The sequence below is a fragment of the Parasteatoda tepidariorum genome, chromosome 7 (genome assembly GCF_982258835.1).
Source record: "Parasteatoda tepidariorum strain Cologne lab strain chromosome 7, Ptep-v5.0, whole genome shotgun sequence".
Taxonomy (NCBI): Eukaryota; Metazoa; Arthropoda; class Arachnida; order Araneae; family Theridiidae; genus Parasteatoda; species Parasteatoda tepidariorum.
Window position 1 is genome coordinate 38,004,654 of NC_141761.1, and position 144,179 is coordinate 38,148,832.

At 30.0% G+C, this 144,179-nt stretch overlaps 4 protein-coding genes across 4 annotated transcripts; 1 reads left to right on the forward strand and 3 right to left on the reverse strand.

Moving 5' to 3' along the window:
- The first annotated feature begins 47,873 nt into the window (after nucleotides 1–47,873).
- Nucleotides 47,874–87,226, forward strand: LOC139426065 (sodium-dependent multivitamin transporter-like). The gene is made up of 8 exons (XM_071183576.2): nucleotides 47,874–47,980; nucleotides 61,704–62,069; nucleotides 66,308–66,428; nucleotides 74,141–74,374; nucleotides 75,835–75,986; nucleotides 78,608–78,825; nucleotides 82,175–82,272; nucleotides 85,673–87,226. The coding sequence occupies exons 1-6, from the start codon at nucleotides 47,963–47,965 to the stop codon at nucleotides 78,650–78,652; spliced, it is 936 nt and encodes a 311-aa protein (XP_071039677.2). The 5' UTR covers nucleotides 47,874–47,962; the 3' UTR covers nucleotides 78,653–78,825; nucleotides 82,175–82,272; nucleotides 85,673–87,226.
- A 46,046-nt stretch (nucleotides 87,227–133,272) lies between these two features.
- On the reverse strand, nucleotides 133,273–133,650 carry LOC147807021 (ATP-dependent DNA helicase PIF6-like). The gene has a single exon (XM_087168752.1). The coding sequence runs from the start codon at nucleotides 133,648–133,650 to the stop codon at nucleotides 133,273–133,275; it is 378 nt and encodes a 125-aa protein (XP_087024878.1).
- Nucleotides 133,651–135,846: 2,196 nt separating this feature from the next.
- Nucleotides 135,847–136,862, reverse strand: LOC147807022 (uncharacterized). The gene is made up of 2 exons (XM_087168753.1): nucleotides 136,522–136,862; nucleotides 135,847–136,375 (listed from the first exon to the last, which is right to left on the reverse strand). The coding sequence occupies exons 1-2, from the start codon at nucleotides 136,860–136,862 to the stop codon at nucleotides 135,847–135,849; spliced, it is 870 nt and encodes a 289-aa protein (XP_087024879.1).
- Nucleotides 136,863–136,883: 21 nt separating this feature from the next.
- On the reverse strand, nucleotides 136,884–138,496 carry LOC147807023 (uncharacterized). Its single transcript, XM_087168754.1, has 2 exons — nucleotides 137,439–138,496; nucleotides 136,884–137,361 (listed from the first exon to the last, which is right to left on the reverse strand). The coding sequence occupies exons 1-2, from the start codon at nucleotides 138,494–138,496 to the stop codon at nucleotides 136,884–136,886; spliced, it is 1,536 nt and encodes a 511-aa protein (XP_087024880.1).
- Between the last annotated feature and the right edge of the window lie 5,683 nt (nucleotides 138,497–144,179).

Consider the following 144,179-nt stretch of genomic DNA (forward strand, 5'->3'; position numbering starts at 1 on the left):
CTATCAAAAGTGTGCAAAGAAGCAAAAATTTCAATTTCAGGTTTCTTAATTAGGGGTTCAAACAGAAAAATATCACCTTGTTTACAATTATCATTCTTAATAATAAGATTAATTTGAGTAGACTCATTGGGTTCCAATAGTACTTTCTGTCTAAGAAAACAATTACTTTCACAATGCATAATATTATTACAATTAACAACATCTTTAGAAATTAAAGGTACTTTAAAATTTTGAAATTCAGCAACATTATCTGACGGACAAATTTTTACATTATTTTTACTCAAAAAATCATAACCAATTATTGCTTGAAAAGCATCGTGTTGAAAGTGTGATATATAAAATGGAGATTTGAAATTATTTTTCTCAATTTTAAATGAGATTTCTGAACAAAATAAAAAATTTAAATTGGAATTAATAGTCTTAATCTGCACATTAGAAGACAGAAGTCTAGTTTTAGTATTACATTTTATGATATCATAAGTTGTTTTTGACATTAAGCAAATACTGGAACCACTATCGAGCAAGCATTTTACAACATTGTTACCAAATTTAACATGAATCAATGGAATATTATTATTATTAAAGGCATTATTTGAGTAAGCAATATTTAAATTATGTTCATCATTAGAAACATATGAAAACAGTCCATTTTTATGCATAACAGTATCACTGCCATTGATATGCACTGATTTGTTTACATTTGAATAAACAGTCTGACTATCAGACTTACTCAACATATTATCACATATATTATCATCATTACATTTGTTATTTGGTAGAGAAATACATTGTTGAGAGGAAACATGTCCACCACCATATTCCCTCACATTTAGTTTAACGATTTTGGTGTTGTTTCACCATTATTAAAATTTGAGGCATATTGATTAAATTGTGGAGGTCCAAAAGGATTTAAATTAGGTTGATAATTATCATGATTCTGAGGTATAAAATTTTGAGTAGGATTGAATTGACTAACATTGGGATTAAGATTAGAAAAACTAGTTTGATTGTGAAAATTTTGCCTCGGCATAAAATTTCTATCTCTGAAATTATTGTGAGAAGAAGAAAGTTGGGGCATAGATTGCATTTGGTCGTTAATAAATTTTCTACACATGTTTTGCTTATGACCAGGTTTCCTGCAATAAAAACAAATTATCCTTTTGCCTTTAAATGTATTATTCATTCTGGTAAAATTTACAGTTTCAGAGCCTCCATGTTTAATTAAATCACGAAATTTTGTACACTCTGCCAGTGAGTGGGAATCATTGCAGTATGAGCAGTTTTGTAGCAAATTTATTTTATTATTAAGAGAGTCTATCTGATTTTGTATATGTACTAGATCTTTGTTAACAGGGACTGAACTTAAAATATTATGGGCCTCGGCTTGTAAAATAGTTTGCTGGGCAGTTGATATACTATGGGCTTTATCAATTAAATCTTTAAAGTTATCTGTCTTTTCAAGCATTAGTTTTTCTTTCAAATTCAGAGGCAAAGCATTTATGAGTTGTAGGGATTTTATTTGGTTTAGTGCTTTTGGATCCGTAACTGAATTATAAGTTTTAGCTACTAGGGTGTTTATTCTATGACCAAAATTTTTGATACTCTCGCCTGGCAATAACTGAATATTATTCAGAGTTAATAAATTAGTAGAGGGGCTATCATCATTTGAAAAGAAAGACTTAATTAGGATAATTGCTTCATCAAATTTTACATTTCTGAATTCGGGAGATGTTTGAAAATATTGTCTAGCATTTCCTGTTAATTTAGATTTTAAAAACAGAAGAGCAATCTCATCTGACCAGCCATTAAGTTTTTTTAGATCACAGAGCTGTTCCAAAAACCACTCCGGAGACTCGTCTCCATTGTAATTTTGAATCGAAATATTGATCTTTTCAGCCATTTCGTAATTTTTGGCTCGTGTAATAATATTTGCAATTTCAATCATAAAAAACATTATAAAATGATCATCAATTAAATAAAATATAAAAAATGCATTTCCATTTCATAAACAAAAAAATCAGCACCATACGGCACCATTAATATGTTATATCGTTATGATTTTAAATATATATATTGAATGAAATAAATAAAAACATAAAAGAGTGATCGTAATAGTGAAATGTTGTTCAAATCAATTACCTGATCCTTCGTTCCAGAAGGATTTCCAGGATCGTGTGGTCTAATGGTGCTACTTGGATTTGAGACATTTAAGAGTTCTTTTAGGAAATTTTAAGGAACTTTATTTCTTCTTCTCATGACTGATTCTTAGATGCTGGTGGCTCCGGACAGGTGGTGTTAACACATACGGGATCTCGTGGGGAAAAACTCACAACTTAGACAAAAAGGATAATTTTCATTTTGAATGAAGATGGATTCCAGTTCATCAACAAATTATTTGAGTCGTGCCGCATGCACACTTGGACAGTAGAACATCAGGAACACGTGTCAAACTTCATTGTTTTATCTTAATGGAACGTGATAGTGTCTTGAAGTTATTTTTGTTAAAATTTTGACTTAATAAATCTCCATAGTTATTTCTTGTGAAAAGGGACAAATGTTGAGCAGAAAGGCAAGAGCCTTGAAGCTATCATAAAAATGAGAGCGATGCTTCTCTCTCACGGTGGCTTCCTCGATTGCCGCCAAGAAGGCACGCGGAAAAGCGATAAAAACGATATACGGTTAAAGTTAGGGTAGGGTTAATCGATACGAAAAAAGAGTCAAACAAGTTAAATGAAGTAAAAGGCTATTGCGGTTAAAAGAACGAAAACTGAAAAAACTATTGAGGAGTAGAAAAACAACGCACGTGTGATGTAGCAACATCACAGTCCCCGAATCTAAAATTCCAGTAAAACTGTCCATAAACTATAACCCCTTTTTTAATAATTCCATGATATATTTCGTAAAAGACATTACGAATTAAATGTTTGTTTGAGGAGTTTCATTTTTAAAAGCTTTTATAATGTTTTGAAAGCATATTTATATAATTTTTATAACTGAATGAAATGGAACTATATGCAGTCATGGGTGACTACATAAATCCTTTACAGCAATGGATTTTTCTTAGCTTGGAAACGAATATGGAATTTTCCATTGAATTATTTATTGAAATACTCCAAACATTGAAACAAAACTGTTTCGTTTATCATTGGAATACTTTTTAGCGTTTTATTCTTCAAATTAATAAAACATTATTTTCAGATAACGCCGGTAGTGGTTTTGAAAATGCTTATTCCATACGATGTCATTCCTTATATGTGTCAGCACAACATAAGGTATATCTTTCTCATTCCACTAATTTCGGCTGAAAATTTCCCCTTTTGCAATAAAAAGAAATGAATTTAAAAAATTTTAAAGCCTAAAAAGAAAGCAACTTAAAAAGAGTCACACGTACATGTCTAAAAGAAAATTAAATATAAATATAGAAATATCTTTAAAACATTTTCAAGCATGTCAACCAGTAATGCAGGTAAAATTTTAATTACCATTTCAAGCATTCTCAGCTAAATTATCATATTAAATCTTTCTTTATTAAAAAAAGCATAAGTGATATTTTAAAACAAAGTGATCTAAGATGCGAAGCAAGAACTTCCTGGAGAAAGTTTCGAGGCATAAGTAATTATAGCTAAGAGCCAATTAAAAATATTTAAAAAAAGATTTTTTTGAAAGTGCGGAAATTTAAATTCATCATAAAAGCAACGCATAAATATTTTTTCTAATGGATTCTAAATTAGAACTTCTTAACAAAAATGTCGAAATAAGTCAACTGAGATACAAACTTCAAAGATTTGGTAAATTACGTGCACTTGTTTATACATGTGTTTTTTTTTCAACTTTTATCTAAAATGGTTTATATTATAAATTGAATTTTAACGTGTCTGCTTTTGAAAAATAAATTAATATTATGATCCTTTATATTTTAAATCTTTAACAGAATCAACAATTAAAAGATCTGACAAGCATTTAATCACCTGGAGTATTCAAAATAATAAAAGTGTTATATTTTTAATAAAAAAAAAATGCAATTTGATACCTGAATGTGACGTAGAGTGGGTATTTCAATTCTGATTGGTTGTTGAAAACTGGCATTTATTTACTTTAGCAACTGTTCTTTCCATTCCTTTTCAAGTAAGCCAAGCCTATCAAGTATCAATTCTCTTAAATGATACATTCTATATTCTTACGCATTCTATATTCTTACGCCTTATTCCTATAAAACCTTAGAAAGTTGGTTATAGATCCTCAAAAAAATGCAGTCTTAATAGGCAGCATGCAAATTTTTTAAAATCAGAAAGAAAAAAGAATAAATGAAGAACTCTAAAACAGTTCTTAACTTGAGTTTTGTCAATGATTAAAATGTCTTCTCGTTTATTTCTTTTTATTGGGTATAAATATCTGTATTCCTTTGTTAATTTTTTAAGTATAGATGATTTTTTATCTTCAAATCTAGTTAATCGGCTGATTCGTTGCTAGCAGGGGGGTAGAGCCTCCTACAGTTTCTAAAGAATGATGTATTACGTACGAAACAATTCTTTTGGATATAATTAGTGTCCCATATTAATTCTCAGCACATTAAATTTAAAAAAAAATCTAGATATCACTGACCAATTTCTGATTTGTAAATAAGTATTTTAATTTCTTTTAATCTGCATGCATAACATTGGCTGTTGGCTGGGTCGTGTGTGAGCGAATTTCCCTTTTTAAATTTAAAAATCCCTTCGCAAACTCAAAATCCCTTACAAGCGGTAAATGGCTGAGGATGAGTGACGTTATCGATATGAGAACCTATCAGCGAATGCCAGATGGTGCTGTTTTTTTCTCCTCTGTTTTTGGAATTTTTCGACGCCGGGCGCGTAGTCAGTTGAATTTTTTTCTTTCTGCTCGGAGCTGTTTGACTGCTCGGAGCTGTTGGATCAATTCAGAACAATAAATAATTTTTTTAAATCGAATTTTAATTTTAAATAATTTTTTTATTGGTTAACGATGCGCGTTAAAGTAATTAATATGTAAATTTATTATAGCCGAATAATATGAACTTAAATTATGTTCATTAACCGATAATTACACCACTCATTTACGTAGCACGCGTGAGATGAATTTTTTTTTTACTCCAATAATCCAGTTAAACTTCGTTTAAATATTAAGTGTTTTCGTAAAATATTTTGTCAAACAGTTAAAATTTTCTTTTCACTTAAGTAGATGCAACACCGAATTTCGAATGTCTACTTATTGATGAATTCAGTAGGATATGTTTATGTATATAGTTTAAAATGTAGTCAAGATTTTTGTTTTAATACATTTTTATTTAAGATACTAATTTGTCTGTCATTATTGACTATGTTTCATGCCATTTCCATAGCTCTGAATAAACGATAGTGCACGTGCAGTCCGATATCATAAGCCTCAAGGATTGTTTATAATTCCTCTAAATAATTAATTTTTTTATTTGATTGCTTAGAATAACTTAAACTAAAATTAATTCTAGTCCAAATTTTATCATGAGAAAATTGATTAAAATGGTTTTTTGATCTTAGTGCTCATGGCAAGTCTACATGAGCACGTCGGAGATTAGAATTTTGAAGTTAAACGTAAAGTACGAAACAATTATTTTTCAATGTTAAATCACAAAGCAATATACTTGAATATTAAGCTATTTTCATAAATTTTATTTAATTTACTCACAACTCAATTTTTCACTTTTAGTAAGTAGTTGTTCAGATTACTATACGATCGAATTATATGTCATTATTTTTTAATTGTTAATTTAAAATTAACCATAAATTCAAGCAAAAAAAACCAAATTATAACAATAGTCTACTTATTCACTTAATTAGCAATACTTAGTACATCAATACTAAGTTTATACGATTTAGTACGAATTAAGCTATCGGTTTCCTAAATTGTACCACTTACAGACTTAGCGAAAAAAAATTTTAGTACTTGCTGCATTCATATTATTACCAAAGAAAATTTCATTAGCTGTATAACTCCATTTCCTTAGAAAAATATTTCAAATGTAATTTGTGACTGATAAAAATTTAAATGTGAAAAGTTTTATGATTTAGATAACTTTCCAGTTAATTTTTTGTAAGTAAATAAAATTTTCATTTTATCCGCGAAATAATGCAGGGATAGTATGGTTGTCTGACAGTAGGGGAGTTTTGACTCCCGCAATATTTTCCATATTTAAACGTTTATTAAGTTGGTGAATACAAGTTTGCAGCATGACATCAAGCAGTATCACGTATAGTCTCAGCATATTAGCAGTTCACAAGTGAAATCGAGTATAATGTGATGTAATTTTTTTACGGAAAAATAATTATTTATATAATAAAATCTGCTCTCCTGTAAGATCTGTCATAAGCATAGTTACAAGGTATATAGATGACTTCTCTGTATTCTTATATTAATGCACTTGAAACCAGAATATTCATTGTTTAACTACTTTAATGAGTTTTTTCAGTTGTTTTTCTTCTTCTAAAATGATTAAGGAAAATAGGAAGTTAAGGAAAGTCTGTAAGGATTTTCAGAGACAATCCTCTCAAAGTAGTAAACGAGAAAAGATAAAAAGTACAAAAAACAAAGATAAAAGAAAAAAGAATGAAAAAAAGAAAAGAAAAACACCTTAGGAAACCTTTACAAAACATTTAGAAAAACTAGAAACAAGCAAACAAAGAATAACATAATTGTTTTCTGATAATTCAATTTACTGAAAACTAAATCCCTATAGTTATTTTAGATCATATTTGTTATTTTTCATAAGTAAACCATTATTTTATATATTTTTTTCTTAATCATTGTTTTTGGCATTTCTTTAAAAAATCATTTTCTGCTTTATAGAATTACATAATTTTTAAATCCCATTGGACAAACCTCAAGAATTCAGAATCAACTTATCTCCTAGCTGGGAAATTTAAACTTGTGTTCTCACGCTTAAAAAAGTATCTATAAAAAGACTACTTTTATAATTAAGTAAAGAACATAAGCTAAAAAATCTCGATTTGAAAATTTTGCTTTGTTTGAAGTAAATTTTTTTACACACATTGGTTTTCATAGTCCGTATCGCTATTTGACAGTAAGCAAAATAACCATAATATTTTTGTGAAATACAGTAATGGATTTTCAGTTTCGGTTAATGATTATGATAAATATAATGATTTCAATTTCAAACTCTTTAAATTAAGCATCCAGAATTCTTATTCCTTAATTTTTTTAAAGTTTTGTATTAATTTACTGGATTTAAATTCATTTTAAATAAAAATATTTTTCCTAAATTGAAAGAAGAACTCTACAAGAAAGTTTAGTTCTCTTTATAACAATCTTATCCCGCCGTATTTTCTTGATTATCTTCGCAAAATCATTTTTTTTTTAATTCCAGAGTCATCCACTAAAAAAATAAGAGATGTACTAATGAATACATTAGTGATTGTGTTCTGATTTTCTTTTTAATTTTTCACTTGTACAGCAGCTATTTACTGCATCTAATTTACCTCGTATTCAACACTTTTTAATGTATTTTTTTATAACTCACGGATTTAGACTCACACACACACACACACACACACACATATATATATATATATATATATATATATATATATATATATATATATATAGTCACACGTGAAAATCCAAATTTCATTGCTATCTCCGAGATGCTATGTCCCATCTCCCGTGCGCCGACTATAACACCACCTTCAAACTCACTTAAATCTGTATAACATGGCATTGTAGCAGCAGTAACCGATCTAAGAACTGTACCAGACACTCGTTGTCTTATATACGCGTTGCTGATAGCAGCGTTGTACTTTGATTGGCTCCATACCCCTTTATTTGCATACTCATGCCTGTGCCAGTTTTTTTTTTTGACTCTTCAGTGTATTTTTAATAATTTGAGCCTTGTATTGTCTTATGAAGTATAAAAACTATTGCTCATTGATACTTTTAGTACTTTAAAGCACAATGTGTTTTTAAAAAAGATGAGTAGTAAGTAATACGAAGCAATCAAACAGTATTTTGTTTCGATTCATGGCAGCTTCTCTTCACTATACTTTTTTAAAGAACCAAAGGTTAAAAACACTTATTTTTTCGAATAAGATTGGTGTAAATTTTACGAGAGTCAATGGCAGACGTTTTCAGGATAAATTCTTTTAGCTAAAATATCGTTGAAGTATTTTGGAAACATTAATCTATTGCAAGGTTAAAATCTTATGTCGACAAAATAACATTCTGACTATTTATTTTGCGACATAACATCTTGAAAAAAAAACCCAGTTAAACAGCTACCGAAAAGCTTTCTTCTTATTTTTAAGACAGCTTTTGAAATTTATCACCGAAAATATTATAATTAAAATTAAAAAAATAAATTGTTATTAAATTTGTGCCAATTTTGTTTTCTTCTGGTAATTACGGTAATCCTGAAATCATTATTAATAGTAAATTATAATCTTAAGAAACTATTTTATTCAAGCCTTTATTTAAAATAACATTGAGTTTAAGATTTTTAAATAAACTTTATGTATTAATTCTTTTATAGTCCCTTTTTTTCTCAAAATACGATTGGGTGAAAACGATGAATTAAAAATTTTACTGCCAAATGTTTCTTTTAAAAATTAAAACAATTTTTTTCCTGCTTTCTACCTAGCTTTTCAACTCTTAAAAAACTTTGTTTTTATTAACTGTATAACACAGCAATTAAGAGGGTTTCAATTAGACTTGATTTTTTTTTCATTTTTTTCAGGAAAATGTAATAATTGGAAAGCTTAGATGTAAAAATTTAAAGTTTTCTTTTGAGAATTAAAATCTGTTTTTTTGTTTCGCGTATGTATAGAATCTTTTGTTTTTATTCATTTTTTTAAGATGACGCTGCATTTTGAAAAGCATTTCTAATAGACTACATTTCTGTTAATGTTTTCTAATAAATAAAAAATACGCTGAAAATGTTATTCGTAGAATAGAAGTTTTGTTTCAAGAATTAAAAAAAAAAATTCTCCTTTTATTTTCATTTTTTTCAACTTTACAACTTTTGTTTTTTTACTTTATAAATATTTCTAGTTTAACTATTAGTTTTTTTCCCCTTTGAACCATTCTAATATTACAGTTAAGTATAGAATATTTTTCAATAGTGAATAAATTTATTTATACGTGAAAAATAATGTTTATGAATGAATTTTTTAACAGAACTGTTGCTATATCACCTTCGAATATTCATTATTTGACCATTTTTTTAATCAAATATTCAGCCAAAGCCCTACTCGTTAAATCCCTAGTTCCGAATAATAAATGTGCCCATATAAACATGACAAAATATGTATGAATAATTTCTATTGTTTTTAATCTTATTAACTGAATGATTTTTCTTTTTCATAATTTATTGATGTACTTCGTAGGAGGCTCTTTGGAAAGGATAAGGGTTTACGAATAAATCTCCATCAAGTCTCATTTGATGTACCAAAATTAAGTATATATATAGAATTAATATATTTAAATTATTTCTTTTCCTATTGTTCTAAGAAATAGATAAAAAAAGTATTGCAAAATTTCATGAAATTAAAAACTAACAATTCCTTTCAAACAAGTCAAATGTTAAAAATAATTTTAGATTACTTTTGCTGATATTAAAAATATTAATTACAAAATTTTACATCGCCATACAAGACTGCTCATGCATCAATAACAACGAATAAAAGTACTCAGAAACCTGTCTCTTCAAATGAAATATCATACATTGGAAATATATTTTCCATGTACTGTGGAATCCTGGATATTTGATGCACAATCATCATCATTTACGTTTCTTTTATCTGTCGCTGAATAGCCTACCCAATTTTTGGGTTTACGACTACTTATGTTCAACTCCGTAACCTTGTAATTTGAACCAACCCAGAAGACAAAGAAATTCCTGGATCAGTACCCCCAGAGGTATTGACTTGTTATGGGAACATGGAGGACTCTGTGACTCGACAGATTTAAGGTGCGTCAGTCACTATTTACGACACGGAGAGTCTTCGGCCGGCTGCGATCGAACCCAGGAACTCTTGAACATGGGCTCTGTGCCCTACCAACCTGGCTATCCCTGCCCCAGCATTTACGATATTAATCCGATTAATAATAAAAGCTTCTGATGCACGTTTCATGATTTCAGTGTTCTTAAGTGTTTTTAAAGAGGTGGCCCACCTTGCCTGCCCTTTGCCCTTTTCGTAAAAATAAGTAGCAATGCTTTGAGAACACTGTTTTTAATTTATATTCCATTAAAAAAAATATTTACTGTTTAACTAATAATTTCACACTGGTAAAATTATTTGTCTTTATAAGTTTAATTCTGATTACTATTATAGATATTTGTATTGTCGGGGTTATTCTCAACAGGTTAAATTTTTACAAGTTTCTTTTTTCTCGTGGGGTATGTAATGAATATTTTACGTGATTTTAAATTTTAAAATTATTTCCGAAATGCTTTTTTTGTAAAAAAAGAGGCATCTTTAAATGTTTATTTTCTCATAATTCTAAGTTTAAATTATCGAAAGAAGCTTTCAAGTTAACTTTTAAGTTAACTTTTTTTCAAAAAAATAGTTGCGAACAGTGATTGTCTTTCAGCACGTCTTCAATTATTTTTTATAAATTTCAACTTTTTCTCTTATTTTGATAATGAGTGAGAATTACTTTTTGCAATACACACATACTATAGTATGAGAGGGTAATTTAAAAATTGTTTAGGATCAAATTCAGTTATTATATAATATTACACATTTTGATAGTTTTCTGCAGTGTTAAGTTTGTGCCCTTTCAGGACTTAAAGCGCCCTCTTCTGTAAGGAAGTGGTTTGCCATTTTTTTTTATTCCTAGAGAGAACTCTGATCCTTATTGCAGCTGATATTACCTAATTACTGGTGTTTTTAATGGATCTCACGCCTTAAAACTCAAAATCAAATTTAATTCAATCCAATTACTGCAGTGTAGACTAGTCTAAATGTGATTGCATAGAAAAGAAAAATGTATCAAGTACGTTATTTTATGCTATTATGCCATTATTTATGACAGATTAGTAAACAAGTTTATATTTAAACTTTTATCTGACTATTTCGATTCCCACACTTATTGCTGCAGTGTCGTTGTCCGATAATCAAGGTTCTTCTGCAATAAGATTTAAAACAATATCCAACATCTACATATCATTTTAAAGTAGAAATAGGTGAATTAGGTTTTTGACATTTACTATAAAAGAATGAAGTTGTTTTATATAGAGGAGGTATAAGTTAGCATTATTTATCTTTGAGACTAACAACAACTTTGAACTAGCATTACTTACTATCTGGACTAGAAAATATTATTGCTCGACATGTCCAGAACATCTAAGTATCGGGTAGGTATTTTTTATCTTCATATTATCAAATAGGAGTAAAATGCCAAATTTTTATGAAAATCCCCAAGATGTTGCGTGAGGCAAATAAGCAACATCAAAGGCAACATCTCTGAACTAGCATTATTTATGATTTGGACTAGAAAATGTCTCCAGAACATCTAAATAATCCGATCCGGCATGTATTTTTTTCCCTACATATTATCAGATAGGAGCAAAATGCTAAATAAGTAAATTTTTCTTAAATCATCAAGATGCCGCATCATGCAAATAAAAAACATCAAAGGTAGAAATGGAAATGAAAATTGATTGTATTTAATGTTATTAAATTTATTTACATAAATAATTCATCTAAGAAAGTTTGCTTATTCCTTTTTTCATCTAATTTGTCATTCTTATTTTTCTTGAAAAAAGATTAGCCGAATCACTTTTCAAAAGGCAATGATTAACATAAAAGTTTAAAACATTACTTTTTATTTTGATTCATATTCCACTGAAAAGTTTCTTACAAATCTAAATCACCTTCGGCAAACATATTTTCCCATCATCAAAAGTAAAAGTTTCTTGGCACCATCCACAATAGCATTAAGTAAAATGGTAAACTTACTGTTTTTACCACCACTACTTTTACCTTCATGGAAATGTTTTATTTCACTGGCACTTAAAAAATTAATGCGTTTTATCCGCATTGAATTTGTCTTTTTATACATAATCCTTGATTTCAGACAAATTTTAAAACTTCTGGCTTGCTTTTATAAATTCTTAATCTCTTGCATAGATTAATGAATCACTCAATGGCAGAGGACATTCAAACCAAACATTTGGCAACATGTTTGAATGAATTATAAAATGAAAAAAACAATATCAATTATTGGAAATTTTCGAGGAATTAACATTTATTCAGATTGCCCAGTATTTCGAATTATCCTTGACTTATTTAAAAAAAGTCAACAGTATATATTTATTTCTTTTTTTTTTGTTCATCAGTATTATTCCACTCATTTTCACTTATAATTAATTAAACTTCAAATATTGTTAACTTCAATCAGTGATTATACGTCTATGATTATGTTAAACAATTTGCTTTTTATTTAGTTCATTTTTTTCAGTAACTACTGCATTATATTATTGATAGTAATTATACTTACGATAAATGAAAAAAATTGTTTGATTTCTTAATGTTTGAAAATATTTTTTATTTAAATATCCTGTATCTATTTTTCCAAGTGTGTATTTTTGTGTTTATTATTTGGGGTTTAAGTGTTAATGATTAATGTGTTTTAAAATACGATTTAATGTGCGTATCAAGGTTGCGAAAGAGCTGACTTTTTTAAAAAAAAAAAACCTTAGATCAGCTAGTTTCATTAATTAATTATATTTTCTTGCATTTTACAATATGCATTAAGCATACTTACGATTAAACCTTTTTTAATGAGGATTATTAAGTAAAATTTACGTTAAATGTCTACTATTGATGAAAGCTTAGATACCTTGTAAGTTAAATAGCACATGCAATGGAAACTAGCACTACTACCAGCTATGTAAATTATAGTTTGACAAAAAAATATTTTCACACCTTAAATAAATTACAAAATTTTGTCAACTGCTCTATACTTGTTCAAAATAACTTTTTACTTTTTTTTGTCAAGGGTTGGAAAGTTGGTAAATATTTTAATTTTGTATTGGTCAAATATTTATGCAACATTAAAGAAGATAATTTTTAATTAGTTCCAAATGATATAAAATTATTTTTTAAACAAATTCAAGTTTAAAGCTGTTTTTCCAAATTGTTATTAAAGTTCAAAATATCTGTGCCACATTACTCCAAACATTCCAAACATGCTACAATTAACCAACACTATTATGTCTCTTTCAATTAATCGCAGTTTTTGGAGAAATTTTTTTCAAATTTTATCTAGTTTCAGAGGATTTTTAATTTGTTTAAGAAGCTTTGTGTTTGTTTCATTTGTTTAAATGAGAATATATTTACTGCCCCACGGGAATCCTGAAGGTCCACTAGAGTCAAGTAGCACAGAACCCTTTTCATTTTCCGGAAATTGAAGAATGTTCAAATTAGCCATATTTTGTTTAAAAAAGCTTTAGCAGATGCAATTGTAAAATGTTTATTCCTCACTTAAACTAAATAATATATAGTCAAATAGATGATTGAATTTGCTAAAATTTGAGTATATTAAAAATGATGTAAGGGTTAAAAGACATTGCACTTTTGCAGTTTTAATAACTGAGAAATTTAAAACTACGTAACTGAAAACTAATCGAATTGTGCTTCTAAAATTCAAGGCTCTTGCAAAGTATTTTAAAGAAGAATGAAGAATGGAGCTCAGGAGCAAGAATAAAATGAAAGGAAAGAAGATGAAAAAATTAAAATTCTGAAGATAAGCAAATAAACAGAATCAAAATAATTAATTTTATATTTTGTTTATAACTTGTTGCTGGCCTCGATATAAGTTTTAATTAGGGTGAAAAGATTAAATGAAAAATTGCATCAAATATTCTATATCAGATTTGTACTGTATTTTGCACTGTATATCATATTTGTACCATATGTAATTTGTTGCGTAATATGAGATTAAGTTTTATTTTTATTTTCTATGACTTCAGTGAATGTTAACATCACAGATTGTATTAATAAAGGCAAAACAATGAGGAAGAACATCACGAAGCTAGTAAGTTTTTCCTCTGGTAAAATCTTTGTATTTTCATACGCATGTTATTCTTAAGCCTGCAAAATCCAATAATATACTACTTGTTGAATCTAGAACAAGTGCAGATCTTAAAGCTACAAGACATGACTAACTCAGTTTAAAAAATTTTCTATAATAAAAATTCAAGAACAAGATAAAGCTTAACCCATTGCCATATCAGTGATATGTTTTTTGATCTTGATTAAAATAGTGTCTGCAATTTTTTTCGTTTGATTTTTTGCATGAAAAAAAAATTGCTTGATGCTTGGAAGAATTTCCATTCAGCCACCTTGTAATGTATTTTCAATTTTTATTGCATGTTGAAAATTATTTAACGCATCATTTAACTTTTTTATTATTATTTGTGGTAAAGATATGTAATTATTATTTCCATTGTATTATTCCTTTCATATTCAAAGTGATTAATAAAATAGATTTTCTTATATCTAAATATTTTGATGCATTCAATTAATATATACTTATCAGAAATTCCATGAAAATAATAAACAATATCATTTTTTTTTTAATTTTATCTAACTCAGTATTTTATCTAATCAGTATTTCTTCGGTTTAGAAATCAACTGTTGGTTGTAATAATTTAATATTTTTGTTCAATATATTTTTCTCATACGCTTAAATAGTTAATTTTATTTCCAGGTACATTGCAGTGAAGAAGAGCATGCTAACAGCATGGGGGGAAAAGTTATCAAAATATGATTCAAATTTGGAGAGTTCACAATGAATAAATTGTAAATATATAGTATGATACTTGTAAAATAATTAAAACTGGTGAATTCTTATTTGATTTACTGTTCATTTCTGTTTTTAAAAATTATAAAGTAGTTGAAAATTTTAATTTTTCTAAAGAGCAAGTCAACATAAATCAAATGGTAAGTTTTGTTAATAGTTTCTTTCGTGAGTGTTTAAGTAAGTTTCAGTCAAATTTTCCAAGCTAAAAACTTCAATAGGCATTTTTTTAATAACGAACTTTAAAGTATTCTAGAAGAATAGGTAATTATAAGTAAGCAATTTGAAAACATGAGCTTGACAGAGAAGTAGACTTCTTAGTTATTAATTTGAACTAAAAAAATATATTTACTCCATAGGAGCTTAGAAAATCATGCAAGTATAGAGTAATTTTTTCTTCTTTAAATTCTCTATAATGCAAATTCTTAGGTTATGATAGGCAATAAATTCTCTATAATGAAAACTTTTAGGTGATGATAGGTAATAAATTCTCTTTAATACAAACTTTTTCAAAAATTGGATACGAAATTCACTATTGTTAAAATAATGGCAAAAGATGGTGATTTTTAGGTTGAAAATAACCCAAATTTAAATTTTTATTTAACGGATTCGAGACTTGAAACCAAACACTTGAAACCAAAATAAACTTTTGGTCGAAACGTTTAAAACTCCTAACGTTGTGGCATTTTAACGTTATTTTCTTGTTAAAATGCGCTCCACGGTAGCACGTCTAAATGTTTGACGCGAAGACATTCTTTTCCGATATGGTGATATCAACGACTATCTTCTTCGCATAATATGGACGGCCAACTGGTAACATCAACACTAAAAATTGTGCAGAGTGAATAAACATAAATCTGCATGCAGTGGTACCAGTACCTTTATATGACGCCAAAACAGCGTGATTGGGCATTTTAAGAATAATTGTTCAAGGCTGATACTTTTTTTCAGGCAGTGACACCAACCGGGTTTTTGACATGCTCTTCTCTATGCTTAAGCTATGCAATCATGATGCTAAAATACGTCATACCAGAATTGCCTATACGAAATGCACTGAAAAAATATCGTTTGTATGTAAGATGGTGCACCTCCACACATTGCAACGTGTATTCTCAGGTTCCAGTAATAGCATTTTGGTAATAGTATCATCTCAGGCCATTTTCCATTTCTATGATCTCCATGGTCCCCGGTCTTAATCGTCTGGTTTTCTAGTTCTAGTGATATCGTAAAACTTAAGAGTACATGCGCTATCTGCCAGATTTAAAAGACTCTATTAAATGTTCGATCGCAAACACCCTTCATGCTAGATATCGTTCGGCTTTGTTTACAGTCTACCATGCAATGTTTGTTAGCCTGTGATATCATCCTTGCAGAAAATAATAAAGTTTTCCTTTTGTTCGATCTGTGTTGTCGTCAAGGATTGTTGGTTTAATAATTTTCTCCGATCCTACGATTCTGTGTTTTTGGTCGTGTACAGAGCTACTTTTTGTGAGTTGAGCTTGGGCTTCCATTTTTGTGATATGCTTACCGTTATACATTTCTCCTAAACGAGGTAATTATTCTAACGAGTCTCTTAAACGAATAATATCTCCTAACAAATAATTTCACCAATAATTTTGCTTTTCCGTACATAATTTTTCTTTCATAATTGCCCGCTGATTTCCTTTAATTTTAAATTATTTATTTTTGTAGAAGCGGATTTAAAAAGCAAAATAAACACGTGATTTCAGTTAGCTTAAGAAATACTGTAATGGATAAAATAGTTTATCTGACAGAACAATAAATAAATGTTAAAAGACAGGTAAAATAGTTTTCTTCATTAAGTTTTGCTATATTTTTCTATAATCAAGACAACATCTCTGATGTTGTCTTTAAAATATTTGAAAAAAGAAAATTGCCTATAATTTAATTTACAATAATGATTAAGACCTAACCAATAAGAAAATTCCATTTTTAATAGCTCTATCGTACGAACTAATAGAAAGTATTAAATGTGTTTTTGAATCGGCGGCTAAACTTGTCTCCGTCCAAATTTCAGGACGATAACACAAGCGCGTCTGGAGCTATAAGAATTCTTCATCTTTCAATCTTTCATATATATATATATATATATATATATATATATATATATATATATATATATATATATATATATATATATATATATATATATATATATATATATATATATATATATATATATATATATATATATATATATATATATATATATATATATATATATATATATATATATAAAACAGGGCTACATTCCTGTTATCCTTGTTGTATTCAGCTTTAATAATGCAGTCATAGGCCATAATACGTTCTAAAAAGGTTTATTTAAAGGTAGGCTGGTGGTTATAACAGTTCAGATCCCCACTCCACAAGGGAGGAGGTGTGGGCAAATGTCCGGATGGTCCCAGCAGATTTTTTACGGAACACGTTATTCTGCAAGGCAAGAGACATGCGAAAACCATCGGTCTCCCATTAAATACTAACAGAGAATGATGCAATTTTATGAATTAGAGAATCAATAGCTGAGATTGTCAATTAAAAAGAGATAATACAGAATATCTTTTTCAAAAAGCACTGAACCTCTGATTCATCAATTAACTAAATGAGGAATATTCTGATCAATTTATTTGTTATATAACATCAAAAACTCACTGATTCTTACGTTTATTTATTCCTTAAATCATTGATACTTCTTTTTGTATATTCTTTAATTATTGTTCTCATTAATTTTTCCTTATTTAATAATATGCTCTTGAATTTGTTGATTTGAAGTTATTCCTCCAAAGTATGCATTCAGAGATAAAATTTTAAGGCTAAAGAATTTTGTTTATTTCACTTCCATGTTTTGATTTATCACTAAATTTTAATATTTTCCGTAAGGTATGCTGTTTTTGAGGCAACCTAAACCTAATTTTAGGTTTTGAAACGTTTAAAAGTAGCAAACAAAAATATTTTTAAAATCATATATCTTAGTCATAAACTAGTTAAAAACTCTTCAAAACTATTGATAAGTTTAATGTATTGTAATATGAGCCAAACAATCAAATCATAGTTTTATTAAATCCCAGTTTACTTAATATAAATATAATGTTTAATCAGAAATTGCTTTTATGATAGACTAAGAGAATAAACCTGTAACTGCTATAACAAATTATTTCTACCATGCTTCCCTTTATGAAAATAATTACTTATCAAAGAGTTACTTATCATTTTCATCAAAAAAGTAGATAACTCGACTCATCATAAATAACTATCCTCTTGCATGACAATAATTTGATTCGAAATTTGCTTTGAAGTAAACCCTGAACATATGCGTCATTTATTTGCTTTCAACTTAGACTAATGAAGTAATCATTCACAAAAATGTTTCATTAATGTTCGTGACTTCCTTAATTCGATTTCTAATTCAGTAATTCTTTAAGGCAAAACTTCCTCCACTATGTATACTTCATAAACAGCTTAAATATTTTATCTACAACTGATTTGAACTAATGAAGTACATTAATTAGTATTTAGAGAACTTTGCTAAAATTTCAGGCGGGTAATGTCGCTGTGAATGCTAATCTCATTTTAACAAATTAACTATTTTTTCGATATGCATGAAACAATATGTTGTTTTAATTACAGAAATTTTTTTTCCTGAATCTCCGAAGCACTATAATAAAAATTATTGGAAATCGAACCTTAATTAAATAAATGTATTTGTCAAAATGCGTTTGTTTAAAATTGAAAATAGTTTTTGCAATTAGTTTAGTCAATATAATAAACAATGCCCACTAGGGAAATTACAGTAAACTAGAGGTTAACCAATGAAATGTTTTTATCTATCTTTTACTTTTATAAAACTAATTTATTACTTATTTTTGTAATAATAAGTTTACTTACAATTTTTCTTTAAGAAAAGATGTGCCAATTTCCAATAACTAATAAGTATTAATTGGTAGATGCAGTTACTAACAATAATGATAGTATAAAAATAATCGTATCCTATGACTCTAATAACGCTAGATTAATTATGCTTCCTTGGGTCAAAAAAAATCACAAAAAGTTACTAATAATTGGTAATAATGTATATCTCAATTATTAGTAATTTTGAAGAAAACAATACTAGAAAATGAATAGAAAACAATACTCCAACTTAACTTCTATTTACGTAATTACAAAAAAAAAATAACAAATGCGTAAAACTTTTTTGCCCCATAAAGTAATGCCTTTTTTTTACTTAGGCAAATATATTTTTAATATTCAACATTATTTTTATATTTTTTAATAATTTCTTTTTTTATTTGGGACACTATAGTCCTGGGTTTATTTGGGACACTATAGTTTGGTGAGCAGCACATCATTCCTTGAGAACAGAATTTTTACCATAAATACATAGAGAGTAATAAAGTACTTCTGCATAGATCCTTTATTTCTAAATATCAGTTAGAAATATTAAAATGTAAACCCATTTTATGATGACATTTAATTTTTAAAAAAAAATTATTATTCGCATTTGTAATACTTTTTTAGCTTCAATTATCCATTTTTTATATATTTTATATTCAAATGTATCAAGATCTGATGCATGGAAGCTGTAAAGCCTCATCATCTCCTGTACATAGCTCTGTAAAAAAATAAAAATAATGAATGCACATGAAAAATACTACAATAACTAAGTTGAGAAAGCAAATCTTTATACATATTTAAATTAATGTAGTAGAACAGTATAAAGTAAGTCAACCCGATACTCAGTACAATTTATAAAATATTGATTATAGAAATGCAGAACCTGTCCTGACTTTAAGGTCAAGAGAAAAAACAACATATTATAAAATGCTTACTTAAATTAAGCATTTACTACTTTGTATTAAAACTAGTCGAAAATGTTTAAGAATCAATAAGAAAAGGTGAAAGACTTATCTTCAAAAGTGATCGAGATCAAAGGCTGAGAATTGAGATCTTACAACTCGAGAAGATTGTGCCGAACCATGTGATTTAAACCAGATTTAGTCAGTGACGTCATGCGTGAGTGTCAAGCTTGATTGACTTCTGAGCCGACAAATGTGGTGATTTAGCTACAATGACATTATGTGCAGGTATCCAATTAAGGAACAAAAATTCATCGTAAAATGGCGTTCTCGAAAGAAATTACAACAATTAAATAGTTCTATAGGCATTTTTCAAGTTCAAATTATCGTGTTCTGCCAATTAGTTATGATAGAAGTGATATTAAAGGTATCAACAAGTCCAGACAGTTATTTTGCTCTATTGCAATGCCATATGCAAAATATTAATATGACTTGAAAACCCCGTCGGTGTATAAAATGTTAAGGCACGTAAATAGAAAATATGACAACTATTATAAGTATTTTCCTCAATAAATATTAATAATAAATATTTATGGTCATTATTGTTAGAAATCCCCAGTTAATATAATTAGTTATCATGGTTATTTGTAAAAACTGATTATTAATAAACCTTGATGTTTACTTCCACTATCTATTCTCGCGGAACAGAATATAGTAGTAGTATTTTTATTATGAAGTTTAAACTCTCATAGTCTTGCACTCTTTATAACAAAATTATTGCAATCAGCAATCGATCGATATGAATGTGCGTAGTGTAGGTACAGTGTTATTATAAACTTTATTTAAGATTTATATTTACGTTTTTAATAAAATTAAGAAAATATTAGGAACTAAGCATTTACTTTCTCAGATCTGACTTATGCTTCTAAAATTATGAGAAAAAGGTTCAGCAGCATTTTACGTATGTTAATACATTTGGTACCTATTAAAATTTCCCCAATTATTGTAATAACAGTAGTTCCTATTACCAAAATTAATTTAGTCTCATAGACGTTGAAGTAGTGAGGCAAATTGTGGCATTTCTCTTAATCGAATTAGTATCATTTTTGTTTTTTACTATATCTTGTTTTTTTAATATATTTCTGAAAGATAGCATTCTTTAGATCTCACGAGACTAATTATGATGAATTTAAATAGATGATGATTCATAATTTTTTTCCTTTATTTGACTGAAATATTGAGGGTGACAAATATTGAGGGGACTGAAATATTGCGGGGGAAGAGATTTCTAATTATTGGAGGGGGACATATACTCATCGTCTCTCCCGTTATTGACACCCATGATTAGAATGCAATTTCTATTCCATTTTTAATAAATTTTAGAATCTGTTTACTTTAGTTTAAAATGTTACAGAATGGTCTAGTGAACACAAAAAGATATCGTATGAACTAATATTAAGATTTAAGATAAACTCTGTTATTACATAACACATTACATATTAATTAGCTATTTTTTGTTTTGCTGAAAGCTTTTCCTTCTCAATACGTATAAATCATCTTATGATTTTGAATAATATTTTGATTCACACATATTAAAATACCTAGAGGGTTTAGTGAGAATTTGAAGCTTATTGATAAGGCGTTCTCTGAGGTTTATTTGTACCATCAAAATAATGAAAATATCAAAACAATTTCTCAGCTCGAATTTAAATTTTTATGAGAAAAATTCCAAACATATCAAAAATGTATGTAACACAAGTTCATCTTCTTTTGAAACGATTTAACGAAATTTTCCGCATGATTGAAACGAAAAGCTAATCTCTAAACTTATTAAAAAAATTTTTACGTTTTATGGTCTATCACACTATCTCAATATATGATCTTCACATCATAAATAGGGTAGTTTATTCACTATAATTTTAAAAATAATAGCTTTAACTTTAAGCATAAGTCTTAAAAAATTGTCAAAAACGTGACTGTCATATTTCTAAAAAATGCGTCGTTAAAAACGAAACAAAATTTCAAATTATTTTAATGAATCAGCTGTAAATTTTCTAGACATTTAAAAATTGCTGTTCATATGAACTAGTCCATGATTTTGCTCTACTCAGCTTGGCCCAGTGATGCCAAGATCTTATAGAATTCTCTTTTAAATTTAAAACTATTCTAAATTTTTTTTTCAGTGAAGAAAAATTCCAAACATATTAAAAATGTATGTAACACAAGTTCATCTTCTTTTGAAATAATTTAACGAAATTTTCTGAATTATTAAAATGAAAAGCTCATCTCTAAACTTATTAAAAAAATGTACGTTTTATGGTCTATCACACTATTTCAATATATGAAATTCACATCATAAATAGGCTGGTTTGTTCACTATAATTTTAAAAAGAATTACTTTAATTTTAAACATAAGTCTTAAAAAATTGTCAAAAACGTGACTGTCATATTTCTAAAAAATGCGTCGTTAAAAACGAAACAAAATTTAAATTGATTTTAGTGAATCAGCTGTAAATTTTCTAGACATTAAAAAATTGCTGTTCACATGAACTAGTCCATGATTTTGCTCTACTCAGATTGACCTAGCGTTGCCAAGGTATATAGAAGTTAGAACTGTTCTAAAAAAATTTTTCTATGAAGTAATTCGATTTCACTTCTGCCTATTCCGTGGAACTGAAGCCGTTTTTTTGCTAAATTTTTGACAATTGCTTCAGAGACGTTTCCTCTAATTCCTCCTCATTCATACCACCGTATTTGGCAAATTCCCACAAATTATACATATTATAAAAAACATAATTGAATAATGAAAAAGCTTTCGAAAACGTAAATTAACAGAACACAAAGCAAATAAACACGCTAAACTTTACAGCATTAAGTGCAAGACTTTGCCAAACGTTAAGCATTGAAGGTATTAAGTTAAGATTGATGTATTTTGTGGCGTAACTGCCACTACAAATATTAAATACCAAATCACTAGTATATAAGCGATGTTAACTTGATTCCACCAGAGGTACCTTTTGATAGATGAAGGTTGACATGGTCTATTATTAAATCCCTTCAATTTGAAGGCCTCTTATTTTTATCTCGGGGAAATTTTCGTGCATGAGCTGTATGTGAAGCCTGAATAGCATTATAATTATCAGGAAACAGTAACCTTAACCAGAAACTCTCTTATATCTGATGAAAATGGGTTTTGCTTAATATTAGCGTTGTAACAAATGAATGCAAATGAATCAGACAAATGGTATCTAGGTTTGGTTAATTGAAAGATATCATGGCGGATCTAATAATATCTGTTTTGGAATCATTCACTTATTTGACTCAATGGCATAATTTAAGCTAATTATAGCATAATATTCATCGTTCAAATGTCATAATTATTCTCCTATCTCGTGCATATCTCGCGCACTTTTGCTATAAGAAAATCCTTTTATAAGAAAATGTGTCTTATATCTTATATGTTTATTCATCACTCTTGGGCACAAATCCGGAAGACTTAAAAAAACTGTATTATCCTGCTATAAGAAAATATATGTCTTATATCTTATATGTTTATGCATCACACTTGGGCAGTTATGCATCACGTTTATAAGTTAATGATATAACGATATTATAGAATTCCGAATAGAATTATATTTATGAGATATTTATATTGCGAAATATATATTTGCGAAATATATATTTGCGAAATATATATTTGCGAAATATATATTTGCGAAATATTTATATTTATGAGAAAATATGAGAACTATTTATTATTTCTATCCATTTTACCCTAATTCAAATACTGTTTAAATAGACTGGTTTTTCATTGAAAATTTACTACTACTAAATTTCTAAAATTTCTAGTTATTCTCTGCCCAATAGTACTCTGCAAATAGAAATGTTTAGTAGTATTTTTGTTTGAAACAATTATCAAAGAATAATAGCAATTTATTTTAATACAAGCATTTGAAAAAATGAGTATGTTTGAAAGATAATCTTATTAAATAACTCTTTATTATGTAACTTAGTCTCTCTCTTTTTGTGTATGTGTGGCCGCGTGTGCGTGTACGTGAATTAATTAACTAATTAGATAATTACAGAAAAAGGTTCATACTTTACATCTTCATACGTCTAGATCAAGTACGAGATAATAGCAGTACAAGTTTTTTTTAATCAAACTCTCGTGTTTATTTAATCAAAATCAACCTTCTCTTTGTGTTTTCGCTTGAGTTCAGAACTCAATCCGTTTGAAAAGAATTTAAATTGTGCATTTTTCGCATTAAAATGGTTAAGCTTCTTCTGTCATAACCAGGGTTTTTTCCTCCCAGTGTCTATTTTTATATAAGGGTTATATAATTATTTTAAAAATTTCCTAATTCATTTTGCTAAATCTATATTCTAAATGAGCTCTATTAACTGGTTGAACTTTATTTTGTGACAGAGAGAACATTAAAAAATTACAGTGCTGCATTTGTGGAGGAAAATTTTTAATGCATTTTAAAATTAGGCTGTATTTCAATAATTTTCGTTGACTTCAATATTTCTATGTTGGCTGTGTAATTTAGAACACTTTTTATCTACTTTAATATTTTTTAGTCATATTAGTCTAGATTCAGATTTTACCAAGATCGTCATTTTTTTAATACTCTATAAGAATTTTAAAATATTTATTTTGCAAACTAATTTAATAGTTCAAATATTGACTCATATTTTCTCATTTCGAATACATATTTTTTAGCCGTTTTATTATGAAATCTGTGCATGATATTAAATAAATAGTATTTTAATGAGCACTCCGAGATTTATATGTTACACTTTATACTTATAAGAAAAATATTTTAAAAGATTCTCAATACTGTTAGATTATAAAGCTTTGTAAAGACCTTATAGGAATTTTGTGTAAGCTGAATCTTTGTTAATTTTGAAATATACGTAACCTTTGATTCTAATGAGCAAACAACTTATTCTAACTCCAATTTTTGCACGGTCGGAAAGGTAAATAAGATAGAGTTGTACTTTCAAATTAAGAGTGAAATAACTTGTAGCCAACGGCCTGCGTAGGGAGCAAGGAACTGTTCATGCAACAGAAAGGTTCTGGGTTCGAATCTCGGGTTTTTCTTTCTCTCTGTGTGTTCTATGTCCTTTCTCCTTTGTGTGTGTAAGAATGGGACCCGCCCTATAAACGGGTTTGTGGTTGTGTGAATGATGTGTTAGAAGTCGAATTGTTGGCCATAGATGGCGCCACTGAAAAACAAGAACAATTGCACCCCCTCTGCCTAAATAGGCATACGACAAAAAAAAACTTGTATTGACATAAAAGTGAAGAAAACTCCATCGTTTTTTATCTTCATAAGTTGAGTTGACTATATGTTTAAAAAATTTCTCCATGTGGACTAATTATTTAATTTTTGCTTTAAAATCGCTCAATTTGATCAAAGCAAAAAAGACTTGCTCAAGAGAAAATTCTCTTTCAACAACCATATTTTTTCATACGGTTACCAAGCTGTTCCATTGTTTACAAATAAGTACTTTACCAAAACAAGTGAAAAATGTAGCATATTACATTGCTCCAAACTCTTTCAAATGTATCAGAATTTGGGCAGAAAGTGATGAATGTGATGAAAGGGAATTTAGTGGGAAATTTTATTTTAATAAACTTATCACAGTGCCTCATATTTTATGCGTTTAATAAAATTTTATTCACTGTTATCTTCAAAATTTACTCATGTTAAGTGAGTATTTTTTTAAATTATCTAATTAAACGAATTATGTAAAATTAACTTAAATATTATTGTTATTTTCTTACAAAGTAAATTGAATAATGGAAGTTTATTTGGAAATTGTTATCCTGACAAGACTTGTTTTTTAAAATGCTCGTCATCTACGTGTTCTACGTCTTATGTGAAGTTTTGCTCTGCTCCTGCATCCTGCTTAGAATAAGTTAGAAATACATAATTTTTTTATTGATTTATTTTTATTAGCGAACAATGAAAAATAATTACAACATTTACAATTCAAGAAAATAAAGAAAATATATGATAAATTGCGGCTAAAACGCACCATGAACTACCCTATACTACGTACATTTGAGTTCATTTCGGATCTGATGCAAAAATACCACCCATGCACTGAAGTTGGTGTTGGAGCTATTCTATGCAAATTTAATGCCGACGTCTAAAGGACTCAGAATTGGTGAGAGTTTGGATAACGCGTACGGCACATCACCCGATGTCTGATATTACGATACGAAAACTTAAGAAAATACATTTTTCTGTTGTTTAATAGAGCAACATTTTACGAAAAATGTTTAAACGAAACTCGTTATTTGTATATTTTTCTATTGTAGAAAAGCGACAACAAGTAGATCATTGTTTGCTTCTTTAAACTTCTTTTTCATAAAGGCAAAAGTTATCTTCTTCCTAACAAACCAAAAAGTTCTTCCAATATTTTCAGAAACCCAGTCACGCACTTCAAAAGAATGTTCCTTTTGTTGACACATATCTTCCTAACGTCTTTGTCTCTTTTCCAGATAACTAAAACCAACATCCAATGTTATAACTGTCGAAATATATATATATATATATATATATATATCTGTGTGTGTGTGTGTGTGTGTGTGTGTGTGTGTGTGTGTGTGTGTGTGTGTGTGTGTGTGTGTGTGTGTGTGTGTGTGTGTGTGTGTGTGTGTGTGTGTGTGTGTGTGTGTGTGTGTGTGTGTGTGTGTGTGTGTGTGTGTGTGTGTGTGTGTGTGTGTGTGTGTGTGTGTGTGTGTGTGTGTGTGTGTGGTGTGTAATACAAAAATTAAATACTTTTGTATTAATAAAAGCATTAAAACTTCATTCCTTTTCATTAAATATCTTTAGTAAAGGATAAGGGTAGAAATTCTATTTTGGGACTTCAAGGCTAAAAACATGCCAATGAATAATAATTAGATTTATACTTCAAAAGAGAAGTTATTTTAAGATCTTTCACTTCCATATAAGGAAAGATTAAACGATTTGCTTTGAGTAATAAATAAATTGATGAGGCGTAAGAATACAGAAAAGACATATGACTGGAACCTTTTTACACTGTTTAATCATCCTATAAAACGCAGGACCTAATGTTTTTGCGTGGCTTTTTGTTGTTTATCTTGCTAAAATAAAATCCATCGTCAGCTTAGACGGGATATGTGTTCCCCCTCTCCCGCTTTGGAGAGGGATTAAACTGCTATTTCACCATCGCTTCTAAATAAACTATTATGCCGAAACTGGACTCCTTAATCATGCTGCTTTTTTAACTAAAAAATATCGGTGTGGATACACCGCATATTATAAGACGGCAGGACTGTTGCTTTGTGCAGGAAACCCCTTAAAAGAAAATTTTTGTGCAATACTAATATTGCGAACTATGCCTAAACTGACTGCTACTTCGTCGCCATAAAACTCCCTTTTTCACCCCCTTTGTTTTGAAGAGAAAAAACTTCATTGGACTCCTGAGATTAAAAAGTTTTCGATTGTGGGGGGAAAATGAAAAGACTTCCCACCCGGAAGAAATCGCCTAACGCTGTTCTACCACCCGGGAGAAAAATTGCTTCATCGGTGATTTTACGGTACCAGTTCCGGTACGGTACCAGCTCCAGTACGATACCTACAATGCCTGTTAGTGCCCAAGAAACAATGGAAGTGTGCAATTTATCTGGATTAGTGTTTTAGAAAAGTCCTAATCATGATGTTGTGAAAAAAGAAAAAAAAATGTGTAGTGAGTCGGCACCGAGTGATAAAAAAAAAAAAAGTTGTGAAATCAAAACATAGAAGAAGAAAACCAATTATGTGCGCGTTTTTTATTCGAAAAATTAGAGGAGCTTTTGCTCCTATGGAAAATTCTTTTATAGGAAAAAGATTTTTTTTTCCTCCTTCGAAGTGTGATTAAAGTACTTATTTTTTTTTATTACAAAGATAAATCCCGTGCATATCTGCATTTTTTTTCTCCGTCATAATAATATGAAGTGCATTCTTGTGTTTATATTGTTTTTCTTATTTTTATGATATATAGTTTAATTTTTATGATACATTTATACTGCTTTTAAAATGTTTTTAAAAGAAATAGATGTGGTTCAAACGTCAATTAAAGTAATGAAGGCAAACAAAATTAAGTTATTATTTAAACTTTTATTTCCAAATGATTTGTCTAGATTAAACCGTAACAAAATTCTTAATTTTTCAGAATTTTCTTTTGAAACTAACACTAATGAATTTGCAAACAAACTGAAAGAAATTTGTGATACTTTTAATTTTTCGGATTTAATCAAAATTTCAGACATTCTAAATATTTCCAGTGAAGGAAATAAGGAGGAAATTGCCAAGCATATTTTAAATTGTTTATGTGATTTTAATCACTTAAAAAATTCGATCGTAAATGAAAATCCCTCCGAAGATGAGGAGGAAGCTACTCAGTTTAAAAGTAAACAAACTCAAACTGATTTTGAACCACATTTACCAACTAAAACTTATGTAAATAAATTTACTCAAGTTGATTTAAATTCTATATGTACAAAAAGTAATGTTGATGAAGATATGGTATCCTATAGTCAAAGTTCTAGTAATTATATAGATAGGGAAAATGAAACAAAGTTAATAGTTAGTTTTTCAGATATTGAAGCAGTTACCCCTATGTTTAATGGAAACCGCTTTGATAACATAAATTCTTGGTTTGAAAATTTTGAAACTCATGCTAATTTATTTAAATTGTCTGATACGCAAAAATTTTTATTTGCAAAAAGATGCATGAAAGGTAACGCATTAACTTTAATAAAAAGTAAAACTCAGTTAAATTCGTATGAAAAATTAAAAAATCTTTTGCTTGAAGAAATTGAACTTAGTTGCAATAGTGCAGAAGTACATGCAATGTTGCAAAAAAGAAAACAAAGATATAATGAAACTCTTCAAGAATATTTCCTAAAAATGAGAGAAATAGCTACTCAAAGTGATATTGATGACTTAGCTCTAATCACTTACATAATTCAAGGAATACCAGACCAAACAAATAATAAAACAGTTCTTTATGGAGCCAGTAATCTTTTTGAATTTAAACAAAACCTTAAACTTTATGAAAAAATTAAAAGTGACTTAGATAAAAATAAATTTCAAGCTAATAAGGGACCATATGCTAAGAAGTTAGAAAACCCGACATATGACATTAAGTGCTTTAAGTGTAATGCACCAGGACATAAAGCCCCGGCTTGTCCTAAAAATAAAAAGGTAACCCCGAATGTGACAAAACCCAAAATACATCATACTACACAGGAGAACCCATTGAATCAATGTAAATATTGCTCAAAGAAAGGACTTTTGAATCAATTTCACATAGGTTCCACGTGTGTAAACAACCCTAGTAATGTGGTTGATGTGAACTAAATTAAATAAAAATAATTGCAATTTCAATTTATAAAATCATATATTATTTGTAAAATTTCATTATACTGTAAATAAACTATTCATACTATTATTATTTTCAACAAAAGAATTTTAGCTATGTAAGCTTTAAAATCATCCAGTAACGAAAAAAGTATACTTTTGCGCTGTGTATCAGTTTACAAAAAAAAAATGAACCACACAGAATAACTTTTGAGCTAATGATCAAATTTTCACGGTCTAGGACTCAATCTTAATGGTTCGAAGTTTTTACCTCAAATATACTAATTAATTATTGCGATATTTTATGTTTCAAAATCAGACATAAAAATGTACTTTTTCTGAATGAACATAAAAATTGTTTCGATGGATTCGGAATACTGGCACCTGAAATATAAGAAGTAGCCGCATTCTGAGAAATATGGGCCCCATAATTTGGTCAGAATAGCTGTCCAAAATGTGTAGCCTTAATGTTAATTTTTTTTCACTTATTACGCTATATGTCGATAACGGTTTGAGAGAATTAAAACATTTCTGCTCTCAATTATAAAATTCGTTTGTCTAAAGATAATTTCAAGCAAAAAATAACTTTTAGTAAATATTCATTACTCTTTTATTATATTAATAATTAATGCACCGAAATGTTTTAAATTATAAGATCAACAATTTTTTACACCATTTTGAAGAATGTAATTTTACAAAACAGAATACAAAGTTTAAATAAAATCGGTCGGATAGTGTCTGAGAAATTAAATTCACCTAAAAGGATTTTCTAAAAATTCTATTTCTCAAGAACTATTCGAATTGATTTCGCTTAAATTTTGAATTTTCCTTTTAAAAATTTTTTTTTATAGTTATGTAAAAAAAATTATACCTTTGTTTGTAAAAAATTTGATACTACTGCAAAAGAAAAACGTCAAAAAAGTATAAATGCAAGTATACGCTCATTTATGAACTTTCATTTGTGCTTCATTTACATTATTTTTGTTTGTTTTTGACTATAACATTTTTGTAGCGAGTTTTGTCCGTTTTAGTTATTTAAGTTATTTGATGGGAGTTACGGAAAAAAGTTTAATCAGATTTTAATTAACTTAATTATATTATATCTTGGCACAAAAAATTATTTTTCGCGCTTACGAATAATTAACAGGAATACCAATTTTCTATGCCTTTTGTTAGAATTTTTTCTAGTGGTAACAAAATTAATGTTATAATGTATTATTTTTTGTTTTGTTAATTTAATTTTAAGTTATTTTCCAAACCACTCCATGTGAATAATACAAAAATTTATTAGGACCCTTCTTTGAGAGTTCTCCTGTGGTGAAGCTTTTAAAACGTTGGCAACATTCCTAGAATTCTGAAAGTTTTAGTTTTATTTATCTTTCTTTTTATAAAACTCTTTGGAAAAAGCATATTAGTTGGCAACCCTGAATTTATAATATTCTCATCTTTGTGCGTAAAAGTGATACTATGTTTATAAAGATAAATAGTTTATTAATAAACTGAATTAGTGGAACTGAATTAGTTTAAATTAAACTAAATTACTTTCTGTACCGTAGTTTAAAATTTATAAAAATAGAACTGAATAAGCTTCTTAATTTTAAATGAATGTAAAAAGTATATGCAAATTCAAATGTTTCATTGCTTTTACTATTGAGTTCAACCACTGAGTAGTTAAATTTTTAACTTTACGCTCTAATTTTGTTTGTTTAATGCCATTTATTGACTTTTTCATGATAATGAATTGAAATGTTAACCTTTTGATGAAGTTATGAGCTGATCTGCTTAAAAACTTTTGTATTGAAATTAAAGAGGTAAAATGTTACTTCAGCTGGTTCATACTTAAATTTTTGCATAGAGTCACTTTGAAAAGTAGGTTGGTAATGTACTACCATGATGTGGGATTTCGTGATTTCTTTTGTGCTGTCAACAAAAAGTAGGTAGTCTGAGAGATACCTATGTTAGACATTAACTTCCCTTTATTTGAAATAAATCTCTTTCAAATTACAACAATAATAAAGATTTTGGCGTACCATTGCATTCTAAAAAGAGAAAAGAATTCTTATGAAAGCAAAGAATAAAATATTTGCTTTCTTTACTAGGGTGTGGGATATTTTAGAGTTCAAATCGTGAGCTTTGTAATTTTGAAATGTGATCTAAGTTTAAATTAACCAATTGAAAAAATGAGTATATTTGTAATTGATTGGTATAGTAGTTGAAGAATAAATATTTGTAATTGCATTACTCATACTTAATAATTATGCTGAAAAACTGCTTTACTGTATAAATTAGTCTGTATGACTCAGATAACTATTTATTCTCATTTAAGAATATTTCTTTTTAATCTTTTTTTTTTCATTTACAATAGCTTGTATGTTAATTAATATCATACATTTTTTTTAAATGTTAGGTCATATTGAACTTTAATACCATATTATATTAATTTCGTTTTGCAACCTTCATCAATTTAATACTCATCCTGCAAATTAATATTTTCTTTATTTTTTTATTACAATGCATGCTATACTTATTTTTAACAAAAGTATAATTTAATTTATTCTTACTAAAATTGCATCAAATTTCTATGGTATTATGTTTCAAGGTCTTAATAATAAGGTTAAATGTTGACTCTAATTTCCTGTATGTGTTGTGTATGTTACACTAATCAATGGATTTTTTTAAATGTATAATTGAACAGTTTCCTGAATATTCGTTCTTATTAATATGCATGCATATTTTATTTTAATTTTTGTATGAATGACATATAATTAGAATTGTATGAAATCTCTTCTTTATGCATTCTGGGTCTTTGTCTAAGTTATTTACATCTCTAAATTATTACATATCAAAGTTATTACATATCTAAAATTGTATTAAATTTCTATGATATTATGTTTCAAGATCTTAATAATAAGGTTAAATGTTGAGTCTAATTTCCTGTAGGTGTTGTGTGTGTTACACTAGGCAATGGATTTTTTTAAATGTATAATTGAACAGTTTCCAGAATATTCGTTATATGTATGTATATCACATATACATACATATTTTATCTTAATTTTTGTATGAATGGTATATAATTAGAATTGAAATCTCTTCTTTACGCATTCTGGGTCTTTGTCTAAGTTATTTACATCTCTAACAGCTATTTTTTGAGTTTTTAAAGTGAATACAAATTAATTTAAAATTAGAGTAAATGTAGAACCCTATTGAAGCAAATAGTATTATTATTTAAAAAATAAATATAATGCTTCACCAATTTTAATCAAACTATATGAACAGAAAAACCCATGCATGGTAAAATTGATCATAATAATACGAAAAATGTAACATAATTAATCTTTCAGATAATATAACTTTATATAACTGGCATTTATAGCATTTTTCATAGTCTATTTATTTATTTATCTGATGTAAGAAGGATCTAAATCTTGTAAAAATTCTTTACTATTTTTATTCGTTTAATAATTCGTGCTCTCAAATAAATAGTTAGGAAAAAGTATACAAATGCCAAAAATGTCGAATGGAATTAAATTAACACTTAATCATCACTGTAACCTAAGATTTAACTTAACTAAAACCACAAAAATTAATGGTTATTAGACTAAATGAGCAGTGTGTCGCATGTGTATAGCGAAAATTATTAAAACCATCCTTTGTTGAAAGACAACATTTTTGTGCAAAAGAAGAGTTTCTTTACTTTATTAAATGATCAAGCAAACAATGCTTAAAATGAGATTTTTTGGAAATTGTTGTTTAGTCTTCAGTTTCTGTTTATTCAAATTTTGTTTATATTAGGAGCTGTAAATAGAGACATTGTTGTTCGCTAGTATTTGGAGATGCTTGAAGGAAAATTCTATTAAGAGGTTTACATTAAAAAAAATCAGAGGGATTATTGAAAAATAAGCATAATGCTTTACCATTTTTACTCAAGTTATATGAGCTGAAAAATCTACTTATGCTATTTCTGTAATGGTAAAATTGATCGCAATCACATAAAAAATTCAACATATTTAAGCTTTCACACTTTGTATAACTTTTATATTTATTGCATTTTTCAGCGTGTATTCAATTATTAATTTGATGTAAGAAGAGCTTAAATCTTTTAACTTTTTATTAATTGCTATTTTTATTCGTTTAATCATTCTTGCTGTTAATTAAATAAATAAAAAACGTTTTCAAATGCAAAAAATTGTTTAATGGAATTAATCTAAAATATTAACTCATTTAAATCAACACTGCAACCTAATATACATTAAACCACACAAATTATTGGTTATTGGATTCCATGAGCCGTTCCCTTCATGTTTACAACAAAAATTTTTAAACCATTCTTTGTATAAAGAAAATTTTTAGTACAAAAAAAAGCGAATCCTTACTTTATTCAAAGATAAAGTATACAATGTTAACGATGAGATTTTTAGAAATTGTTGCTTAGTCTAATCTTTCTGCTTGAACGAAAATCTCCTAAGGGATTTACGTTAAAAAAAATCTAAGGGATTCTGAGCAACTAAAAAACCACCAACTGGATGGTTGGATGACATCGAAGCGACTTGAAAATTGACTGCTAGAAAGTGCATGGTTAAGGCAGCTAAGGCCTGCAAGCGACTGTTGCGCTTGTGAAAAAGAAAAATGTATCAAATCAAGGAAGATACGTTTAAACTATATGAATCAGTCAGCCATTTGAAAGATATGTTTTTGAACTTACGCACAAGTACACTAAAAGTGCTTTTAAGTTACTACACGTTATAGAAAATACAAAAAAAGGACGAAATTGTTGATGTAATTTGAATATAAAAAGATGAGTATTTTTTCAGATATAATGATAATGGATATAAAAATTTAGTAATTGTAATAGCATCTCATTTAAGACAAAGTTTAAATTATGTCATATCCAATGTTTAAATATTTTAATATTGTGTTTTTGTTTGTTTTTATTCTGTGTATATATTAATTATATCTTGTTGAGTTCACACCAATTGTGAGAAAGATATTTTGAAAATTTAGCCCTGTTTTAGACTTTACAAACTAGAATCACTATGTAAGTAATTCGCTCTTGACATTTGATTTTTGTAGGGGATGGCTTTTATTCCTGATTTAATTTCCAGATATTACGTGATATGTAAATTATAGTAATAATTAAATATTTCAAATAGAAAATGTGAACACAGCAAATTGTGCTTTAATTAAAAGAATATTAAGAAAAATGTAAATAGAAAGACGGAGTTGAATAATTCGAAACTTTTATTTGTATTAGATTAATAACTAGAGTCATTTGAGCTTTTATTTCTAGCTATTATTACTACTTGCCTACTATTATGTTTTAATGATTAAAATTAAGATGGTTAATATTTTAATCAATAGTAGCAATCAAGTACATTGGCCTAGATGCAACATAAGAGTATAATTATATTTTCATCATTTATTTTTTTAAATAACTAACTATCGTTTTCTTTTAGTTCTTTAAGGAATAAAATATTTACATTTCCTTTAGTCCTTTAAGGAATGATACCTTTAAATCTCTGATTACAAAGTTAATGAACAGTGTCAAATTAGAATAATTTCAAAGATTATTTTTGGAGGCATTTCAAACACTTTTTTGGTATATGTATTTGAGTTTCATTTTTTTTATCAATTATTTAAATGCAAACCAAATTTAATTGATTCAAATCATAACTTTATAATTAGATTGTTTAAATTTATATATAGAGATATATTCACTTCACATTGTGTCCTTATGTGATTTTGCATTTATCAACCATTTCCGAAGCTTATTTAAGAAAATTTATTTTGTGGTTTCAATAGATATAAAAAAAATTAGAAATTAGGATTTTAACTTGTTTATTTTAGTCAGATTTTTGGCAGTCTATAACGTAATATTTCTAATCCCTTTTCAATTTTCATAAAATCTGCAGAATGCATTTGCGCTCTCCTAATGTTGCTGAAAAGTACTTTTTTCAGTATTGTAGATTCAAATATTATTGACAAATATTTCTAATAATATTTTAATTTATTGTTAAAAAATTTAGCTAACTATAAAGAAGTTTAAAAAAGCAGTTAATTTGATTTTCATAAACATAATGCAAACTAGCTTTTGATAAACTGTGAATTGATATCAGTGTTTTATTTCTCTGTATAAACCAAGTGACTTTACTTATTTACTCAACTGTCATCAGTGTTTTATTTTCCCATACAAAGCTGTTAACTAACGTTGCTGTATTATAACTGTAGTACAGCATTTGTGTTAAAATTGAACTGGTTTATAAAACAGCATCCCAGTATTCTGGGCGCAGAACACTAGTACCAGTATATGCTGGCTCCAGTATGATAACAGTTAATGAAAAAACAGTTTCGATATTACACTGGAGCAAGTATCCTGCTAGCTTGTTTAACACCAGTTCCGGTACGAAATCTGATTTTGTATCATACCAGATCCAATATGATACCGGCTGATAACGCATCGGTTCCGGTTTGATGCTGGATCCGTTATCATACAGGGTCAAAATGGTTCCGGCTTATGAAATACCGGTTCTGGTATGATACTGGGGAAGATAAAATACTAGATCCCGTATCATACCAGAACTGGCGTTTCATAAGCCGGAATAACTTTTTTTATATCGGGAATTTTTTTCAATAGGGTTGACATGCATTTTCTCGAACATGAAGATTTTGGAAAGGTTCAAAGGTTAACGGTCGGTTTCGAAAGATTAACGGTCGGATTGAGGGGAAAAATCCCCTATTACCAAGAATTCAAAGTAAAAAGTAACTGAATTGTTCCCAATAGCTAGTTAGGAGTATGGGAAGAGAACCATAGTTGGCGATTGATCGAAACATTAAATAGTCAAAAATAAAGCCAAACCCGCGTATAATATTAAATTTGAAATAATTTGGCCATAGCTTAATGGCCAAAGAGGCCGTGAGAGTTCATATAATCTTTGAATACTGAAACATTTTGTGATAAAAGAAATAAAAGTAACTTAAGGAATAAAGAGTTGAAAGCAGATTTTAATATTAACACAGAATTAATTAATATTACATTAGTATTAAAGAGTTAGCCGTTGCGTTGATAGTTAAGAAGAGAATAAAGTATTTATATTTGCTTTTTATTAAATGTAATAAAAATAAATAATTGATTTAGTTTATCTAAATTTGATTAAGAGTGAGTAAACAAAATTTACATTTATGAAATTAACCCATTAAACGCCACTTTATAAACCGTTTCGAAAAAAATTAGAATTTTCGTATGTTTTAAGGTTGAATAACATTTCTAATCATATGAGCGTTAAATTTTTTACAAGACTTTATTTGGTTAAAAGATATAATAGGGTCCCAAAATGGGCGACTTGACATTTAATGGGACTAACATAGCTCACTTACACACTGCGCTACAAGCAGCAGCTTTCATTACTTGTAATCGCAAAATCTGTTTTAATGGGATCAATGAAGTTAAAGATGAAATAAACATGTTTGAACGAAGAAGCAAAATAGTTCATAAATATTTTTACCTGTTTTATTTTTCTTGTCTAAATTTTTCAGTTTTTCATTTTTGTATGAAACAAAATTGAACAATTTTTGTGAAGTATTATTATTTTACTTTACATTTACTTATTACTTTACATTTTTCGCAGCACAAACGAGTGTCCTTTTTGGACAACTTACATTTGACTGCTTACCAGCCTGTGTAATGAAGTGATTCACTCCATTAAAAAGTATGGTGGTATTTACTTGCCCATGTGGTCCAAATCCATTCGGCACAGGTTTTTTTCTTTCGGATTTCAATAAACAAATAGCTACATCTCGAAGAAATGTTAATTGTGACATCTATCCATTCATCTAGCGATAAACCCTCCATGCTGCTACCACAGCTATGTTAAGAGTGTTGGTGAAAAATTGTCACCACCACTTTTTACCCTTTATTATGGGTTCATAAGTACTCAGAAATCGGTCAAGAAGATCAACTAATGTTCTGATTATACGAGGCAACTATTGCAGGCTGAGGCAAATCTATCTTCGTTTTGGACTTTTGGCATCAACGTTTTGCTTGTCCTATTGGTTGCATTCTCTAAAAATTTGTTGTTGGGCAAACAATTTCATTGTCTTTCCATTTTACAACACTAACATTCTTTGTTGTAATGCAGACAGATGTTCCTCTTTCTTTTTTCACTAAATCTTTACTGTTATACAAAGAACTATCTTGAAGTCTGTTCTCTCGCACCGTTCCAGTTATATGGAATTCCCTTTTGTGCATTTCTTCAAGCAATGTCAGAGAGTTGAAAAAAATTTCAACATACACTTAATATCTTCGGCAGTTTTCTACGCATTCTATCAAATCTGAGACGATTCTTGTTCCGAAGTGTGTGTTACATTCAGTTGTTGTTTCTTTTCCCACATAAACCTGCGAATTATATGGATATCCTTGTGAAGAAGCAAGAAACCACTATTTATAACAAGATTTTATGGGGTTTCCTCACGTGTACATCTTTGCTGAATGTCTCCCTTTATAAGGATTTATTTCCTCATCAATGCTTTAGTATTCAGAAAATGTCCGAAATTGTTGCAATTTTTTGCAGGACATCTCAACAAAGCATTTCACTTTGGGCAACTTGTCGTTGGTATCAGTTGTGTCATTATTACATAGATGAATGTACTTTTTCATGCCTCTGAAAGTTTGCCAACTCATGAGATTTTGCATAAAAGGCAGATTGCAATCTTCCGCATTGCTACTTTTCAGGGAGAGACCTCTTCCTTCTTTCAAGGACATTTTTTCCCTGAAACATGCCGTGTTTTATGTCGCTTTATATTCAGCTCCACTTCTACGCAGACGTCTACTGGCATAACGTCATCTAAATCATTTTCCTGAAAATCTTCTTCGGCACTTACCTTGCTTGGATCTGGCGGTAAACACGTAAAACTACATTCATCAGAATCAAATGTTTCCCTATAATCCAATGCCTGCTGTACAGTTAAAAACTTGCGAAGCTTTTTCAAAAAGTTCCTTAGAAAAAAAGAACCACACTCACCGAACGATCAGATCAAAATATTGAGAGAAAAAAAATTATCCTATATTTTGAAACATTCTACGTAACAGAATAAAATATGAAGAGTGGTCACAAATGAGTAATTCAATATCTGCACCGATAACATTTGACCTTAAATAACAAAGGAGAGGGTACTAAACATGAAGAAGAAGAATCCATGCATATTCGCCTTTTTGTAAATGTGTTGAGGGTGACGTTAGCCAAAAGATGCCAAGTCTCCCAGTTTGGGACCTCTTTAAATAAACAACTGTAAAATCGTTCTTAATCGATTGTCTTTTAATTTTGTTTGTGATTATATGAAGACAGAACAATTGTTCCCTATATTCAATATTTTTAAATTCCTCAGCTTAAAAAGTTATTTTTTTCTGAAACTATTTTCGTTTGAAGTAAAAAGAAGCGATTTTGATTAAATTTAAGCAATGTTTAAACATACAATTTACATTTCAAGCTCTCTGTGAAACTTTTTAATAAAACTAAAAACTTTCAACAGTCGATAAGAAAATATAAAAAGTATTCATGGGAATTACTCAGCGAGAAAAAAAATTTTAAACGCAGGTTCCCAAAATGGGTGATTTGGTGCTTAAAAGGTTTTAAAGATATCTTAAAAGGAAATTATAATATGTAATGACGATGAAGACATGGCTATTATGCTATGCGTATTATCTTATGTAATGCCTTTAGAAAATGCCTATTATGGCATCTCAACATTATTTCTAAAATAATTAATTTGACACTGAAAAACTTTCAATTTGTTTGTCACTTAGTCTTAACTTAATTTTTATAGTAATAATTTTTTTTTAAATTTGTCAGTGGTTCATTTTTAAAGAACTATTAAAATTTTTTTGTTGACAATATTTAGATATTAATTGATTTTTTAAAATTATTTTTGAAAGTATTTTAATTGTTACAGAAGCGATGCCAGCTAAATCTCATGGGGCAATTTAATAAATTTCATAGTATTCACTTAGTCTTTTTTGAGCATTAACATATTGAATCGATTTTTTGCAAAAAAAAAATTTCTTTAAGTCTTAATCATTAATTCTCTCAAAAGTGAGATATTAAATAATTTTATTTGACAAATTGCACCATAATAAAGTCGTACACTTAAATTCTTAAAAAAAGAATCTTGCTTTGTCATTTTTACACATCTTATCTAAGAAAGTGAAGTTAATCTTGTCAAGAACTTTCAGAAAGAAATATTTGTGTTTTGTTTTATTAAATTATTGCATTTACCGGCATGGTTGATTCAAATTCAAGCATGATTCCTTCCACATTAGGAAAAAAACATATCAACAAAAAGCAAGATTTTTGTAAAAGGAAGATAAACAGAAGTAACAACATTACCTTCCTGATAATTATTTTTGTTAATTTTAAATAGGATGATGGCTCGCAGAAAACTTTATTGAGTAAATTGTCTTCTTCTCAAACTTTACGCTACCTCTTCTGCTGTCATTACTTTCCTTTCATTTCGTAATGAAATTATGTAGAGAAATTAAAGAAAAAAGTTCTTATAGATGAAGCCTTGAAGTTTTTAATGGACACTAAATTAGTATGTTTTATTTAAGGAATTCTTTTTAAAAAGTTTAGAAAAGATGATTATAAATAGATTAACTAAATTTTTATTCGATTTGATGAAGAAAAACAACATTTTTGTTCTCAATTCTATAAATGTTAGTTTAGTGTTGCAAAAAATATAAATTTGAAAGTAATTTTATTTTCCAAGCCAATCTTTTAAAATTCTTATAGGGCATGTTATTATACTACTTTATTTAAATAATTAAGCTTTTATGACAAAATAAGACAATTCCATTTTGAAATGTATTTCCAAATTGAGTTTGTTATGTTTTTAAAAAATAGATACACTTGAATAAATACATGTATTTAATTAATGACTCACTCTACTTTTACTATGAATGCAGATGTTTATCTAATTATTGTTAATATAATAAAGGTTCAGAAAACATAGACAATCTTTAGTAAAAAAAATTTCAACGTTTGTTTACCATTGGAGACAAATATAACTTTGATGGAATTATAAGAGTTAATTTACTAAATAACGCTAATGATGTTAAAGCATAAAATATTATTTTATCTTTGATTTATTTTTAGTTTTTTGTACATTATTTTATTGACTTTTATGATCCTATAACTTTCGTTATAAAATAAAAAAGTTTAAAATAATCAAACAAGGGATGAAAGTAATAAAATATTCTTTCATAAATCATAAATGATTTTGAATAATTTTATCCACAAGGATAATGGTTTATTTCTGCGTAAATAAATCAATCGCTAATATAGAAGTTAGTGTGGAAGTTAGAAAACTTTTTTTTCAGAATAGTTCAATTTAAGAGAATTTAAACATGAATTATAGATAATTAAATGATAAATTCGAACGAAAGGTCATTCTATGGGAAAAAAAATTTTTTTTAACTTATTGAAAAAAAATATTTTGGTTTATAGTAATTTTGTATGATCTAAATAAAAAATTTATAATTTGAAGTTTGGCATCGTTTTTCATTGTCTTATAAATGGTTAAATATTTTCGATTCTGATGAAGAACAAACTTTTTCAGCATGCTGAAACTGCTAGAAAATAAATTAATGTAGTGAAAGGGTATTTTTTATGTAATTCTTAAATTAAATAATTAAAGGAGGAAAATGGGATCAAAGTTGCAACATACAGCAGAGTATTCACGAATTCTTTACCTGCGAATTTTAAGAAGCAAAGACGTGTTATTGATGAAGATATAATTTATTTCCTTGGAGCAAAGGAAGAAAGTTCAAAAAAATTCATTGGTAAAATGCAGGGGAACTGAAATTTACATGCTGGAAAATTACACCTCCTAGCCATATCTTGAAAACGTTTAAGAATAATTTAAGAGATGAGAAGGTAAATGGTATAAAGGAATTTTTTCGGAGTGAGAAAAAGTGATTTTTGGAGGGAAAAAAAGAGAAAGGAAAATTTTTTATTTAAGTCTAATTCTAATTGAACTATACGATAATCATTGTATTAAGTCTTTTAAATCCGAAGATCTCAGTTGATAAATATATGGGAGGGACAAATACCAAGTGTTTTTGGATCAGAAGGATGGTCAAACTGAATTTAGCAATAAGCAGCAGACGAGTAACCTTCCCTTGGCGGCGATTCAACGCACCCAGAATGTCAATATAAAAAGCTAACAGTTTAACGATAACACGGAAACAAGTTAAAAACATTTACCAGCACAACTCACCAATATATAAAACTTAACTGTTCGATTTCATATTCTTCAATATGCTATAAGCATATTGAGGTTTACCAATAGCTTAGCATAATTGTATTCGCTGTCTGTTATTCCTTTACTCTCAAAACCGGAATGTGTTTTCAGTAATACAGATTTTTATTCATTTGAAATCACAAAGGTAAACGTGACGAAACTAATCGCTAAGTATCTTGAAATATATAATGATAAAATACATTTTTTAATAAAATGTATTTTGAATGTATAAAATAGTCGGAATTTTGCTGGTAAATATTTCTTGGGTTCATAACTCATATGAAATGACTTGACAACAGAAAAAATTAAGAACTTATTATTAGAAAGTAGATAGTTTATTAAAACGAAGATGGATCCTACTTGAAAATATTTAAGCTTGTGGTTTAAATAAACACTTTTGATTCAACATCAATATAAGGGCATATAGTTCGATTGTCCTTTAATAATTTTTACTAAGCAATTATTTTATTTTTTATTATATAACCGTCGTTGAACAGCCAACCCAATTTTTTGAGTTTATGACCATATATGGCAGTACTTTTACTTTCGTTACTTGTACCGCCGGTACAAGTAAAAAGTACTTACTTTTACTTGTACTTCGTTACTTTTTAAATTTAGTACTTTTACTTGTACTTTCGTTACTTTTTAAAGGAAACAGTACAAGTATTTGTAGCGGAAATGTCGAATGAAATCATTACTTTTTTTTAAAACTCGGTAAGCTTTCTAACAAAAAAAAATGCTTCAGAAATGCAATTATTTTGCAAAATGAATAAAAATATTAATTAGCAAGTTATTTTCATTCATTTTCGAGTTTTATGCATTTGTTTAATAAATTTTAACTAAAAAATGTGGGATTTTGTTATTACGTTTTTCAGTTTTCTTTTTGAACTCACTAATACTACATTTTTGTCTTAATACATTTTTTACTAAATACATGTTTATCTAGTGCATTTTTTACTAAAATTATGTTTATGCCCGACCTAGTCAAACAACGATCAATCAAATCTCTAAGAACTTAAAAGCTATTTGTGCTATTGAAAACTATTATAATTACTATTTTAACTCTTGAAAATTCGAAAGTATTAATTTAGCCACTGATACTAAAATTCGTTTACAAATTTTAATTATTCCGTTAGGCAGAAATGTTCGGAAAATGATTTTCTCACATGACTTCAGCCTTAGCCATTGTTACAAATAAAACTGTAGACTGTTCTATTTCAACTTATACTGCACGTTCAATTAGTTTTTACTAGCTCAAAGATCACAAAACTATCTGGGTTTGCTTTGTTTATGTTTGTGTTTTTAAAATGCGTTTCTATAGAGCAAAACAATTTTAAACGAATAGTAATTTAAATAAATAAAAATAATAAACTAAAAATTAAAACCAATAGATAAAATTTCTTTTTCGTGCAAATCCATAAAAAGTTTGATATTAAAATTATATTTGATTTTAAAATTATATTATACGATAATATTATAAAATTATATTACAATATTCTTCCGAATCTAAAAATAAATTAATGTCCGTAACTTTCAAAATTAGAAATAATTAAATAAGTAACAACAATTTTGCAAAAACATTAAAGAACATAAGAATATTATTCAATAAAATTTTAGGTTACTTTGAATTTTCGATTTCTTAGAAATGTACTTTTAAACCGTTACTTTTTTTGTTTAGTACTTGTACTTTTTACTCGTTACTTTTTGAAAGTAACGTTGCCATACATGTTTATGACTATCGATGCTCAACTCCGTACCCTTGTAATTTTGAACCAATTCAGGAGACAAAGGAACTCCTGGATCAAGTGTTGGGAGAAAATTGTCTGCATGGAGGATTTTTGATGTTGCCATCCCTCATTTGCGTTGCATGGTGAGGAGAACCTATGGGATAATAAATGGACTAATGGGACAATAAACCCATGATCCGTCTACTACTGAGGATATGCCTATAGAATAAATCAATCATTAGATACCTTATCAAAAAGTTAGGAAAAACAATGCATGTTGGGGGTTTCCAATTAACATTTAAACAAGGATAAACAAAATTATTATTATCAGCATTTACCAAATCAAGAATAAAAGGATATATGAGGCACCAAACCATGATTACCAGTCAGAGGAACCAGGGAGAAGTTGAAAGACAATAACAGAAAATAATGCCTAGTTTCCACATGTAGTCTAATAGGTTTCGATATTCTGTACACCTGGCTTGTTAAATTGTCATTGACATTGATCCGTAGGACTTTGATTACGTTTCTGTAATGGTGTTATGTATAATTAATGTAGAATATATAATTGGTGCAATATATAATTATTAATGTAGAAACATCGAAAAAAACAGTGCAAACAGTTCCACTTAAAATGCAATATTGTTGGTTGCCATGACAAATGAAATATTTTAAAAAGTATTGAAGTTTTAAGAAGTAGCATGCATGGTGAAAATAAAACAAGTTTCTGGTTAATAAAACCAAGTATACTGCATTTGAACTATTCGTTTGATGATTTTTCTGTTCATATAGTACAGAAAATTCTGGTTTTCAAAGTAATACTTCTTACTACCGTACAATTAGAAAAAAAACACAGAACAAAAAAGTAAATTTAACCAAAAATATTTTTATAAAAAATCAATCAAATGACAACTTTTATAGTTAAACAAGTATATTTTATCCCATAAATAACAGTTCTTTCACCATCCAATGCTGCGCTTGACAGTGACAATAAACTGTTTTTTTTTTATTATTTCCAATGCAACAAGAAATACAGACATTATCCTAACGCCGTACAGAAATCAAAAGAAAAATACAAATACAGTAAGAGATGAAATATACAAATACAGTAAGAGATGAAATATACAAATACAGTAAGAGATGAAAAATACAAAAACAAAAGCAAAACATTTAACAGAAAAATTAAATCAAGAATTTAAATTGAACATTGAAAATTGTTAAATAATTATCTTTATTTTCGTTATTGCTGAAATCTATTTTACTCGAAGAAACACGAGTATACCAAAGTAACCTCATTTGTCACAAAGCATCAAAATATTCATATATGAAACTATTTTACGGCAATATTAAAAAAATCTGCAATTTACCCACCACTGAATAAAATGCTTGATAAAATTACTAATCATTTTTAAAGTTCTATTTCTTTATTTATATTGCAAATTCTATTCAATTATGAATAATTTAACATATGTTTTACTCAAAATTTATTACAATATACGTTGTGTTGAAACTTACAAAATGTTGGGAATTAAATCTTTATACTGATTTGTTTTCACTAGCATAAATGAATAACAGTTAAAATTATTGAACAAGAAAAAAAATATATTGTGTTGTTTCCTCTTAGTATAAGAGATGTTCTTATGGTTAGTAAACATTTTATTTCAATTATAATAATTGCATAAATGTTTTACAAATTTTTTATTTATGTTATGAAAAGAAATTAAATCATAACTTCATGTTATTTAAATAGGAAAATTATTTTCAATGATTTTAAAAATTTTGTCTAAAATTATTATTTATTTTTTATTTTTCAAATTAAAAGATTATTATATTTCAACCTTTTCATGGAAAATAGTGATTTAATGAAGAATTTTCGTTTAAAACATTTTTTCAGTTATATATTTCTAATATGTATAATATTCTAGTTTCTGTGTATATTTTTGTATTACATATATTGATTGTATGTTAATGATGTTTGCTGTTTTTCAGCAAAAACTTTTATTTCAAAATTTTCTTATTTGTCTTCAAGAAGATCCAATAAATTTTTAAAGAGGGGAAGTTTCAGATTTTCAACCCTCTGTGCGTATGAGAATGAGTTCGCTTAAACTAACGGTGAGCCCTATCTAACTTTTTACATTATTTGATCTTCATTATGTTCTGCCTACTTAAACAAAACCTCTTTTGTGTGTCTCTGAAGATGATTATAATAATAAAAATTAACTACGCAATTAACGGAAAAGAATACGACACTATTCATATAATGTTAATTAAGCAATTCAATCAAGGTATTTAAAAATATAATTAACTCCACCAAAATATTAGTCAGCTTTTAAAGCTAGAGGCATAAAACACACACTTGTTTTTAACAAAATGTAAAGAATAAGCTCAAAACATTATATTTTTTGTTGTAAAAAGTTAATTACATACTAATTAGTCTACACATACTTACAGAATCTTTGAAGAATGGTCTCCCGAAGGAGCTGATTATATATAACTTAAAATGAAATAAATTTATTTTATTTATTCTTTAAAAATATTTATCAAAGCTAGTTATTTGATTTTGCTGACACAATACATGTTTTTTTGAAACTTTATTTAATTTTCTGAGAAACGAAAAACTTTTTTTTTAAGATTGCACTTTTAAAGCAATTCTGACTTCTTATAGGAAGGACTTTAACACAAAATGACTAATTCAGCAATATTAACGTGGAAAATTATACTGAAAGCTTATATTACTTTTAGATTTGTAAAAACAAACACATTTTATATACCTACTCATTAAGTTTTCTCTTTTCAAATAATTCAACCAAGAATAAATATTTCTTTTCCCTTTCTTATTTATGTGAATAAAAATTACAAAAAATATTTAGTGTTTCTTTTCTTTTAAATTCATTTATTATTCTTGCAATTAAGGTAATGCAAAAATAGCTCTTTAATTCTTAAACTCGCCAGAAAAATGTGTAAAAATTTAACACATTTTTCTGACGAGTAAACATTTTTAAAAAAAGTAAACAAATGATAATAAGTTTTAATTATTCATCCAACTAGTTTTGCGTAGTTACTTAAAACGGAGTATTATATACTACATAATGTTACAAAAAAATTCATTCAAAAACTGAGTGCTGGCATAAATATATCTTGCATAATATGGAGCAAGTAAAATTGCAGGATAAAAACTCGTTATTTGAGATACACTGTTAGAAATATATCGGACAAAATAGTTAAATAATAATTTATTTAATTGCTATTTTAACATTTTCAAACAATCATAAATAAAATGGTAATTAGCTGTAAAATGTGAAAAAACCGTTTATTCACTGTTTTCACCTTGTTGTTGTTGTTGTAGTTCATTTACGTCGCACTAGAGCTTCACAATGGGCTATTGGCGACGGTCTGGGAAACATCCCTGAGGATGATCCGAAAACATGCCATCACAATTTTGATCCTCTGCGGAGGGGATGGCACCCCCGCTTCGGTAGCCCAACGACCTGCACGCGAAGTCGAGCACTTTACGGTAGCACAGTTTAACGAGGACCAATACCGCACACCCTCGGTCCCTACGCAGACTGATCCAAGTGGGTCACCCACCCACACACTGACCGCAGCCAGTGATGCTTGACTTCGGTGATCTGCTGGGAACCGTGTCTTAACGATCAGTCCACTGCGGGACCTGTTTTCACCTAAAACGGTCAAACTACCAGAATTTCATATCGAGTGGGAGACTTAGTTGCAATCCAGAAAACTCAGTTCAGATCTGGTCTCAAATTAAAACCCAAGTTCTTCGGTCCATACCAAATCACAAAAGTGAAGAAGAACGATAGATACGATGTGTTGAAAGTCGGGAATCATGATGGACCTATCAATATCATCTTCAGCTGACCACATGAAACCGTGGTCAGTAAATTAAAGAAATGTTTTTTTAATTTTTTATACTTTGCTTTCTCGTTTTTTTTTCTTCTTTTTTTTCAAGATAACTGTGTTTAGAAGCTGTTCTAATAGAAAATGAGGACATTTTGTAGCCGGGATTGCCGAATAATGTAAAGTTTCAGTGTCATAGTGTAATATTTGAGCAGATTGCATCAGCAGTCATCATGTAATACTGAGAAGTTTTACCAGTTAGATTTCAATTGGAGTTTTTTGTCGGATGTATTTTTCTGAGATCAAAAAACTTGTTTTGAGGCTGGAGGTTTTTTTTAAAGAAGCAGCAGATGTTTGCTCGTAAAAAAGTTTGAAGTTGTTTGTACATTGAAAACTCTGAAGTTAGAATTTAGGACAACTTCAAAATTTTCCTGAGAGCGAAAAACTTCATAATTCTTCTAAACGCAAGCAGCTGCACAGTTTTTAGTAAAAAAAAACTTATAAAAATTTTAATAATTCCGTCATTATTAAAAGAGCATTGATGATTTTAAAATAAAAAAAAAACTTCAATATTTGACTTAAAGCTAACATGAGAAATAAAATGGTTAAACATTTAAGAATTGATTCACGATAGATTTATATCTTTTGTGAGCAAATTACGGAAAGGAGCTACTAAAAAGAAGGAAGAAATCCAATCTCTTTACTTTCAGAAAAGTCATCAGAAATGTTATGTTTAAGTATGTATGGAAAAGCAGTCTTATTCCCATATTTATTTCGATATTTTATGATTAAAAAGTTTCCGTTTTTAATGAAGTATGGATTTTTTTTCGCACTCATCTTTTATAATTATTTTTTCTTCCAAATAGCTTTTGTACAAATGAGTTTATTTTGTTTATTTGTTTTAAAGTTTCGTGGCTCAATGAATTTTGATTTCGAAGATAAAAAAGAATGTAAGAACTACAGACCAAAACTGAATTGTCATTATATTTAATAAACTGCCATGTTGTTTTACTAGTCCTGCTTTTTATTCATTTTAAGCACATTTTATTTGTTTCAATGTTTAAATCATTTTCGAGTTAAACAACACTAAATGATTACTCGTATGAAGGTATGCTTAAATTTTAGTCTCAAAGTTGTGTCTTAAGTATTTTTTTCAACCAGCCATGTCTTAAAATCTTATTACTTTATTTCAGCAAAAATTAATAACATATATTATGAGGAATATCAATATTTCCTTAATAGATAACGTTAATTCGGGATAAAATCGAGCTTTTTAAAAAGAATGATGAACTTATTTATTACTAATAAGTAGATTAATAATAAATTTATTTTAATGAAACTTTTAATGCATTTTTATACATTGGATCCATATACTTTAAATATGAAGCATATGTTTTCTATTCTCATCGATTGTTTCAATAATACAGTAATACATTTAAGTGAACGTGTTTTGATTTGATATATTTTAGTTAATATTTCATAAATATTTTTTCAGAATTAAGAATGATCGTAAATTAATGTATCTCAATTGTATTTGTAAATTCTATTCTTAACACTGAGGTAAGAAATATCAATTTGCAGTTCGTAAATACCAAATTCATAATAAATGGAATTTTAAAGTCTATTCAATTTTATCTGTTCATTAGATGCTGCTCTACAAGTCTCATTTAAAATATATTGTTTCCTGACAAGTTTGTAATAATGTTAGAAGCGAGCTCATTAAGCAATAAACTAACATACTAAGTGTGTACAAATGGTTTTCAAACATTAAACTATTTATTAGTTTCTAAATTCACAAGAAGGAAATCAGCTTTAATTTACACAGTCATATGGCCCCACTTTTTTTCACCTGACCTACTGCACTTATTCTGTAAAAATATTGAATCAAAATTATCGAAATACCTTATAATTAAATATAGAAGTAATTCAAAATTTGTTAATTAAGTCAAGTAGATAATATTATAGCAGCAATTATTAACATATATTTTTTTAATATCCCTGTCAAAAATTAAGTAAAAACAGATTATATACTAGTCATAAATTTATATTTAATCGAAAAAAAAGTAAAAGTGCAATCGAAATGCAAAGAATCACTTCTAAGAAAACCGGATATGAAAGCATAAAAAACTCTTCAATTGCTTCAGAAAACGGAGAGAAGTTTGAATGCGATTATTAAAAATTCATCAGATAGATAAACTAGATTCTTGGCTTTTTCATTCTACCTTCCTCTCTAGCGATTTGACTTCGATAGCGTTTCGCACTCAAATATTAATTTGCGACTCTTGAGATACAATATTAGTCTTGACAAATAGTATAAAAATACACACAAAGGACACTTATGAACACTATAAAGACGGAAAGTTCATATATATCTATATTGCCAAAAAGCAGTCAAAATGACTGAATTGTGAATGCGTAAATAAATTTGTTTAAAATTAATTTTTTACATTTTTTATATTATTAACAGTTATATAACAAGTTATTAGTAAATATTAACAATAAAAAAAATCATATGCTGTACAAAGAGGCACAAAATTCTATGAAATCGCGTCCTCTTATACATCATTGTTTTTCTAATTGAAAGCAGTCAAAATGACTTCCTTAGGCAATCTAGTGTTAAGAAACACCTTAAGTTCAAAATTTCTATCTGTAACTACTTCCTTATTTTAAACGAATGTTCACGCTTTCATTTAAGATTGGTGCCATTTGAAATGAACAACTTTTTGTGACATAAGGGTTTCGTTAAGCAAGCCAGTTTGTGATCAGATTCCAGACAAAAATTAGTTTAATCTATATACTGGATGACATGAGTTTGGGGACATAAGGTATTGTTAAGTTCCAGAAATTTACATTAGTTTCTCAAATAAGGAAACATTTTATTTTAAATTAGTGGAGTACGTGAAGCCTTCAGTGTTTAATAACTTAACGGAAAGCAAAACATATATCTTCTTCAGCAAAAGTTTTTCAGAAAAACTTGTTCTGAAGAAAATGACATGGAAATCAGGCAATGCTTTAGCGTAGCTTGATGCTGAAGCTTTACTGCCATTAGTAACAGACTATTACCGAATGCTTGTTTTATTTTATTTTATAACCGTCGTTAAAGACCCAATTTCGGACTACTTTTAAACAACTTCGCAGCCTTGTAATTTTGAATCAAATCCCGAAACAAGGAAAGTACTGCGAGAAATTTGCCTTAGTGGAGGATCTTTTGATAGAATTGAAATGCGTGTGCATTCAATGGAGGGGAACACCACTCACACCACTCACTATACACTCAATGACAAGCCAATTTCAACTCATAATCCGCCTACCACTGAGAATATTTTACGCTAGCACTGTGTTCCGTGCGAGCTGGGTACGAAACTCGTTTCGACCAGTTATCGCTAGTATTTGAGCCCGGTCTCTTCATTGGGAGGCAAGAGCTCTGGAACACTTATTTGCCGAATAAAAGCTTGCCTGTCTGTGAATATTTCGATCGCCGTAACTCTTACAGCAAAATAAACCATTGAATATCCACACCGGCCGCAGTCTATAGCTGATTTTGTATTCAACACTTGATTCTAACATTTGGCACAACTAATGTCACGGTCTTTTGGTTTAAGTATGTCAGTTTACTTCCAAAGTGTGAGGTTAAATTAAACGCAATTATTATTAAAATCTGCAATAACAATTTTTAGTATTATAAAACTATTAAGGATTTCCTAAAATTCACACAAGCATCATTTATGCTGTAAGAAATCGGAGAGAAGAAAAGTCAGATAGTTCAGAGATATAAAAAATGCAACACTACAAGTAGTAACAATTATTTTTTATTTTTGGGATTCGTTTTGAAGATATTTTTGACATATATTGTTGAGTATTTCCTGTGTGTGTAGTATTCCGTATCAGTATTCATGAGACTTAATAGCGTTGGACTACTTTTTGAGGATTTTCGAAGTCTAAGATTGATGCAATAAATCAACAATTATCCATGCTCTAAGGGATAAAGTGCCGTTTCAGCGAAATTCAGATGCACAGCTATCACTAAACGATCAAAAAGTGAATATTTTACGGAAATAAAGAAAACCTCGCCAAAATCATTCAATATGATGCACCACTCAAAACCATATATTGCGTATTTTGTGAATCAATTAAAATTTCGCTATTTTTTTTTTTACTAAAAATCCCAATTATTGTGGAAATTTTAAAACAGCCTTATACAGTTTTTCAATTAAACGAGTTTAATTGATGCAAAACTAATATTTTTGCACGAACATACTGTCTTTAATCTTTTACTAGGGAAATCAGACTTTTTATAATGGACAGAATACAACAGAACAAATTTATCTTAATAGACTTTTAGTAATAGGATACTCTCAACTTGAAAAGAAGACCACTGATAAACAACCACCTCATCTCAACTATGATCTCAGAAATAGCAGGTAGATTATAAACAAAATTGCGTGTTAATATTCTAAGGTTACGCTAATTTTTTCGAGAAGTTAATTAAATACTTGCATAATTAATTTGTTTATGTTCTAAATATCTACGTGTCTGTATTTGTGCCAAGTGGGAAATCAATCAAATCTTTTTTTGTGAAAGGATATATAATGCATATCTTAAGATAATTCGTATTTGATTGGCTAGGCTTACTCGAAATAGAATGGAAAGAATAGTTGCTAACATAAACAAGCACCAAGTTTCAGCAGCTAATCAGGATCCATAATCGATGATGTCACTGTCAGGTATCCAATTAAGTAGTTTTTCACCCTTTCACATTTACATGCGTGTAATAAAAAGCTTAGATTTGATTAACCAGTGTCACGAATCAGTTGACTTCAGAATATGATCAAATGATTACTTCAGAAGAATGGCTTCGACAGATAAAATTAATTGGGGGGTTGGACCATACTTGGACTGTTATTTTCAAGTTATATGGAAAAAAAATTTAACCTTGTCAGTATTAAAATTGTTACTGCAAAATAAACTTTTATGTATCCAAACTGCACGCATCCATAGATTGAAAAACCCAAATTTTTCTTAATGTATGACAAACATAAAGCAATTATATTTCACAATCAAGTCAATATCTTTTGCTAACATTCAATTCATAATTATGAAAACTGAAACATCTTACTACTACACAGAATGTTCCTTCCCCTACGTCCTCATATATAATTTTTGAATCATCTTTAAAAATAAAGTTAAAAAAATATGCAAATTAGGGGTTGCAAACTACTATTTAGGAACATGAAAAAATTAAATGGAAATCTTAAGAATCACTTTTAAGATCAACGAATAGACATCCAAAGATATCTATTCCAATTCAATGTAACGGTGCTTCGATGATGGTATTGGCAGCGGCTGTCCAGGAATACTTTTGGGAATACTTTTTGGAATTGGGGAATACTTTTTCACATTTGACATTCTTTGTAATGTGCCACATATCGTCGAACACTTCTATTAAGACGAGGCAAATTGAATCACCTCATTATTCTATATAGTGTTTTAATGATACCTAGTGGACCTGCTATCGATTGATCATGAAAATGTGGGGAAAAAAATTTTTGTAAATGTAGAAGAATAACTGGTATCCAACGTCAACCCCTCAAAATCATAGTTGCGTTTACCATAAAATATTATTAAGAGAATTACTATTCTCCTGGCCAATGTTTTCTTTTCTGTGCGTGAGTTTTTTTGTCTTTCTTAAGTAATCTTTGCTACATCATTATAACAACATTTTTTTTATATTTATATTTTACACTGTTTGTAATTTCATGGAAAAAAATAGTTACATAGCAATTTATTTTACCAAATTCATTCAAAACTATCATCCCTAAAATTAGATATATGTGCAAAAATTTATTAATTGGCTTTTTTTCCCCTAAAATGGATAAACAATGGATATTCTCGGCAACGAAGAAAATCGAGCATTAGAAATCTGGAAGCTAAGCCGTTATGTAGTAAGGTTTCATATTTTTATAAAGGCAGCAGATGCAACTGTGAATGCCTTTTGTATTAATAAACACCTTATGAAACCATTCACTTCCTGCTCTTACTCGAAGCTCTAATCTCTCAATATCATGACCGGTTGAAAAGGGGTTTGAATCCTCGTGTTGACACCATAATATTTGTTGTTTTACAATACAGCATTGAAAAAATACTACTCAACTACAACCTAGCTCTTACTTAACGAAAATCCAGGCTTAAGTTCATTACCTAACGACCTAACTCCAATGTCAAGTTAAATTTTATTTATACAATTTTAAAACCAAGCTAGTTGTAAATGGTAAATAGTAAAATTGTATGGTACCATATTCACGGTTTTTTAAATGCAAAACCATTCACTTGTAAACGGTTTCCTACCCATGAAAGTAAAGAAATATTTCTAATCGTAAAATGTATGGTTCGCTGTAGAAACAAACTGCTGACGGTTATTTTATCGTATTTTTAGAATGATATTTCTAACAGTGTACTTGCTATTTTTTTTTCTCTTATAAGAGTAAGACATTTTAGTTTTCAAAATATCTGTTGATTTTAAGCTTTTATTTGACCTTCTGATACGATTGAAGTCAACAACAAAATTAATGTATCAATGTTAATATTCTTTCTATTTAAGTTTAGTTACCTATCACTACACTCTCAATTCCTCTCAATTCGGTGTTTAAAAAAAACTTCAAAAACGGCTGTTCAAAACTTCAAAAACGGCTGTTCAAAAACTTCAAAAGTCGTATCACAATTATAAAAGTTCTTCGAAGGTATGTTAATAAGTAAAATTCTTGCAATTTATATTTAATAAAAAATTTAGTTTATAAACGGGATAAGTTTTAATCACTTATTGAAATCCATATTACGTTATTATTTTTATATGTGTTCTACTCACTATTCAAATGTGATATGTAATTTTAAAAGCGTTTATGATGAAAAGTGTCACGATTTCCATGCAGGCATGATACACTGTATTGTGCTAGTGGCAAATTACTTGTAAACAGTTAATATAAAAATGAAAGCTTTAGAAAAAGTGTGACTTATTGTTACAAACCTTTTATTCGTATTCTTTATAAAATTATTTGAGGTCAATTACAAAAATCAAAATCAAAATAATATTTTTAAAAGTCATGTTTTTGTAGTGGAGAATAATAAAGAAACAAGAATTTGAAAAATGAAAAACGTGGGGTGCATGAAATACATAACAGTAACATTATGTGTGCTCATGAGAATATGTGTATGTATATCTGTAATTGTATCTGAATGAGGCTGTGTATGTGGTTGTGCATGTGTATGAGTAAGAAAAAGTGTATATGTATGCGTATACGTAATGTTATGTATTTCACACACCCCACGTTTTTCGTTTTTCAAATTTTTGCTTTTTAATTATTATTCTCCAATACAAAAACGTGGTTTTTAAAAATATTATTTTGATTTTGATTTTTTTCTGTACTCCAAATCTCAATTTTTTCACTCACTGTAAACAAAACCTTTCAACTGACATGTGACACTAATTTGAAATAATCGAATCGACAGCAAAAGACAATCGCGAAGATACCAATTTTTCTTTAACTTTAATATTATTTTACTTCGTCTTTTTTCTCTTCATTTCCATGCATTGTCATCCAGTTCTGAACTATGCCCCAAATTTGAAGTTTGTAGCTAGTCGGGAAGTTAGTTTAAAATCGATTACAAAGTTCCAACCGAACAGACATACACGAAGGCAAGTTGATATAAACGTGGTAAAAAACAGTTATCATACATTTGAAAAATCCTGTTCCCTATATTATTAGTGATTCAGTAAATTATGGCTGAATCAAAGTGAAATGGACTGCCATGTCAGAATTTTTTTTTGTGAAAAAATGTTTGCTGAAAATGAATTCGTATGTTTTGGTCAGAACGATAACGAGATTGCCATTTTGAGTCTCAATTAAACAAAATGGCGTTACTAGAGGAAGTGGCTGAAGTGTTTTCGAACTTTTAAATTTTTAAATTTTTAATTTTTTTAAATTTTTAAGTTAAGTTTTTTAGTTTTGGTATCATTGGAACGATAAAAGTGAGAGCTATGAGATTAAACTATGAAAATTTTGGAAATTTAATATGTAAGTGATAGAAATATTTTTTTAGTGTTAACATAATTGTTTGAAGTAAATTTTTTGCGAATTACAGAAAGTTTTTAGAGGTAAATCACAACTCGTATCACCTAAATTTTTTGCCACAGTCAGCAATATACTTTTAAAAATAAAATAAAAAATCAATGAAATCTCTTTTTTTCGTCATTAAAAGAAAATGAAGTGGTTTTCAAATAAAATATTTCAACATTTTTAAATCAAAACTCCATTAACTCATTTTTTCCCTGTGTAAAAATATCAATAGAGCGTTTTTTGTTTTAATAAATATTGGGAAAATTTGTTATTTCACCTATAGAAAAATCTAAAATTAAAAATATAGAAGAAATTTAAACGTAGAAGAAAGTAAACTTTTGTAAAAAAATATTACTGTAAATTTTAAATTTAAATAATGTTTTACAACGATATAATTTAATGTTTGTGCAATAGCATCTGTCATGTCACTCACATTAACTGTAAGTTTCAGACAAAAACTCTACCGTCAACTGTTCACCGTTCAGCCAAGATTTTTTTCACATTACTTCTACAAAATTTTGCACCCGATTTTATTATTTAAAAAAAAGATAGAATTTTTAAAGTTCTTTTAAGACTATCCTTTCCTAATGGCGTTGTCTAACAACCTCTTCATTTCATCGCATGACCAGAAAGTTAAATCAAATTTAAAAACAGTTCAATAAGATTCAAAGGTTCTTTATTTTAATTTATATCCGTCATTGAACAGTCGACTCAATTTTTTGGGTTTATAACTACTAATGTACAAATCCGTAGCCTTGTAATTTTGAACTTAATCCAGAAGACAAGGGAACTCCTGGATAAAGTTCAGGGAGCAATTTACCTTCCTGGAGGTCTTTTTGATGGAACTAATTCGAATTTGCGTTACACGGAGAAAAAATCCTCAAAACCTCCCACTGTTTGTCTGGCTGCAAGGGGATTGATTCTAACCCATGGTCCGTCTACCACTTTACGTTAGCAATGTGGTCGGTGCAAGCCGGAATTCGCATTGACCAGTCATTGCTGGGATTTATCTGACTGAAAACCGAACGACCCTGGCTAAGACCCTCATTTTATTGGAATAAAATTAAATCAAACCAAATAATTTTGCTTAGTTACCATCGCAACTTCATCCACAAAATTGTTTCTCTACTTAATTCATTTTTGATTTATTAAACATCGTTAAATATTTCTGTAAAGCGATAGTTTAATAACAGTGCGGAAAGTTAATATTTTTTATTTATTTCGTATTTCTCATTTTAATAACAAATTTTGAATTAACACTGCTTTACATTAATTTTATTATAAAGTATTTGTAATTAATTTCAAAACGGTCATCTGTGTCATAAGATGTTGCATAATAATAACAGGTGATTACTTTATTATATGATAAATAAGCAATACTTTCAGTTTCAACATCTTTGTTTTGAATAATAATTAAAATGAAAAAAGCGTAATTATATTAATGGATGATACTAAGAAGTGATGACATATAAGATGAAACTTAATAGTAAACACCGTTGAAAAGTGATAAGTACTTTTTAAGTAAATACTGTTATAGCATTTATTGATTTTATACTGATGACAACCACAGATATCTAGATCTTTTTTGCATCTTATCATGGTGATTTGGCTGTAAAATAAAAATGCACGAAATAATAAGACGTAAATTATCTTTTTAAGATATCTAGTGATAAAGAAAATTATTGTCATCGTAACAGACAAAAGAAACAATATATCATTTTTGTTTTGTCACTGTTTTATTTACTTGTATTCTCATCGTATTCGCAAAATAAGATTTATCAACATGCTGTATTCTTTTAAATTTTGTAACTGAAATGAACAAATTCAGATCAGAGAGAGAGGCATTGGTTTAAATCACTACTTATAAGTTTTGAGGGAACAAAAAGCTATTTAATTTTTATTCGACACTATTTTTGATAATTATTGATCTAATGATCGAATCTGACGTTGAATGCGCAACTTTTCTGAGATAAGGGCCACTTGCACAGAAGATTGAATTGCGAAAGGCCGAACGCATATTTGAACATATTGACGATAAATATGATAATTTTTATTAAAAAGATTAGTGTTCTAAGGATTAAATTTTTTTATCAGTCAAATTGGTAATGCATTTACAGAAAATGAAATAATTTTAATTATGAAAAAACAAATACTGTTTTTAAAAAAAAATATTTCCCTTCTTTACCAATAATTGATAGATCAATATATGGGTCATTCTCAGAAAAAGGTGATTTTTTAAGTCCCTTAGTAATAAATATTAGGAAAGGGTCGCATTCATTTCATCGAAAGGCAGCATATGTGAAATTCCTATAAGACAGCTGGTGGGAAAGGTAACCATTCTAATTTCTAATGTCAACTATCAGTTGTTTTTATTCTCTTTGGTGTCAATTTCGGATTGATGTATTCAACTGGGGTTTGGCAAAGTTCTCAATGTATACTCCGTGGACATCATAAAGAAGGTAAGAGAAAATTATTTTATTTTTGAGAGATAAATTTTAGACTGCAAAAATAGTATATTTAATAAAAAGAACTGCTCAATTTTTGTATTCTTATAATCAAAAATCCGAAAAATTCAAGAACTAGTTTTTGTCTCCTCCGTGGACTTGTTAAGTCAATGGAAGAGACAATGTGTTAGATAACCATAATACAATTTCAATAATTAAAAGACTATTTTCTTTTAATTGATATTTTTTAAAATAGAACAAATGTGTTAATTTGTTTGTATTTTTAAAGATAATCAATTAGTTTAAAAATGCATGTTTCCTTTCATAGCAGCATGATTAATCGGAAGTAGCTCTATCTCTAATAATGAAATATTTTATTATTTACTTATTAATGTTAAACTCATATCAGTTCTACCCAATAATTAATGAATTAGTCTTCATTGACATTTTATATTTTATAACACAAAATGTCTCCACCGTCGACTATTATATCTCCTCCGTGGACAAGACAGAATTTGAAATATTTTAAATCTTGTAAAAAATAAAATAGAAAACTTGACCATTATTGTGAGGACATATAACAAAAATAAATAAAAGCATTTATGTAATTTTTATCACTTTTTTAATTACTTTAATTTATGAAAATTTTTTAGTCTATTTATACCTTTTCAGTGAGAATAACCCATATATGAATTAGAAAATAACCGGGTTTATTTTATCATATCAAGTAATTCATAAGTTTATTCTAAAATAAATTCTAACAAAAAATAAAATAAAAAAACTGCAAAGCTCCCAGAATGAAAGAATAAAAAAATACATATTTTAAATGAGTAATAGGAATTTATCATTTTTTTTAATCTATGGTTTAAACAAAACCACCATAGTAAAAAAATTAATAATTATTTGGTATTATTCTTCAAATATGATTTCTATTTTCTGAATTATTCGAGGTTTTATGAATTTTAAATGAAAAACGTTTTTTTCCTTAAAAAAAACACCTAAGCTACAAGAAAAATTTAAAACTAAATTACAAACAGTGAGCAACTACAAACAGTGAGCAGGCGTAAATAAAACTCGTCAAAAAGTGATCGATTAAATGAGCGATTTAAAGCTCACGGATCGAAATATTTTATTAAATGTATCGGGATTTTAAAAACCACATAGAAATGAGCACCTGTAACGGCCAAAGAGAAAATAAATGATTGAAAAATAGTTGGATTTCTGACTAAATCGGCGAAAATAAGGCGAGTTAAAAATCAATTTCTCAAATTTTGAAATTCGCATATCGTAGTGTAATAATAAAAATATTTGGTATCGTAAGAATCTCGTGGAATTTAAAAGCAATTACCGTGGAAAGAGTGATCAAGAGACAATATTGATTTACAATACAATCTGTGCAAATTGCGTGGATCGAAAATTGATTATTCAAATGTGCAATTCAAAATTTTCGACATTTTTTTAATTTTTCAAAAAAAAAAAATTAATAAATTATCGTGTTCACAAGTTTTTACTGGTCGCACATCAATGATTGGCAGGTCACATGTGACCCATGGGCAGCAGGTTGTGCACCCCTAGAATCTGCTACTATCTAGCACGTTAAAATCTTAACTGTTTTAAGGTGTGACCTCAAATATACTAATTAATTAATGCAGACGAAATCAGACTTAAAAACGTACTTTCTCTGAATAAACATGCCTTTTTCTCTACAGATTCGGATATCAAACCCCCAAAATATAGGGGGTAGCGGCAACCTAGGAATTATGTTCTCAATAGTTTGGTCAAGAAAATGGTCCAAATTTTGGATCCCTTAATGTTAATTTTATTTGCAGTTTTATATTGTAATATGCTAATTTATTTTTGCGTATTTCGCTATATCTCGAGAACTTTTAAAGTAAATTGCAATTTTCTTAGCACATAAGTATAAAATTCGTTTATCCAAAGAAAATTCCACGCGAAAAATAACTTTCATTCAAGATTTATTATTTTTCATTATTTTATAACACTATTGAACTTATAGTGTGTGTGTTATTTAAGTTATATTCAAAGTTAGTCAAATGAAAATAGTTTGTACAACGTGTATTCTGTACTGAATAAATGACATCAGCTTAATATTATGGTAATTTAAAAGCGTCATTCAAGTATTAAATTTCTTCTCACTATTTTTTATAAACTAATGAATCTACCCTAGCGATTCCAAAGCAATTGACGCATTATACTATAGGTAAGAAATAAAACATCATAGGAAATAAATTATGTTTTGATATATATCAATAGGGGGCTTTAAAAATTTAACTTTTAATACTTGCTGATGTCCATTAAAAAAACCGACTCTATTCGGCAAATAGGGCTGTCTGTGGGCTGAGAAATTTATTAAATCTAGGTTTCTTTTTAGAAAAAACAAAGTTCGTAATCTACAAAACTCTTGTCCTTCCAGTCTTGACATACGCCTCTGAAGCGTGGACAATGCAAAACTGATGGAAAAATGTATCGCAATATTTGAGAAAGATTTTGCGGGGTATACTTGGTGGTGTAAATGAAAACAATAACTGGAGAAGGAGATTTAACTTTGAACTGTACAAGATTTATAAACAGCCTGATATTATTAAATACATAAAAATAAATAGAATGAATTGGATCACCCACGTGATTCGAATGAGTGACGACAACAGAATAAAAAAGATACTGCTTTTTAGACCGACTGGAAAAAGACTCTCAGTGGAGTCTGACTTTTTTGCAATTAATGAAAAAAATTGGAGATAAAAGATAAATCGGAAGTCGTCGTGGAGAAATCTTCAGAGGGAGGCATTGGCTCACATTGGGCTGTCTGACCAACTATGATGATGATGATGTCCATTAAATTTTTTTTGAAGCTTCGATTTGTCATTGAAATGGTCTTATAATTTGTTCTACATGATATACCTTAAAGGTATATAAAAATATTAAAATTCTGCTTAACCTCTATTTATCAAAATTAATAAAAAACTATCATAAACTTATGAAACTTTTTTGTCACATTAAATAATGTCTATTCCACACTTTGACAAATATTTAGTTAAAATTCGGTATTATTTTTTTTAATTTTTTATAAAATTTTTAGCTTGGGACTTGCACTGGAGTATAAAATTTTAATTAAAGTTTGACATTTAGTATTTTGTATTATAACTGGCTGAAAATGACTATGAATCAATAAAAAAGATTTAATATGGTATTGTAAAATTAGGTTTTCACACTTTGTTGCATGTTCAATAAAAAATGTGAATAAACTGATCGAGTTAGAATGAAATTGAGATATAAAATAGCGTCTTTGAACGAAGCATCAAAAACTAATTAGTTGCATAGGTGATGTTCAACTTCAAATAATCGTTTGCTATAAACTAAAAGTAATAAACATAAAGGGAGAGGCCGATATTTTATTTCATTTCAAAGCTATATGGAAATACCATTAGTAAATCTCCCTTCGGTACGCAAAGGGTTAAAATTAATAAAATAGACTTAGTTTTCAATGCTTATCAAGTATATGGAAGGAAGAAACAAATTTTAATACATCCCAACATCTTTTATTATAACATATTGAAAACTTGACGAAAACGTTGGAGTAAATCATAAAAATTAATGTCCTGATAAGTTAAAATCTTTATTTAGGAATGTTGAAATCGTATTTTTTTTTTAAAAAAAATATACTTTTGAATAGGAAATATTATAAACTCTCAGTACTGGTCATTACTCATTATTCCAACTACTCATGCTATTTACATAACACGATAATATATCATCAAGTAAAAAAATGAGTTTCTTGCTTTTTTTTTTCTCAATTGATTAGTGTTTGTTTAAAGTATTTATGTTTATGAATCGATAGACATTTTCCATTGATTTTACAGCTCGTTTGGTTTCACTGTTTTTAAATACCTGGCAAAAGTTTTTATTTTTTATTTTATTTTAAATATGTTAAAACCTTTTCAGAATACTTTTATTCGCGTTTAAAACTCCCAAAAAACATCAGAAACCTAAAATATAAAATTTGAACTGACTAGCTCAAATAGATCAGGAAAAATTTTTCTTGCACTATGAATCCTCTTTTGTCAGTTTCAACTTTTATCCCTATTTACCTATTTCTTATATTTTGACCAAAAATCAGTTATCAGTTTTGTGTCAGTACTTATCAGTGATTCCCAAGGGGATAAAAATTAAGTTGAAAATATTATAAAAAATTAAAAAAAAATATTTTTTTTTGCATTTTTTAGACAAATTTTACTCCTTACGCATTTTTTTCCTCCAGGAAAGGTCTATGGGAGAAGGCAGCATGGAATTAAGACATTACCTGAGTGTAGCTGACTATGCAGTAATCACTGTATTTCTACTCCTTTCTGCTGCTATAGGCATCAAATTTCGACTTTCTGGTAATCGGCAACAGACCGTACAAGAGTATTTATTTGCAGGGAAAAACATGTCTACATTGCCCGTTGTTCTCTCAATCACCGCAACTCTTACAGCAACTGGAACTATGATATCCACGCCAGCAGAAGTCTACAGATATGGTATTCAATACGTGATTATGTCATTTGGCACAGCTTTTGGCATGTATTTGTCCTCTCATTTATATGTGCCGGTGTACTTTCAATGTGGTGTGTCCACAGCTTATGAGGTATAGTATTTGGTATACTAAAACAATTTTCTATTCACCACTTTCTCAGTGTACCGACCAGGTGGCCGAGTGGTTAGCGTGCCTGACTAAGGAGCCGATGGTTGCGGGTTCGAATCCTGCTCAGGGCATGGATGTTTCTTTCTGTGTGTGTGTTCTATGTCCTTTCTCCTTTGTGTGTGAATGTGATAAGCCCTATAAACGGGTTTGTGGTTGTGTGACGTCTATCAGAGCGATGCTGCTCCACCGCCTCGGCTTCGCCACAGGTACCCATTGCGTAACGAGAAGAGAGTAGCAGTTCTGGCATCAGAGGCCAATGGGACAATACATCCCAGTCATTAAGAAAAAAAAAAGAAACTTTCTCAATGTAATTTCGTTTTTAAAAAAACTCTAATGATAGTTAAAAAATAAATTTTGTCATGAAAATAAAAATAAAAAACTTTTAAGAAATTAAGCTAAGTTACGGGCAGACTTGTTTAAATTTAAGCAATTTTAAAAAAAAATCTTAGTTAACAATTTCCAGTTTAAATCTAAGTTGTTTTGTTTATCACAACTTTTCCTGCACTGTTTATTCTAAGATTTAGAGAAACTTTTTTTGCGTTGTTTACTGTAAAATATTTTGTAATTTTTCATCAAGTAGCTTAACTATAATATAGCAAAATTAATATTTTTATGAAAATATTGTATATTTGTAACAATTTTTTATTTTTATTTTGAGAAATATCTAATTTATTGGAAATTGAATCGAAGAACATGTGATTGGTTTATATTTATGTTTCTAATTCTGAATTTTAAATGTTTTCGACATAAATAAAATTTTTTAAAAAAACTATATTTTCATGAAATGAGTATTGTTACAATATGACAAGGGTATTTTATTTCAGTTTCTAGAGATGAGATATGGCAAAAGCACAAGATATACAATATCTGCAATATTTCTGATTCAGACAGTAAGCAACTTGTTTTTAAAGTGTTAATATTTTCTCTCTCTTTCTCGTAATTTTTAATTTATGAATTGTAAAACTAACTTTTTGCACTATTTTAATTTTAAAAGTCGAACTAAACTATTAAGAAGGATTTTCGATTGAGAGAAAAATATTTTGAGTTTAATACATGAGAATGAAATATAGGCTAAAAATAGCTTGACAGTGACATATTAAAAGGAATCGATGTTTTATTTCAACGTAGTATCATATCATTTATGACCTTTCGAAAGAAAATATCCTTCAGGTAATTGTTGCCTTTTGTACTTTTTAAAAACGTATGGGACGTTGCATACGCAGGTGTTCTTACTTGGACTTGGATATGAATTTAGCCGAAGTACCTGCCCGCGAAATGCTAAAAAAAACAAAAATTAAGAAGAAAAAACAAGAAAGAGCGAAATGCTATAAAAACAAAAAAATGAAGGGAAAAAAATAATGAGCGAAATGCTATGTAAAGAAAAGAGCAAAATTGATATAAATGAATAAACAGCCTGAATCAACTAGTGGTAATCGTTCATCGAATTCTATCACAGATAAAATTCTGGAAAGGGAGTAATGTGGCGTAACTATGAGTGAGTTATTACAAAAAAATAAAAAATTAAAATAAACTTTAATCGGTTGTTTCAAATTTATTTTGAGAAATTACGCTTTATTTATGCTGAAAATGAATTTCAAACTTATTTAGTTTTAATCCTTAATGTTTAATAAGTTCAAGACAATGAATGAATAATATAGGTGTTGAGAATTATCGTCTGCTTAATATTTAGCTTTGATCTAGTTCATAAAATTAAGTTGCTTAATTGGGTATAATATGAAAAAAACACAACTACTTCCACTCCGAAAATTTTACTAGGAATAATATTTACCTTTTAGTTTAATTAATAAGCTGAGTTTTAAATATGTTTATTAAATTCAGAAACTTAGATAAAACAACAAAATAAGTTATTTCAATTGGAACTAGACTAATACATTTCCAACCTGACGAGTAGCTTGTCAACTTATAACAACACACTTCGTTTAATGTTGCTAGAAATCAGGTTTGCAGAAAATGCTGTTTACTAGTCAAATTTAGTAGGAATAACACGACCTGTGACGTAGGCGATAGTATACCCAATTAACTGTTTCTTTTGCTTTTATTCAGATTGTTCGTTCTTTTCTTCTTTTTTTCTTGTGGAGAAAAAACAAAATGGCTATGAATTTATATTTATTTATTTTTGAGCATTAATATATTTATATTTACGCCATTTTATATCTTTGAGTGCTTCAAGTCTTATTGATCGAGCTAGTATTTTATATTTTTGTAAATAGAACTGTGAAATAAATTATTTCAAGTGTAAAGGTCTGGTTTCTTAGGACAAACGCCTTATCTGGGCGTCAGCGGGACGTCGACGTCACGCTGACGCCAACAAAATACTTTTTTGTTAGCTCAGCGTGAGCAGTCGGTCCAACGCAGACATTATCTTGTGGCGTAACTACCACTATAAATATTAAATACCAATTCACTAGTATATAAGACATGTTAACTTGATTCTATCACGAGGTACCTTTTCATAGATGAAGGCTGACATAGTCGATAATTAATTCCCCCACATTGGTGACCTACGGACGTGATAAGAAATGGTCAATATTGATGGAGGAATCCACATTAAACAGTTGATATGCTTAAAAAAAAATCCGGTGAAGTAAATAAAGTCTCCCGGTTAATAAATAATAATGAGCGAAATGCTAGAAAAAAAATAATAATAGCGAAGAGCTATAAAAAAAATGATGGGAAAAAATAGCGAAAAAGCTATAAAAAAAATAACGAGCGAAATGCTTGGAAGTAAAAAAAAAATATATGTATATATATAATGAGCAAAAATTGAAGTTAATAAATAAACAGCATTAATCAACTAGTGGTAATTGTTCATCGAATTCTATCACAGATAAAATTCTGGAAGGGGAGTAATGTGGCGTAACTACCACTATAAATATTAAATACCAATTCACTAGTATATAAGACATGTTAACTTGATTCTATCATGAGGTACCTTTTGATAGATGAAGGTTGACATAGTCTAAAATGAAATCCCCCACAATCTCTCATTGCGCATGCGTTAATAACGTAAACAAATATTTATTTTGAATTTGTATTGATTTTGTTATTGTCGACCAGTGTTTGAGAGAACAAATAATGACTTTGTCCAAGAAAAAACACATTATAGCTGAGCTAAATGAAGAGTGCTATGTTTAATGAAGAAGCTATGTTTAATGTCAAAATCAAAATCTTGGCTGATTTCAATGTGCAACAGGATGTTGTCCGCCATTGCTTCTGTGGTTAACGTCACGTTGTAATCCAACTGCAGTTGAGTTGGACGGCAATTGTAGTTCAAGATGAGCGTTCAATGACGTATACTATCAAACTCACAAATGGACCAATCAGAGGTTAGCGCTGATTTCCAGCTGACGGCGTCCTGTCCTAAGAAACCAGGCCTTAAGTTGTTTATGGAATAATCAAGGACACTGACTTTAATTAATACTGATTCGAAATGCAAAGTGGAATATAATCATAGTCATTCAATAATTGACCCAATTTTTTTCAAAAAAATATTGAATTGTAAGTAATATAAACTGAATTCGAAAAGCTTTTGCAATAATGTAACGAGGAAAATTCAAAGGTATTTTTTACCACCATTTTGGCGATGATGGTGTAGTTGAGTCCACCAATAAACAGACATTTTGTCTCATCGTCAGTTGTGAGTGAAATGTGAGCAAGATGGGAATGAGATATTCAGTTGTAAGAAAACAGCTCCTGATCCTGATGATTTTTTCTTATGAGGCATTGTTATTGAGGTTGTCCATGAAAAGCTATCGCAGTTACTTTGGATTTATTCCCAGTCTGTTAAACAACGGAATTTCTATAGCTCGGTAGTTGGACTCTTGCTCTTCGGATAAAAATGTTATTTCTCTAAAGGCAAAGAGGACAATAGGCTTATTAAAAAAAGAACCTTTTTTTTAATTTTAACAAAGTAATTGGCAGGAGACAGAAGCGTGCCAAGACGTGGAATTGGCGCCAAGAATATTTATACTGTACTTGTCTTTTTACTAGTCAATTTTCAAAATCAGAACTTTATATTTAATACTCTTGCTTCAATTTCGTGTACAACATAACGATTAAATGTTTACCTTATATCGATGAATCACCAATGTCTTCTTTTTTTGGGCAATTTATGCTATAAAGCGTAAATTTAACTTCAAAAATCTTCTTTTCTTTTGCAGGGAGGTTTAAAAGCCGTTTTATGGACCGACGTTCTTCAAGCAATGCTCATGTACACATGCGTGATAGCTTTCCTCTCGGCTGGGACTGTAGACACGGGTGGTGTTTCGAAGATTTATGAGCGTGCAGTTGAAGGAAAGAGAACGAATTTATTTAAGTAACTTAAATCAGTTACAAATAGTATTTTATTGCGATATTATTTTATGTTTAAGATAAATTAAGACTAATTGCAATAAATTTAAAGTTACATTCTGCAAAACTACTTCTACGTATTAATTGTTATTTCAGTTGAATTCATTTAATTGATATGCTGAATTCGAGAATTTTAGTCTATTACGAAGTAAACACTCTATGGAAAATATGTCCTACAGGGAAAAAAATAGCATTTCATTTCTTACTTAGCATACAATGCAAAGCAGGATTATTGCATAATAACCTATAAGTCTGATTTTTTTTCAGTCCTTAGAATAGTTTAATCAAGTTGTCTCCATTAATTTTTCTTACTCCTAATTTTTCTTTCTTTCTTTTCTTACTAACTTTTCTAGAATAGTTTAATCAAATAATCTTTTATTAACACGTTCACGTCGGATGTTGCGCCCGAAAGCGGGACGGAAAAGAGAAAAAGAAGAACTATTTAATTATTATATGGTAGAACTATTTAATTATTATTTTATTATTATATGGTAGAAGAACTATTTCAATGTTAGATAATATTCGGGAGGAGTTAATCTATTCTTAACAATAACAATTCACTGTAAGGAAATTTATCACGGCGAAGAAGCAACTCAATATAAAAATTGCATCCGCTAAAATCATTTCGTAGTTATGGATTTAACCTATGCTGTACAAATTTGTAAATCCCATGACTTTAATAATTAAGAATATTAATTAATTTGTAATTAATTAATACGCGATCTCATTGCTCTTTTCTATGTTCTTAACCTGTTGAATGCAATTCTTAACATCATGTATTGTTTCAAATTTCACCAAACCAAAATTACAGTAAGAATCTAAATTTCAAAAGTTGTGAAGTCATGCAATCTATCCCGTGGTAGGAATAATTTTGCTATATTCCCAATTTCACTAGAAAATCATTAAAACTTGAACTTGTTTTTAATTATTTTTCTGAGCACCTTCCATAATGTTCATTTTATTTTATTTACTTACAGTGCATAATCTTTCAGATATGTAGGCATTTTATGCTAACTCACTATTGTAAATCGGTGAGACATGCTAAACCAGCATATGAAATGCCGTAATCAATTTCCTCAAAATTTCGTGAATTTGCGAAATGAAATTATCAGTGAGTAATATAATTAGGAATATCTTTTAGGCCTTTTAAACTCACCGCCTGAATGGAAAAAAAAAGGTGATTATTGGGTCTGAAGATGGAATTTATAATACTTTTTGTGATTTCCCTAGGAATAACTAATTTTTAGTTCGATGAGCCAATATGTAGCGTTTAATGAATGATCCAATTTCGCATGAAAAAAATGAAATTACTTTTTTTTGAAATTAGTAATTTAAAAACAGTCGATATAGATTTTAAGAGGGGATAAAAATGTGAGAAGAATGGACCATTACTGTTCTGATATTTAGTATTTAATCTTTTATAACTGTTTAAGGGGAACAACTGGTGAGTTTAAATTAACGTACAAGATGAATATTTCTTTTCATTTAGATTGAATTTTGAAATTGTATTATTAGACTGATATCGGGAATTAAATACCTGGTATTATTTCTTGATTAAAAAACTTCATTCCATTCAAAAATTTACAGAATGGAAGAATCAGACGACATGCTTCTATCGCTCAAAAATAAACTTGACAGACGTGAATGAAGAGAAATATAAGTGACACAAAGTTGCCAACTAAAAATTAAAATTGAAGAGGACAAACAAAACTAAAGAAACTTTAATAGCCAGGAAAGAATGAAAGTAACATGAAAAAACAGAACAAGAGAAACCAATGGGGCTGAAAGAGACAAATCTTGGTAAAATGCATTTCCTCGTGCTACGCAGAGTGGCGAAGAACTAATGTCATTAACAAAAGAATCAGCATGCATGTGAATGAAAAAAGTTTCCAGGGCATCAAGGTGAGCTGATGTGACAGGGGTAATAATAATTTTGGCATTGTTGAATTTGAACTTATGCCCAAGATTCTAACGATTGACGATTTCTCTTATTCTTGATAAGGGATATATCCATGGAGTTCTTTTAGTCTAAATTTTATCGCGTGTCTAGTTTGACCGACGTAGCTACATCGACAAAGGTTGCGCCGACACAGAATGTGGCTTCATCGATTATCAACAATAATAAGATCTTTAAGAGACATTGTTAACAAATCTAAAATGACTTTAAGACCCAAACGGGAGAGAATATTAGTAATTTTTTAGCAGACTGTAAAGTTCTTTGTTAGGAAAGAATTAGAAGAATTGAATTTAGCTTGAGCTCATTCAACTATAGAAGGGTTAGCAGCAAGCGAGAGAGGAAATTTAAACTCGGAGTTTTAAGAAGAGGTATGGGATGTAGAATTAAGATGAATGGGCTAAGAGACTGTTTACGATATTTGATGTTAGTTATGGAAAAAAGGTGAACTGAACATCAAATTTTTCTCCTTTAGATAAATTTTTAAACTGTTATTTTTATTCGAAAAATTGCAGTTTCAAATTGGATTTTATCACGAGGTTCACATTCTGGAACTGCTTGTTTTGCGGATTGGTACGCGGATTAGGGAGCTACGGTACAGGACAAATGGAAGTACAGAAAATGCTGAGTTTGAAGACAAGTGACAAGGCCTCGAGGTAAAAACTTTATTCAATTCGTAGAATACAAATTTAATTACTTTTAATTCCAGAATGTTTAGGATGCGATACACTAAAATTTATTTTTCAATTTGTTATGCTAATAATTTGAAATTAAACATTAATTCTTAAAATCAATTTTTTTACTTTTAACTAGCCGCCTAAGGCGGCCAGCTGTCCGCCACGCTAAAGGTTTTCACAAATAAAGTTTTTTTAAAACATAGCAGGAAATCTGAAGATTAGGGGACAATTGAAGTGTTCCTTCAAAAGCAATTAAATTCCTATTTTATATATTATATAGCTACAACGCTTAAGGAAAAAAAAATAGTGCGTGGAGTCCCTCCGCGCGGAAGAAGTTAAACTTCGCAACCTGCGACGTTATTTGTAGAAGAATCAGCAGTCGTAGAAGGATCACTAGTTCTATTCAATGATTCTTTTTCCTGCTCCGCTCGCTTCCGTGCTCTGTAATCACGGTAATATTGTGCATTTTTCCCTCATGGACCTCTTGAACCAGTGGAAGTGCTTGTGGTTGCCTCATCGTCTCGTCCTGAAAAATGTATTTGTATTAATAATGTATGTGAATGCGTCATAATGTAATTTCAGAAGAAAAAACAAAACAATCAATTGATATTCACAAGAGACGTACCTTGACATAACCTTAAATCCGTCGCACTGTCCGTGGGATTGTTTTCACTCATTTTTTACAATTGTTATCCACTAAATTTGAAAATAAAAAATATTACCCTATTAAATTATATGTGTATCAAAACAAACTAAAAAAATGTTTATAGAAAAACAATACTTTTATGACTTTTATTATTTTTATGCTAGTGAGAACCAAAACAATATGGAAATGAATGAAAGAAAACTGAATCCTACCACGTGATTTCCCGGTCAATAAAAATGTAGCGTTAAACGTTTAACGCAACCTTGTTGGAAGTCGCATAAGAAATATAAATTCAAAAAAACTAAAATGCTAAATACATGAAAAGAACACGAAAACGAATTAATTTTTTTATGGTATCAATTTCTATTTCTATATAATTTTTTATGGTATCAATTTCCATTTCTATATCGCTACAAAAATTATCGTCTTCGCTTAAGAAAAAAAATAGAGCGTGAAAAAAAGAAAAAAAATTTATTATAACAATTATGAACCGCGACAAATATATCAAATCGAAGCGTTCTATTTACGTATGGAATATATTGCCACATTTTTAATACAAAAGTTAAACTTTTCTCCACTTTGATAAATGTAAACAAATGCGAAACTTACAATTAAATTATTAATTCCTTCATATATTATTGGTTTAAGTTGTCGAAAATTAATATTTCAATTGTAAGGTTCGCATTAGCATACATTTAAAAGAGTGGAGAAAAGTATATGGATTTTTTAATAGTTTTTTGAATATGGCTCTTTGAAGGCGAAAAAGCATAGATTTTCTTACAAAATGACTGATAACTAAAAAACTAATCCAAATTTTGGAAAAAGAAAAAAAATACTTCTTCATTATGTCAAAACACAATTATGTGCCGAGTTTCGTGCCTGGGCGAGGCTTCTGGGGCGATATATTATGATTACAGACAGACACACACACAGCCGCGTTTATTATTATGTATAGATGTATAGATAAAAGCAGTATTCGCCAAATATGCTTAGTAAAGCATTTCTTTACCTTCGAAAAGAAAGATGTATTCAAAAAATGAATTATTATTTTTTACAGAAACGAAATAGAATTCTCAGTACATTTAAATTTTCGTAACTAGTAAAAATTAATATATTTTAAGCAACTAATCCATATTTAAGTTGCGGTTCAAAACTTCATTAACGACGCATTACTCGATATAATTAGTTAAAGTTTTTTCTTAAATTAGACCGAATTCAGTCATATTATTATAGCATCTACAGTAATGTTTAATTTGTATATTTTATAAACAGTTTAATGTTTGTATATTTTATAACAGTTTCTCTGAAGAAAAAAAAACGATAAGTAAATGTTATTAATTTGTTGAATTTTACGTACCTCTAACAGAGTTTAAGAAAAGGGAACATAGCGTAAAGGGAATTTAACGAAAATTTAAGACATTTTTTCATGCATTTTCCAAATGCCTTATTTCCACAGATTATTTTATGGTTTAAATTTTAGTTCAAGATTTTTTAAAAAAAAAGATCCATGTATTACGAGTACATTATTGTTTAATTTGCGCTAGTTTAAACGTAATATTAGAAATTTAAAAGAATGTTTCTACACCAAGAGACGTGAGCAATAAGACAAAAATAATCTAGGTGTACTGTAAGCAAAAAGAAAATGTGTTACCCAGAAATAACTTTTGATCTCATAATCGGATCTTCACGTTCTAGGACTCAATCTTCGTGGCTCAAAGGGGTAACTTCAAATGTTAATTGATAAGTGTGGTCGATATTTTGAGTTACGTAATCAGACTAAAAAATGCATTTTCTCTGAATAAACATACCTTTTTTTATCGAAAGATTCTGATTTCTGACCCTCAAAATACAAGGGTCCAAACATTTGGACCCCTTAATGTTAATTTTACATTTTGCGTATTTTGCTAGTTTCTTAAACGAATTAAAAAAATTATTGGACACAATTATAAAATTCGTTTATACAAAGATATATGGTAGTTTCCATGCACAAAATAACTTTTAATAAATATTTATTATTTTTTATTATTTTGTTGAATGATGGTCAAAAAAATTTTAAATTGTAATGTATGCATCATTATAAAACTATAATTTTGAATAGCAAAATACAATGCAAAATTTAAACAAAATAGGTTGAATAGTTTCTGAGAAATTGAATTTCAAAAGGGTCAGATGTTTAAAATTTGATATCTCAGGAACTATTTGACCGATTTTGCTCAAATATTATATTTTGTCTTGTAAAATTATGTCCTTTAAAGTGATAAAAAATTGCATACCTTACAATTAGAAATTTTTTTGACCATGATTAAATAAAATAATAATAATAATAATAAATATTTACTAAAGTTATTTTTTGAATTGAATTATCTTTGTATAAACCTCAGATGAATTTTACCTTAAACCTTAACCGAATCCTTAAAGAAATTTTATAATTGTGTCCAAGAATTTTTCATTTCGCTTGAAACTTTCAAAGTATAACGAAATACGGATAAAGTAAAATTACCATTAAGGGTTTTATTTTTGAAGCGTTCTCCTGACCTAACTATTAAGACCATATTTCCCAGATTGCTGCTACCTTTGGGGGTCAGAAATCGGAATCCCTCGAAAAGCAGGTACGTTTATTCAGAGAAAGTACGTTTCTGTGTCTGATTTCGTATCTTAAACTATCGTCTGCATTAATTAATTAGCATATTTGAGGCTACCCACCCCCAAGCCATCAAGATGAAGTCTTAGAACGTGAAGATTCGATCATTAGATCAAAAGCTCAAGGTTGTTCATTTTAACGATTGAAGTTATGTTAATGTATGTACCATTGATTTTTTTGTATTGACAGAGCTCTACAGATTAGTATTTTGCCGATACTCCTTCTACATGTAATGTGCAACTTAGCTGGTCTCGTATTGTATTCTCTATTTTATTTTTGTGATCCCATACTAAACACGATTCAATCGAAGTTTACAAAATATGATCAAGTAATGATATTATTTATGGTTACATATTTTTTATCAGCATTTTTTTGTTACTGCAACTTTCTGAAAGTTTGAAATTTCAATGAAAAATTACATCTATTCAAATTTCATGATGATCAATAATTGCAAATATTTTATAGGTATTTGTTTTAGTTTTTACGATCTTGATCAAAATTATCTAAACACTAATCTTTTTTTTTTTTTTAATTTGGCTGAAAATAGTTATAATGCGTAATACAATTATGTGCAATAAAATATAAAGACTAAACATTTAGCATTAAGAGTGTCTAACTTAATTATAACGCTAGTGCTTAAGAATTTGTTGTGTACAACTTTTGTACCTCTTTTTATCTAAGAATCTTCATAGCAAATTTCTAAAAGTTTAAAAGTTCAATGAAAAAGTAAATGTGTTTAAATTTTTTGATGTCGAAAATTTGTAAATACTTTTGAGCCTTTCTGTTTTTCTTTATATGATCCTGATCAGAATAATTTTATAGTTTGTTTGAAATTTGCTACAATTCATAATATAATTATATATATATATATATATATATATATATATATATATATATATATATATATATATATATATATATATATATATATATATATATAAAATACCATATGAACTAGACATTCAACATCTAGAGTATCTAATTTAATTTTAACGTTGGTGTTTACACTGTTAGAATTTTCATTCTAAATTACGATAAAATAGCCTGCAACAGTCTGTGCAGCTTATCTTTACTCTCATTTTTTATCTTTACGATTTTGAAACCGTTAGAACTGGTATGATCGAAAAACCGTGAAAGTAAAATCTAACTTGAAATAGGAGTTAGGTTATGCTAGGCTATTCGTTTGGCGATGAAAATTTCAGTAAGTTGTGGTTGATTTGTGTTATGTCTAATGAACCTTGGAATGTGGGATAATTTGTTTTTCTTGTGATGCCATCTATTGTGAGAATCAGGAAATATTAGACTTTGATGTGTTAATCATCTTGAGCATAGATGATTCTACCACCTATGCGTGAATGATTGTTTATGAGAGTTTTCTAATAATGCATGGTCACCAATTGGGAGAGCTGGACAATGAAAATTCTTCGGTTGTTAAAAGAGTGGAACCCTATGTCACGGAATTGAAAAATAAGCCCTCTTGGCTACAGCAAGAACCCAGCCGCAGGGAACTAAATGGCTTAATATTGTGGGCCTAGTTGACGTGATATTAAATTCTGGTTGTTTGACCGTATTAGGTGAAAACGTCTAATAAATGATTTTTTTACAGTTAATAGTTTGAATAACATTTTTTATGGTTATTTGACTGCCTTGGTTAAATATGGTAAAATAATAATTAAATAAATTATTATTTAACCATTTTTTCTAAGAAATTTTTTACAGTGTAAGAATTTATTATGTTCAATTTTGTCTACTTGCAGATGTTACCCTATTACATTGTGAATCGATTCAGTTCTTATCCAGGTCTCACTGGTCTGTGCTTCTCCGGAATATTTAGTGGATCTCTTAGCACAGTTTCATCCGCCTTGAACTCGCTGTCTACTGTCACTGTAGTAGACTATATCCAACCACTTTTTCCAGGAATGACTGAATCTAAAAAGGTTTTTCTGGCAAAACTTTCATGTAAGCGTAACTCACCATCAGTTAGCAGTTAGTTATAATTATTTTCGTAATTAATTATAATTAGGAAAAAAATTGGTTTTAATAATAATTGCATACTCTATGTTCAGATAGAAGATCAATTACCTGACAGATTTACCACGAACTGAAAATATCTCTTCGAAATTCGTAGAGAGAAGGTGCTGACGAAGAGCTTGGGTGCTCATCAGAATTCAATTTTATAGTCCGAAAATCGAAGCTAATTATAATTTAACGTGAGGATGGGATTCGAAACCTTAACCTCTTAACTTGTGCGCTCGAGTTAATTCGAGCGAGCTAAACAGGCCAAACTGTGCACACTCGAGATAATTCAAGCGGTGTTGTATTTTATGCTGCTACAATTTTTCACACTCGAATATAATTTAGAATTGAAAATAACAATGTGTAAGCTAAGAAAAAATTCGTTTTATTTATATTTATCATTTACATAGGATTGTAAGCAATGAAATTGATTTATTCAAAATTAAATTATGGCCTTTTTCTATGGAACAAAAGCGCAGTAGTATATATAAATTATCCATCAAACGAAAAGACAATGTTCTAAAATGTGTTTTTTTTGCACTAAAAAACGATTTTTTTTCTTAAAATCTATACGCTAAGGGGTTAATTACTGATTAAAAAACGACTTTACTTCCCCCCAGTACAAAGGTTGGACAGTGGACCACTCAACAATCATTCTAGAATACATTTCATTTCCTTCCTCTCTTTAAAAAAAAGAAGAAAAACTCATACTGTCAATCAAAACTCATACTGTCAATAAAAAATCATACTGTCAACTTTAAATTATCTAAAGTTAAGCAAAATATGGACGTAAGGTAAAACATTAGGAACATTGTTCTCATTTTAAGTATTTAAATCATTTAAACAGACTGAATGTCGATTTTTATATTAATTTGTGATATACATTTTCATACGTTTCGATACTGTTTTATAATTAAGAAAAATAGGTTTCAAACTAATGAATTATCTCCGTTCTGAAATTGCGCTTGAGTTGGAAAATATTTCTTGTGCTGTTATTTGTCCTTCGGTCGGCCAGAATCTTCTGTGTGACCAAACGTTGAACTAAAACATCTGGAAGCATCTCAACACTCGACTTTTTCTAATCGTTTTAGTCACGTGGCGTAACTACCACTACGAAAATTAAACATCAATTAACTAGTATATAAGACATGCTAACTTGACTCAATCATGCGGTACCTTTTGATAGATGAAAGTTGGCATGGTCGATAACTCCGCCCCCACATTGGTGACCACCGGACGTGATTTTATCACGCAGTAACGACTACTTCGTTGGATGATCCACATTGAACAGTTAACTTGCTACTTGTGACTGCGACATAATCAAACTCCTCACGCTGTTGCAACTCAGTCTCGATTAAACATAACGCCAAAATTCTTTGGTTGAAGTATCTATTTCATTGCAGGTTTTCTGTACGGCATATTAGGTATCGGAATCACATTTATATTTCTCAATGTTCAGAGTCTAAAGCAGTTTTTTACCTCTATATCGGTGTATGACGGTTCGATACTTGCTGTTTTCTTGATTGGTATTCTTACTCGAAAAGCAGATGACAATGTGAGTATTTTTTCTAGAATATTAGTCATTAAAAACTATCGATTTATTCTTTCATCCACTGAAATAAAAAGCATGTTAAAAATGACTAGAATATTGTAAAATTTAACGTGTTTCTGGCACTTCTGTAAAAAAATTCTGAATCATTCTCCGGTAAAAAGTATCGGCACTCATAATGCCGGTGCATTTTACCGCAAACTCCATTTTTACCAAGACATGTTATGAAACAAAATATCTGATTTTTACAGTAATAATTACCCTAAAATCACTGGATCATCTCTAATTAAATAAATATTATTGTAAAATTTAAGGTACAATATTTTATGGTAAAAAGGAATTTTACGGATGTAGCATCCAAAGTGCCGATATACCAGGGGTGGCCAAGTTCCATGATAGTTGAACCATTTTTCAAAATTTTAAATTTTTCGCGAGCCGCAATTCAATACGTATTTAAAAGGTAGGCAATAAAGGGAATGAGAAACAAATTTTTTACAGAAATTATATTTATTGAGAACATATAATTAAATTACAAAATATATATATTGAATTTAAATATTAAAAATTAAACACATTTATTTTACTTCTCTTGATAATTCTTTAAAATTTGGTGAATAATTTGTGACATCACTTCTCAGTAATTCTTTGAGACTGTTGAGATTGTTAGTTTATACTGATCGGTGTTTGAATTTCACGAATTTTAAAGTGGAATAAAATGATTCACATAAGTAAGTTTTTCCGAATATTCAAATAATTCGACAAGCAACCTTTTTTAATTCAGGATACTTCGATTCTGGTACAAATTTCCAAAATTCAGTAATCGACGTCGACTAATATTTTAATTGTAGAGCTTGATCTTCTTGCATCTCTATTAATTCTAATTCTCCCGATGCTTTTAGGGTAATAATTATATTGTAAATGGAAAACATTCACCTTGAATTATGTTAATTTCAAATGAATTCAGAAAAAAAAAATCAAGAGACGATTTAAAATATTTCAAGACTTGAAATCCATTTTGGGAAATTCGTCAATATTCCTTCTAGCTTTTTTATATACTCGTTGAGTATTTCTTGTTTAATATTGAAACAATTTTTTTAATTCGCGGAAAATGACAAAATGTTTTATTTTAAATGTCTTTTTGAAAAAGTTGTAATTTAGTTAGAAAACTAAATATATACTGTGAGTGATCAGATATTATTTTATTTTATCTCGGGTATATTTATCCAGAGCCACAAATAATCCTTCAAAGAGTGGCATGTGACTAGCGAGGCGCAGGATGGCCACCCCTGCTTTATACCGTAATTTGTTCCAGAGTTTTTTTTTTTTTCAGTGTATGGGGATACCAAGAAGCACGATAATTTTGGCTGAAGAGCTTTGGTAACGACTTTTGGTAAAGTTGACAATAAAATAGGATATTATTGCCGTGTTGATTGGTAATAAAATAGTAAATGTAGTAAAATTTTTTAATTTTATGATGATGTTTTGGAGCATGGCATAAGAACCATTTATTCGGTTAAATTTAATTTTCAATTTTGCATTTTTATTAAATGTGTGGTAATAAGAACTATAATTTTGAAAACCTGAATTTCCGAGAAATCGTTACCCTACGAAAGGTAAAAATTACTTAAACAATAGTTTTAAAATTAATTTAATGAATTAAATTTTTATTTTACCAAAAATGCCTTATTATCTAAATGTCGCAATTTTACCGAAACTTTTTTTTCTGTGCACTCTTTATCGATCAAATTTTTTTTTTACTATTCTGCGTCATTTCTATATTTAAAAGTTTGAATAATAACTACTAATAATAACTAATAATAACTACTTTTTTCTCCTATTCTCAACTAATTTAATAGAATTATACTCAAATAGTAATGAACTTTCAGGCCAATAAATGAACTAATATTTTGTTTAGTTAAAATGAAGATCGAAATATCGACTTAGTGACAAAAGCTTATGAAGTTTTAAAAAAATCAATTGTTGGGCAATTTTTATTTTCTATGAGAGATTATTCCACTTTTAAAAGCTTGGCCAATTTCAATGACTTTCTGGTCAGTTAGTTTCTCCATAGAGAACATCAAATAATTTTCTAATTGTTAAGAAAAGATTTAATTTTTTTTTAGCGTTCTGGCTGTCAGACTTTGTAAACGTATATATTTAATATGGATTTTCTTTCTGAATCTATGAATACATGTTCTTAAAATAATTTTCGGTTTGATACTTTTAGTTCTTAAAAACTATTAATTTAATACTTAACTCATTTCTTACTCCCTAATTCTCAACTAACAAAAGAATAATAAACATGTTTTTTAAACATGGAATTACTGCACAACCTCGCAGAGCTAGTAAAAAAATATCGAACTCAAAATTAGAGTGTTAAAAGCAGGAAATATATTCTGAAAATCACTAACGTGAAATTAATTTCAACATAAAGTCAAGAGAAGCACAATGTAAGACGTTTTTTTTTATTTTTTTATATGCCTCAAGAAATAATTTTTGCTTTCTTCTACATGTTTGTTGTAACATAAAAGCAAAATATATTCAATTAAAAGCATCTTTTGGATAGTTATATAGTTTAAATAATCATCGGATTCTTATAATACTTTGAAACTAATAACTCATTTCAGTGCATAATCTTTGGAACAGTTTTGAGTGTTCCCATCATTGCTTGACTGTCATTTGGAAATTTATTCAGTGGTTACAAAGAACCTCCTTTAGCTCTGAATAATCGTTTATCATCCTTTAATACATCAAGTCAAATGCTTAATTTCACCACAAGCTGTGTTGATGAAAGTACAAATATCTCAGAGTTCCAGACAACCAACATTTTACCTACATATAAAAGGTAAGACATTTGTCTCCTTACATATTTTAAACAATCTGTTCTGTAAGTGCACATAGTTAAACACGCGAATTACTTTCGATCTAATAATAGCGTTTTCACACGCTAAAATGGAACCTTATTAATAGTGCAGAATATGTATTAGTGCAAACAGTATGTTAAGTTACCAAATCAGATCAGATAATTTAAAATCTTTTACATATGCAAGTGATATAGGGAAAACTATATAATACTTTACAAAATCTGAATAAAAATGCACCTTTTTGAGAATTAGAGTTTCTGATTTTCTAAATCTGAGGACTTTTTATTTTATAATATTACCGGCGTTAAACAGCCGACCCAATTTTTTGGGTTAACGACTACTAATGTTCAACTCCGTAACCTTGTAATTTTGAACCCAATCCAGAAGACAAGGAAACTGCTGGTTCAAGTATTGGGAAAAATTTGCCTTCATGGAGGACTTTTTGATGGAATTTACCCGCATTTGAGTTACATGGAGAAGACGACCACGGCAACCTCACACGGTTAGCCTGGCGGCAAGGGGACTCTAACCCATGATCCGTCTACTGAGGATATTTTACGTCAGCATTGATGAGGAATACACCAGCCATCGGTGGGATTCCAACCCGGTTCACCTCATTGAAAGGAGAGCGCTCTATCACCCGAGCCATCACGGCTCAAATCTGAGGACTTTTTATTTTTATTTTATAGCCGTCGTTGAATAGCAGACCCAGTTTTGGGGCTTACTACTACTAATGTTTAACTTCTTCACTTTGTAACTTTGAACCAGTTTAGAAGACAAGGAAAGTCCAGGATCAGTACTCCTAGAGGTATTGATTTATTGTTGGAACATGGAGGACTTTGAGATTCGACAGATATAACGTGCATCAGTCATCATTTACCACAAGGGGAGTCTTCGGCCGATCTGAGATCATCGAACCTACGAACTCTTGGACATGTACCAAGTTGACATGTTGGGGGGTATGGGACATGTTGGGGGGTATGGAAGGTCCGGATTTCCGAAATTTCCGGATTTCAGATACCTTACTTGAATTGATAGAATTATCGAAGTTTCGAATTCGCCAGGCCGATTTCGCGATTAATCACGCGTGTGTAGACCTCCGACGTCAATTTTAACATAAATATACTCTTTAAATAATAAATAAAAGACATTAAAAATCAAACTTTCGTCATTTTTCCCCCGCAATCGATCGTTTAGATCAGCGGTTCTTAACCTATGGGTCGCGACCCAAAATTGGGTCGCGAAGCATATTTCTTGGGTGGCCCTGAGTCGAACCAAAAAAGTTAGTAATACACCAAATAATAAGTAATACCAACACCTCCTAGAAGAAGTCATTGTGGCTTACTCAGCCTAATTTTGACTTTCTTTTGGGTCGCGGCTTAAAAAGGTTCAGAACCACTGGTTTAGATAACATAATATTAGCAATTAAAACTAAAAAATATAGGCTTAAAACGCGAGCTGAATTTCAACTTATAACCGAAACAGATGCTTCTAGACTAGACTGTACCTGCTGATACTAATCCTTTTTTTTTGTTGGGAGATGAAAGAACTTGTCCCCGCCTCCTAAGCTTCAAGGTTAAGAAAGAATCAGTTTTCTTTCATCACAAGGGGGAAAAGCAAGGAGATGGAAGAATTCCTCCTTCTGAGGAGATTCCCCTTCAGAAGGAGGGGGGATTCCCTTTTATATTATTTGTTATCTATACAGAACTGACAAGAATGACTGGAATCTCCTTATCAGCTATGAGCTTTCATTCATTCCCCACCTCTACCTCTTCATCTACTGCTTCATTGTTGCAAAAGAGTTGTGGGACTTCCCTTCAGGAGGAGGGGATTTCCCTTTATATTCTCTGTTATCTATATAGAACTGATAAGAATGACTGGAATTTCCTTATCAGATATGAACTTTCATTCATTCCCCACCTCTACCTCTTCATTGTTGCAAAAGAGTTGTGGGATTCCCCTTCTGGAGGAGGGGATTTCCCTTTATATTCTTTGCTATCCATACAGAGCTGATAAGAATGACTGAATTTCCTTATCAGCTATGATCCTTCATTCACACCCCACCTCTACCTCTACTGCTTCATTGTTGGAGAAGAGTTGTGGGTTTGCATTAAAATTTTTATTCTAAGCGATTTTTTTTAAATTTTTTATTTTGAAAATTTTTTTTGAGGAACTGGACGTATGAGTCCGGATTTTAGAGATTTCCGGATTTCAGAAGTCCGGATTTTCGAGGTCGTAATATACAAAAAGATTAAAAAAAAACATGAAGAAAATTACGAAAAACAAGTTTTTTGAGTGCTCCTCACACTATTGTATTGATATATTTTGCTTTGGTTATATCGATGCAATATTAGAAAGCACTCCTTTTTGCGGATATAATCGTGTGAGCTGATGATAAGATTATATCTTTTATCTTCTGGATTTTTATTTTTTTCCTTTTTCTCCTGTTTCTTCTTATTTTTATTATTTTTTTTCCTTTATCTCCCTTTTTTAAACTGGATGTCTATTTTTAATGAGCAATACAACTTAGTAGCAATACCCTTACTTAGTGCAAAAAGTATTTCACACTAAATAAGGGGTCATTTATTTGCTTAATCTTAGTATCATATAATTTCAAATCAAAAATATGCATTTTAATATTTGATAGGCATACTCACTTGTTGTACTCTTCCATCGTTAAAAAGGATTATCAAAAATATTCTAAAGGAGCATTTAAAAAGCAATTTAAGAAATTACTTTCCGGCCATAAGAAAACTCAAGTTCCACTTAAAACTAATTTTTTTTCTTACAATAACAATTCTTGAGAATTTATCACACAGTTTTGCCAAGCAAATATAGAGATTAAAAATTAAGTAATTAAAACTAGAATTGATTGAGTGATTAAAAATAGATATAATCAAGCTGATCCCCATATATTATGGGTGTCATAATTCCAGAAAACTCAATATGTGGTTTTTTTCTAAACAGTCTTTTTCTAAACAGTATGTCAGGTTAAATAATTGTTTTTTTTTTTAATGCTAGTGCGAATATTTTTAAAATAACTACCAGGGAACAATGTATTTTAATACATCTGACCTGCACAACAACCGCTTGATGCATTTCACTTAAAAACAAATTTTTAGAGTGACTTGAAAATTATTAGTTCACTCTTTTAAAAACTTTGTTCTTTGTAATAATATTTTGATTGATAACAATGTTAAGACGCTGTCATTTTATGATACTCGAAATCCATATTATTTACGTACTAAGTAATTTTATTGCAAACTTTTGGTGGTCTAAAACTATTTTATCCTGTATCTTACTTTAGAGTAATTTCATTCTATTCCTTAGTGATATCTTTGTTCTTTACAAAATATCTTTCCAATGGCTTCCCATGTTAAGTTTCTTCTGTACATCTTTCATGGTATTCCTAATGATCATCATTACAGGTTAGTATAACAGTAATCTCTTTTATTCTTTTCTAAAGAATTTGCTTATTTAAGTTTAAAAACGTTCAAAACTTCCAGTATTTTGCACTTTTTTCCTATCAAAATATGAAAACAATAGATTTAAGTACTCTTTTCAAACATACGAAAATAATATTTCTATGATAAAAAAGAGTTTATCAATTATTTCCTGTTGGTGGATATCTTAATTTTGTGTTAACTTCTCAGTTATTTGATTTTACTTTACAAGTAATCGAATAATTACTGTCAGAGTACTTATACAAATGATTATTTTTGTTTCATTCAGTAACCTATACTCTCGGTAGATCCATCTTTTAAGCATTATTTATGTAATATTCCGTCAATACGCTGTGAAAAATTCCAAATCAAATTACCGTATAAAGTGCCGGCACTTTAGAGGCATAATCGGTAAAATCCATCTTCACCATAAAGTATTATATCTCAATTTTCACAGAAATATTATTCAATTGAAGTCATCTTATAATTATAACAGTGAAAAGTACGGTAAATTAGAGTTTTTGTTCCGTTACGGAAAAATGGATTTTACAGTGAATAGTATCGGCACTCAGAGTACCGGTACATTTCACCGTAATTTTATCTGGAATTTTCCACAGTGTATTTTGTTTAGTTCACTTTAATACTGTTTATGAACTTGTAAAATGAATGTGCAACAAACAAATGCTGGTTTTATTGGTTAATAAATAATAAATTGGCTGGTTCAATAAATAAGTAAAAAAAAATGATAAAAGAAATTTAAGAAAGTTAACCAAAAACAAGTTGGTCTTGTTCATTAGTATGCGCTTGTTCCGAACACTTTTATTGTAACCTTTTATTAATGATTTATTATTATTAATCTTCTATTATCAACTCTTTATATATATTAAAGATGCAGAAAAAATATATTTGAAAACTGCAGAGAATGTTTGATGCTACGATAATGATATAAGTATTTCATAATTAATTTCACAAGCATTCAGACTTTTTTTTCTTCAAAAATCGTAGCAGACCATCAAGGAATCTATCAATTTTAACTATTCGTGAACGCAACGAACTTATCCACTCCATCGTGTAATCACTACACTGAAAAATCATAGTCCCTCTGAATAAGTTGTTGCTGTGGCATCCTTTCACCAAAGGAAATGGCTTCGGCCAGCTCTAAGATCCTCCTGAGAATGTTACCGCTATCTTCTATACGAAGCTTGTCCAAAGGAAAGTTCTTCATGACAATAGCAATCTTAGTTGATCTAATTGCATGGGAAAAGTAACTCTAGATTGGTAGTGCAGTATCCTCACTGCTGAGTCAAACTCAAAAACGACAACTGCCCCCTGACGCAGTTGTGAGATTGAGACTGCTACTTCAACTTCTACATCCGAACCAGTCCGAACTTTGAACTGAAGTGAACAGTAGTTTCTTTTGAGATATAAACAAGTTCGTTTACGAGATGTTGCTCATCTGATATTATTCTCTCTCGCGATCGTCAGCGAGATATGTTTTTATTTCATGTAACCTTTTATTATTTTATTTTAAATACATTAAAATGTAATATTGGAGATGAATTATTATTTCATGTCTACTGCATAAAAGACAGGATTGGACTTCGTATTCGGGTCTAAACCTGTAGTGTCAAGTTAGCATGCTTTATATACTAGTGAATGATGTTAAACTTTTGTAGTGATAGTTACGCCACAGTACTCCCCCACCAGAATTTTATCAGGGATAAGATTCGATGAACAGATCTCACTAGTTGATGTACTTGTGAAAGACCGGGAGAGAGTCTCCGGATTTTTTGAGTGCTGAATGTGAGAGGTGTATTAACATCACAATCGAAGTCGCTCCTGTGTTGCCATTAGCAGTCGAGAGTATGCAGGCGTTGAGAGTGTAGACGTTGTGTGACTGTTCGAGACGAGACCGAGAAGCAACAGCGCAGGAGGTGAATGATGCATTCACAAATAGCAAGTCAACTGTACAATGTGGACTATTCATCGAAGTAGGCGTAACCGTTCAGAGATTGCGAAGTGGGCGTTACTTGCGTGATCAAATCACGTTCGAAGGTCACCAATGTGGGGGGCGGAGTTATCGACCATGCCAACCTTCATCTATCAAAAGGTACCTCGTGATAGAATCAAGTTAGCATGCTTTATATACTAGTGAATGATGTTAAACTTTTGTAGTGATAGTTACGCCACAGTAGCTCCTAGTTGGGTCCTCCCCTCCAGTTTGGTTATCAATACTAAGAGGGACCACCTCCCTGGATTTGGCTCTTCTCCAAGGAGCAACATCTTCTCTGGGCTTCTTTCCAATTTGGGTTGGAGCACATGGGGAGGACGTTGCATCAGAAGGTCTAAGCATTTTAGCTCCGCCACTCCTCTCAGTGGCCCTCAACTTTTTCTTAAGTTTCCTTCGTTGGCTCATGGACAGCCCAGCGACTCCAGGCAAACTGCCTCCTGCTGTCTATGACCGGAACAGCAGGTACAGTGCTTTTGGACACCTTCTCAGCAGCATTAATAGCAAGGAGTCTGCAAAGCAGTGGTATTAGCACTAGGCTCATCCGAGGGCTTACCGTGTGCTACTGCTGACTGTAGTGAACTTTTCAAACAGGAACTTCTGCCTAATTCCTCGACTCATCCCTTGTTAATCAGCGTGACTGATGATGCTGTATCACAAGCTTTACCCTGGCACATCATAGAGTTTGTCTGCGGCTGGCATTAACCCCTAACTATAAAATTATAGTGATTCAGTTATTTAAAAATAAATATTATTGTACGTTTTAATTAGTTAATTAAAAATAAATATTATTGTACGTTTTAATTAGTTAATTAAAAATAAATATACTGTATTATGGTATATCAGATGTTTTGTTTCGCAAAATGCTACGGTAAAAAATATTGGCTCCCAAGGTGCACTGCAATTTTTAGCAGTACATTTAAATTGAAAACACCAAACGAACACTTCCAAAAAGGCTGAATAAAAATATCTCTATTTATATTAATCTCAAACTTTAAAGCATATTTTTGAAAAGGATTTATTTATGTTATGAAATATCTTAAGAGGGGAGATTTTAATAACTATAAATTATTCATTGTATGTTGCACATCTTGGTGTGTTGTACTTTCAATAAACAATAAAAATATAAGTAAATTTTCTAAAAAGATATTTGTAACTACCTTAATGATTTCTTTTCCCTTCAAACTAATCTAATTTTATTTCTGAGAGTCCATAAAATAAAATCAACAGTTAGAGACGCCAAACAGGTTTATATCGATTAAAAATACAATTATATTATGAGGACAAATAATAATTTTGCGATCTTTTCTTTCTTTATTTTAACCTTAACTTGTCTCTCCTTTTGTGTATGGATAATTCAAATTACTTTCATTTTAGGATGGAGGAAAAATGCTATTAATTCCAATTCAAAGTGTCTCAGTCCAATGACAAGATTTTGGATAAAAGAACAAAATCAAGCAGACGAGAGTTTTCTTCCAGCCAATGGCATCGAACTTCAGAAGCAAATTGTTGTTTCTGATCCAGATCATACAACTACTCTATTACCAGACATTATTCACAAAAAATATATTTTGAGAGAATTTACTTATTGTGAATTACAATATTTATTTACTTGGACAAATGAACGTTAATTCTCCACCTAAATTAATGTTTTAGAATATTTATGTAGAATTCGTATATTCTTTACTTGTAGCACGTATATTTTGCACAATCTCTGTAGATTTTTCATAGTAACTGCGCTACGCAGAACATCTGCTCATGTGAGATGCTACTTGAAAGTTCTTTTTGATATAGAACAGGGCTGTCCAACTGGTGGCCCGCGGGCCGCATCTGGCCCGCCAGCACATATCGTGCGGCCCGCCAAATTCTTATTCAGGCTGATCACCCTCAGTTTTCCCATTAAAATACAGTGGAGCATCGTTTATACGACGATCACTTACACGACGTTTACATTTATACAATGTTTTAGTGTGGTCCCAAATCATTCCTATTCATTTTAATGTAAAAATATATCATTTATACGACGCACAGAATCGGTTATACGTCGGTTTTTAGATTTTGTTCACGTTTATTGAATTTTTTATTTTTTCTTGTGTATTTTAAAAAAGGGCGGAATTTGCCAACATGAATGATACAGAAAAGGCTGCCAACAAGAATGCTTGGATGACGACCGTAATTTTTACTAGATGACTGAAAAAACTAGACAATGTTATGAAGAGGCAAAAACGAAAAATTTTGTTATTCATCGACCAATGTACAGCGCACCCATCGATACTAATTATTTTGGAAAATGTAAAAGCTCTCTTTTTTCCTGCAAATTGCACAAGTGCGCTTCAGCCATTAGATTTGGCCGTGATTAGAAATCTAAAATTGCATCATAGAAAGCAGTAAGTTCAACTCGCTATTCAAGGCATTGTAGAGATTAATATCAAGAAAATATAATTAAAGGTAACATACATTAAATTAAATTAAATTATATTATATATTATATAATTAATACATTAAAATGAACTGAAAACAGAGTTAGTTTCAGTTTTAGAAGTAAAAATCGATTACACGACGTTATAATTTATACGACGTTTTTCGGTGGTCCCTTCGGCGTCGTATAAACGATGCTCCACTGTATAAGCAAATTGTTTTATAATCCTTCTGTTTCATTGTTTTATAATTAATAATTCAACTATTAATTGTTATTGTATAAGAGATAAGAGGTTATTGTTCAACTTTTTCAAACTGCGGCCCGCCAGGTGATCAGTAACCGGAATTCTGGCCCGTGGGCTCTTTGCAGTTCGACAGCCCTGATATAGAAGAACCCTAGCTTTTAATAGAAATGAAACTTCAGCCATTTCATGCATTAATATATGAGTTCTTTAGACAAATAAAAGAATTTTCATTATTTTCTGTTATTACTCAAATAAAGTTTTATTACTTCCAGGAATGCAAATACCTTTATTTCTGCCTCGCTTTATGTTTTTTCGCTAAATAAAAGAACTCAGTACAAAGTTATAGTTTTTTTCCTTTGCTTACATCATGCATTAGGAGTGTGAGAGATAAAATTTAGGTCAAACATAAATTTATTTCAGGTGAATGAATTGTATTGGCATCTTTCTAATTATTTTAGGCAAATCACGGTACTACAGTTTTTTTCGGTCCCTGCTAGAAAACTCCTTCCATGGTGACGTAAACCAAGGAAGGGGGATGGGATTTAAAAAAACAATTTTGTACTATACATACATGGTTTTGCATATATGTACAGTACTTAGAAAAAATTGTAACACCTAAAATAACTTTAGACCTGGTGATTTTCTCGTACTCAATCTTAATGTTTAATAGGTAGCCACAATCTAGGAAATATGGTCTCACTGTTTTCGTCGGTAGAACAGTCGAAAGCCCTTTTTCATTTTAGTGTGTTCTAAGATACCTCGATAACTTTCTTACGCGACTTGACATATTTTTACTCACTCTTATAAAATTCGTATACACCAATGGAACTCCATGCAAGATTTTTTTTATTAATTATATTATTTTTTATGTCATTTAATGATAATCAAAATCAAATTGAATTACATGGCAAACAAACGTTTGCATAATTTTAACATAATTTAAAAGAACGTAATTTTATATGGCAAGTACGAAAGAAATTGTCAAATAGTTCCTTAAAAATCAAATTTTAAAAAAGTCGTATAGTCAAAATTTGATTTTTCAGGGGCTATTTCATATCAGGAGCTCTCGTTCATATTTTGTATTTTGTCATATAAAATTGTTTGCCTTATAATATATATTTTGAGAAAAAACTTTATTATGTTATTATCAAAGCTTTATGTGAAAACTCCTCTATTCTCCTTTATACATTCCTCCCTCACTTTTTTTAAGGGAATGGGGGTGGTTTTGGAAGGAGAATTGAATTTATTCTAAAAGGCTTTTTTAAACATTTTTCGATATATTAATTGACAGACTTAAATGTTAATTGCAAATTTTTGTCATTCGTTAATATAATGGGGATGATTTTTAAGTTATTTTTGTAATTTCTTTTCTTTTTGTAATAGTTTTAAAATAATGTGAATAAAATATATAAATTAAAATAAAGTGAATGATTATAAAATGCTCAAATGTCTATTCGTATGTATCTCTTATTATAATTTTAAAATATTTGTGTCATGTCTAAGATAAGGCGCATTTATAAATCTCGCCGAGAGTTCCACCGAAGTCTATGTACGCCGATGTCGGCCAACATTCACTTCGTTTGTCAGACGAACAGAAACCGGTGACCTATTTTGAGTAAAAAATTAATTACATTTTAACAACGTATAACTAATTACTTAAAAAAAAGTAAAAAAAATAACGTTTATTATTCTCTATCTTAAAAATTGATCTTGAAAAATTCGGTCAGAATGGCAAGTATGAGAATGAACTTCCTTTGTTAGATCTTTGTATTTTATTCTACATCATGAAAGAAAGATATTAATTTAAAAAATAATGAGTGGTACCTTACTTTGGATTAATAAACATTTTTTAGTATTTAAATTGAAATACCTGAAGTTTCAGGATAAAATCTCATTATTTCCGAGATAATGATTTTTGGTATTCTCTAACCATATTTGCAGTATATATCTCGAACTTCTTTGGAATTTTTTTTTTAAAAATTTACTTAGGGAAATTGTTTTAATTATGAATACGTTTCTAATTATTGTAAAGTGTATAAATTTAAAATTTAAGGAAAAAAATTCATACTAACTATGACGTATATTTCAACTACACCACTAATTCAATATATACAATATATGTTTCCGTCTATAACTCAAAATTTTTATCCCTTTTTTTGATTTTACCGAGGGAAATTGTTTTATTAGGAAATGTGCTGGATGAATGAAAATTATTAAAATGTGCACCATTAATTGTAATAGTACTCATAAACAAATAAAATTAAAAAAATATTTTCACTATAACTGTAGGCAAGAAAATAAATATAGAAAGAAAATCTCAAATCTTATCGCGTAGTAAAAAGTTAACTCTGAATAAATATGTAAATTGAAGCCTCCCCTAAATTTGTATGAAGAAGCACTTCATAGCAAGTTAATAGAAAATCAAAATTTTATAACTATGCATTAGGAGTTGCAAATATATATTTTCATTTGTTTCAAAACCAATAGTAATATATTTACTAAATCAGACAGTATTCTAATATAAATTTACAACATTTAGAATTCATTTTCTACCGTAGAACAAAATTTTGATGTAGGTCATTTTGCTCTTTTATTGTATCGATAGGTTATTAATGCACTATTTGGTTTGGAGGAAGACATAAGTTAGCTGGTATGTTATGTAGACATTCAAGTACGGCAATGAATTCTGATAGCTGATTGGACGTTCCATAACGACTCAAAAATGAAAGAAAAATGGTAGAAGAAAGAAAAGTATCTGTATGTTTTGCGTTCTGCATAGATAACCAGTTGCCTATTCTTACCAGGTTTCAAAATTATTAGTAATTTGCTTCAAAGGAGCTATTAATTATTAGTAATTCCTGTCAGAGCATTCCAGCTGAAAACATCTGCATTAGCTTATGTGGATTTCGTTCTCAGACTACACAGTGTCTGAAAATGGTGACTATTTTGACACTAGAATGATATGTTTACGATCAAGAGCCACCGTTGTGGTGGTTTTGGCATTTTGATCTGTAAGAAAACGTGACTAAACATTTGATTTACAATTAAAATATTACTGTAAAAAATCGAAACATATAATTTTTAATAAATTCAACAATCTGCAAAGTATTTTATAAATATTTTAATAATTATATGAAAAGTATCTTTTTTTTAATGACGAAGAATATCACCATAAAACGATTACATGTATCATTGTAGATATTAGAACATGACTTGATGTAAAATTTCTCAGTAAACCATTCTTGACATTTTTCACAAATAGGTTTTGGGCATGACGAAAAATGTTGTTTTTTTTTCGATGGAAAGAGCATTTACGTCATTTATTACATGCAGTTTCAGGAACGATAAGATAGGTTTCTACCATAGAAGTTTCTATTGTGGCAATCTCAAATCTTTGACAAGATTCAAAATGCAGCCCATCGGAAAAATTTGCAAAGAGTCGCGGAAATTTATAGCTGAAATATCCAAGACGTAGTAAAATTGCAAATTGGCCATCTTCTAAAGCCACACATGCCGTATACTATCTGCTTACTTCGTAAAATGGAACACATCTATACTACAATTGGCTTATTTTTCCCGATATTTTCAGGATTCGGGAATAGTACTCAAGATGTAAAATTTTTTTTATTCACATCGATATGACGGAATAGTTTTCTGATCCTTTACTAGAACTTTCAATTGAAAGATTTGAAAATTGGTTAGTACTTTCCTAATTGGTGGCTGCTTTCTACGATTTAGCTACATCACATCAGCAAATGAACATTATTTTACTTATAAAGAATAAGCAGTTTTATGCGAGTGTTATTGATGATACTCATAATAATATTATTCCAAATTTTGGAACTGATGGTAACCCAATTCCATTAATTTCAAAAGTTTAAAAACTACAAATAATTTTAACAATACTAAAATTTATTCAAATGAAGAAAATAATTTAAATTTAAAGCGAAAATGTAAATAAAACTGGATTTTGGGTACAGTTTTCAAATTTTGAATCATTTATATCTCTTTTTAAAAGGAAGAACAATAAAGTATTAACTTTATAGAATTGTTTGAAAATCATGCTATTTCCAAATTATCACCTTTACTTAATTTTTCAGTTTCCTAAAAGTTTTTTACGGAGCAATGCTTGCAATATTTCTTCGTAGCCAGCCTCATAATTATTCATTTACTAAATTAAAAGAATTGTTAATAGACGAATTTTAATTTCCTTATAACTCTGCAAGAATGCAAGAAATTTCGCAAAACCGTAAAAAGCACAAATATATGCAAGGCTATCTTTTAAAATTGAAGGAAATCGCAAGCCAATGTATAATTGAAGAACAGACTTAAATAATATGTTGTACTAATAGTATTCCTGATACAATAAATAACAAAACTATATTATATGGATCTACTAATTAAAATGATTTTAAAAACAGATTAGTATCTGAACAAATTTGCACCGAACAAGAAACAGATAAATGAAAATTTATGCGCGTACCTTATACTACTCCTAAATTAGAAACAAAAAGTGGTTAACACTTAATTTCAGTAATTGTAATAAAAGTAAAATCAAAACGACACATGCTGTGCTACGCAGATCTTGCAGTTTTTGTTTTTATGAAAATTAGCATACAAAATGCCATTATTAGGGCAATCCTGAGGGCCGGGATAGACTGGTCGGTAGGGCACTGGACCCATGTCCGAGAGTTCGTGGGTTCGAACCCGCCGGCCGGAGACTCCCCGTGTAGTAAATGGTGACTGATGCACGTTAAATCTGCCGAGTCGGGAAATCCTCCATGTTCCCATAACAAATCATTACCTCTGGGGGTACTGGATAGGAGATCGATCATTCTCAGATTCAGGTCAAAATCACGATCTGTGGATGTATAAATGGCTGTATGAATGGGTCCGCCCTATAAAACGGATGTGACGTATGATGTGGCAGAAGTCGAATTCTTGGCCATAGATGGCGCCACTGGAAAACGAAAACAGTCGCATCCCTCTGCCTAAACAGGCATACGAAGGCAAGCAAGGGCAATCCTGTACTATTAATCTTGCTTGAGTCAGCAAAAGATTAAAAATCATCAATAACTTGTGCCAGAATAGCGAGAAAGTCAGCAATCGAGTGATATTTCTACTTACAATAATAAAACAATGTTAAATTTGGATACGGGATCAACAATAAATTTTATTTTTTGGAATATGGCATCGAAATTGAATGTTCCCGTACTATGCAATAAAGGGATAAATGGAGGATTTAATTAAAAGAAAATTGAAACCCGCAAAATATTACACCCACGATTCAAAAATTGGGGACTCATATGAGTTGAGATTTCAGAACAAAACAACGATCTAAACTATGCCATACTAGAAATATAACCTTTATGTGGTTCTAACCTTGTCATTAATTGTGTAATTTCCAGGTAAATTGAAAACAGATTATCCTCTTACTTCTGGAAAGCTGTGACTTGACTTTACAAACTGTATCTGAAAATGTAATTAAGTGTTTAAGTTATTTAGTATTACTAAAAAAGAAAACAAAATCCGCCTCTTTAAGAAAATGTAACTTTTTTGAAAAAGTTATTGCGGTTTTAAAATTACATGCGCAATTTAAAATTACATTCACATGATTTAAAATTACAACTCTCGATTTCTATTAACGCGATTTAAGATCATACATCATATTTCATATTTTTACGATTTCAAATATCGCGTTTCGCATTCACGCGATTTAAAAGATACTATTATGATTCGTGTTCAGTTAAAAAATTTGACTTAAAAATTATACATAGGAATTCGTATTCACGTGGTTTTGAAATCAAACATCGAGATTCGTATTAGCGTGATTATTAAATGTCAAGATTCGTATTCGTGTGATTTAAAAATCAAATACTGAGATTCATATTTACACAACTTAATAAGTATATAAAATCTCGTATCCATATTTTTATTAAAACGCAGATAACATTCTGGGGATAAATGCTTCCTACATACACTTTTTTCTTCCTCAAATTTCAAGCATTTATTTAATCATTTAAAAAGTGTTTTTGCACATGGCATTTTTAGATTTCTATTTTCAACTTTTTTTTTGATCAAACTCATCCCTGTGCTATGAATCAATACAGAGTTGTACAAAAATTAAGCATTTTTAAAATAAAATCCATAATTTTCAAACGAATTTCGCTAGTGGCGATTCGGATCGTGACGAAATGGTTGAAGCTAATTGCAAGAGTTAATCAATGCGTGCAGAAAGATTTTTAATTGAAATTTTGCGTTCGCAGAAAGTTTTTCACTTTATCTATGTCTGATAATAAGTAAAAGAAGGGAAAATTTAATAAAATACTTTCGGAAATAGGTATGACAAATAAAATTAATAAAAAATTGAGGCAAGAGAAAAAGTTAATTTTAATAAGATTTCGAATGTTTTTAGATAGATTCTAGCAATAAAAATGCAATTTATCAAAATGAGATTCACGAAAAAACTGAATGAATAGAAAATGTCAAAAGTTTTCAATTACTTGAAATTTTACAAAAATGAGGACATTTTGGATAAAAACAAATTTGACGTCGAAAAAACCAGTGTAGAACCGTAAAGGATGAGGTTAATATTGAACTCAACCATATCATTATATTTTTTTACCGTCGTTGAACAGTAGACGCAATATTTTGAGTTTACGATCACTAATAACTAGCTTAACCCCGTCCCACCCCCGTAAGGGGGCATCCGAGGACACTCCAAAAGTTCGAAGTGCGAGCAACAGTTCAATCACATAAGCAAACATATTCAAAATTTTCGAATTAGAGTTTAACAAATTGGTAGGATATTAAATATGAAATCCGGAAAACAGCGTTACTTAGAAATAATCTAAATACAAACAGACATAGCAAAGAAAATAAACAGTAACAATCAGAAGAGATATTGATGTCGCATCTTCAGTAGGGGTGCAAAGTTAATAAAAGGAAACAATATCACATGGTTAAATATAAGATGTTTGTAACTCAGAATAAAATTACAGCTGGCACAACAGTACTTAAGGTATCAAATTCTGGGATTTTTTTTTAACAAAAAAAAAAGACATGTATATATATATATACTCTAGGAACACAAGTGATTAAAAATTCAATGTGGAATCACATAAGGGCAGAGATTGACAAAAGGCATGAAATTAAAATCTCAAAAAACAGAAAATTCAAGTAAAAATCAGACCATTCAAATAAAAATCAGATCATAACATAATCAATAAGAGATTTAAAGTATATCTTTCCTAACAATAGGCTGCAAGCGGTCATCAAAATTCAGGGAGGTGCCTTGTTACTAAACAAATTTCTTACTATTTCCTCAATTCCCTTTTTTACTTTAGGGTTTGACCAATGCTGCTTTATAAACTCATAGATGGTTTCTAAATGGAAAAATTTCTCTCTAACGTGCTTGAAATTTGGACAATAGATTAATATATGTTCCCGACCACTAATACTCAACTCCGTAGCCTTGTAATTTTGAATCTAATCCAGGAGACAAGGGAACTCCTGGATCATGTATTGGGAGAAATTTGCCTTCGAGGCAGACTATTTGATGGAATTAACCCGCAGTTGCGTTGCAGGGAGAGGAAAACCACGAAAACTTCCCTCAGTTAGCCTGGCGACCAAGGCATTCTAATCCATATTCCGCCTACCACTGAGTTTATTTTACATCAGCACTGTAGTCTGTGTAAGCCAGATCCGGAATTCGCATCGAACAGTCATCGATCGGATTCGAACTCAGTTCCCCTCATTGAAAGGTTAACGCTCTATCCCCTGAGCCATCACGGCTCTTTACCCATACTATTAAAGATATTAAACTTCACCAAAGCAACAAGAAGAAATAGAAACCAAAATTCAGCATTTATTAAAATATATTATAATAAAAGAACCATATTCTACCTCTGTAACATTCGTCTTTAGTAAGGAAGAAAATTAAAAAAAAGTGTAGTAAATACTGCAGTAAATTAAATCAGACTGCGAAATCGGTATGCTGAATAATTATCCCTAATGAAGTCTTTAATTTATAAATTAGCCCGAAGTTTTTACTTCAGTACTCTCGAATTAAATTAGACGTACAGGAAATTAAGGATGGACTGTGGAACTTGCATCCAGAAGATGCATATAAAGTAGCATTTGCACCGTTGCAAGAATGATTACGTTTACCCTTTTGTTAGAAGAATGCCCCAAGCATTTTTTCCAAGAACTATTTATAGAATTCAAACTAAACATAAAATTAATTACGCTGCAAATTATTTGGATGACATAGTTATTTTTTAAGAGTTATTTGGAACATTTAGATCATATTAAACAAATTTTTGAAATATGTAGACAAAGAATTATAAATTAAAATTTCTTAATCGTTTGATTTTGCAAGAAAAAATTGAATTCTTAGGGTATGAAATTACAAATGAAGATTTTACATCAAAAAATATTTATATTGTAGTAGTTTAAAAATTGAAACCTCCTAAGAATGTAAAATCATTGCAACTGTTTTTAGTTCTATAACAAATTTTTAGATATGTATGCAAATATTGGAGCTCCACTTTACAGTTTGTTAAAGAAAGCTACCACGTTTGTATTGAGTGATGAATCTCAAAAATATTTTCTGTTGCTTAAATCGGCTTTGACTAGTGGACCAATTTTTAAAATGTTTACTCCTTTCTATGATTATCATGTCTTTATTGATACAAGTAAAAATGATATTGGAGCTGTTTTAAAACAATGTGATGATTCTGGTGCTCTTTACTCTGCATCGCTTCATTGAAAATTACGAAGGAATTAGTGTATCATTAAGCTGGAATGTCACACTAAATATATTTCTATTCGGAAAAAATTGCTATACATACGAACCATGTAGTCGTAGTTTGCATTAAAAGTGTTAAAAAAATTGAAAGTTAGAATAGTTCTCCAGTCTTTGCATTTAAGCATGTATGATTTTACAATTAAATTTACTTAGGGTAGTATTAATGTGGAAGCAGGTATGCTTTCGCTGTAAACAAATTAAATGTAAAAATGTGATGTAAGTCTAAGCGTAATGCGTAATTCAAAATTAAATCTAAACAAAGGTTGAAATCAGGTAGCAAATCTTTTGCAATTAAGCGAAAAAAATGTGGTAATATAATTGGAAAGTTTATGGAAATCAATCATATATTATGTTTTCATAAAAAAGGGAATTACTAAAATTGTTGAACCTTTTGCTTTACAATTAAGATTTCTTAAAATTGCTCATTAAAAGTTTGGACATAAAAAAACAAATAAGTTTTTAGCTCTTCTTTATTATTAGTAAAACATTAATTCTTATATAACTGTATTCGTTAAGCATTGTCATACATGTCAAAAGAACAAGCAGCCCCGGAAAAAATTTGCGATTTTATAGTACTCCTGTGATAAATCATTTGACTTGCTTGCAATTGATACTTAGAATGGTCTTAAACCATTATAATTGAAATAAAAAATAATTCATCTTAATTATTTCTTTAATTTGACCTTAAGCAATATAAATTTACTATCGCTTCAAAGTCAATTACAAGCATATCATAATTAGTCTCCTCCTGAAAAATAGAGCCACTATCATTATCAGAATAAAACAAATTAGTATTCTAAGTACTTCCTAATTTTCTTAAAAGGAAAAAAAAGAAGTAATAAGTAAAATGGTTATTAATTAAGTCTGTTTTAAAATTCTTTCTCTTTCAAAAACTCTTTATAGAATAGGAATTATTTTTGCAAAGCTAAGAATATGATTATTATGATATTTTGAAAAAATCTTATTGGCTAAGTTGGAATTAAATTCGGTACTTCTTTTATACGGAAAATTAGAATCATTTCTTTTGTCAAAAAGTTTACAGGAAATTTTTCTACATTCTTAAATTTTAAGAGTTAAACCTTGTAAATTTCCTGAAAGATTTCAATGTATATATATATATAGCTAATAAAGATATATATATATACATACAGCGAGAGAGAGCTTGGATAGTTATAGTTAGTTATTAATATAGTTCAATCTTATCAACTTTACTTGTTAAGATAACTAGTTTGTAGTAGTTAGATAGCCCCCACGTTTTTTATGGGATTGAAGTTGAGGAAAAAAATTGTCCAATCAAGAAAAGGCACCCTATTATCCATAAAGCATCACCTTTACGCCAAATGAATGAAACCTTTTTACGCTAAACTGCCTGAAATATCAAAGCTCTTTTATCTACTCTCCTATGCTTGTGAATAGCTTTCAACTTAAGATACTGCTTAACGCTTTCCCATCACAAATTGTTTGTATGATAGGGGACAGTAGATAAGAAAAGAAGAGGAAATTTTCTCCAATGGGCAGCAAGATAGACTCGTTAATGGCGAGGTAAAACTTTTCTATGATAGTAAACTAAACATGTTTTTTTTATTTCAAAGTTATATTAAAACTATCGATTATCAAAAAATGCTGGAAACTCATTTACTCCATTTTTAGAAACAATTGCTGGCCCGAGCCTGATGTTTCAGCAGGATAAGGCTTTAATTTGCATTGAAAATTTTAATAGTGGTGGTGGTAGCAGTGTTCTTTTAATTAAGTGTTCTTTCCCTTAGCAGGAAACAAAGGAAAGTAGTATCCTCAATTGGGCTGTAAATACCAAAATTTCACGGTTTTAATCAGTGACAGAATGAATTGACAGCTATCACCAGGGAAACCTCACATAGTGTTGATATTACAGTCTTCCATGTATTGTTGAAAAATAAGCGATATCGCATATTTCAAGTCAGATATTGATCAGGAATATTATTAGAAGTGGTTCTTTTTATTATAGGACACTTTTTTCCTCCCATTTTATTTATTCGACTTGTTTTCTTGTCCAGGTGTAGCATATACAGTTGGTCAATAAAGTCTGCGTACTGACTGATTATTAAATTAAAAAAGCACTTTAAACATCAAAGAAACATTTTAATCAGTATGATTTTTTTCCTGCAATAGCACACAATTGTAAGCTACAATAAAGAGCGAAAATAAAAGTGCAATATTTTAAAAACTCTTTCAAAAATAAATTTTTACGAAAAAAACACAGCAATACACTCTAATAAAGTCTGCGTACACTTAGGAAAAAAAATTAAAAATAAAAGTTTTTAGCGTTATTTTAATATTTTGTTGCGTACCCTTTATTTTTTAAAACAGCTTGCAGAGGTCTAGGCATTGACTGGACTAGTTTCTGTGCATCATCTGACATAAATTTCGCCCATTCTTCCTGCAATTTGCATATTAACTCATTTCGGGAAGTAATATTGTGTTTTCGAATTCGTTTGTCCAATTTAGCCCACAAATGTTCAATCGGGTTAAGGTCTGGTGACTGTGGAGGAGTTGGTAATTGTCGCGGAGTGAGAAGATATTCCTTCACAATTTTAGCAGTATGTTTAGGGTCGTTTTCTTGTTGGAAAATAAAGGTATTAGAAAGGTTTAAATTTCGAGCACTTGCTGCTAGATTTTTCTTCAAAATATCCAAATGAACAAACCTGTTCATGACTTTATCAATAATATGCAAATTTCCAACTCTATTCGAAGACATACACCCCCATACCATCACTCCACCAGCTCCATGTTTAACAGTTGGATTTAAATTTCTCAGATTCAGTTGTGTTCCCGGTTTTCTCCATACCATAGGGTGGCCATTGATTTTAAATATTGTAAATTTACTTACATCTGACCAAATTACACTGTTCCAATAATCTACTGAGGAGTTCAAATAAGTTTTTGTAAGAGCAATTCTTTTCATTCGATTCGTCTTAGAAATGTATGGCTTAGACCTAGATTTGCGTCCGTGATAATTTGCCTTTCGTACAGTTTCAGGGAAAATTTCCTTTTTGCTTGATAAAAAAATGTCTTTTGTTATACTTACAGCAGAAAGTTAAGGATTTTGTTTAATTCGTAAAAGAATTTTTCTTTCTTCTCTCTGAGTAAGCTTCGTAGGTCTTACATCTTGGTTTTACAGCAAGATTTCCAGTATCAAGGTAGTTCTGAATAACTCTTTGCACACTAGAATGAGGCCTCCCAACTATTTTACCTATATAGCGAAGAGCTTTACCTTCATCTCTCAATTTTATAATTAACTGTCTTGTAGCTAAAGGAATTTCCTTATTAAGTGACATTTTCGTCAAAGAAAATAGCACTAGCAACTTCCCATTAACTCGAAAATAGATTTGAAGCTCAATGACCTTGAAAGTGTAATCCGATTTGCATTCTCAAGTTTGAAGTTTGAAATTAAGATAAGAAATTCCCCGCCCTTTCTGGCTTGTACGCAAACTTTATTGGCCTTGATTTTTGTCCAATTATCTTTTAAAAATTAGTGTGCATAAATTATTGGGCATGAAAATATTTTTGTCAAATAATTTTAAAGTTACTAACTGACGTTAAAGATTTAAAATAATAAAATTTTAAAAAACCGTTTTCTTTTGCACTTTAAATTCGAGTTTGATATTACTTTTGTCAATGTACGCAGACTTTTTTGACTAACTGTATATATGTGGGAGATAGTGCAACATAGGAGTAAATAACGACGATAATTTAACAAACATAAAAATTTAATAGAATCAAAAAGGATTGAAGGATAAGTTTAACATTATTGACATGACTCGTGAGAGCTGCCTTCTCGCAGTGGTCTCCGGAATGCATGTAAATAAGAATTACATTGTTCTATGGTATAAAGTAAGAGTAATTTATAAATTCGGGAGTTTCCCTTCGGGACTGGCTGGCGCCTCTCAATGTCAAGAAGGATCATGAAATCTCTTAAAGTATTACATGAGTCTGATGTAATATTCCGAGATGTTACACTAAGAAAGTTCACACACACACACACACACACACACATATATATATATATATATATATATATATATATATATATATATATATATATATATATATATATATATAAATCGATAGATAGATATACAGCGAGAGAGAAGGAGAAGATTTAAAATTGAATAAAAAAAATGTGCAAATCTGGGCAAATACGTAATACGAAAAAATTTTGAGATTATCAATATAAATTCGAGCAATTATATCCTCATTCAATAATTTCAAAGAAGGAAGATAAGAAACGGGTGTGAAGTGAATCCTTGGATACCTCAGGATGCAAAAGACTAAATTAGAATAGATTTCCAATATTGGAAAACGGCAGGATACTATAAAGATCATTAATCAAATTATTAAAGTTTCTTTTAACATGGGGAATGATTCCCATATCTCGAGTTCGGTTGAGGTGGTGATTATTTTAGCAGAAGAATACTCAAGTCCGAGATTGGAATTGCAACTATGAGGAGTAACAGTCATGAAGCTAGAAATCATGGATGAATCATGAATGATATATTCTCATAGAAGTAAATAAAAATATAGCATTTACACACAAAATTATAAACCTCTACTGACCAACTAATCACTCAGTATAAACTAAACGTTCAACTAATTCAATAATTTACAATTCAACTAACTGGCAGTATCAACAAAACGTTCATTTTTAGTTCTGCTAGTGGGATGACGTCAAAGTGGTTTACCCTTCAGAATTGTCATTGATGCTTATAATTTAAATTAGTAATATTAAATTCTCTCTCTTTCATTAATCCTATGTATCAGTTCAAAGAATGAGCAATCAAAATTTGGTAAAGTTATTAAATTCAAAGACTGCTTTATAGAATTATTACATGATTTAATTTAAATGACTAAAATTACATGAATTATTGCATAGTTATAAAACTATCAAATGTTTCCATTTCAATTGATAAATTCATTTCATCAATACTCTTCGTTTATTTCGTCATCCCTTTTATCAATTATCTAATTTCTAATCGCAAAATGCCTTTCAGAAATGAAATTTCAAGATATCAGAGAAATTAAGTCTATAAATCCGTTTCAACATTAAGTTTAATTACGGAGTATTTTATAGAATTTTATCAATTTAGTTCTATGATTAAATTTTAGATTATATAGATATCTATCAATTGATTTCAGATTCCTTTAATTTATATTACTACTCTGCTGTTTTAAATCTTTTCTGTTGAATAAAGCAATCAATATTTCGAAAATTTTGAATTGTGAAAAAGATTATTTCATTTAATGTAATGATATCATTTATCTAATTGTATTTAATTATTTATCTAATTATCGAAGCTTCATCAACTTACTGGAAAGTTTTGTCTACTCTTTAGATGGGACAATTTTAAAAATAAGACACGTTTAGGTAAATATATCCACAATTTAATTTTACCATGTAAATAAATTATGTGAATATCTTAAGCGGGATGCCATGGTGGCTCATGGAATAAAGCACTCGTATCCCAGCGTATAAAGCATTCCAGCTTTATGTATCCTAGCGTATCTCGTATAAAGCATTTAAATCCCAGCAATGACTGATCAATACGAATTCCTCACCCTACTCGCACCGACCACATTGCTGACGTAAAAATATCCTCAGTGGTAGCAAATTCTTGATGAGAGCCCCCTTGCCATCAGTCTAACTGTCGGAAGTTTCGTGTTTTTCCACTCCATATAGCGCAAATGCAGGATATTTACATCATAAAGTGTTTCGCGGAATCAAATGTCTCCCAAAATTAGTTCCAGGTGTTCCATTGTCTTCTGGATTTGGTTCAAAATTACAAGGCTACAAAATTGAACATTAGTAGTCGTAAACTCAAAATTGCGTCCGCTGTCCAACGACAGAAATAAATATCACAGATATTAGGAAGCTCTAGTTTAAAAACTAATCATAAGGGGAAATTTTATCTTGAGGTGTTCGTTTAATAGCTTGTAGACAATACTTTTTTGAGACACTAATTAAATTTTTAATTGTCATTAGAAATATTTAATGGAAATAATAATATTAACAACAGCAAACTCATATTTATATCGTTAGAAAAAAAATGCAGAATGAGATATTAGAAATAATTTTTGCTACAGATTTTCATAGAAATTTTTCAGTTTCACTAGTACTCAAATTATTTATTACATAAGCTATTTCATCCAACTGTGATTAAGAATAAAGTGGATAATATTAGATAAAGAATATTCCTCCTTAGAGACCGAACTCAATTAATTTTTAAAAGACGTTTAATTGTCTATAATCAATGCAGCAAGTACTTCAATCAGAGGTTAGTGTGTGGGAGGCGATAATTGTTCTCTCCAACCAAATTGCTCAAACCTTTTTCCATCATTTGTTCCAAACTATTATTCATTAAATTCGTTGCATACTTGTCGATCATTAATTGTGCTGAATAGTTAAAGATCTATTTTTAACGTGTTAATTAGTATACATATTTATAAATTATTTAGTTCATTATAATATTTAACATTTGTTCATCATTACTTTTGTTCATCATTAAATGTGTTCTTCCACATGTTGCCTTTCTTAAATAGTAGATTTTCTTAACAAGAATTAAATATTTATATCTGTAATACAACTTTGTGATTTTTCAATATTCTTGCAAAACTAAATTTTGCCCACTCGGGAGTACTTTGATTTAAATTTTAACTTAAATTTCCATAGTAGTCGTGAACCCAAATATTGGGTAGGTAATATTAGGTATACAGGTAAATATTGGGTGATTACTGTTATATTGGGTGTGCAAATTAGTTCGGTCCGTTTTTAAAAAATGGCTCTGCTGTTATGAATGTTATATAGTGACAGCTGGTTTCAGTGGTTTCAGAGAAGTTAAGCATCTGTCAATAATAATCAGTTTACATCACTTCATACAAAAACCCTGTTTTTTACTTTGTTGAATATGTCAAATTTTGCAGTAATGAAGCACTATTTGCGGGAGGTTTTATGTTTCTTTTTTAATTGGAAGAGAAGTGCAGCTGAAGCGCATCGTATGCTTGTAAGTTTATGTTGACAATGCTCCAACTGATAAATCAGGTAGGGAAGGGTTTCGACGTTTCAAGAATGGTGAATGGTGAATGATGAATGGTGAATGAAGAATGGTAAATGGTGAATGATGAATGGTGAATAGTTTTGCATACTATGAGCTGCTACAACCTGGTGATTCCATTACGGGCGATCGGTATAGGCTACAATTGATTCATTTGAGGCGTGCATTACGAGAGAAAAGGGTGGAATACGTGCAAAGACATGATAAAGTTATTCTTCTGCATAATAACTATCGGACAGATGTCCCAAAAGTTGCAAAGAATTATAAGGAAACGCTCAAGTGGGATATTTTACCACACCCGCTGTATTCACTGGACATTTCTTCTTCTGATCACTGGCTGTTCCGACAGATGCAGCATGATTTTGCAGGTCACCAGTTCACTTCATTCGTAGAAATCGAAAATTGGCTCATAACTTGGATCGCCTCAAAAGAGACGACATTTTTTCAAGATGGAATTCGAAAATTGCTTGAGAGGTGGGAAAAAGTAGTAGCCAGCGATAGACAATACTTTGATACTATGTTTTTTGAAAGAATTTTGATTTGATGAATGATTTATGAATTTTTTTCATTCATTTCGTTCTGAAATAAATGCATTTTTGACTACACAAAAATTGACCGAACTAATTTGTACTCCCAATATGATGAAATAAAATAGCACAGGGGGTGGACAAAATAATAGAAACATTTCTACGCTAATACATCTTTTCCCTATTTCTCAAGAAAGAATAATTTTATAACTAACTTCAGAAGTGTTTAAAGCTTTTTAGAGGTTTGAGGGACCAACAATAAATTACGAACGGAAAATAAAGTAATGTTTTTGAATACCCTATGTCAAATGATGTAGCAATAGATTTGTTACTTACAAAATTTTTTTTTGATTATTATATGCAATAATTGGGCAAAAGTTGGTAAGCCTAGCTTAAATATTAATGGAAATACAGACATTTTTATGAGAAACTAATTTTTTTGTATCGCGTTTTTTGCTATAATTTTAAAATTATTCAATAAATTCAAACAAAATTTTTAGAGCAGTTTAAAATTAATTACAAAATTTCTGCTTTAAAATTTGAAACAAATTCGTTAAAGACTAAGTAATATATAAGAAATTAAAGTAGTTTTCCTTATACTGCGCATGCGTGAGAAAAAGATTTCTTTTTCTTCAGAATTTTGAGGGAATCGTGTTCGGCAACTAATGAAAAATGTCCAATTTGAATATCATAAAACTTTAAAGAGTTCCAAGCATTTTTCCATTTTTTTTAAAAAAAGAAACTCAAAATAATAAACGGTTTTCCATAAATATTGTTTTGTATCATAAGACAAAATTAATTAACAACTGTTAATTAATTTACAATAAACGTTCATATACCAAAATATGATTACATAAGAAAAGAAAACATTCAAAAGAAAAGAAACTTTTATGCATAGTTATCCCCAATAATGACGGTGTCAGTTTTAATAAATCTCATTTAATAGTACAAAATAAAATTTCTGGAAAACTCCTTATCATTTTAGCTTTCTTTCAAAAAGTACGAAAACTACTTAGAAAATAGCTTGAAACTTTTTTACATTTTTTAGACATTCAAATCGGACTTTTTTTTATTAGTTGCCAAATACGAGTCACTAATAAATTAAGAAAAAACAAACTTAAATTTTTCCAGTGCGTGCGCAGTATAAAAGAACTACTTTAATTGCTCTTATCTGGCTCAGTTTTAAAAAAAATTTCTGAAATTTTAAAGCAACAATTTGGAAATTAATTTTAAATTGCTCAAAATTTCGTTTAATTTTTGTTGAATATTACAGCAAAAAAACTTAAAACAAGAAAATTAGTATTTTATAAAAAAAATATCCGTATCTTCATAAATATCTTAAGCCAAGTTTACGAAATTTGTTCAAATAATACATTTAATAACTAAAGTAACTAGTGGGCTGCGCCCCCAGGTCGCTAATGCTCGCCAACCCCCGAAAATTGCAACGCAATCTTATATGATTTCCTTCGCAAACCAAGCGAGCTTCGCTCGCTACTAACTTAGGTACATTCAAATGTGCAAAATTCTAAGAATTCAAAACAATAATTCAAATCCACGTAACAACTTTTTTCTTAAACTATTACGGAAGCTTTATTATTACATAATCATTTGTTTGAACTATATTCAAGACACCTGATTTATCAAAAATGATTACGTATTCACTGAAATTCATTCGATCTCTCATTCAAACATGATTAGATTTTTCTTCTTTTCAAGTAACTAATTCACTGCCTTTTCAAAATGAAGAGACATAAAGCTGTAAATTTTTAACTAATTTGGCGACAAACTCGGTAAAAATTATTTGCTTAACATGTAAACTTTAATGGTGTACAAGCTGAATACACCGCACAACTGTAATTGAGTATTCTCTCCTCTGATTCCATTATTTTAAGTAGTTCCAAACAATGCACTAAACAAATTTATCCCCCGCCGTCTAGGTGTTGCCAGTCCGAAAGCACTTTAAATTCAGTTTTAACTATTTTCAAGAGATCTTCGCGATATTTCTTCATGCGCTGAGTTGTAGTAAATCTTCAGTTATTAAATCACACAAACTTCCAAAAGTTTGAGTTCGTGACATTTCAGCATAATAGGCAACACAGGTATTAAAATTACTTCCATCCAAGTCTTAAAGTAAGGTAGAAAACTCTGTCAAAAGCTCCATTACAAGCTGTACAGTTTATGTTATGGTGCAACTTTCGAGCCATAACTTGAGTATCATACAATATACAGGGGGTGAACAAAATAATGGAAACACTTCTATACTAACAAATTTTTCGATCTTTCTCAAAAATACTTAAAGAATCGTTTTATAAATTTGAAAAGAGTTTAGTATATTCGATTTCTTATATTTATCAATGAAGTTTAAAGCTTTTAGGGACGGAGGTTTGAGGGACAGGCAATAAATTACAAATCGAAAATAGTGTTTTTAAACACCCTATGCCAAACAATGTAGCAATAAATTTGTAACTTGCAACAATCTATCTATATATTTCTCTTACACGGCGACAAAAGAAGCTTCATTACAACTCCCTGAATAGTAACGCTAGAAAATCGACCAATGATTGCCTTTTAAAAATGTCACATGCCAAATCCAGCTGAGGTGGCTCAACATATAGCGCTTTTAAAAACGAAAACTAAAATAATAATTCATCTGCGGCAATCTCATACAATTAAGCTGGGCAGAAGTGAGTAGTCTTTGTCGATTGATCTCTATTTTAGTACTTCGTCGAAAGCGCTTTTTTTCACGTATTTATATATTACGAATTTATTTGTCGATTTTTGATTTATATCACGAATTTATTTCTTTTATTATTGTTATTTGTTGAGGAAAAACTGTAATCGCACTTTTCTGAAGCAGTTTTCTTCTACGTCCGCATGTTATAGTTATCAGACTGTTCTGATTGGCCGTTAACTTTTGAGCCCAAGAAGGCTATAAAAACCAGTAACTTTGTTTATCAGATGTTCTTTTCCTTTTCTACTTTCCCAATGTATGTTCCAACTGTGTAACTCTCTGTGTTCTAATAAACATGTCTTTCTCCGATCCACTGATCTCGGAATTTCATTACAACAACAGCAGAGCGTGGTTCCAAAACACTGTTTAGTTTATCTCTAAAAAAAATAGCAGCTGAATAAAAGTAATTCAGGACTTTTCATTGCTCGAGGGTTTTTATTTTGTTTTTTCGAGCAATGGCAAACCTACTGCACAAAGAGCAGTTCGGTGTTGTTTCCTTTGATGGTACAAATTTTCCGATGTGGCGTAGACGTGTAGAAGCCATATTTTCTGCTAAAGAATTAGAGATGTTTTTAGAAAAAGAACCCGACCCAACCAGAGAAACTGAGGTCGTAAAGTCAAAGAAAGCATATGCCATGCTGATTTCCTTGTTGAATGATCAAGTCCTTGCCGCCCTTCCTAGTGAGAAGTCAGCTGCAGCTGTATGGAAAAAGCTCCACTCGATTTATGAGGCGAAGGGTGCAGTCTGTCAAATACTCACCCGGGAGCGCCTGGCTACGATGCGGAAGAGCCACGATGTTTCCATGAGACAACACATTGATGATGTCAACAAGCTCGTGAGTGATCTGAGAATCTCCGGTGCTGAGGTGAGCAATTTAGACACAGTTGTTTACCTTTTGATGTCCCTGCCTCAGGAATATGAAAACGTTAAAGTTGCGTTAGTGAATCAACCGAATGAAAGTCTTTCTTTGGAATTTGTCTCTCAAAGACTGATAGACGCGGAAGCTTTATTGCTTGATTTCAAAGGGGAAAGGAAAATAAAAAAAAAGATAAGTTTCTTTCGGAAAATGTGACTTTTTCCCTGAAATCACCTGGAAATTCCAACAAACGCTGTGACTTGCTCTGTTCATTTTGCAAGCGTAAAGGACACACTGCCAAATATTGTCGTAAAAAAGATTACCTGTTTTAATTGTGGCAAAACAGGTCATATGAAGAAAGACTGCAAAAACTTAAAACAGAATGAAGCCAGCTCATCGGCAGCATTTTCCTTTGTCATTGGAGATGTCATTTGCGACAAGTTTATCATTGACTCGGGAACAACATCACACATGTGTTCGCATAAGGAATGGTTTTCGTCTCTTAAACCAATGTCTGGAACAGTGAAATGCGCGTCGAAATCATCCTCTCTCAATATCGAAGGAATTGGAGAAATTAAAGGTAAAATTTCAACTGGAGTTAAAATAACTCTTAAAAATGTCCTTTTCGTTCCAGAATTAAATTGCGAACTTATTTCTGTGAGAAATATTGAAGCAGCAGGCTTCAGTGTTACATTTAAAAGTGAAAAAGTGTATATTGAAAGCTCAGGAAAATACATCCCTTTTGGATATCGGGATAAAAGTGGACAATATGTTAGTGAATTTGTGCCACAGCATGAAATTGCCCTGCAGACCACTACCTGTGAAAGTGACCTCTGGCATCGTCGTCTCTGTCATCCTTCAAATAGAGTCCTTAAAAAGATGGGATTACCTGTTCCAACATCCTTTTGTGAAATCTGTGTACGTGCCAAGCAGAGTGCTGACCCGATGGGAAAAGGTCCAAGAAAAAGAAAAGATAAACCTATGGTTATGATTCATACAGATGTTTGTGGTCCCATTGAACCCAAAACACATGCAGGTGAGCGATACTTTATGTCTCTTATTGATCATCATTCGCGTTCTATGGAGGTGCGACTTCTTAAAAGTAAAAGTGATGTAAATAAAGAATTAAAATGTTTCCTAAAGGCTAATCCGTCAGTACGTAAATTACGATGTGATAATGCCAAGGAATATTTGTCTAATGAAATAGTGAATTTTGCAACAGAAACTGGAATTTTAATTGATCCATCTCCTCCTTATACGCAATCTTTAAATGGTGTTGCAGAACGGGCGAATAGAACTCTATTAGATAAAGGGCGGGCAATGCTGATAGAATCTAATCTTCCAAAGCAGTTTTGGGGTGAAGCAATTCGTGCTGCAGCTTACGTAACAAATCGATTGCCGAATAATTCACTTAACAACAATGTGCCTTTTAATTTAAAATATGGATGTCACCTGATTTATCCAACATTAAAGTGTTTGGTTGTGATGCATTTATGCTCGTACCACCATCACAAAGAAAGAAATTGGATGATAAATCCCGTAAAATGTTATTCCATAGGATATTCCACTATGGGATACCGCCTAATGAATCCCGTTACAAAACGTATAACAGTATCGCGAAAAGTGAAATTCAATGAAGGTAAAGTGATCTACGAAAAATATGTGCACAACAACTCAGATTCTAGTGTTTCCGAGAAGGAAAGTGAAAAAGAAAGTGAAAGTGATCATTCCGAGGTTGATGACCCTTCCCCCTCAAATGACGAAGAAGAGGATGACACCCCTAAAGCAGAAACCGTTAGAAAATCCAAGCGGGATAAAAGACTCCCAGTGAGATACCCCAAACCTGAGACATTCGCTATGTTCACTCTCTGCGACACGTTGAACTATGATGACCTCGCATCCCTGCCCCCACAAGAACAACAGTTGTGGCAGGGAGCTATGAACGAGGAAATGGAAAGCGTGAAAGTAAACAAAGTTTGGGAATTAACTGAACTTCCACCCGGAAGAAAAACTATAAACTGTAAGTGGGTGTTACGAAAAAAAAAAGGGACGGTAAGTACAAGGCAAGGCTTGTTGCCTTGGGTTACATGCAGAAAGAATGCATAGATTACAAAGAGACCTTTTCTCCTGTTGTAAGTTTATCTGGATTACGTATATTGCTTGTTATTGCTTTAAATGAGAATATGAATTTTTATACTTTAAATGTTAAATGTGCTTTCTTAAATGGTGAGTTAAATGAAACTATTTTTATGGAACAACCGAAAGCTTATAATGATAACAGTAATAAGATATGTAAGCTTAATAAGAGTTTGTATGGCTTAAAACAATCACCTCGCCAATGGTTTAAAAGATTTCTTGATTTTATTCTGAAATTAAATTTCAAACAATTTGTTAATGAACCATGCATATTTGAAAGAAATTCTGGTAATGGGAGAATTTTGATAGCTTTGTATGTTGACGATCTCTTAATTGCGGGATCGAATGATACTGAAGTAAACACTATTATTTCTTTAATATCTAATGAATTTAGAATGTCTAAATCAGGAAAAATGTCTGAATTTTTAGGTATTCATATTGAATTAACTTCTAATGGAATGTTGTTAAATCAAGAATCATATATAGTAAAATTGCTAGATAAATTTAACATGTCTGAGTGCAATCCTTGCTCTCTACCAATTGAACCCAAATCTACATCTGCTAGTTTTATGAAAGGAGATAAATTTGTAGGTCCATATCGAGAATTAATTGGTTCTTTATTATACTTAGCATATGTTTCTAGACCTGATATTTTATTTGCAGTTAATTGTCTTAGTCAAATTCAGGAAGATCCTACTGATGTAGCTTGGTGTGCTTTAAAGAAATTGTTGAGATATTTGAAGGGAACTCAAGCTTTTAAAATTGATTATAAAAGAAACATTACAAAAGAATCTAATTTATCTATGTATGTTGATGCAGATTGGGGATCAAATCCAAAAGACAGAAAATCTATAACTGGTTTTGTAATTATGTATTGTAATAATCCTATTTTGTGGCATTGTAATAAACAAAATTGTATAGCTCTTTCTTCAACAGAGGCAGAAGTACTTGCTTTATGCAAAGGTGTTCAAGATTTGTTACCACTAACAAACTTTATTAATGAAATTATTAAGGTTGATAATATTATCATTTTCGAAGATAATCAGTCTTGTATTAAATGTGTAACCAATGAAAATTCTCATGGCAGGCTAAAACATATCGATATCAAATTGAAGTACATTCGAAATACTATTACTGAGAATGATATTAAAGTTAATTATATACCAACTAATTTTCAGATTGCTGATATGTTAACAAAATCTTTGCCTAGAGTAAGACTGTCAGAAATTTTGCCTCTTTATAATGTTATATATTAATTGTATTTATGTATTGTGCGATTAAGGGCGGGTGTTGAGGAAAAACTGTAATCGCACTTTTCTGAAGCAGTTTTCTTCTACGTCCGCATGTTATAGTTATCAGACTGTTCTGATTGGCCGTTAACTTTTGAGCCCAAGAAGGCTATAAATACCAGTAACTTTGTTTATCAGATGTTCTTTTCCTTTTCTACTTTCCCAATGTATGTTCCAACTGTGTAACTCTCTGTGTTCTAATAAACATGTCTTTCTCCGATCCACTGATCTCGGAATTTCATTACAACAACATTATTAGTTATTCATCGAAAAATGAGTCTCAGTCAAGGAGTCTTTATTTGAATTTAAATTTATTTTAATGACTTAGTATTTACTAAAAGGATGTAATTTTTTTTTAAGAAAAAAGTTATGTGGATTTGAATTATTGTTTTGAATTCTTAGAATTTTACACATTTGAATGTACCTAATTTCAGTGAATACGAAATCATTTTTGATAAATCAGGTGTCTTGAATATAATTCAAACAAATGATTATGTAATAATAAAGCTAAAGCTTCCGTAATAGTTTAGGAAAGAAGTATAATTATTAGAAATTTTTTCGAAACCTTAATGGTTGAACCTTAATGGCTAATGATTTCGAACTGGCAACAGCTAGACGGTCGGGGATAAATTTGGTTAGTACATTGTTTGGAACTACTTAAAATAATGGAATCAGAGGAGAGAATACTCAATTACAGTTGTGCGGTGTATTCAGTCATTGGACACCATTGAAGTTTACATGTTGAGCAAATAACTTTAACCGAGTTCGTCGCCGAATCAGTTAAAAATGTACGGCTTTATGTCTCTTCATTCTGAAAAGGCAGTGAATTAGTTACTTGAAGTGAAGAAAAATCTAATCTTGTTTGAATGAGAGATCGAATGAATTTTAGTGAATACGTAATCATTTTTGTTAAATCAGGTGTTTTGAATATAATTCAAACAAATGATTATGTAATAATAAAGCTCGCGTAATAGTTTAGAAAAGTAGTACAATTATTAGCTATTTTTTTGAAACCTTAATGGTTTCCGAAAGGTATATAACGGCAAGGTATAAACTATGTATAAACAACAGAAACATAATTATAACTTTTGCAGTATCCATTTGTTTTTCATACGGCATTATCTCAAAATATGTATAACAGTTAATTCTATCCGTTGCAGAGTATACTTTGTTTATTGCATTGGATTTGACCCGCAAAAGTAATCCCTGAAATCAAATTTCATAAAATTATTTGATATAAAAAAAATTTAATGCAGATAGCAGCTCTTATTTCCACATTTCTACTAACTCTTTCTCACCTAGGCATCCTTTCAGCAAACGGTATTTCTATTAAAAAGGTAATTAATGTCATTAACATCATTTCATTATTCACATTTTTGTTGGTTAAATAAATCTTTTACCACAAAATATTTATAGCAAAAAATTTTATGCATGTAAAGAAATAAACGCACATTTTTAATAAAATTTTGAGTGGAACTTAATATTCACTTAGTTTATATGTAAACATTTAACCACTTTTGCATTCGGAGCATATTTTATGTGACTTCAGCACCTTAATGTATGAAATGCCATCTTAAATCTATTTTATAATCATTTTAAGTTACATAATCTGAAAAAAGTGATCATAAATGTTCTCATTTCTATATATATATATATATATATATATATATATATATATATATATATATATATATATATATATATATATATATATATATATATATATATATATATATATATATATATATATATATATATATCATAGTCATCTCGCAATCTGGCAATTTCAAATTTAAGGCCTTAATAAAACAAAATTTGATATCTGATATGCTGATAATTATTCAAAGGGATTGGTTTGTTTGTAGATACAAAATTATATTTTTATTACTTATATGATAAATTCTCAACACATCCAAATCAGACTCAACAAGATTCATTTTTAAATTTTATGAGCGATTTGTACATTTTTAAAAAATTTAATCTGAAAATTTTGCGTAAAATATGTAAAAATGCAATACTTTACGATATTTCAATTTGCGTCAAGCGCGAATGAAAAAATGAAACGGCAGTGCCCAGTACGACCAGAAGTGAAAGCTAAGTGTTTAAGCAGATGCTTAATAAGGTTTAAAAAACCAAAAGTCTGCTAAAAGTTTCTTCCATAATCATTTTTAAAAGAAAGAAATATGATTCGATTTACTCGATTTAATAATTAGCATTCTGATTCTCGATTCCACATTATTTACCGCCTTCCCAGAGTCACTGCTTCGTTTTTGCGTGATTCTATTGCATTCGACAGCATTGCTCTGATTCCATGGAATTGGTATTTTCGAAACAAAGTAAAGAAATGGATAAGAAAATCATGCACGAGCACCCTACCATGCAGAGGGAGAGACAGGGAGAAAAAAAAAAATTTTATACTGAGAATGTAAATAAATCGTAAATTTTCTCGTGAAGTTTCTTCCAATTCCAAAAAAGAATTTAGCCGGCAAAGATTAGTAAAATTGAACTAATGTCTCATAATTAAACATATTTTGAATAGAGGATCTGAATGCATGTCAAGTAGTTCGAGCTTATGCAGTTGCTCCGGGGCAATATCAGAGGCGATGAGATTAAAAAAAAAAAAAAATTCAATTTAGGATCAATATTCTGAGAATTTTGAAATTTTTTTGCAATCTCGTCCTCTAATCTGTACGGAACATTTTTGCCAATATTTTCACAAAATAGTTTCGCCATCAGCAAGGTGAGGAATACAATGCAGTTATTTTCTCTGTTACCATAGTCATAGATGACGTAACTTATTCTGTCGTTGAAAGTCTAGGCCCCGTCTCTTTATTAGTAAGTGACATCAATAATAACAGATTGAAGCGAAGTAACAGTGAGCTCCTCCCCTCAGCTCCAGTTACAAATACACTACACTCAGTTGAATGTTTCAAGAAAAGCTACGCTGGTGTATTCGGTAAAGAGGTCACTTACTGGAGAGTTGGAGGTTTTGAGTTCGTTCCTAGAAGCCGACTAAACAATCAGTGTGTTACGCTAATCCGTCTTGACTGAAAGTCTTCTCTTTGATTGTAGGATGAAAGTTACTAGGGAAACGTACTAGTTCAGGCGCTGTTCCCGTTGTCTGACTGGTGTCAAAATTATGTGGTGTACCGACCATGGCAGTTAAACTATACAGAACTCTGAAAAGCCATGGTGGGTAGTAAGTGTTCATTTCAGGAAAAGTGATTAACTTATTTCAACAAGGAATGTCTTCAAAAAGGTCAAAGTCAGCAATTTGTGATCAATATATGCAGCACTTACTTGTCCCGCAGTGGACTGATCGTTAAGACACGGTTCCCAGCAGATCACCGAAGTCAAGCATCACTGGCTACGGTCAGTGTGCGGGTGGGTGACCACTTGGATCAGCCTCCGTAAGGACCGAGGGTGTGCGGTATGGGTCCTCGTTAAACTGTTCTACCGTAAAGTGCTCGACTTCGCGTGCAGGTCGTCGGGCTACCGAAGCGGGGGTGCCATCCCCTCTGCAGAGGATCAAAATTGCGATGGCATGTCTTTGGATCATCCTGAGGGATGTTTCCCAGACCGTCGCCAATAGCCCATTGTGCAGATTTTGTGCGACGTAAATGAACAACAACAACAACAGCAGCACTTACTTTTTTTTTTGTTTTTTTTTGTTCGTATTAAGCGATGAAATTATTGTTTTTCAAAATATCGTGATAAAGAACTCTTTTCTTTTGTCTTAAGTGAAAATTCATGTTTTGTTTTCGATCAAATGAGGCTCGTCTGTAACAGACACTGTTAGACAGTCGTCACACTGCTTGAATTGTCGTTAAGCTTTCAATTACGAACGGTTGCTCTGGAATTTGTGCCTTAGATAGCCATAGACTTTGGTGCTTAATAGATAAGTAATTTCCGAGTCCTTCCTTGGTATAAATTCAGCAGAATTAGTAATAATTGGATTGCAATAGCCAGAAAAAATGTCATTAAGTTTCACCACATGATCAAACTTAGCATCTTGAAATACAAATAATCTTGAATACATCGATTGAATTCAACTAAGACATGTACACTCGATACGGGATTTATGGAAGCAGCTTCTAAAAGTATAAATCTGTCAAACAGTTGTATGCTTCTGAAGTACCTCGACCGATAACACCACTGGGAAGCATAGCAATTATTTGTAATTCAGAAACTTTACGTATAAATTATACGTTATGTAAGTATAAATCCGTCAAACAATTGAATGCTTCTGAAGTACCTCGACCGATAACACCACTGGACAGCATAGTAACTATTTGTAATTCACAAATTTTATGTATAAATTATACTTCATGTAAGTATAAATCCGTCAAACAGTTGAATGCTTCTGAAGTACCTCGATCGATAACACTACTGAACAGCATAGCAGCTATTTGTAATTCATAAACTTACAAGTTATGTAATGTGATCTCATCATCCACGTCTTCTATTTCATAAACTAATAATTTCTCAAAATAATATTCTTTTCCCTTCCTTGTTTACTGAATATCGGGCCGCTTTCAAAGCAAAAGAAAACTTATTTTTAACAGTGGAAAATATCAGAAATCAAACGTTTTAAAAAATGTAGAAGTTACAAGTATCTCAGTCTGCATATGAATGAAAACTCTTTTTTATGGTTGTAAAGAGTCAATCAAATAATTTTTTTCTGCTTAGTTATTTCATAAGTTATAAGTTTACACGACTTAAATTGTCTGCGTGAAAAAAATTCGTAAACAACTTTTTGAAAGCTGTCATTGGAACAGTTAATGCAAATTAAAAAGCTTAATTACTTCCTAAAAATGACAAGTTTTTTCGAAGTTAAACATGAAAAAAATTAATTTTCTTGCACTATCTTTCCGTAATTGAAAGAGATAAAAAAATTGATCTCGATCACTTTAATTTTGTCAAAGTGTTAAAATAAAATATTTCTTTTTTTTTTCTGAAAGTTTCCTATCACTAATTTTTTTTTCCTGAATTGAGGCAAATTTCGAGGTCCAACACTAATCACTTGACAAAGCTGTAAATTTTTTTCTTCTGAAAAATAAGATTATGTTTACATAATCGCTATATCGGGTACTTCGTATTCATTACTCTTTATTTTGGATTTCTAGAATCCATATCAAAAGTAAAGTAAAACTATTCAGCAAAAAGATTATAATAATTGCCCATAAAAAATAATAAAATCGTTGCCAAAATATCATTAGGAAAGTAAAAAAAAAAGATATTAAATTAAAAGCATAAAAAGTGCAAAGATGTTACATTTTAGCTACCACTTTTAAAATTCTATTCACTTTTTCCACTCTAACTTCAGATCGATTATTAATGTCAGGATTACCCATCAATGGGAAACTTCCGTCGACGCGCTGTCTATAAAAAGGGAAATGACCAAATTTCACGTTAAAGTAGTGCATATTAAAGGTAACTTAATGTATTTATGATATTATACAATTTTATTTTCTTGTTAGTACTTTTTCCTCGCTGTCTCTTTTGGTTAAACTTCTTTGCACGTGTTTATCTCTTTACTTCTCTACCATTATTTAGTGTTTAGACACTGACTAACACTTGTTTATAGAGCCTAAGCTATAGCAGAGTTGGCCAAAAATGTAATCGATTACATTTTTTGATTACAGTAATCAATTACTTGTAATCATGATTACAATTTTCAAAAATTTTGATTACAGCTGTAATCATGATTACAATATTGATTACAGTAATCAATTACTTGTAATCGTGATTACAAAGTTTGATTACAACTGTAATCATGATTACATAGTCGATTACAGTAATCAATTACTTGTAATCATGATTACAACTTTCAAAAAACTTTGAATACAGCTGTAATCATGATTACAATTTTGATTACAGTAATCAATTACTTGTAATCATGATTCCAAGTAATTGCGATTACAAGTAATCACAACAAAAGCGATTACAAGTAATTATGATTATAAGTAATCAAAATATATGATCACTTGTAATCATGATTACATGTAATTATGATTACATGTAATCTAAATACACGATTACAAGACTATTGTATTCTTATAAATGATTATATTTTCCAGTAGATAGTAGAATGTATTTTATAATGATACATTTTGCACGTATTAACATGTGCTGAATTTTGTACGTATGATTTTATCTAGTGCAAATGTTCAGATATTTTAATTTCACACACATGTACATACACTTATATTGTAGGTAAAAAATATATGTACGTATGTATATAGATAATAATTACGTATGCATGTGCAAACAATGTAGACATGTACATTAATACACAATGAATATATGCATTTTATGCAAATATTTGTGTATGTAAAATGTATATCTATGTTCATTTACGCATGTATATGCAAGTACTTGTGTTTGTACGAACATACATACATTGTCTGTACAATGTATGTCCCATGCATGCATGTGCAATTTATTTATGAACAGTATAATATATGTATGCATGTACAATATAGGTATATCTGTAGGATGTACAATATATGTATGTATACATGTACATGATATGCATGTCCAGTGTATTTTTGTACATATACATGATATGTTCATGCTCAATGTATGTATCCAAATATACGTAATACATTTGTGTACGATTGTACGTACATTGGGCGTATTTATATTTTACATATATTCATACATACATTCGACATGCATAACGTACGTACATACACACATTTGAGATGCATATATTGTACAGATGTATATACATATAGCGTACAGATGTATATTCATATAATGTACATATGATGAAATGAACATATAATGTACATATGATGAAATGAACATATAATGTACATATGTGTGTACATATGCATAAATATATTGGGCATAATTCTTTCGTACAAATTTTACATGTGTACATGCATGCTATCCCTATCTATGCATATGGTGCAATGTATATATGTCCAATGAATGTATCCACACATGTACAATGCACGTATGTTCCATGTATGCATATCCATATGTACTATATATGCACGTACAATACATGAATATATGTACATACATTGTACATGCGTACATACATTACATGTATACATATGTACATTACATTTATGTCTAAATATGTGTACAATGCAATAAATAAAATGCATGTAAGTTAACTTTTAATGACTCAACCAAGTTAAATGACAAAATCAAACGATATTTAAATTTAGTTTTCAGCTTAAGTTGTTCTACATCATTTTGAAATTCTTTGAATAAAAAATTATTTTCAGGTATTTTCATGAAATGTTTGACAATACAGATTTATTTTTTTTATAACATAATGCATGATTCATAGAAATTTTATAAATGGTAAGAAAAACGGTAAATTTTATGAGTGGAATTAATATTTAGAAATTCAAAATAAAATTATCGTTCGCTTTCTATAAAATATGAGGTCGAGTTTCATATGCCTTAGAATAAATTTTAAAACAAATTTTAATAACTTTCCTCATATAAACTTTTTTAATGTATGCACAATGTATGTGTATATTGTAATTACATGTATTTAAATGTACGCATGTATTTGTACATTACTTGTAATTATGTACATGTATACGTTGTATGTACATGCGTACATTGTGCATATAACTATTTTTTTGTACATCCATGCATTACATGCGCATAAGTATTAACAAAGTATGTAGTTATACAAGTACATACGTAAGTTGTACATAAGTACATACTTTGCGTGCACATATATCGATGTACATATAAATATGCATGTATACATGTACGCATTTTATTTACGCAACTATGTGCATATATTGAACCTTTAAATAACATTCTTACATATTGTACGTAAATATGTACAATTTTATTTACATACGTACATTGTATATGTGTGCTATTATCGTAAATTTATACAATATATGTACTTAAGTACATAAAAGCATGCGAAGGCATAAACATTATTTTCTTATACGTTCATACATACATTGTCTATGTATACGAAGATATACAACATTGCCTTTTTGTACAAACTAACATACATGCGTACATGTATCATAAATGCATAATTATATGTACTAAGCATATGCGCTTTGCATTAAGTATATTACAATATAATTACGAATATTGTACGCACAAACAACGTTTGTGCATACATTGTATGTATAGGAATCGCAAATTGTACGTTCATGCGTGCGTACATTCTATGAACATAAAAATATGTAAACACATGAATGCTTACATAAAAAATTTGACTATAGTATACAATCGTAATAACTTGTAATCGTATAGTTTGATTACAAGTAATCACAATTACATGTAATCAAATTACATGTAATCATGATTACATGTAATCATATATTTTGATTACTTGTAATCATAATTACTCGTAATAGTTTTTGTTGTGATTACTTGTAATCGCAATTACTTGGAATCATGATTACAAGTAATTGATTACTGTAATCAAAATTGTAATCATGATTACAGCTGTAATCAAAATTTTTTGAAAGTTGTAATCACGATTACAAGTAATTGATTACTTGTAATCGTGATTACAAGTAATTGATTACATAGCTGTAATTATCTGTAATCAATTACAGTTGTAATCGATTACTGTAATCAACGGCCAACTCTGAGCTATAGTATGTCCATTTCTGTACTTTCATTTGTGCTTTATTCAAGTTCTTGCTTTCAATCTAATATTATCATCATTTCAAAGGCTATTGCATCAGGCGAGCGAACATCTTAGAAGCCCTTCAAAGAACTTCAAACTAAATAACAAATTTGAATTCTGTGCCTCAAAATCTGAAACATAGTTTTCTATCAGATGATTTGATTTGTTCGGTGCCATTTTTTTTAATAATAATAAGTTTCAGTAAACAGCGAAAACTTTTCCGTTTACGATTCCAATAACGGAACTTACCATGGCAACCCAAATTCGATAATATTTTTTGCTCAACTTATTTCTTTCGGGGGAAGAAAACAAGTGTTTTAACTGTTTGAGAATTCTACATGAGTAACCCAAGAAAGAATATTAAAAAAGGCTGAAAGAACAAGACATTTTCAAACCGTTTTCTAAAAAAACTGATTGTTCTTTATCTCTTGAGCATTTTCTCAAACTTTGTTCAAATTTTTTTACAAGAATTTACTTTCACTACGTGCAGTTGTTGCTTTAAAACTCAAGAGATTATGAAAACTACAAAATAATTATTTTGTGTTTTATCCGTCATACGTGAAAGAAAACGATAAGATTGAAAACTTCAAGAAACATTTTTCTTACCTCTAGACACTTTTAATATTAAATTTTAAAGTTGGTTTTAAATAACGTGAGTAAAGCACAAAGAAAAATGCTGTGATGTACATATTTTAAATTCGGTTCGGTGAACAAGAATTTTTCCCAATGTCTAAACACCAAATAATGATAGAGAAATTAAAATATAAACGCATGCAAAAGAATAAGTTTGAACAAGATAATAAAAGAAGGAAGATAAGAAACAGGTGTGAAGTGGTTCCGTGGATACCCCAGGGTGCTAAAGATTAAATTGGAATAGATTTCCAATATTGGAAAACGGCAAGATACTACAAAAGATCATTAATCAATTTATTAGAGTTTTTTTTCTACATAGGGAATGATTCCCAGAAATCGAGTTCAATTGAGGTGGTGATTACTTTAGCTGAAGAATACTGAAATCCATCACTGTTAAAATTTTCCTTCTAAAATTACGGTAATATAACGGCCAGCTGTCTGTCCATCCGATTGACTATAAAGTTTACGGAAAAGAAAATTTTTTTCCTTTATGGTATTATAACCATCTACAAAAATATCGTTATAAAACCATGAATACAAAACTATACAGTTTTTTAACCATTTACAGCTAGCATTTTTTAAAAACTTTATATTTCTTAACTAGACGTAGAAGCTCGGCTTTTCGTAAGTTAATGGTCATTGGAGAGTGCCGGACACTGGGAATTCTTCACGTGTTGAACAGAATGGAGAAAATATTGTAGTATCAGTACTAGGACTCGAACTCCAGTTCTGATGGTCATGAGATTGACAGATATGCCCTCTCGGCTATGATATGTACGCAGTAGCGAAGAACTAAGTAGCTTCATTAGGTGGTTCTAGTTGGTGCGTTAAAATTCTGGTTGTTTAATCGTATTAAGTGAAAGCAGTTAATAAACAGTTTTTCTCACAATTAACAGTTTGATTACCATTTTATTTACGGTTATTTGACTGTTTTGATTAAATAAGGTAAAATAACCATTCAATCAATTGTTATTTAACCATTTCCTCCGAGAAATTTCTAACAGGGATGATTGGAATTGCAACTATGAAGAGTAATAGAAGAGGGGTTAATGTTCTGAGTTTGGACATATCTTTCGTGTTCTCTAAGTCGAAACCTAAGGATACGTTAAGCGTGTCCAACATATGCAAGACCATGTTGTTCAGCTTCATTCATTGTATAGCCTAAATTTCATTCATTCTTTGATTCGAGCATAAAATGTTTTCTGAGATTAACTTAGGAACTATTCCAGTTACCGCAAAATTAAAATATGTTCTACTTATGCACCTCAAAATCTATCGCAAGAAGTTTTGTTTGATACCAAGATTTTTACTAACATTTAATATCATTTCATAATTAGTCTCACTGTTGAGTATTTAGTTACGTATGAAAGTAGTTATTGATTATTCATAATTACAAATACGTTTTAAATATTATTACATAACTCATGGCCGCTTGTAGTCGTAGAAAATGAATTTAGTTATTATATTTACTCGCACGCAATCGAAAATTACCATTATTTGAATACAAGATAACCAGTGACTCCTTATTTACAATTTCCCAAATAATATTCTGCATTAGTAATAGATTACTCTTGTTTTTGATTCATAAATTATTACATAAGAATATAAATCACATTTCTTTAATAACAAATCACAAATCTACAGACTTGTATTTTTAATTTAAAACGTTGGAACAAATCATCGTGCAGATTATTTTCCATTTATACTAAATCCAATAACACTTTGTTAACCTATTCAAAACCCTTATTCAGAAAAGTGCAAATGACAGATTATTGTTTGGGTAACGTTTAAATGTTTAGCATTTAAAAACTACTAAGCTAATATCAATTTCTTCTAAAGAGTTCTTTCCTGGTTAGCTCTTCCCTAGGCCTAACCAAAATTTCAGGAAACGTTTTATTATTTGTGGAAAACTATTATGGATTTGTATTTATTGCGTATGTGAGTTTGGGCTTAAATAATAAAACTTCTGTGCATGGTTACTTTTTTGTAAAAGGATACCGTAAACCGGGGCGAGTCTACCCATTTTTTTCAGTTTGTCAACTTTCAAGTGGTCAAACTTTTGTAAATATTAAAGAAAAAAGGCTTTTAATAGGTGTTTCGGAATCGCTATTTATCCCTCTTTAAAGCTGTGAAATCGATTTTAGAAAATATTAACAGTTACGCTGTTACTGTATATTTTTAAAGAACTGCTGACAAATCTCTCGTATGGGGCGAGTCTACCCATTCTACTAAAATGAATGTTAACATTGTAAATAATCAAATTCTACTATTAAATTGTTATTTTAGTTACCATATGGGATATGTATGAAGTAAAATTCATAACTTTATTATATATTCCATTTCTTTATTCATAAAATAACGCAAATTGAGTATTTGATCGATTATCACATTTTGATCACAGTTTTGTTTTTATAATCATTAACATTATAAAATAACATTTTTTTCTGATTATTGTTGATAAAAATAAATTAAAATTAATATAAATTTACAATTAAATAATTAATAAATTATAATAATTAAAGATTATTAACAAAATCGAAATTCAAACATTGGGAATCATGAAAAATCCTTTCCCCATTCTTTTGGGAGGTGTGATTTTTCTTACAATGTTTTCTCGTTGAAATATAATATTAAATAAAAAAAGTTAATTTTGTAATATAAAAATTGAAAAAATAGGTAAAATAAACATATTTTATGTTTACATTTATATTTAACCTATAAATTTTCTTATTAATGATAAATTTATCAATGCAGAATTAAAATAATATACTCAAATTCATTTAAAATTACTTAATTTTAATATAAACAAAGTTCTAAATTATATTATTATGCTTTATTAAAACTAAATACGAATGGGTAGACTCGCCCCGCGAATTCTGGCTTTTTGTTCACAACAGCAAAACTTACATTCTTTTTGTTTTTTTTTTTCATATAAAATTAATGTAATCTTAGTCTTAGATAAGTTTATCACTTAACCAAAGTGAAAATAGTAATAATAATAATATACTTACGGAGCACCAACTAAAAGTTTGCTGATTTTCAATACAAATCTCTCAAAAGACGTTTGAACAGGTCGGTTAAAAAGACGACAAATAAATAAAAACGGATCAAACTACTACAGCTCCATCTTCCTTAGAGTCTGAACTAAGTCCTCCATCGGTAAAAAAAATTTATTTGCAATTTAAAATAGTGAAAATTAAATAAAACTAAAATGGGTAGACTCGCCCCTGGATGGGTAGACTCGCCCCGCTTTACGGTAATACTTTAAAATGATTTTTTACATTGCAAATATTGGATACTTAAAATTTGCTTATTGATAATTTATATCTTCTTCCGTTACACTAATAACATTGAAGTTTATTATAAAGTGAATGGTTCTGTATCGTTATATGCTAGAAAACATGTAGTTATCAGTTATCATTTATAGTTATAGTTATCAATTAGTTATCGTACCATTGGCGTGGTTCAAGACGATGGCAATTTATCACTTGATACACCATTTGAACACATTCTTACTATGATCACGTGAGCACAGCATTCTTTTATTATGGTAACGAATTTACTCCGTGAGTGTGTGAACGTTTTTGTCCTGTTATCATTTCGCTAGCAGATTAAAAAAACATTCATATAAGACTCACATGAATTTTTTTTATTTTCATTTAAAATGAAACATTTTTATTCCTTAAATAAAACAAAAGTAAGCAAGAATAGTTCCGTCGGAAAAAAATCGTAAGCATTTTTATTCCTTAAATAAAACAAAAGTAAGCAAGAATAGTTCCGTCGGAAAAAAATCGTAAGTATAGCGTAAATCATTCTAAATTTTCGACTTTAAACATCAAAGACATTTCAGGAAATTTTTGCTATCTTACGATTTATTTCTTGAAAACATTTTTAGCGCCTCATTATAAAGGTTGTTACATGCTTAGATGACGCTAATACAAAGTTACCATGTTTCAAATTCTTTTTATTTCAAATTTATCATTACACTTGGAATATTCACACCATGTATTAAATGCGTTTATAAATACTTAAGTTAGAGCTAACATTAACTCAAACTAAATTTTAAAACTGACTAATTAAACAGGAAAATACAGAATTAGCACCCCAAAAAATTTGAATAATTTTATAATAGGAGAATATGAGTTTTATTGGACTCATTATTTATTATTATATACTATTATTATATATGACTTATTTATTATTATTAGTTTCATAGGACAATATTTAGGACTAATAAATAATTAATATACTTTATTAATTATATATTAAGGCGATTCTTAAATATAAACATTAAAACAGAGAAAAATTTCGTAAAATGGAAGGTTTCCATTTTTTTTTACCGAAAATTTCTGTTATTTAAAATCATACGCAATAAAATCATTTACTTCATAATTACATCTCAATTCGTCAAAAGAAGCGTTTTTTTTTCGGTAAACAGGCAAAACTTATAGCCATGGCACAGATTTCCTTTGATATGTATTGATTACTTTGGGAGAAAAGCTGTATATTGCATTTATACAAATACTAGATCATGCCTAATTTGGGTGTGGGCATTTCTAATCTGAAATTAGTTTTGTTCCTAAAGTGGAAGTTTTTCTTAAAAAGCATTTTTATTCCATTTTTTATCAAAATGCACAGTTTTAAAAACTTTATATAAAACAGAAGATCACGTAAAAGTTGCAACAGCCTTTTGGGAGTTATTTTATAACCGTTGTTGAACAGCGGATCCTCTTTTTTTGGGGGGGGGGGTGCGGGGTGAGTTTATGACTACTAACGTTCAACTCCGTAGCCTTGTAATTTTGAATCCAATCCAGAGGAACTCCTGGATCAAGTATTGGGAGAAATTTGCCTTCGTAGAGGACTTTTTGATGAAGCTCACCCACATTTGCATTACATGGAGAGGAGAACCACGAAAACCTCCCGCAGTCAGCCTGGCTGCAAGGAGACTCTAACCCATGATCCGTCTACCACTGAGGATATTTTTCGTCAGCACTGTGGTCAGTGCAAGTCCATACCTCCACAAATCGCTTTGACATTACGTATACAATATTTTAGATCACATTCAACCATTTGTATTCATTGTGTTAAGCCTGACATGAATAACAATAATATGTTGCGTGAATTCGATAAGTATTAGAAACATAGCGAGTGTTTTTAGAAATTCTAATTCGTTCGAAATTTATTGCAGTTGTAAGTGCTTTTCTGCATTTTTATTTTCTGTAAATCACAATTATTTAACCATTGATGTGAAAAACTTTTCCCTCTCTCTCCCTCTCTCTTTCTCGTGATCTTCATTATTTGAACTTGCACTTGACTCGGTGAAAAAATAAAAAATAAGAGAGTGAAAAATTCGATGTTGCCAAATTATAAATATATTTATTTAGAAATCTTTGAAAATACAAAAGCAGAACAAAAAAAAAACTGTTTCCGATGCGAATGTCTTATGTAAGATTATATTTCAGATCGTTAACAAACAAAATAACTTTTCATTTATTACTTCCTATTGTGTTGCTCATTTTGCATTCCTAAGTTTATTTTTCTCCCCAGTTCGGTTGATTATTTTTAAAATCCAGTATTCTTTTATTTTGTTACGTTAAGCACATTTATAAAATTTTACTGGCATCAAATTATAATAGCTATATTTCTTATGAATAAAATTGTCTTTTTTAATCATCTTTGAATGCCAAAAAACAATGATAAAAAAGAATCAACCACGAAGTTGGTGAACGGAGCAAAGAGGGGGCGAAGACTCTTAGTAATATTTAAAAAAAATTAAAAACATTGATTAATATCTGCCTTTATTTTAAATTTTATATCTGTAAATCAAATAGAAAAAAAAATTTGTATACGATTGTGTAGTTACATTGTATATTATATTAGTCAATATATTGTTTTATTTTATTTTATAACTGTCGTTGAACAGCCGACCCAATTTTATGGACTTACGACTACTGACGTTCAACTCCGTAGCCTTGTAATTTTGAACCTAGTCCAGAAGACAAGGGAACACCTGGATCGAATATTGGGAGAAATTGTGCCTTCGTGGAGAACTTTTTGATGCAGCTAACCCGCATTTGCTTTGCATGGAGAGGAAGACTACGAGAACCTCCCACGGTTAGCTTGAAGGCACGTGGACTCTAGCGCATGATCGGTCTACCACTGAGGATATTTCACGTCAGCACTGTGGTCGGCGCAAGCCGGATGTGGAATTTGTCTCGACTGGGATTCGAACCCGATTCGCCTCATTGGAAGGTGAACGCTGTATTGTTTTATTTTATTTTACTTTATGACCGCCGTTAAAGAGCTGACCTAATTTTTAGGTTTACGACAACTAGTGACAACTAGTGCGTAGCCTTGTAATTTTGAACTAATCCAGAAGACAAGGAAACTCCTGGATCAGTACCACCAGAGGTATTGATTTGTTATGGGATATATTGTTTTATTGCGATATCTAAGAACTAAAGTAAAAAAATGTATTTTTTAATATTTCGCATTTAAAAATGTTATATTTAATTATTTAATTTCTTTTACAAATACGCCTATTGTTTCTTCAAAAACTAATCTCACTTGATTAGTTGATTCATTTTTTTTTTTTTTTTGCAGATTGCTGTAAAAAATATAACGATGTTCAAAAAGTACTGATTAAGGTAAACGAGGCATACAAATAAGATCCCTAGAGATTAACTTAAATCTCTGAAAGATGTTGTTAATTACATAGCTGTATAAATTAAAAGCTACTGAACAGCACTTTGAAGCAAAGTCTATTCACGTAGCTAACAGATGATTGAAAATTGCCTTTGGCAAATAAAAAAATTTTGTATTCGTTTTATGTTAAATCCGATACAAAATATCCTTTTTTTTAAAAAATCAATAGTAAAATAGCTTGCATAGTTTCATTTTCATTGTTTCTTTCTTTCTATGCTGACGCTCTTTGGGGTTTTCAACTTTACGTTAAACTTTGTTTCATGATGCAAAAATCTATAATATTTGAAAACTTTATTAATATGGTGTACAAAAAACCATACAAAGAATAGAAAAATAGCTTTCAATAATTAGTTCGAAACAAGACTTGAAATTAAAAAAAAAAAATACACTTAAAACCACTTTGCAGATCTCAGAAATGTAGTTACTTGAAAAAACCATTTTAATTTTTAATTTATAAAAAAAAAACTTTTTTTCGAAATTTAAACTTTTTTGAGAGATATTTCTACATTGTGTCATTTTCTCGCAATTTTTTTCTCGCAAGAATCAATCAACTCCTATATGCTTCCTCCTTCAATAAAATGGCTTCGTTTTCAGTTCCGTTTTCCTCAGTAGTGATTCTTTATATAAGTTACTTACGAAGCTGCCCCCCCCCCTCTCAAGCTACGCCTATCAGTAGTTTTCTTATGTCATTTATAATACTGAATTCTGATTTAAAAAGTTAACTGACAAGAAAGTAAACAAGAAAGTGCCCATTTTAGTATAATTTTTCCCACTTTGTCAGCAAAAAAAATGCATCTCTCAGAAAAAAAAAAGATTTGCTATAGCGGAAAGCTAATAATTTTTAACTCGCTATAAACATTCTATTTCGTTAATATCAACAGTCGTGGCTGGGTGGCGTAGTTGGTTTGTCGTCGGCCTTCTGAGCCCAAGTCTGCGGGTTCGATCCCCTGCTCAGGCACCGGATTTTCGGGATGCAGAAAATCCTCAGCGGCCATGTCGTATGAATATGCGGCATGCAAAAGATCCCTGGAGTGCCTTAATGGCTCTTGGCATTTCCGGCAAAATTAAATTCCTAGTGCACTTTAGCATCCAAATAGAGTCTCGGTGCTGCCATCTAGTGTGACAGAAACTAGACGTCCAAATTACCATGACCAACGGTATCTCACCCATTGTGGTGGTCCTGAAAGAGTGGATACCACCTCTGGAGAACGCACTAGGTCTGCTCATCAGCAAGACCGGTTGTGCAGCTCATTGAAAATAAAATAAAAAATATCAACAGTCTGATGATGACTTGGAAATTTGTCTTACGAGCGAAATTCTCGCTTTATGTCGAAATTTTACTGTGATTTCTTTTGTGAATAACACGATCTAACAAATTCACACTAAGAAATTCCGTCACCCTCAAATCTTTTTAGGATAATATATAATAGCAATACAGACGAATCCAAAATGGAAAAATCAGAGAAGTACTTAAAAAGATTCCTCCCGATACCTGATTTGTAAATTTATCTGTCTTCTGAGTTGTATCTGATATTACAAGAACAAAGAGTCAGTCATTATTGTCTTATCAGCAGCAATAAAATAAAATGTAAAGAGGATAGACTATTTCTAAAGAAATTTCGGTTTCAATCAAAAGTAATCAAAAATATGTATCTTCAAAAAAAAAGTCTCATTGAGAACAAATATTAGTTATAGGAGTACATACTTAAAAAATATTATGTCCTAATGTGTTTATAGTAAAATAAATTAATAATTTTTTTGTTAAGAGCATTGATTAATTACTATGCCTGTCTTCATTTTTTATTTATTATCCATTTAACTATATTTCCAAGCATAGTCAATCTTACCTAATGGTGTATTATCGTTCTTAAAGTTAATTTTTTCTAACTCAGTTATTACTAATGAAGATTTGTTTGAAAAACTTTTTAACCGTTATCTTATTCTCATTAGGCTAGTAATTAATTTTCCACTATAATTGCAGTTGTTTTCTTTCTTTCGAGAATATCCCGACTAAAACTGATTTGTCATTGTGTAGGTAATGAATGAAAACTGTTATAGTTTGTATCGATTTCATTTAAGTTTTGAAAAAAACTAGAACAAAAATCGAATTTTTATTTTTGATCCTTTCTTTTCTATACGGATTAAGTTTTTGACTTTTCGTTCCTTAAAACTCCGTTGTTTTCTTCAATGAATTTTTGATATGGTTATAGAAAAATTTAAGCATATTCCTTTCAAAAATATTAGCATTAATTGATCTCTAAATTGGCTACTTCAAGAGAAGAGAGATTCTTTTATATTCAGAAATATTTTTATAGTGGATAAAGATCAAGATCATGTGCGAAACTGATGCCTGAAAATATACCATGCTTCATTTCAAGTGTACAAGAAAGAGTAAATTATTCATAATTGGTCACTTTCCCCGCTATTTATATTTTTGTTTCGCAAGACAAATTTACTTGAGTTACGATTCCTCTTGCAAAAGGTATGTTTGAAGAAACATATTTTAATAGAATCACTTCACAAAAAATCTGTAAAGGTACTCTTACAACTGTTAAATTATGGTTTCATGATATGGTCTCCACTAAACTCAGACAATGGGATATTTATTTGTAATAAAGCAGTCCAAAACGTTGGTTGAATCAAATTTATAGTATTTATTACATTTATTTTTATTCTAGTCATTTAATTTATTGCATTTATTTTTATTCTAATTAGAAATTGCGACGAAAGAGAAGTAAATCAATTTTATTTTACATAGAAAATCGCTTATACAAATAAGAAACAGAAGAACCAATTGAAATTTATTGTATTTTTAAGTGATAAAATCGTATAGTTCAATACAGTGGAGGCTGAATTTTTGGAGGTAATACCAATATTTTAGGTAAATCCTTCCCCCCTTAAATCCTCTATTTTCGTTCTCTTTTCCAGTTATAAATAATGAATATTCTTTCCTGTAAATATCTATACAATGCAAAGGAGCACTCTCACAGCACTTAACAAAATTGCGTATGGGATGCAGTTTCAAAACCAACCAATATACTTCTCCTACACCAGAAAACTATTTTTAGATTCCAACATATTGTTTGTTTGTTTGTTTAGAATTATTGGCGCAAAAGCCACTTTTGGCCATACCGCACCTACAACTTGTTTTAAAAGAAGCATTATTTTATAAGCTAAATTGATTTGTAAAAACCAATGTCCCTTGGATAGTTAAAAATATCATTGTGTGGTTTATCCCCAATTACGAAAGTCAATATTGGATTACAGCTACCAAAATGGCGTTGTCTCTGTGTTTTAAATTTGTTACACTTGATTAAAATATGTTTAATAGTGAGCGGTTCCCTACAATGAGAACATTCGGGTGCAGGTTCGTTTAATCAAAGATGTTTATGAGTTATTCGAGAGTGACCAATGCGCAAGCGATTTAATATTACTTCCTGCTTTCGACTTATGTTTAGACTTTTATAAGATTCTATAGAAGGTTTAATGTCGTGTAATCTATTACTTATTTCATTTTCCCAATCATTTTGCCAGTGTAAATACTGTTTATTGTCAATCGCATTTTTGATATCTGTGTAAGTAAGTGGGTTGTTTGTTATATTGTTAGTTGACTTAGCTACGTAATCTGCTGTTTCATTACCTGAAATGCCAGCATGGCCTGGTACCCAACAGAAGATTAATTCATATTCTTTTAGGAGTAAAGTGGTGTATAAGTTTAAAATATTATTTATAATGGAATGTGAATTTATTTCTTTATTTTGTAAGGCAACGAGGCAACTTTTTGAATCTGAGTATATTAACCATTTTTTAATACTTTGAGAGGAAATATATTAGAGAGCCAGATAAATTGCATGGCATTCAGATGTAAATACGGAGCATTGCGAATGTAATTTTTCAGATACTGTAGAGATAGGGGTAATAGCAGCGCTTGCAACATGGTCATGGCTTTTAGAGCCATCTGTAAAAATGGGATTAAAATCTCTATATTGTTCTCGGTGTGCATTAAAAATTTGTAGGTAAATGTTAACAGCAGTTTGTGCTTTTGTCATATTGTTAAAAATATCAATAGTTTGGAAGGAAATGGCTTCCCATGGTGGTCTTACTTTATATGCAGGTAAAATACTAAAATCCTCTAGGTTTAGGTCAGATAAAAGCTTTCTTACTCTCAAACCAAAAGTCGGTATTGCAGAGGGTCTGTTGCTAAACAATCTTTCATAAAATGGCGTTATAACATGAGAAAACATGGGATGTGTATGATGGCTTTTGATATGAAAATAGTATCTCAATGTTAACTTATTCCGTCGCTGATCAAGAGTTGGTTCATGATATAGAACGTTTAGACTTTTTATGGGTGATGTGCGAAATGCTCCTGTTGCTATGCGTATACCGGAATTATGGATAGTATCAAGATATTTAAGAACAGATTTTCTGGCTGATCCATAGACAACGCTACCATAGTCAAGTTTAGATCGAATGATACATTTGTAAATTTTGAACATAGCACCTGTATCTGCACCCCAAGAAGAGTTTGTCAGAACTTTAAGTAAATTTAATTTTAGTCCACAGGTTTTTCTTAGGTGTTTAATATTCCAACATATAGATTTTGTAATCTCTTATCAGCAAATCTTTCTCTTGTCCTAATGATCTAAAATAGTGCGAAAAAAACCTTAAGTCTCCTAGTGATTTCTGATTGTGTTTAAAATATTACGGAAGTCATTTAAAACAAACTAGTTTAACGACATTTGCATACAGTGGATAAATTTGTTACTTATAAAAGCATTGTGGTGTAACTGCCACTACAAATATTAAATATCAAGTCACTAGTATATGAGACATGTTAACTCGATTCTATCTTGAGGTACCTTTTGACAGATGAAGGTTGACATAGTCTAAGATTAAATTCCCCTCATTGGTGACCCGGACGTGATAAGAACTTGCCAATATTGATGGATGATCCACATTAACCAGTAGATTTACTTAAAAAATATACCGCTAAAAGAAGATCCGGTGAAGTAAATAAAGTCACCCGGTTAATAAACGATATTGAAGTAAAAGAAATGAGCGAAATGCTATGAACAAAAATTAGAAAAATAATGAGCAAAATGCTATAAAAAATGAAAAAAAAATATAATGAGTGAAAATGTTATAAATATATAAACAGCATGAATCAACTAGTGGTAATCGTTCATCAAATTCTATCACAGATAAATTTCTGGAAGGGGAGTAACGTGGTGTAACTACCACTACAAATATTAAATACCAAATCACTAGTATATAAGACATGTTAACTTGATTCTATCTTGAGGTACCTTTTGACAGATGAAGGTTGACATAGTCTAAGATTAAATTCCCCTCATTGGTGACCCGGACGTGATAAGAACTTGCCAATATTGATGGATGATCCTCATTAAACAGTTGAGTTGCTTAAAAAATATACCGCTAAAAAAAGATCCGGTGAAGTAAATAAAGTCTCCCGGGTAATAAAAAGAATGAAGGAAAAAAAGAAGAATTGAAGGAAAAGAAATTAGCGAAATGCTATAAACAAAAATGAAAAAAATAATGAGCGAAATGCTATAAAAAATGAAGAAAAAATATAATGAGCGAAAATGTTATAAATATATAAACAGGATGAATCAACTAGTGGTAATCGTACATCGAATTCTACCACAGATAAAATTCTGGAAGGGGAGTAATGTGGTGTAACTACCACTATAAATATTAAATACCAAATCACTAGTATATAATACATGTTAACTCGATTCTATCTTGAGGTACCTTTTGATAGATGAAGGATGACATAGTCTAGGATTGAATTCCGTTCAGCATCATGAATTTTAATTTAAAATAAGTTATACCCATATAGCCTCGGTTTTAGTTTTCAAAAGTAGAATTCTGATTTTAAAAAAAATGTAATAACTACGATAGCACAGACTGTTACAGTGAAGTCAAAATAAAATCAAAAAACAGTCCCGTGTGTGGCCGTTTTATCTTGTTCCAAAGATGAAAAATTGTGACATTGAGGTTACTTTATTTTTGGTGTCACATAAAAGCTTCAGTGAATATTTATTGTGACTTCTGACACTTGGTAGTCACAACTATACATTGCTACTGAGTCACTGAGAAACGTAGTTGCAACTTTGATCCCTTTAAAGTCACTTGGGAATCATATTACAACCTGTCTTTAAAAGGGTATTTTTTGTGATTTTGTTTCTTTGAAGTCACGTATATACTTCTTAGTGGCTTCTCACTGAAGTTACGATTCCATTTTATATAAACCAATCACTTGAAAATCTTGTAAGCAGCTTTTGTGCTACTAGGCAAAACCTTAATTATCATGGAATACTATACAACTTTATTGCTTTTACACGACTGAAGCCGGTGTTGCACTTGTTTACGTTCGTATATTAATTGGTTAACATTGTAATGCAGTACATTAAAAAAATACAAATGGAAAGTATATAAAATATCTCTTGAATAAAAACTCATTACATTTATGTTTAAACTAGCCGCTTAAGGCGGCCAGCTGTCCGCCACGCTAAAGGTTTTCACAAATAAAGTTTTTTAAAACATAGCAAGAAATCTGAAATTAGTGTTCCTGTCCTGCAATTTTGTCTTCATATCCAGTTCTGCTGCAGATGTGTTATAGCTCTTGAGGATGTTTGAAGATGTAACTTCGCTATGGTAATCTAAGACCTATGGTAACCTAACCTATAATATTACTATCAGGTGGAGACTTGTTTTTTTTTTAAAAAAAAAGGCCTCAGAAATTGTAAAAGCATACAAAAGTTGCTTTCGAAATCATCATTGGCCAATAGCTGAAAATTAAAACGCAGTTAATAACATATTTAAGAAACAGCAATAAAATAAAACTTGTGTCAGTCAGCATACAGATAGTATATAATTCTTCTTATTCTTGTAAAACTTCTTTGTAAACAATATTTTTAGTTTTTCCATTTGGTGCCAATAAATATAAGTTCTTTCCATCACCAACTCTTGAGCAGCCAACATAAAGCTGTCCATGTGAAAAGCAAGGCTTCTGCAAGTCAAGACCAACGACTTTTAAAGATTGTCCCTGAGATTTATTTATACTCATCGCAAAACTAAGTCGAACAGGAAACTGAAGTCGTTTAAACTGAAATGGATTGTCTGAAGATATGATGGGGATGCGAGGAATAAGCACACTATTTCCTGTTGACTGTCCTGTTATAATCATAGCTTCAATAACAATAGGCATCAATTTTTTCACAATCAATCTTGTTCCATTACACGATGCAGGTGGATCCATATTTCTTAAAAGCATAATTGGTGCTCCAATTTTCAATTCTAATTTATGTGCAGTAGGACTGGGCTATAAATCGATATATCGCGACATATCGATTTAACGCCTATATCGGCAAACCGATACAGCAACTTTCATTCCAAGCGATGCATCAGAAATCTGATTTAAGCGTCGAGTGAAGAAGACGATATAACGATATAGCGATATAGCGATACACGCAAGGACTTTCTCTTACGTTCCGATGCCAACTCGCGCTGTGGAAGACGATATTGTTTCGTTATGTTGAGACGGCCTTGACTGATGAGCGGTAGAATCAGAATCACTTTTGAGACCTTATATCGTTATATCACATGTTCGTTTTCGCACCTTCGCGATTTGAAATCGTTTCTGGTAGATTATTTTCAATGGGATTAACTTCGTGATCGCCGTCGTAACCTTGTTCTGAACGCAATCTATTATTGAAAAGAATTTATAAAGAAAAGTTTCTTCATTAATTAGGTAAGTTTTTTATTTATTTTCTGACAAAACTTTTTTTATATTTTTAAATGTGAAAATTATCGGAAATCTAATTTAAGGCATCCATAAGGAATTACAAAGTAAATAAATTTGTTAGGTTATTTTTTTACTTTCTTTTAATTTATTAAAAACCTTTTGGATAAAACTTCTAATAATTTAATGGGCTTCTATTACTGATTTTAAATTTATAAATCTTGAGTTGTTTTTATTTTTAGAAATAAAGTTAAAACAAAACTTATTTTTTGGACATAAGTCAATAAACTTTATTTGTTCAAAAGAATTTGAAAAGTTTGCTAATTTTATTCATTTCTTTTTTTTTTTTTATCAATTACTACTTCGTTTTATTAGAGAGTAAAATCATTATTTTTTTTTAATTTTCGTTTTATATTATTAGTTAATTAGCTAAATATATTACAGAATATCACAATTCTTTTGTTTTTATTTTTAAGAATTTAATTAAGAAACTTTGCCTTACTTTGTTTTTCGTTCATAATTCGGTCATTATTTAATTTAATTGAATTATTTATATGAAATAATAATAAAAATAGTGTTTAAGAAGCATTTTTTTTCTAAAATTTATTTAGCTCTTTGTTTTAAGCATACAAATAATTTTTTAACGAACTTATTTTTTAAATTTTGTTCCTATGCTGTTAGGTAAATATATTGATAAATTTCACTTTTATTTATTTTTTTATTTTTAAACTAAGAAATCTTTTGTTATTTGCGTGGTCATTTTTAGAAAATATAACAAAACTTGTGTTTACTTCTTCATTAAGAATTTGAACATTACGATCGAAATTAATAATTCTGTAATTATTTACGCATAATAGTACAAGCAAATATTGATTTGTTAAAAAAAGTTTCTTTTTTAAAAAAAAAAAATATATTTTTAACACTTTGTTTTAAGTGTATAATGAATTTCTTAACAAACTTTTTTTTTAATTTTTTAAATTTTCTTTCAATAATTTCAGCTAGATATCTTTATAAAATTCCCTTTTTATTTTTAAGCTGAGAAATCTTTCAGAGAACGAAAATTTTAAGAAATTATTACAAATCTTATGTTTACTTTTTAGTTTAAAATTCGAACATTTTTAATTTTAAACTTCGGCTTTTAGTCAATCTAACTTTTATTTTAATTAAAATATATTTTGAAATTTTAAAATCAGCTTTTGTTTAATAACAATATTTTTTTTCATTAAGGGTGTTTTAGGGGTTAACTTAAATTAAGACTGCTTATACCTTATAAACGATAAAGAAGTGCAAATATTTCATTCTGTATCTACACACATTTTTTCAATAAATATTTTAAGTAAGATTTGTACATCTTAGTCAATTTATTTAATATCTTTCTTAAGCAAAACATATATATTTTCAAATTTATAAATTGATTTAAATCAATATGCGTATGAAGTCTTGATAGAAATCTGACTTTCTGTGCTTTAAAGTAAATGAAATTCAAAAATACTATATCGCGATACATCGCTATATCGCGATGCAAAACTGACGATATATCACGATATATAATTTCTAATATCGCCCAGTCCTAATGTGCAGGCACTCCAGGTGGTTCCAATGAGTTCAAAAATTCTGTCGGATAGTTGACAACTTGATCTATTTCCATGACAGCGTCGATCGACTTGTAAATTTCCAGAGCACCAGGTAATTTTTTTAAAAGTTTGTTATTTATCACGTTAACAATATCATTTGTTGGAGAAAGGATAGCTCAGCTCTTTCACATAGCCATTGAGGGTTGCAGTAATTTTCATGAATATTAGGAAAAACCATTTCTTTGAGTTCGTCGGTTGTAGCAACACGATTTCCAATATTTTTCACATCTATAAGCCCTTCTTTATCGCCACTAATATCACCATTTCCAAGTCTTAGAAGATTGTTGGCAAATTCCTGAGCAAAGACTTCTCCTGTTAAATGAACTCGCATATTTGTTTTCAGCCGCAGTCTTTGAACATTTGTCCAAATGTAAGATGACTTTATGCATGCATGTATTTCATCTGCCTTTGTCCCACGTTGTATTACGGGAAGTGTTTGTCGAAAATCACCAGATGAAACTAAAGTTACACTCCCCATACACTTGTTGTTTTTTAAAAGGTCTTGCATAGTGATATCCAGGGCTTCTAAAGCAGCTTTATGTGACACAGTGCACTCATCCCAAACTATTAGTTTACATCTTCTAAGAACATCAGCTTTGTGTGAGCTTCTGGAAATATTGCAGGTAGGATGCTCGATGATTGATAAATTTAAAGGTAATTTAAACACTGAATGAGCTGTTCGTCCACCAAACAAAAGAGTTGCAGCAATACCAGAGGATGCAACAGCAAGTGCAATCTTATTTCTTTGTCTCACTTTGGTAAAATCAGATTTATGAGATAAGTTTTTCCTGTTCCACCAGGTGCATCCACAAAAAATATTCCACCAACGTCATTAAACACAGCAAATAAGATTTTCTCCAAAGCTTCCTTCTGGTCATGAACCAGATTTGGCTCATTCGAATCAATGTATGATGTTATTTCATCTGTATTGTAATTTGTTGCCCTCAAAATTTCTCTGTTTAAGTCAATGGTATCTGTTTGTTGTGGCAAAGGAAGTCCATAAGTTTTTAAACTAGAACCACCCAATTCTTTGACCTTGTTTTCAAGAAGAATTAATGCCTGATTGAAGATAGCATCATCATAATTTAAATCCATGTCAGTACTTCTAATCCTGGCCTAGTGCAAAACATCTTCAGCCATATTTTCTCTTTGTAAATTCCACAATTCCAGAGGGTTAGCAATAGAACATGTTTGCAACATAATTGCAAATAAATTACGCAGCATTTCAGGTGATCGAACAACAGCAGCTTCTTCTAACGTGCTTTTCCAGTGCGAGTCATCTTCAAGAAGTCCTCTTACCAGGCAAGCCTGCTTAAATGTTTCGCATTTTATTTCTCCAAAAGTCTTTAAGTCATTGAAAGATGTAGGTCCGTGCACCTCATGAAGCAGCAGTCGAAGATGAAAACATTCGGAATTGTTAGGATGAATAGTGTAGACGCGACCAAGTGCATCACTTGATTTAATTCCTTTGTTTTCAGATACTATCTGACCAGATTTCCGCCGAACCCACTTTTTGCTGCTTGCAGACCATGTATAGTACTTCGGCAATTGATTATACAACAAAGTGCGAGCAAAATCATCGTTTTGACATAAGCTAAAAAAGAAGTAAGTGTTGTGACTGGTGGAGCTTGAGCTCTTTCCCGTGCGTTTTCTGATGTGAAATAAACTTGCACGCCATTCTCTAAGTGTACACTTAAATGAACAACTGTTGGATGCCTTTCAAGTATAGGGAAACCCAAAATACGCCACACTGCCTCATTGCAATTGATGTATCGTCCTATTTCAAAATGCTGTACTTCATCATGCACACTTTCGTCGTTGGCAATGTTAAACACAGCCATATCAGATCCTTTGTTTACATATTTGCAAACATATTTTATAGATTTTATCGAATTACAAAATTCTACATTAATATGGGAGTTAAAAGTTTTTGACAACAATGGACAAAAAGGAACTACCCATCTATTATCAATAACAATATCAGAACTCCGTACTTTTTTAACTGTCGTATAACCACCATCCTCTGGACTCTGTCGACGATACAGGGGATATCCATCTTCTCCTGTGTGTGTTTCTTTCAAAAAATTTCGAGGGTACCTCTTTGTACATTTTCCATCTTTCATGCAAGGAGACTGTTGATTCAGGATCCCATAAGGGCCATGAATCATTTGTGTCTTAATAACATCATACAAAACTGGATCGATTTCTGGATCTGGTATTTCTGCACTTATTACATTATCTATGCTATGAACATGGATTTTTTCATTCAGCCAAATTAAGATATGAGCATGTGGGAGACCACGTTTTTGCCACTCTATTGCGTACATAAAACATTGATCAGAGCCAAATACTTTTCCTTTGTTGATGAGAATCATAAGAGTTTTTAGTTTAAGATGGAAAACTCTTGCTAGCAAATCATGTCGATCGTGACTTCTCTGCCTAGACATTAATTCATTGGTAACCTCCTGCCACTGTGGATTACATGTGAATGTAATAAACAAATCAGGCTTCCCGTAGTTTTTAACATATGTCATCGCATCTTGAGTTCGTTCATGCATGTAGCGTGGACCACCAGTAAATGTAGAAGGTAAAATTACCATTTTACCAACATCATGAACTCTCCCGTCTCTGTTTAAGGCATCCTTGAGATGAACATACTCTTCAACACGTAGTTTCTTCTGGTTCAAGCGTACAAACCTCAGTCGTTCAGATTCAATTTTTGCGAGCATGTCCACAATAAATTGATTAAAAAGTCCCTTGCATCTTAAAATAATATTGAAATTTGCTCCTCGAAACATAATTCGATTGGCATAAAAATCCATGGCTGAAATTTTCTTAGAAGTCGGGAAGCCTGTAGTTGGGTTTACTTGCCTTAGTTCAAAATGGTAGCCGTCTTCACCTTGCCAGAATATCAAAGGATACTACAATGCATCATATGCTCGGTGTGTTTCTGCAATTTGTTTTTAATTTCATTACTTTTTAATTCAAATACTATATCTCTGCTACTGTATACATCACCTGCAAGAATAACTGCCACCTCCGATGTATTTGGAGCATTAAATCGTCTTTCATGCTGACCGACAGGTGTTTTATCTGCCTGAATTATAACTTTTAATTCAGGAGTCATTTTCCCCATGGCCAACTTAAAACTTCTCACGTAATTATTGTGTTCATGCAACATTTTTTGCAAACTTGAAACTAATGCTTGTTTTACTTGAAAAACATTCCTGCAACGTTGTTCGGATTGCTTTTCCTGATCACCTACAAAGTATAATTGAAGAAATTTTGGCTTATCATTTATTTGTGGTTGTAGACTTCCTATTCTGTGGTACACTTGTCTCTGAACTTTAAAAGTAGGCATAAAGCCTTGTTCCCGAATTTCACTCCCAGATCCAAATGATGTCATCTGAAAGCATGAATTGTATCTTCTGATATTACTTTGAAAATGTACTGTTTCAATTGAAGAATCTGTTAACAATGCCAGTAGAGGTTCAGGAGGTGTTTGAAGTTCACAGAGCTTAATTTTTCCATTGCTACAGCACATACTTGGTGTTTCACCTTTCCATTTCAATGCCTGGCAAAAAATGCATTCTGTTGCCATTCTACCAATTTTTATCAATGGATCTGATGCATAACATAAAGATGGGTTGTACATAAATGCAGAGTTTTCCTTGTCTTGCCACAAATGCAATCGAGCTTGGGATGTTGAAGCACGATTTTCTTCTAGCCTCCTTCGACGTTCCTGGGATGTTTCTCGGGTCCTTGCATTTCTGGTTGAGACATGATCATTTTCTAATCTTCTTCCGTGTTCTTCAGATGTTTCTTGGGCCCTAGCACTGCTTGTCGAAATTCGGTCATTTTCCATCCTTCTTTGACGTTCCACAGACGTTTCTTCGGCCCTTCTTCTTCTTTGAGAATCTCTTAATATCTTTTTCTTTGACAAAATACAGAGTTTTTTGGAAGGCGGTTCTGCCATGTCAGTAATCGGGTTTTTAAGAAGTCAACGAATATTTTAGAACAACAATTACCATGAAAGCAAACTTCAATATTAAAATCTAAGTGCTTACCTGCAAACTGAAACTTTCTGAAAATAACTAATTATATTTAATAAAAACTGTTAAAATAAAGAATAGAAAAACCAAAGAAATCCAAGGTAAGTGTGATCGTTCCTTCAAAAACAATTAAATTCCTATTTTATATAGCTACAACGCTTAAGAAAAAAAAATGCTAAATACATGAGAAGAACACGAAAGCGAATGAATTTTTTATGGTATCAATTTCTATTACTATATCGCTACAAAAATTATCGTCTTCGCTTAAGAAAAAAAAAATAGAGCGTGGAAGGAAGAAGAAAAACTTATTATAACAAACATGAACAGCGACAAATATAAAGCGAAGCGTTCTATTTACGTATCGAATATGTTGCCACATTGTTAATACAAAAGTTAAACTTTTCTCCACTTTGATAAATGTAAACTAATGCGAACCTTACAATTTAATTATTAATTCCTTCGTATATTATTGGTTTAAGTTGTCGAAATATTTCAATTGTAAGGTTCACATTAGCATACATTTATGAGAGTGGAGAAAAGTATATGCATCTCTTAATAGTTTTTTGAATATGGCTCTTTGAAGATGAAAAAGCATAGATTTTTTTACAAAATGACTGATAACTAAAAAACTAATCCAAATTTTTGAAAAAGAAAAAAAATACTTCTTCATTATGTCAAAACACAATTATGTGCCGCGTTTCGTGCCTTGGCGAGGCTTCTGGGGGGATATATTGTAATTACAGACAGACACACAGCTGCGTTTATTATTATGTATATAGATATCAAAGCATTGCATATAAACTAGTGCAAAACATGTAATTATTAAAAAAAAAAACTCTAGAGTGTCTAATAATTTGATCGAATTATTATAATATCTATATATATATTTCTCTTACACGGCGATAAAAAAAAGCCTCATTACAACTCCCCGAATGGCAACGCTAGAAAATAGACCAATGATTACCGCTAAAAATGTCACATGCCAAATCTAGCTAAGATGGCTCAACATATAGCGCTTTTAAAAACGGAAACTGAAATAACCAGGGAGAGCATAAGCTAGGCAGAAGTCTTTGTCGATAGATCTCTATTTTGGTTTTTTGTCGAAAGCGTTTTTTTTTTCCACGAATTTATGTATTACGAATTTATTTGACAATTTTTGATTTATATCACGAATTTATTTATTTTACTAGAATTTATTTATTTATGCAGGTTTTTCTATTGCAATTCACTTATTTAAATTTTTAATAGACTTAATTATAGCCGAAATTTTAATCTTTTTAAAGAGATATCAGTTTTAGAAATTTTATCTTAAGATTTTATACTATAACACATTTCTAATAGATTTAACGAATTACATGTCATTTATTTGAATTCAAATTTATTTTAAGGACTCAGTACTTACTAAAAATATGTAATTTTTTTTAGAAAAAAAAGTTGTTATATGGATTTGAATGATTGTTTTGAATTCTTAGAATTTTGTGCATTTGCAATGTACCTAAGTTAGTAGCGAGCGAAGCGAGCTTGGTTTGCGGAGCAAACCATATAACATTGCGTAGCAAGTTTCGAGGGTTGGCGAGCGTTAGCGAGCAGGGGGCGCAGCCCACTAGTACTAATATAATACCTGATATAATAAATATTCTATATTTGTATAATATATCGTATAATTTATCCAATTACACTCTATAACAAAAAAAATCGACGCACCAAGAAGGAGTTGTCTGATTGAAACGAAAATCAGTGGATAAAAAGACAATGTACAGAATAGTAAATGATTAAAATTTCAAAACAATTGAATAATTTATTGCAGAGTTACAGCAACAAGTTCAATAAGGTGTTGACCCGCCTCTAGCCTGGATATAAGCTGCCACACGGCGTGGCATAGACCGATAAGGCTCCCGGATGGTCTCTTGCGGTATTTCCTGCCATATTCGATCCAATTGTCGAACGAGGTCATCAACATTCCGTGCCAGTGCAATCGCCTTCCTATCATATCCCAGACATGCTCGATGGGAAAGAGATCTGGTGATATGGCAGGCCAAGGAAGAGTTTGACAAGCCTGCATACAGTTCATAGCAACACGTACTGTATGTGGTCTGGCATTATCCTGCTGGAAAGTCAGCCCAGGGCGCTGGAAAAGGAACGGTAGCAAAACAGGTCTTAGGATGTCGTCGACTGGCCGCTGTGCAGTAAGTGTACCTCTAATGACGACCAAAGGGGTCCGGCTGTCAAAGGAAATGGCACCCCAGACCATAACGCTTTGTTGAGGGCCGGTGTGGCGTGCAATAGTGATGGCCCCCCCTCTGCCCTGTGCGTCTCCAAACACGTCTTCGATGATTGTCAGGACCAAGTTGGAAGCGGGATTCGTCGCTAAAGACCATACATCCCCAGTCGGCATCATTCCAGCCTGATCTGTTCAAAACATTCATGCATACGAAATTTCAAAGCAGATTTGCTTCTTGATGCGTCGATTTTTTTGTTATGGAGTGTATTATATATCGTCTAATTTAACCAATGAATATACACGAATGTAAACAAATTCAAATCAATTCCAGTCACGTAAAAACAATAAAACTATCACCTGATAATTAAGATTTGACATCGAATCTTATAGTGCGTCTAATAATTTTGCCAGGAACTGTACTTGCACTTTCTTTAAGATTTATGTTAAAAATTTCAAATTATACACAATTTTTATAGCCACAAACATTCTTGATAAAATTTCTTTTATTCAAAAATAGTATTGATAATTAATAAAAACGGTAATAATTAATGAACAATTCCAAAAAGTGAGCATTTTTGTAATCTTTTAATTTAGAATAAAATGCTTTACACTATTTGCATATATACTACCTTACAATAATGGAAGAGAACTTTGAGTTTTTGTCATGTTTTTAAATTTTTCAAGAAATATTCGGAGGATTATTTTATAATTTTAGATATATTTACTTCATGCGATTTTTCATACTTAGACTATATTATATGATGACTATATTAATGACTATATTATATAAAACGCTAATACGTACGTATGTATCAATAAAATCGATGATATTTCTATTCTCGCGTGGGCAACAGTTTTCATTTTTAATTGATAGGCTTCGGCGCGCAAGAGCACGAAATGAGCATCATATGGCTAATCTATATTATATAAAACGCTAATACGTTTCAATTGATAGGCTTCAGTGGGCAAGTAGCAAGAGCAAGTAGTGAGCATCATATGGCTAATCGGGTGAATTCTCATCGAATTATCAAAAAAATTCTCACAAAATTATCTTCATCGAAGTGCATGCTTTACATCCGGCGTTCAGTACTATTTCATATTGTTTTACAACACATTGTTTTAGTCCTCTAGTGGTAAAGACTTTAAAACAAAACTTACAACAGTTACTTTTCTCAACAACTGAAATTTAGAATAGTGTGATTAAGAAAAATATGTGAACTGTTTGCAATTTCAAATTAATATTGAAATGCACAGGTTAAGAATTTTCTACAGTAAAAAGTTTTCGGAATTTCAGTGTTCACAATAGTATACCAAAGCTAGACGTTAAGAACGAATCCAATGAGCGAGCAAAGCGAGCATCGAATTACGAAACAATCCAAAATGAACTGCCAAAGCAGTTCCGGGGGTTGGCGAGCACCAGCGAGCAGGGGTCGAAGCCTCCTAGTAAGATTTAAAGCTCTTAGGAGTTTGGTAGACTAACAATAAATTACGAAAGAAAACAAGTATTTTTGAGCACCCTATGCCGGAAAATCAAGCATTAAGCTTGTAACTTGCATCGCTTACTTCAGTTGTCAATTGAAATAACTTCATAAAATTTCGTAAACCTAGAGTAAATATTTATAGAAATATGAACAATTTTATAAAAAACTAATTTTTCGGCTACACGGTTTTATATAACTTTATAAATATTCAATGGAATCAAACAATATTTTTGAAGCAATTTTAAATTATACAAAATTATTTATTTGAATTTTTAAAAAAACTTCGCAAAATATAAGAATTTTAAGAAGTTCTAAGCTAAGTAGGAAAAAACGCATGTACAAAACGTAAAGTTATTAAATAATCCTTTAAGTATATCTTGAGAAATTTTAAAAAAAATCAAAAACTCAAAGTGTCTTTTGCATCATTGTAGGGTAGTATATTTTAAGTAATAATTTTACGCAGAAAAAATTTTTCTTCAGAAATAATTTTAAAAGGAAAATTTAAAAAATATTTCTTCAAAAAGAAATGTCCACTAAATTCAAATAGAATATGAAGCACTTTGTCTTGAAGCATAGATTGTGCTCAAGCACTTTTAGGTTTGTCAAATAATTTTTTGTTTGAAATGCGTATTATCATATTTGAAAACTTTTAAATTTA

Bases quoted from the DNA above. Each gene is read 5' to 3' on its own strand.
- LOC147807022 (XM_087168753.1), bottom strand. From the start codon at position 136,862: ATGGATTTAAATTATGATGATGCTATCTTCAATCAGGCATTAATTCTT. The intron at 136,376-136,521 runs GTGAGACAAAGA...CAATATTTCCAG, and splicing joins ATAAATCTGATTTTACCAAA to AAGCTCACACAAAGCTGATG.
- LOC147807023 (XM_087168754.1), bottom strand. From the start codon at position 138,496: ATGCTCGCAAAAATTGAATCTGAACGACTGAGGTTTGTACGCTTGAAC. The intron at 137,362-137,438 runs GCAAGTTTATTT...CTTCTTTTTTAG, and splicing joins GTACACTTAGAGAATGGCGT to CTTATGTCAAAACGATGATT.
- LOC147807021 (XM_087168752.1), bottom strand. From the start codon at position 133,650: ATGGATCCACCTGCATCGTGTAATGGAACAAGATTGATTGTGAAAAAA.
- LOC139426065 (XM_071183576.2), top strand. The intron at 62,070-66,307 runs GTATAGTATTTG...TTTCTTTTGCAG, and splicing joins GTGTGTCCACAGCTTATGAG to GGAGGTTTAAAAGCCGTTTT. The intron at 74,375-75,834 runs GTAAGCGTAACT...ATTTCATTGCAG, and splicing joins TTTTCTGGCAAAACTTTCAT to GTTTTCTGTACGGCATATTA.